The sequence below is a fragment of the Polypterus senegalus genome, chromosome 13 (assembly GCF_016835505.1).
Source record: "Polypterus senegalus isolate Bchr_013 chromosome 13, ASM1683550v1, whole genome shotgun sequence".
In the NCBI taxonomy this organism is placed as follows: domain Eukaryota; kingdom Metazoa; phylum Chordata; class Cladistia; order Polypteriformes; family Polypteridae; genus Polypterus; species Polypterus senegalus.
In genome coordinates this window covers 22,373,994-22,493,482 of record NC_053166.1, presented here as the reverse complement: position 1 = coordinate 22,493,482, position 119,489 = coordinate 22,373,994, and the positions used below count along the sequence as shown (strand labels likewise).

Below are 119,489 nucleotides of genomic sequence, written 5' to 3'. Positions count from 1 at the left end.
AAAGTAACCCTAATATAACGAGGAATCTTGTTCAGTTACTATGGTTGGCTGAGGAGAGCGACACTCTTACCGTTTAGCTCTCAAGCCGCGCTGCCGTGCAGTTCTCAATCAGCATTGCAACATCCAGCGTCAACAAAGCGTGTTGTTACCACTTGCCTCGGACCACTTTTTTTTCTAACTGTCTGTATTAAATAATAATAATAATAATAATAATAATAATAATAATAATAAAAATAATAATATTTCTCTGTTGTCTGTATTAAATAAATGTTTTTAAATGATTTCACTTTTACAGAATTTTTGTTTAGCTTGTATTAAATAATGTTCAAATTATTTGACTTTTGTTTTCCTCATAACTCATTAAAATCCTTGCTTTATGTTTTTAACTTATGTCTCTACTTTTATATAATACCAGCAGCGGCGTGCTGCACGATAACGTGCAGTGAATACACTTGACTTGAGCATTCCTAGTTTTCATCCTCTTTCTCTGTACATTTAGCATTCGTTGGCTCAGAGGAGCAGCTCTTCTTTTCTCCACCCTAGCGGCCCGCTGCTTCTCTTCTTTCGTCGGCATCTTTTCGCGTTAAAACTGTGTTGCAATTTCTTAGTACGTTTTCTTTCATTTTTCACTTAAGCTGACACTTAAGTTTTCAATCTGCCTCGAGAATGTTTAGCGAAGTTGGTAGGGAATGAGACCGCCCCCCTTAACGCATGAGCCGCACGGCCGCCCTGCTGCGCGCTGCCGAGAGTTGATTCTACAATAAAATAATAAGAGTAATAAAAAATCATCACTTTGAAAGCTGATAGCAGACGTCACGTACTATATGTGTACCAAATTTCTGATCAATAGTTCAAACGGTTTGCGAGCTACAGGTGATTTAAAATCCTAGACAGACAAACGCTTATTATATAGAAAGATAGTGGTCTGGGTGTGTAGGGGGCATGTAAAATGTATATATATATATATATATATATATATATATATATATATATATATATATATATATATATATACTGTAGTAATATAGAGAGAGATTTTAAGAGTGTCCCGTATTTCTAATTTTCTAATCTGGCAACCCTACTTCGATTAAGTTGAGAATCTGAAGCAATTGGCCCAGCCTGTCTCATGAAGAGAACACCATCCATGTCACAGACACACTGCAACTGCTTTAATACACAGCCTGGCGAAAAAAGTTGCATACTTTAATATCATTGGACCGCCTTTAGCTTTGATTACGGCACTCATCCGTCGTGATATTGTTACGCAACATCTCAAAACATTTACTTTTTGCCCAGATTTGCATTACTTTTTCGCCAGATTCTTGCATTGACGACGGGAGAGTTGAGCCACTCTGTTAAGTCTGCTCCACCACATCCCAAAGGTTTTAAATGGGGTTAAAGGTCATGGCTCGGTGGTGGCCAATTCATGTGTGGAAATAATTCTTTCATGCTCCCTGAACCACCTTTTCACAGTTGGATCTTGGCATTCTTGTCATAGAATATACCCAAGCCATCAGGCAAGAAAAAATCCATTGATGGGATAACCTGGTCATTCAATAGAATCAGCAGGTCCTCAGCCAGCTTCATTTTATTGATGCATAACTTTGTTGAGCAAAAGCCATACCAACTAAAGCAACACCAGAGGCTTGTACAGCAGACAGTACCCATGATGAGGTCCATCGCTCAGTTCTCTTCCCTACTTACCCTGATGCACCCATCTAGTGGCATAATACACAGTGGGGCTGTGGGAAAAAATGTCAGACATTTCCTTTAAAGTCCAAGGTCCTCAATGTGTGGATTTTGCAGTTTCTGGCTTTCTTCTGGGTGCACTGGTTTCCTCTCACATTCCAAAGACAAGCAGGTTAGGTGGATTGGTAATGCTAAAATTACAGTGGGTGTGTGTGCAAGTTTTCATGCTGCGATAAGTTGGCATGCTGTCCAGGAATTGTTCCTGCCTTGTGCCTACTGATTGTTGAGGTAAGCTAGACACTGGATAAGTGGGTTAAGCAGGAAGATGGATGGATGGATGGATGGATAGAAGATCTTGTTTCGTCGGCTAACCCTAGTCAATATGAACACGAGCAGAGCACTTCATCTATCTATGCCACCCATTTCAATTCAGAATTGTAAGGTGCTGGAGGTCTTCCAAGTAACATCCTGTGCAAGACAGGATCAGAAGGAAATGACTCCCAATACTGTTTAGCACTTGTTGTCCTTTTGGGATAAGCTGGTTATTCAGTAGATTCAGGGTCAGGTACATTCCTTGATGAGACTTTATTCTTTTTTTTTTTTTAATAGGGTCCCCTGATACAGAAAACATTTTTATCTCAATGATGGGCATGTGTCTGTGGGGGTGTGTGTCCGTGTCTCACAGTTTCTTGAGGACAGTCTAGAGCAAGAGTTCCCAAACTTTTTTTCGGCCGCAGATCCCTTTACCAAAAACTTTTAAAACCGTCGAACCCTCTTACTTTACTTACTCAAATTAATAAATTTGTACAGTACTCGATATTAAATATTTCACTAGATATCAAACTTTTCATTTTAATCACTTGTAACTAATGATTGAAAAAGATAAAAGGACTACAGAATATGGCATTATCTTGTGCAACATTTAATACTGAAACGTGCACTAATGAAAATTAAAGCAAAAAAATACGAGTAGAGTTTTTTTTTTATATTTTTGACATTTATGAAATAAATATGTACATTCAAAATAAGTACAAATAGTCCAAGCTGTACTGTCTGCATTTCTTTTTTGGCTCAGTCATATTATTATCTGAAGAAATAATTTTTTTTATTAACAAACAATTTCGACAGTCCCTGTGATAAAAAAAAAACAATAAAGTATGTGCCGTACTTACTTGAAACAGATTTTTCTTCAAACTCGAATAAATAAACTGTGTCCTCTGATTTTCTTTTTCGTAGTACTGCTCCTCAATAAATAATCATATTCAAAGTTCAAATCACAAATAAGTACATGTCACATCAAACAAACCAATTTATAGTGTTTTATGAAAGCATGACCGTACAAGACTGATAGATTCTGCTAATATCGAATATCCGTGCAATGGTTTTTCACGTCCGCACTTGCTTTGATACATTCGATAAGACAATGCACAGACATGTTTGTGCTACGTGTAGTTTCATGCATTCTTACGTGTGACTCTTTTAATGATGTATTTTACCTTTTCGTTCTCAAGTTTGGTATATAATGTGCTTTTATCAAAAAAGTGTTTTTTTGAATTACAGTGGTGTGAAAAACTATTTGCCCCCTTCCTATTTTCTTATTCTTTTGCATGTTTGTCACACAAAATGTTTCTGATCATCAAACACATTTAACCATTAGTCAAATATAACACAAGTAAACACAAAATGCAGTTTTTAAATGATGGTTTTTATTATTTAGGGAGAAAAAAAAATCCAAACCTACATGGCCCTGTGTGAAAAAGTAATTGCCCCCTGCAAGCATTGGGCGAGACAGAGAAATGATCCCTGGATGGGGCATCAGCTCATCGAAGATCAACACAAGCACACACACACTAGCGTAATTTTTGCGTCACCAAATCCCCAATCCTTTATGTCTTTGGAAGGAAACCAGAGCACACTGCGGAAACCCACCATGAAAACTTGCAAACTCCAGGCAGGGAACAGAAGGGACGTGACTCCCTGCGAGGCAGTCGGTGCTGTCACAACATGTGTAATTATTATCAGTATTCATTATTTAAATGAAGCTAATGACTTAGCTGTAAAATGTAACATACATACTTTAATGCACTTCATCATGAAAGTGATATCAAGTATAAATCTAAAGATTTTAAATGTTCAGAGAGCTGGAATATCATAAATGTAATGTGTTCTGTGTGGTGATTGCTGCTGTCAGGTCAGGAGGAAGCCCCAGAAGCTCGTAGTGATTAACAACTGGGTCGGTTTTAAGATGATGTTTATGACGGTCTACTTTAATAATAAAGTAAACTACGAGGTTAAAGTGGACATTTTGAGATTAAAGCCGAAACATCCACTTTAATCACAAAAATACATATTTTCACCATGTCCTTAATTTTTTTCTCTGTGGCTCAAATATGCTGCCTTACATTCTGAAACTGTTGTTAAGGTTAAAAATAAATAAATAAATAAATAAAATAAATAAAAAAGACGGTACAGAAGATGGTATGTGAGACCTCTAAAATATATCGTGTCATTACGATCGGGAATATGTGACGCTTGAATATAAAAGCACCACGAATGCATCTGTATGTCAGCATTTTGCTTCACCGCATCGAACCATTCATTAAACATCGCAGTGCGCACATTGATCCCGTATGATCCTAATAGCGGCTTTCTGTCACATGTAGATACGGTAGTAAACAGAGACTCTGATGTCACATTACGACTTTTGTCACACTGCGCCTCCCCCCGACTTATTGCTGGTACTGCAACTCGCGCATGGGTCGCACTAATTTCTAACGTTGTGAACGTGTGGCAGCCATGATGCGTGCGCGATCTGAGCATGAAGTATAAACAAGCCCTAAACGTCGTGATCTGTCGAAAACTGGAGATCGAAATTTCTGACGAATATTTCGCTCCTCCCCCAATGACCTCAAAGACAATAGCAAAAAAAGCAAAAAAAAGAGCTGGAGAAGAAACTCAGAGGATGCGATGTGTCCAAGTAAGGAGTAGTTGCGCGCTTTTCCCCCTCCAGTTTAGGGTGTATGTATAAGGAAGAAAAAAAGGTTAACAAAACCAGTTATTAAGGAGAAAAACGACGTACGCGGGATATCAGAACGACACGGTAATTTTCAGTGTGCTGATGAACCGATTTGAAAACAGATTTCAGGAATGTGGACGAAGAAGTGGGGTTAGCAGGCTCCACTAGATTCACATAGAAGAGCATCTTTAACAGACAGGGAATATTCCCGTCTTTGAGAAATTTAAAGCGTAGCCATATGGAATAGTGCATCTTTATTTTCTTGATGTATATGGCAGTTTGTTGACAACAGTAATACTTACTGTAAGTATTTTTTTTTTTTTTGTTTTTCATTGGATTTTCGAACTGAGCTTCAACGCGTGCCAAATATAGACAGACTTTAAACACTTGTCATATATATCCAACGTCTGTCTGTATGCATGTCTGTCCGCTTTACACGAGAGAACTACTTAATAGATTTAGATGTTTTCTTTTTCCAATAATTTGCTTGAAAATTCCAGTTGATTTTGCGACTTTTCTCATCATCCTAAGTATCATAGTTCGCTTGCGGCTGCGCGCCAAGTGGGCAGGGCTCTTCTCAGCCACGCGCCGGCCTCCGTTTTAGTCGGTCTGATGTGGTATTGGCTAGAGGGTCTTAATCCCTCCCATTCTCTAATCACGATAGACACACCCTATCAACTAAAGAGACTGCAGTTGCCGGTGAAGCTTTTCCTTGCAATGTCAATTAACAAGGCTCAGGGGCAGACACTCAAGTTGGCAGGAGTTGATGTTAGTTCATCATGCTTCTCGCGCAGCCAGCTTTACGTCGCTTTCTCCCGGGTTAGTTCTCTAAGAAACCTATTATGTCCTCGTTTGTCCTGTTTTAGTACTACACTCATTTATTGTTTTCATAAGAATTACATATGAACGCTTTGAATCACATCATGTTTGTTCCTTTAGCTTTGTCCGACGCCTCCTGACTCACCAGCATGAGAAAAATCTCACGTCTGATATTCCCTTTCCGTTCGTCCTGATGCCTAGTTATTCAAGACATTGAGATATTTTCTCCCCTGTTTTGGCTTTCTAGACCGACACACGCTAATCCGTAGGCCATTTGGGACATATTTTGTGCAGGAAATTACTCCATTATGATAAGGAAGTAAACCAATAGGTGTCTTCTCCGCAATGATCAGAGAGACTTGAAGTTATGCAGGCCATATCAACTGATGTCAGGGGTTCACCCCCCCTAGTGGGATACGAGTGTTACTCCTTTTTAAAAACCGTCGACAAAATGAAGTCTGGTAAAAGCTTGTGAACTGACGTGTTATGTTATTTCGAGGTTGGTTATCAATAATAAGGTAATATTTTAAATATTTGGTTCTTTATCGTCAGCCCTAGCCATTTAAGAGCCACTCCCAGAAGGTTAAAAATGACACATTTCAAACATAAGAATGTGGGATGCTGTTTGACTATTTCAGTGTCAGCGAATATGATGTACACTGTGTGCACAATTATTAGGCAAATTGTATTTTTGAGGATTAATTTTAATATGGAACAAACACAGTGCTATCAGTCAATCCAAAATGTTAATAAACCTGAAACCTGAATGTTTCACAACGGAAATGTGAGTGTGAACATCATCAGGGGAATACATATGTGCGCACAATTATTAGGCAACTATTAGTGTGCAGATTTATTATAAGCAACTAAAGGAAAAATGAAAATTTTCCCATCTCACTTGTTTATTTTCATCTGTTATAGTGAGAATAATAAACAAACACCTCAAAATTTACAAATAAACATCTCTGACATTTAAAAAAAAATAAATCAATCAATCAATGACCAATATAGCCACCCTTCTTTCCAATAACAGTCATAAGCCTTTCCATTCATGGAGTCTGTCAGTTTCTTGATCTGTTGACGATCAGCTTTTTGTGGAGCAGTGACTACAGCCTCCCAGACACTCTTCAGAGAGGTGTATTGTTTCTCTCCCCCGTAAATCTAGCGTTTAAGAAGTGCCCACAAGTTCTCGATAGGGTTTAGGTCAGATGAGGAAGGGGGGGCCATGTCATTATTCCTTCATCTTTAAGGCCTTTACTGGCTGGCCACGCAGTGGAGAACTTCGATGCAAGTGATGGAGCATTGGCCTGCATAAAATCATGGTCTTTTCCTGTATCACTGTTTGAAGAAAGTGTCTTCAAAAACTGGCAGTAGGTTTGGGAGTTGATTTTGAGTTCATCTTCAATGCAAAAGGTCCAACTAGCTCATCTTTAAAAATACCAGCTCATACCAGTACCCCACCTCCACGTTGGAGTGGAGCTCTGTGCCCATTACTGATCCACAGGTCCATCCATCTGGTCCATCAAGAGTCACTCTCATCTCATCGGTCCATAAAACCTTTGAAAAAATCTGTCTTCAGATATTTCTTGGCCCAGTTTTGACGTTTCAACTTATGTTTCTTGTTCAGTGGTGGTTGGGTTTCAGCCCTCCTTACCTTGGCCATGTCTTTGAGCACTGAACACCTTGTACTTCTGGGCACTCCAGGTAGGTTGCAGCTCTGGAATATGAAAGTACTGGAGGATAATGGGTTCCTGGTAGCTTCACGTTTGATTCTTCTCAAATCTTTGGCAGCTAATTTGCGTCTTTTGTTCTCAACACGTTTCTTGCGACCCTGTTGACTATTTGCAACAAAATGTTTGATGGTTCTGTGATCACACACCAATATCTTAGCAATTCCAAAAGTGCTGCATCCCTCTGAAAGACTTTTTACAATTTTTGACTTTTCAGAGTCAGTTAAATCTCTTTTTTGGCCTGTTTTGCCTGAGGAAAACTAGCTGCCTAATAATTCTGCACACCTTGATATAGGGTGTTGATCTCCTTAGGCCACACCCTCCCTCATTACACAAATACACATCACCTGACGTGCTTAAATCCAATAAGCATTCAAGTTAATACCAGCTGATGATATGGTCAAAATACTCACTTGCCTAATAATTGTGCACACAGTGTATTGTTTCATTTTCAGTCCTTTACTAAGAATCTAACATTCTGTCGTCCTCTATCGGAGGGTGAAAAATAATATTATATGCATGGGAATATTTTGACTTTAAATGTTTAAACCGAAGCACGCATTTTAATATTTCAAATATTTCACGCAACTATTCTTAGTTATTATGTACTTAAGTTTCAAATTTTTCACGCAGCTATTCTTATTTATTATGCACTTAAGTTCTTCCTCATGAAGTAAATCATTAAATTTCTCATAAATACCCCGAATTAGGGCGGATTTTGCTCATTCAGACGTTTTTTATATGTATTTTCTTTTCTCTCTCTCTCTTCTTACTTAAAGAGTTATGTTGAAGTTCAGTTGCAGTTTAGTTTGGTTTAAGAATGCAGGCCTGATGAATAATGAATGGCAAGCTTGTATTTTTTGTTTTATTGATGAAGTTACATGTTACATAAGAAGGTGTTACACGTTAGATTTCCACTCTCTGACACATTGAGTAATTTCAGTCAACAAATTATTCAGCAAAGTGTGTCAGCAAATTCAGAAGTGCGTCAAGCTACGGAGGCTCTTTTATGCCAACGGTAGTACACCTGTATGATGCTTCACTGCGACTGCAACTACCAGTTCAGAACGTTTACTTCTTTTCAGTCGTTCTGGTGTGTATTTGAGAGGGGTATGTTATTTGTATCAATATAACATTATCATTTTCTATTTAGGGCGGCACGTTGGCGCAGTGGGTAGCGCTGCTGCCTCGCAGTTAGGAGACCTGAGTTCGCTTCCCGGATTCTCTCCGTGTCTGCGTTGGTTTCCTCCCACAGTCTAAAGACATGCAGGTTTGGTGCATTGGCGATCCAAAATTGTCTCTGGTGAGTGTGTGCGTGTGCCCTGTGGTAGGCTGGCGCCCTGCCCGGGATTTGTTTCCTGCCTTGCGCCCTGTGTTGGCTAGGATTGGCTCCAGCAGACCATCCGTAGTTAGGATATAGCGGGTTGGATAATGGATGGATTTTTTATTTATCTATTATTTTGTAGTACTAGAGTGTTGTACCGTGTTAGCCATTATGAATGTAGTGAAAAGTCAAGCAAAATGACACCTTTTATTGGCTAACTAAAAAGATTACAATATGCAAGCTTTCAAGTCAGCTCAGGCCCCTTCTTCAATACATCTTGCCTGAAGAAAGGGTCCGAGTTGTGTCGAAAGCTTGCATATTGTAATCTTTTTAGTTAGCCAATAAAAGGTGTCATTTTGCTTGACTTTTCACTGTTATTTTATTGAATACTTGGAGTTCTTTTCACCCTAGGGTGTTTTTGTAGGCCACCGAATGGTAGGTCTCACTGTTGCTCATCCCATGCAACAGCAGAGCAGGGATACTAAGCTCATTTTGCAACGGTGGGATGGTTCCATAATGTTATACTTAGCTTGTATTAAAGAATAATTTATGCTTTGGGATTTCGTGTAGCAGCTAGCTTGGTGATCACCAGCCCAAGACATGTTAAAGCTACAGTATAAATGTCACCGTATTTGTACAGTGTGCCTCTCCATGATGATGTATTGGGCCTCTGAAATGACGTTACTGTTCAGACCATAGCCACTGGAGGGTGCCACGTTCATCTTGACGATTAGTCTTCTGCATTCCTTCTGGATCACTTGTTCACATCATGTGGCACAACCCTTCAGCCCAGCAAGTTCCTGATACTTGGAAACAGATTTGTGAATGATGGCAACTGTGCAACCTGACCTTCATTTTATCTCTTGCCCAGCAGGCAAACCCAACAGCAGCTTCTTCAAAGACATCTGACAGGATTAATCTTTGTAAATATTTCATCTGCTGTAGCAGTAAATATCTTTTAGCAGTAAACACGATCTAATTAGACCCGAATACTTGCTGTACGCCGCACTTAAAGCTATACTATGGAGGCTACTGACACAAGCCCTAATTAGCCATCAAATGAGGAGGAAAGTTGGTGTAAAACGGTCAAAATGAGGACTGCATAAAAGATACATGGCAAACAGCTTCACACCTAAAGTATGAAAGAAAACAATTAATCAAAAAAGTGTCCTTTGTGTATTAGCAGCAGGTTGTGGGTAGGTCATATTGTGTAAGGGTGGGTGTTGTGGCCAGCAGAAGAAATCAATTTTGGATGACACTTTGGAGATAATAGCATTCAACACATTTTTTCTAAAATTTTCTTAGCAGTACACAGAAGAAGGTAAATGATAAGCAAAAACGCACCGAAAATGAATATGGAAGATATACTGTACACTCACTAGCTATGTTACATGGTTTTGCTGGGAATATCCTACTACAATGGGCCTCAGTTACAGTGCCGACAGTTAATCAGATGTTTCAGAAGTACTAAATATACTGTATAAGCAATGGAGTACATTTCTGTATACAATAGTTGTTTTTTTCTTTTTCTGCTCAGGGTCTAGTACTATTAGACAGACAGACAGACAGACAGACAGACAGACAGACAGATAGATAGATAGATAGATAGACAGACAGAGACAGAGAGAGAGAGATAGATAGATAGATAGATAGATAGATAGATAGACAGAGACAGAGAGAGAGAGAGAGAGAGAGAGAGAGAGATAGATAGATAGATAGATAGATAGGCAGACAGACAGAGAGAGAGATAGATAGATAGATAGATAGACAGACAGACAGACAGAGAGAGATAGATACTTTATACTTATTTGTTCATTGGCCCGCTTTATTCTTGAACACATGATATGACTTTCTAAGTCTGCTTATTCCTGTGGAATGTCACAAGGGAGCTGAAGCCTAACCCAGCAAGCACAGGGCTCAAGGCAGGAACAGTCCCTGGCCAGGGCGCTAGCTTATTGCATTGTGAGCAAATGCACACACACACAGCATGGCCATTTTAGCATCAGCTCTCCACCTAACTTGCATGTAATTGGACTGTGGGAGGAAGCCAGTACACCCCGAATAAACCCATATAGACACAGGGAGAATATGCAAAATCCACACATGTAGGACCCAGGACTTTAAAGGACAAGTTTAATATTTTTTAAGTTAAATTTATTTCTTCACAAACATGGTACAGTGGTGTGAAAAACTATTTGCCCCCTTCCTGATTTCTTATTCTTTTGCATGTTTGATCATCAAACACATTTAACCATTAATCAAATATAACACAAGTAAACACAAAATGCAGTTTTTAAATAATGGATTTTATTATTTAGGGAGAAAAAAAAATCCAAACCTACATGGCCCTGTGTGAAAAAGTAATTGCCCCCTGAACCTAAAAACTGGTTTGGTCACAGTTAGCAGCAATAACTGCTGGTGGAGTCGTGAACACTGACCTTAATTGAGGCAAGTGAGGCCTGCAGTTCTTTAGATGTTGTCCTGGGGTCTTTTGTGACCTCTCGGATGAGTCGTCTCTGCGCTCTTGAGGTAATTTTGGTCGGCCGGCCACTCCTGGGAAGGTTCACCACTGTTCCATGTTTGTGTCATTTGTGGATAATGGCTCTCACTGTGGTTCACTGGAGTCCCAAAGCTTTAGAAATGGCTTTATAACCTTTACCAGACTGATAGATCTCAATTACTTCTGTTCTCATTTGTTCCTGAATTTCTTGGATCTTGGCATGATGTCTAGCTTTTGAGGTGCTTTTGGTTTACTTCTCTGTGTCAGGCAGCTCCTATTTAAGGGATTTCTTGATTGAAACAGGTGTGGCAGTAATCAGGCCTGGGGGTGGCTACGGAAATTGAACTCAGGTGTGATACACCACAGTTAGGTTATTTTTAACAAGGGGCAATTACTTTTTCACACAGGGCCATGTAGGTTTGGATTTTTTTTTCTCCCTAAATAATAAAAACCATCATTTAAAAACTGCATTTTGTGTTTACTTGTGTTATATTTGACTAATGGTTAAATGTGTTTGATGATCAGAAACATTTTGTGTGACAAACATGCAAAAGAATAAGAAATCAAGAAGGGGGCAAATAGTTTTTCACACCACTGTATATAGGCCACATGAAATTGTGCTGCATAGTCCAGCGATTTCTAAACATTTTTAAAAAATGTCTTGTATATGTTGAAATGAATAGGGCCTTAAAACTTACCGAATGTCAAGTCAAGTCAAAGTCAAAGTGAACTTTATTGTTATCTCAACCATATACAAGCATACAGGTAGACGAAATTGCGAAGCTCAGGGTCCACAGAGTAACAGCATGAAGTGCAAATAAAAAATTTAAATTAAATTAAAAATAGAATTAAAATTAAAGTTTAAATTTAAAATTCAAACAAGACATTGTGCAAAGACAAGATGGATGCAATGTCTGGTATTATGCAATCTAGATACATATAGTCAATAAATATGTAATTAAATAAATAATCGATAATACAGAGATGATCAGTGTATGATAATAGTTGTTTAAGACATGTGTCAACAATGACAGCTCAGACTGTTTCAAAGAATGTCAAAGTGCAGTGTGCAAAATACTTAAAGGTCAGTATGAGATTCTCCATGCACACTCATCTTTGCAGGAAAGTGACTTGCACGTATAAAAGTTCTGTTTTTCGAGGTGGTTGAGGCCGTGTGGAAGACCCCAGGGGGCAGCCTGGTGTTAAGGAGTCTGACAGCCTGGCAGATCTGGCTCTGATGCTGCAGGATCTTCTCTTGGATGGCAGAATTGTAAAAAGTCCATGTGAGGGGTGTAAGGGGTCCTGCTCAATGCTGCAGGTCTTGCGGACACTGTGTTTGTAAAATAGGTCCTGTAGTGAAGGGAGAGGCACCCCAATAATGTTCTCTGCTGTCTTCACTAGCCTTTGCAGGCGCTTGCGGTCGGATATGTTGCAGTTGCCATACCAGAGAGTGATGCAGCTGGTCAGGACACTCTCAATGGTGCCTCTGTTGAACATGGCGAGGATGGAAAGGGGGGAGACTTGCTAGCTTCAGCCGCTTCAGGAAGTGTAGTCTCTGCTGGGCTTTCTTGATTAGTGATAAGGTGTTATGCGTCCATGTAAGTTCCTCAGTTCTATGCACATGAGTAACCTGGTACAGTAATCCCTCCTCGATCGCGGGGGTTGCGTTCCAGACCCCCCCCGCGATAGATGAAAATCCGCGAAGTAGAAACCATATGCTTGTATGGTTATTTTTATATATTTTAAGCCCTCATAAATTCTCCCACACTGTTAACATTATTAGAGCCCTCTAGACATGAAGTAACACCCTATAGTCAAAAGTTTAAACTGTGCTCCATGACAAGACAGAGATGACAGTTCTTTCTCACAATTAAAAGAATGCAAACATATCTTTTCTTCAAAGGAGCGCCTTCAGGAGCAGAGAATGTCAGAGAGAGAGAGTGAGCGAGATAAAAGCAAGCAATCAAAAAATCAATACGTGCTTTTAAGTATGCCGATAAAGCGGCATTTGGTAGAGGAGCGTCAGTATCTTCTAAGCAAACAGCCTCTGTGCAAACAGCCCCTCCGTCAGGCAGAGAGAATGTCAAAGAGAGTGAGAGAGACAGAGAAAAGCAAACAATCAAGCACCGCACGGGAAGCATATCTTATATCATTGAGGAGTTTTAGTTAATATGTAATACATGCTCTGATTTGGTAGCTTCTAAGCCATCCGCCAATAGCGTCCCTTGTATGAAATCAACAGGCCAAACAAACTGAGGAAGCGTGTACCATAAATTAAAAGACCCATTGTCCGCAGAAATCCGCGAACCAGCGAAAAATCTGTGATATATATTTAGATATGCTTACAATTAAAATCCGCGATAGAGTGAATCCGCAAAAGTCGAAGCGCGATATAGCGAGGGATTACTCTACTCCTAACATTCTCCACATCGAAACCGTTGATGCGGAGTGGGATGTGGGAAGGATGTGATTTTCTGAAGTCCATAATTTTTCAAGCCAAGAAAGTTGCCAAGTATTTATCTGTGTCTTGTGATTATGCACACATTGTAAAATAGCTTATATGTGTTATTTTTGAAGAAAAAAATAAAAACACCAATACTGTATTATGAAATTAAACTACAGTATTTTAAAAGAAAACGAGCTGTGGAAGCTACCTCAGCACTTCCATTAACCTTTCACCCACCCGACCCCTCCACCACCAGGAGTTTTTTCCCCCCAAATCAGTAAACGGTTCATGCCATTTAGTAGTTTTGTTTTTTATTTAATTCCTTATTTATTTGCGCACAATAAAAATGGTACCAGGAATACGAGATAAAATGATGATTTATATATGATTATATAAATTCGAGTCTGGTGTTTTCAATCAATGGGATGCCAGTCAGGTGTGAGTGGGCACCCTGTGTTATTTAAAGAACAGGATCTATCAAAGTCTGCTCTTCACAACACATGTTTGTGGAAGTGTATCATGGAACGAACAAAGGAGATTTCTGAGGACCTCAGAAGAAAAGTTATTGATGATCATCAGGCTGGAAAAGGTTACAAAACCATCTCTAAAGAGTTTGGACTCCACCAATCCACAGTCAGACAGATTGTGTACAAATGGAGGAAATTCAAGACCATTGTTACCCTCCCCAGGAATGGCCGACCAACAAAAATCACTCCAAGAGCAAAGCGTGTAATACTCGGCGAGGTCACAAAGGACCCCTGGGTAACTTCTAAGCAGCTGAAGGCCTCTCTCACATTGGCTAATGTTCATGTTCATGAGTCCACCATCAGGCGAACACTGAACAACAATGGTGTGCATGGCAGGGTTACAAGGAGGAAGCCACTGCTCTCCAAAAAAAACATTGCTGCTCGTCTGCAGTTTGCTAAAGATCACGTGGACAAACCAGAAGGCTATTGGAAGAATGTTTTGTGGACGGATGAGACCAAAATAGAACATTTTGGTTTAAATGAAAAGCGTTATGTTTGGAGAAAGGAAAACACTGCATTCCAGCATAAGAACCTCATCCCATCTGTGAAACATGGTGGTGGTAGTGTAATGGTGTGTGCCTGTTTTGCTGCATCTGGGTCAGGACGGCTTGACTTCATTGATGGAACAATGAATTCTGAATTATATCAGAGAATTCTAAAGGAAAATGTCAGGACATCTGTCCATGAACTGAATCTCAAGAGAAGGTGGGTCATGCAGCAAAACAACGACCCTAAGCACACAAGTCGTTCTACAAAAGAATGGCTAAAAAAGAATAAAGTTAATGTTTTGGAATGGCCAAGTCAAAGTCCTGACCTTAATCCAATCGAAATGTTGTGGAAGGACCTGAAGCGAGCAGTTCATGTGAGGAAACCCACCAACATCCCAGAGTTGAAGCTGTTCTGTATGGAGGAATGGGCTCAAATTCCTCTAAGCCGGTATGCAGGAATGATGAAAAGTTACTGGAAACGTTTAGTTGCAGTTATTGCTGCAAAAGGGGGTCACAACAGATACTGAAAGCAAAGGTTCATATACTTTTGTCACTCACAAATATGTAATATTCAATCATTTTCCTCAATAAATAAATGACCAAGTATGATATTTTTGTCTCATTTGTTTAACTGGTTTCTCTTTATCTACTTTTAGGACTTGAATGAAAATCTAATGATGTTTTAGGTCATATTTATACAGAGATATAGAAAACTAGCCAACCCACGGTGTACTATACGCCGCATAATCAGGCCAGTTTTTTAATAATTTTTAAGCACAGGGAGAAAATTAACATTTGAAAAATCGGTAATGTAATAAATCAGCAAGAAAAGCAACATTGTAACAATGCACGGAACGAACCAACACACAATTGTCCATGGGGCACTCAGGCGTGGAGGGTGGAATGGGAGGAGAGGAGAAGGACGTCCACTCACTCCCTCCGTCATGCTAGTCTGCTGATTTCTCGTCCAGTATGCACTGCCTGCTCATGTGCCCACCTCTAACTCGTCACTCGAGTCGTTGTCTTTGCACAGTCCAGATGCACCTGTGACTCACGTAGACGTCTCATTGCTCTGTGCGGTTTTGGCTGCTTTTCTATATATAATCCACCAAGACACCTGACCACGGTAGTAGCGAGGTGGGAGGGCGGTGTGTACAAAGTGCAGGAGCATCTAAGAAGATACAGCAATTCGCATCCGCGACAAACATGCATGTAGCGTGTAAAACAGTTTGCTATGGTGCACGAGGTTGTGTGTCGTAACTGAAAACTCGTTTTTTAAAGACTGCTCACTTCATTGTGTATACGACTGTAGGTGAATGAAAAGATGCAACTCTGGAGAGGGCAACATACAATACAGCATTTTACACGCTGCATACATCGATTCACATTCGCGACAAATTGTTTTACACGCTGCATACAGTGATTTACATCCGTGACAAACATGCTTCTTCTTAGATAGTCCTGTCACGTCCACCCTCATTCTCAAAGCATACACACCGCCTGGTCATGTGGTGCCTCTGTGTGAACTGGTCAGGCACAGAGAAGGTCAGCTGCTGAGAGAGCGTCTCGACTGTTGCAGGGCCTGCATTGGTGAAGCAGGTGAGACGGTAATGAAACAGAGGCACAGGGCTTATTGGTTTTTAAAGACTGCCTCCTTCATTGGGTTTTAATCAATGCACGGAACGAACCAACACACAATCGTCCGTGAGGCGCTCAGGCGCGGAGGGTGGAATGGGAGGAGAGGAGAAGGACGTCCACTCGCTCCCTCCGTCATGCTAGTCTGCTGATTTCTCGTCCAGTATGCACTGCCTGCTCATGTGCCCACCTCCAACTCGTCACTCGAGTCGTTGTCGTCTTTGCACAGTCCAGATGCACCTGTGACTCACGTACACGTCTCATTGCTCTGTGCGGTTTTGGCTGCCTTTCTATATATAATCCACCAAGACACCCAACCACGGTAGCAGCGAGGTGGGTGTGAACAAATTACAGGAGCATCTAAGAAGACGCACGTTCGTCGCGGATGCAAATTGCTGTATGTAGCGTGTTACACAGTTTGCCATGGTGCATGCGGTCGTATGTCGTAACCGAAAACTCATTTTTTAAAGACTGCTCACTTCATTGTGTTTTAACCTCAGTTGTAAAGGAACGTTTTAATGATCCCATGGGATACCCCTCGCAAACAGTTTTACACGCTGCATATGGCGATTCACCTCCGCGAGAAACATGCCTCTATGAACAGTCAACGTGGGTCGGAGCTGCATATGGCCTCTACGACAGATGAAAATAAATGACGCCGGTTTTTCTGTGTTGTTGCGTCCGAGTTGGTGGGTGTGGCTCTGTGAGTTGTCGTCGTATCCAATGGTCTTGGAGTTGGTGGGCGTGGCTCCATCCTTCATGCGCCATAGGTGTCTCACTTGTCGGCGGCTTAGTGAATCCACACCCCTTCCGGCGTGCTTTCCATGGTTGTCTTGCCTTAGTGAATTATATATATATATATATATATATATATATATATATATATATATATATATATATATATATATATATAGATTCTACAGGGTTCACAAACTTTCAAGCACAACTGTATAAAATGCCAGTACAAGTAACATATTTTAAACATTTATAGAAATTGCTGAATTTTAGAACACAATTTCATGTGGTAACTGCATATATACCATGTTTGGGAAGAAATGACTTGGACTTGAAAAATACCGACCTTATCCTTTAACTCTGGTCTTATTGTGCAGCAGCAGCAGCAGCTACCGGCCACTCTTGAACAGGCTACACAGAAGTAAAACATTTTTGTTGCTGATCAATTCTTGCCTGTCCTAGTGACTTGTCATTGCAAAACACAATTTTAGAGTAAATTGTACTTTTTTGAATTCAAACAGGTAATTAGTAAGAATAAAGGGAATTTTTGGGCTAAATATAATTTCACCCTGTAGGAGATCCTGTAAAAGTGGCAGCTTCAGTCAGATTTCAATGTAACACTTTTATCTGTAATCTTATACCATTATAAAGTTTTAGAAGGTTTACATTAAAAGCAATATACACTTAATCGTGGTTGACTTTAACTTATCACACATGGCACTGATGTTTACAGGCAGCACATTTGTGTGTCCCAGCTACAAAATATTTCAGGGGATGTACTTACTTTTTCATGTGATGGTAAGATGCCTTTCAGAAGAATTCCACTGCATGATACTCCCATCAAAAAGGTTCAGGGTGGGGATGATATGCTTTTGATAATGTGGAGTGTTTCAAACATGGCATTTAGTCTGCTGACCAAAAAAAACTCAACTTTGGCTTCATATCATAGAACCTTTATCCAGATGACTTCCGAGTCTCCCATGAGCCTACTTGACAAGCTCTAGTCGAGGTGTCAAGTGCGTATTTTTTCTCTGCAGGTCTCCCATAAGGCTGTGACAGGTGAAGCACTTTGGCAACAGTTGTTGTTTGCAGAGTCTCTTCAGTCTCATTCTCAGTAGCTCCTTCGGAGTTATCACTGGTCTCTTGGTGGCCTCTATAGTCATCTCTTCTTGCACGATCACTCAGTTTTTAAGGTTGGCCTGCTTTAGGCAGATTTACAGTACATCTGAGCCATACTCTTTCTGTTTCTTAGTGATGGCTTTAACTGGATATTTGGTGACTTGGGATATTTTCTTGGGGGTGGTGAAGTCTGTGGTGACCAACAGCAAAAGATTTCTAAAATGTCCATGAAAAAAACTCACTTTAATCCATATGTGAAGTTGTCCTTCTTATGCTCACAATGGCCCAAACACTTATATTATTACTAAAATATTGTCGAATAAACCACTTCTGGATCACACTGTCATGAACAAATATGAGACACATCGGGATGCACCCAAGCTTTTGAAATGAACTCCTTGGAGATGAAGACAAACTTAAACTTACTGGTACAGCAATTATTCCTTACATGAGCCAGTTTTACATTTTGATAAAATGGAAAAAAAAAAATTACGAAACTTTTTTTTTTGTTTGCACGCTGGATCAAAAGCAGAGGTTAAAACAGTTCAGTTGCAGAATTCAGTTAAGATATCAGGAATTCACTACCAGAAATTATGAGGGGTGATACAGAGTAACTGGCTTCAAAATCTTTCAATCAGTCCTCCTGACATACTATTGTATACAGAAATTGTCACACACAGTTGAATTTTCAATAACAGGGTGGATAATCAACATTTTACATCATTTTTCCTTTTAATACTAAAACATGCTACAATAATGTTATAAAAGTATGCTAATTACATTGATGAAATTATTGCAGTGACCTGGTAAAGGCCACCCATCACTCTCTGTCTTTTTTCAATGTTTTTGTTGACCAAGTCCTACTTAAAGTGTTAGCCAATCAAATCCATCTGCATTAACCTTTATTTGGCAGGTACATTTTTGCTAAAACTTATAAATCTGTAGTGCATCAAACATGATAAAACCATCACAGCTAAAACAACACAAAAAAATTCACATGTTCAAAGATGATGGCTAGTGCATTATAAAAAGTCTGACAAAAGGTTAAGGCACAGAGTCAAGTAATCAGGGTGTAAGGCTCTAGAGGCCGAGTCTGAAGAGGTGGAAGCGTCAGTCCCTTTTGAAAACCGGAGATGGAATTCACAATTCTGATGTTCTGTCACCTTGGCTGGTTAGGGCTAAAAGTGATTCGTATGCGGTGCATTTTCTCACCCTCAACAGTGCCATCATCAGCCAACCAGTGCAGACATAAAGAGTCTTGAGGTACACTAGGTCAGATCTCCTCCTTACTGCTCAGTATTCCAACACTGGAGATTTTAATTCAGTGTTAGCCAACATCAAGGATTTTAATCCAGCGCCTTCTGCAGTTGGAAGCCAGTGGAGAGAGTTGAGTATCAGCATCTTGGCATAATGAGAATCTATAAAATGCCAGATTCAAGAACGCAGATGGGAGCCTTGGAGGGAATTATGGTACTGTTCTAACATGATCTATTATCTAGTATCTAATAGCAAATTGGTGATGCAAAAATATGACCCCACAGTAACTGTTTCAACAACTTTGTGTAATTTTCCAAGTAAAACACAATGCACAATAGTAGTAAAGACACAAAGGCACAGTAAGATAAGAGAAAACATGTTGAATGGAATTATTTTAAAAAAAGACTGATGTATTGTTTTAGCCTTTAGCATATGTATGAAGTTCTACAGCCCTGAATTTACTTGGCACATATCAAATGTAGAAAGCATGAAGCTCTTGTACAGCGAGGAGCTGGACATACACAAATGATAATTTTATGCTAAGACAGATCTTGTGAGATTAAGAAAAAGAAAAAAAAAAAAAACCATCACACACTGCTGAAAAGCAGGACATACTAATAAGTAATACAAAACATGATCATCTCATTCAAACAGTTCCATTGAGAAAGTTAAGAATCAGGCGGGGAATGAAACAGGGGTAGAAGAAGTGGAGGATGACTCTCTATTTAAAGCAATATGTAGCTAGGGCAACATCTAATCATATCAGATATTGCCCTAGTTCAGGGGTCTCCAACACATCGCTCGTCAAAGGATTAATGAATCCTACATAAATTTGAAAACTTGATTAGTTAAATTAGGGGTGGGAGATCTTTCCAAAAAAATCATATCATGATCCTTTTTAACACAAAATCACAATCTGAATTGCAATCTCTCTTTTCAATGTGGCATACACTTAAGAGAATATCTGGACTCAAACTCATCAAGACCCAAGTAACACTTTATTTTAAATATCAAACAAAGTTGAATTCAATGGTTCTCTCATTTACTAGCTAAGCAGAGTTAAGGACCACGTCTCAAAGCTGGCGAGTGAGTGAGGAAGGCCCCTCCCATCGGTCCATTGCGTGGATCTTGGATTCGTGCAAATAAATCGGTACCACAAGCGAACTATGATACATAGCGAAATGAGAGAAGTCGTAAAATCAACCGGAATGTTCAAGCAAATTATAGAAAAAACCTGATCTAAATCCGTTAAATAGTCCTCTCATGAAAAGCGGACAGACAGACAGAGAGACATTGGATTTTATATATTATACAGTATATTAGTAAACCTTCAAAATAATGTGCAGTTAAAGTCTCAACAGCATGCTCAGCATTTCTGGAGCTTAGTAGAGCCAGATAACTAGAAGAATCTTCACCAAGCAGCTCTGAAAATGTCTGCTCTGTTTGGGTCTCCATACCTCTGTGAGTCTGATATGAATGTCATGAAACCAAAGTTCGGAACAAGACTGACAGACGAACATTTAAATGACTCCATAAGAGTGAACCTTAGAGCATCCACTCCACCACACACCTGCCTCTCTGGTTGACTCCATGCAGTGCCAGTCATCTGACTCACTCAAAAACACATCACACATGCAACTGGACCTGTGAATAAAGTGACACAGTGACATGTGACAAAATGACAAATGAATAAATCATATCTGTGTATTTGGAATTGCATTGTTTTGTTTAGACAGCATTCATATTTTAATCCAATAATGTGAGAAACACTAGAAAATGCATACAGACATACAAAATGCACTTGCAGATTAACTAAATTTTTTTGTGATGTTGTAATGCAAAATATGAGTTGTGGACACCAACATTTTATAAATGTTCAGGCAAAACAAGCTTATTCAGTTTTATTTGGATTGAAATAAGCTATGAGAATAAACGTTAGAAAACATGAGTAGCTCTTGGCCATTTTCATTTTGTAAAAGTAGCTTTCATGGGAAAAAAGGTTGGAGACCACTGCCATAGCTACATACATGCTTTAAATATTGAGACGTGGGAGTCTCCATAAATATACACCTTTCATTAGCAACCCCAAATGTTAATTCAGTAGCTTCTTCCATCTATCCATCCACTCATACCAAGTCATAAAAAATAAAATAAAATAAAATAATGACCTAGCAATATGCCTTATAAGTCATGGAAGAAAACAATCTGAGTACTTGCAGGCAATTCATACACACAAACAGGGGAACATTACAAGCCCACACAGAAGACGAAACAAACTGTGGCCAAAGCTCTCTGATGTGGCACTTTGTAACGTCTGTCCACTTTCTATGCCTGCTTCTTTCTAGTCTGGATTCCTGAGCAAAGCATATAAGGCAAGGGGCGCAAGGCCATCACAGATCAAAATGTATTACCAAAGTACCATATTTATTAACTTATTTATAAAAATAGACAATGACAACTTTGTTAAATATATCTTGACTATCATCTTGTGACAAACTCATGATGTTAAATACAGGATGTAAAATTGATAGGAAGGCACTTTTTAGTACAAATCTACAGATTTTTGACATTTCCTAATAATGTCTAATGTAACAAATGTACATAACAGTTGCTAAATATTATCTATGTACTTGCAAAATTGGGTAAACAAAAGTATCAAGATATTAAAATGAAATGGATACATTTTAACATGCTTTAAATCTTCACCTGTGAAAAATATTACCACATATAAAATAAAATAAAACATTACAAAATAGAGTGATAATGTTTGAGGCTTCTGTCACAGCCAATGTTGCAATCACATATCATAATTGTACCTAAAGAATAAAAACAGAAACATTTACCATTATATTCAGCTTATTAAAAAAAATACCTATTTATTGTACATTTCATGTAAAACTGCAGCCCCAAATTCCTGACAGATATTCCTTTTCTGTGGATGGATTCAGATGTGTTTTTCAGCCTTGCACTTTATTCACTATGGAGCTACACAGCCTAGATAGCGTTTTTACCATCAGTATTTTATTCTTGATATGTATTTAAAGTGATTTTTAGTTAAAGAAAAATACATGAAATTATTTCCTTTCTACACCAGCTCTTCTCACATAATCCAAAATCATCTTAATGGTTTAAAAGAAAAATGTTCTCATTGATGAATGTTTGCCTACCCTTCTTAAAGATTTAGAAAAATCTGAACAGTCATTGTCAACTGCTTCCTTGTTCATTATTCTTGCTTCAATATACATTTTTACAGATTGTTGTAGCATTCTTTTCACTCCCCTTCTCACTTATGATCTCAGGAAAGCATCTCAGAACAGATTTCCCCCATTGTTGCAATGAGACCACTGAGATGGCATGACTACAGCTTAACTGTACAATACAGGTAAAGTGTTACTGTGAAGATATGTCCAGAATTGTGTAATATAACCCATAGAATTACCTTGGGAAAATGTCGTGACAGTACTGTTAATTTTAATCAAATAGCTTCATATTTGTACAAAGTAATCATACAGAACTACACTTCAAAAGAGAGAATGCAATGCAACTGTTCTCACCGCACCCCTGTTAACACGCTTCTGAATGGGTACTGACCTGCAATTGAAATTAAATGGAGTCCTCCAATTTGCTCTTTGAGGATTTCTTTTTCTGCAAAAACAAGAAGTGCAGATGTTTATTGATAGTAGTCTAAAAGCTTTGCCTACTTTTACAAATGATTCAAACTGGCAATCATGGAACAATAATTGCCCAACAACAACAAGAAATATTGATGGTATTTTCCACACCTCCTTCAAGTATCAGAGTGTGATTATAGATTAAATTTGTTTAAATAAAGTGCTACTGTTTTTATTAAAAGGTAGTTCTAAACCATTATAAATATACTACGCCATTTGCTACTGCATCTGTGGGGCATTTAGTGTAGGGTTTTCTGTTAAGTCTCTACAAGACTGGCAAGGTTCTTATTGTGATCATCTTAGGGTGCCCAACTTCCACTTACTAGCAATGTGCCTGATTGGCAGAAAAATTTGTTAACATAATTTGTGGTAGCAAAGAATATCAGGCTTGCTGGATGGCAAGACAGTTCTTTGTAATGCTGCAAGGATGACAGACCACAGTTTGAATGACAGTAGACTTTAGATTTCTATCAAAGCATTTAGAACTGTGTTTCTTAAACTATGGGTCGTGACTCAAACTAGATTTTGGACATGTTTATGATGGGTTGCCACACAAGTTGTGTAGTAAAATTAGCCGAGTTCATCCAATAAATAAATAAATGTTGTATTGTATCCAAACAAGAATTCTGTGGTGAGTAATATACCACACTCTATTTGGTGTACTATTTACTATGGCAGCATATTATCCGAGATGTACCCCACAAACAATGCTGCTAACACATCACAGAGAGCAGTGACACCACATTTTAGATTTTTAGATGTAAAGTAGTAGCTGCGGTTAGTTTTAAAACCACACTGTGACCCATTTACTGATCTGTTCTTTTGTTTTGTCATATACAGGCAGTCCCCAGGTTACGTACGAGTTAGGGACTGTAGGTTTGTTCTTAAGTTGAATTTGTATGTAAGTCAGAACAAGTACATTATTTTAATAAATGCTGCTGTTGACCGACTGTAACCAAGTGCTCTGCCAATGAATGATGGAGTTTCACCTCTCTCTGACCTTTTTACTATTTCTACTTTATTTTCCACGGTGATGGTTTTTCTCTTCTTTACTTTATCACCAGCACTTGCATCAGATTTGTGTTTCAGAGACATTGTTGAAGGGTGAAGACAAAAGGTTAAGATGAGCTCTTCTGCACAGCACTGTCCACGCTATCACTGCAGGAAGGCACCCCTCGTTGGCACGTACTGAACGAGAGACAACTTTCTGCTATGTACCTAACAGTACAAGCAAGCTTGCTATTGACAATGAATGAGAGGCGGCGAGGGGCGGTTCACCACCCACCACACAGTCACCTCCAGTTGCATACAGTATGCTGCCTGCAGCATTTGCCCACCGAGAATGAACAGGGTGCGGCCAAAGGCGGGTAGTGAATCACCCACCACCGTCCCCATTCAACAGGCAGCCACCCGAGGCACACTACAATGCTGCCCACTGCCGCCCCATTCATCCTCAATAGCCTCCGTTCAGCCACAACTGGATCACCGCTTGCAGCATCACCAGCCGTCCACCGAGCATGAACGGGGCAGTCAGGAGCAGTAGCTGGGGCGGCGTGGAGGGCGGGCAGCGAACGCCACATCAAGCCTCCGTCCTGCACATGAGCGGTAGCAGTGGCCTCGGCGAGTATGGACCCTGAGTCACCGCTTGCCACGCACCCAGCCACCCACTAAGAATGAATGCGGTGTGGCTCCCACCGCCCCATTTATCAACCGGAGCCGCCCAAGGGACACTACACTGCGCGAGCAGCGAAATCGCACCCTCCAGCCACCGTTTGCAATGTCCCCAGGTCGAAGATGATGGAGCGGCAGCTACTGAGGAGCTTGCGTCACGTCCCCCAGACAGCTGAAGGAGCAGCTGCGGCCTCGTTCATAAGTCATATGTCGGATGTCCGTAACTCGGGGACTACCTGTATATAAATAGGGTGGGTCAGAATTATGTTAACATTTGAATGGTGGAAACAATTTATTCACAAAACATACTTCATATGTGATGATTTATAGGAATGTCTCAACCTGTTCATCATCTTGTTCAACACATGTGCCATATGTGGTACATGAATTATCCACAAAAATTGTATAAAAGTATATACATAGCAGTACCATTAGTGTTAACATAATTTTGACTCACCCTGTATATTTCAGAAACACCTTTCATTCCAACTGTATCTCTAAACGACACAATAAATATATACAAGCAAGACAAAGTTACAGTTTAGTTTTAGAACCTTGTCATACCATTGCAAAGTTGGAAGGTTTTGGCATTTTGGTTGATGCTAATTAAACAGCCTCTTCAAAAAGATTTTTTGTATTTTTTGTTAACAGGCTTGTAAAGTAAAACATTACTTTCTTCTATCATTCTAGTGCTGTGTGTTTTAGTAGTGATATAAATCTATTAAAGGAAACACGGTGGCAAAATATTAAGAATTATTCTTAGCCATATCACTTTATAGAGTTTGCATAAACATATAGTGTTGTGGATTTGACTTTGGTTTCTTTCCCTATCCCAAAATGTGCATTCTTAGTTAACTGACAATGCTAAAATTGTCTGGTTGAGGTTACTATGCTCTGCAATTGACTAGTATTCAATCCAGTTTATGCCTAAAGATGCCAGGATAGATTCTGTCTCTTCATGTGTGTGACTTTGGAGACAACACAGACACATGTACTGCTTTGGGGGCATGTCCTTAGCCTCATTTCCATTGCACAGAACAGAACCAACACTTCTGAAATTTCGACAAAACACAAATGTGAATCGTCTGTTTCCACTGAGTAATTTATGCAAATAGTTTGTTTTATCACCTGAAATTAAAAAATGACAACTGATATGATGGGTGTTGGTTCTGTTATTTCAATTGCATTTACATTCGCCGTGTTCGCTTTTAACCTGAAGTGACGAAAGCGAATACAACAAAGGGAAGGCTAACTCCCTATACTTGGCAGAGGCCACATATTAGTGATTTTTTTGTGATCGTCCAAAGTGATTTTACTGAGGAGCCATGGGTACAAAATTTTAGGATGAGGAGCTCAACTTTCATGGAATTATGCAGCCCAGTAGGCCCTATTTTGTCTCCTGCTGTATCATACATGAGGGCGGAGGCGTGACCACGGGGCTGGGGTGGGCACTGCCCCGCCCAGAGACAAGCCGTGCCCACCCTGCGAAATGCTCTGTCTGTCCAATGAAAACTCTGGAGAAGAATAACAAAGTTCACTTTGCAGCACGTTTTGAACCTGTTGACCACATTCCTTAATTAAAACAGCATATACGTTCCATTCTTCTGTTATTTTCTGGTTGGTAACACCAAAGTCTACGCATAGGTGGCTTATTAAAAAGCAGACATCTTCAACCTCTTTCCCTCCGCAAGCTGCTGGCTCCACGGTTGAGCCCAGCACCGCTGCTACCAACACGGATCACAGTACACCCACGTCGGGAACTGAAACTCCAAAAGATGTAGATAAGCCTACACAATCCTCCAGTTCTGCGCCGTGTCAGGTACTCCAAAGCTCTGCCTTCAATAAAATATACAATTCGGTCTGCCTGACTTAAATATGGATAGCCAGTCCCAGCCCATTTTAATTAATTATCCCAAGCGCGCATTCGGAAAGACACTCGTATGTTTTTGTGCAAGCTGGTATCAGTCTCGACCATGGCTTGAATATTCTGTTGTCCGTGATGCCAGCTTTTGCTTTGCCTGCTGCAAATTTAGTATTTCCAATTCGGACCGCGAGGACATATTCACCAAACACGGCTACACTAATTGGAAAAAAGCTCTAGAAAGAGACGGTGGTGGCTTCCATAAACACGCGTCTAGTATCCCGCACGTCAGAGCCATGTCTGCATGGCTAGAGTATCGGCGCCGGGCAGAGACAGGTGAAAAGCATAGTTCAACTTCTGGGTCGAACCCAGATAGAAAAGAATAGATACTATGTGAAAAGCATTGGGGAGGCCGTTCAGTTCCTTTTAGTCAATGAACTGGCTCTGCGTGGTCACAATCACGAAGGTGGGGAGGAAGGACTTTTCCTTACGTTCTTTGAATACACAATCAAAAAAGATGCCAAACTTGCAGAAATTGTAAAATACATCCCAGACAATGCAAAATACACATCCAATGTAATTCAAAATGAAATAATTGAGGCTCTTGCCAAAATGGTGGTAAAAGATATCAGGACCAAATATGAAAAAGCTGACTCTCTTGGACTTTGTATTAAAAGTGATGATACCAGGGGTCACTGTAACACTGAGAATGTGTCTGTAGTGACTAGATTTTTCCAGATCTCCATCCCTGAAGAACACCTGATTGGCTTAATTGAACTGAATCAGCTTGATGCTGAATATATTTGTAACCAAAGTCACATCTCTCTGAGCTAGGTTACAGCCCAGACAATTTAGTGTGTCAGTGTTTTGATGTCATGTCTGGGGCAAGGCGTGGTGTCAGGCTTTGTTACAAAACAAAGTTGGTAAGTACATTCCATATGTACACTGCTACAACCACCAGCTCCATTTAGCAGTGATACATGCAATGGAATCAGAACCTCTGGCTAAGAAGTAATTTGACTGGTCAAATTCATTGAACACATTTTGTCACAGACATTATGTTTCACACACATACAATACATCCATCCATTTTCCAACCTGCTGAATCCGAACACAGGATCACGGGGGTCTGCTGGAGCCAATCCCAGCCAACACAGAGCACAAGGCAGGAACCAATCCCAGGCAGGGTGCCAACCCACTGCAGACACACAATACATCCACACTGAAAAGACTTCTAGAAACCAGTCATTATGATGTCAACGTCCATTGTCAACAATGAGGAAGCTATAAGGGGGCTTCTCTCAGAGGTAGCATAGACTGACACTGCCCCTTTTGACATCTGCATAGAGGCATGTGGTCTTTTGACCGAATGAAAAAAGCAGAATTTCTTCAATACAGGAAAATTCCTCCTTCATGTGCTTGGTGTGCTGAAACCAGCCAACGCAATTCTACAGGCACATGCAGTGGATTTGTGCACAGCTGGGGAGGTGGTGACAGCTTCACTGGCCACACTGAAGGAGATGAGAAGCCACTCATTCTGGGAGGAGCATTTCTCTCAGTGTGAAAGTAGGCCTACCAATTCACTCAAAAGGAAACGGAAAGTTAACTCACAGCTTGATGATAATATTGTTGTGTCTACGTTTGGGCATGGTGACTCTGATGAACAAACTGCTCCTAATCAGACTTTCAAAAGGGCTATGTTCAGCATTCTTGATAGAGCTACTGTGGAAATGGAGACAAGATTCTCTCAGAGAAATGTTGAATTATTGAGGGCCACATCACTTCTCCTGCCAAAATCAGAATTATTTCTTGATCATTCTCTCCTGAAACCTCTTCAGGCACTTGCAGGGACAGAGCAAAACAGCATGAGCTTGCAAAATGGAATGGCTGTGGCAAAAGCAATGTTGATCAATAAACTGCCAGCTGATGCTAATCTCTCTGAAGCATGCAAACGCATTCAGCAGTACAAAGAGGCCTTCCCTATGTTGCATTCGCTATGTGTCACAGCACTCATCATTGGTGTGTCTTCAGCTGCATGTGAAAGCTCTTTCTATACTTTGAACCGCATTCTCACTCCACTCTGCCGAACAATGCTGCATTCAAGGAAGAGAAATTTAGTCATTCTGGCACACAAGAAAAACATCACAGAACATCTAGACATGAATGAATTTATTTCAGAATTTGCCAAGAGTAACCGCAGACTGGTCCTGTAGAAAATATCCAGGTTAAACACTAGAAACTGATATCCTATAGCCTTCCTAATGACTACAATGAGCCACGTTTCTGTTCTTGCTCTCATATGTTGTATACATTTGACTTTATTGATATTTACCTTGTAGATGTATTCGTTGCATCAGGAGCTCAACTTCCCACGTAGGAATTTTATGCCAGACAGAAAATATGGCCTAGAATTTATGCAAATAGTTTGTTTTATCACCTGAAATTAAAAAATGACAACTGATATGATGGGTGTTGGTTCTGTTATTTCAATTGCATTTACATTCGCCGTGTTCGCTTTTAACCTGAAGTGACGAAAGCGAATACAACAAAGGGAAGGCTAACTCCCTATACTTGGCAGAGGCCACATATTAGTGATTTTTTTGTGATCGTCCAAAGTGATTTTACTGAGGAGCCATGGGTACAAAATTTTAGGATGAGGAGCTCAACTTTCATGGAATTATGCAGCCCAGTAGGCCCTATTTTGTCTCCTGCTGTATCATACATGAGGGCGGAGGCGTGACCACGGGGGGGCTGGGGTGGGCACTGCCCCGCCAGAGACAAGCCGTGCCCACCCCTGCGAAATGCTCTGTCTGTCCAATGAAAACTCTGGAGAAGAATAACAAAGTTCACTTTGCAGCACGTTTTGAACCTGTTGACCACATTCCTTAATTAAAACAGCATATACGTTCCATTCTTCTGTTATTTTCTGGTTGGTAACACCAAAGTCTACGCATAGGTGGCTTATTAAAAAGCAGACATCTTCAACCTCTTTCCCTCCGCAAGCTGCTGGCTCCACGGTTGAGCCCAGCACCGCTGCTACCAACACGGATCACAGTACACCCACGTCGGGAACTGAAACTCCAAAAGATGTAGATAAGCCTACACAATCCTCCAGTTCTGCGCCGTGTCAGGTACTCCAAAGCTCTGCCTTCAATAAAATATACAATTCGGTCTGCCTGACTTAAATATGGATAGCCAGTCCCAGCCCATTTTAATTAATTATCCCAAGCGCATTGGAAAGACACTCAGTATGTTTTTGTGCAAGCTGGTATCAGTCTCGACCATGGCTTGAATATTCTGTTGTCCGTGATGCCAGCTTTTGCTTTGCCTGCTGCAAATTTAGTATTTCCAATTCGGACCGCGAGGACATATTCACCAAACACGGCTACACTAATTGGAAAAAAGCTCTAGAAAGAGACGGTGGTGGCTTCCATAAACACGCGTCTAGTATCCCGCACGTCAGAGCCATGTCTGCATGGCTAGAGTATCGGCGCCGGGCAGAGACAGGTGAAAAGCATAGTTCAACTTCTGGTCGAACCCAGATAGAAAAGAATAGATACTATGTGAAAAGCATTGGGGAGGCCGTTCAGTTCCTTTTAGTCAATGAACTGGCTCTGCGTGGTCACAATCACGAAGGTGGGGAGGAAGGACTTTTCCTTACGTTCTTTGAATACACAATCAAAAAAGATGCCAAACTTGCAGAAATTGTAAAATACATCCCAGACAATGCAAAATACACATCCAATGTAATTCAAAATGAAATAATTGAGGCTCTTGCCAAAATGGTGGTAAAAGATATCAGGACCAAATATGAAAAAGCTGACTCTCTTGGACTTTGTATTAAAAGTGATGATACCAGGGGTCACTGTAACACTGAGAATGTGTCTGTAGTGACTAGATTTTTCCAGATCTCCATCCCTGAAGAACACCTGATTGGCTTAATTGAACTGAATCAGCTTGATGCTGAATATATTTGTAACCAAAGTCACATCTCTCTGAGCTAGGTTACAGCCCAGACAATTTAGTGTGTCAGTGTTTTGATGTCATGTCTGGGGCAAGGCGTGGTGTCCAGGCTTTGTTACAAAACAAAGTTGGTAAGTACATTCCATATGTACACTGCTACAACCACCAGCTCCATTTAGCAGTGATACATGCAATGGAATCAGAACCTCTGGCTAAGAAGTAATTTGACTGGTCAAATTCATTGAACACATTTTGTCACAGACATTATGTTTCACACACATACAATACATCCATCCATTTTCCAACCTGCTGAATCGAACACAGGATCACGGGGTCTGCTGGAGCCAATCCCAGCCAACACAGAGCACAAGGCAGGAACCAATCCCAGGCAGGGTGCCAACCCACTGCAGACACACAATACATCCACACTGAAAAGACTTCTAGAAACCAGTCATTATGATGTCAACGTCCATTGTCAACAATGAGGAAGCTATAAGGGGGCTTCTCTCAGAGGTAGCATAGACTGACACTGCCCCTTTTGACATCTGCATAGAGGCATGTGGTCTTTTGACCGAATGAAAAAAGCAGAATTTCTTCAATACAGGAAAATTCCTCCTTCATGTGCTTGGTGTGCTGAAACCAGCCAACGCAATTCTACAGGCACATGCAGTGGATTTGTGCACAGCTGGGGAGGTGGTGACAGCTTCACTGGCCACACTGAAGGAGATGAGAAGCCACTCATTCTGGGAGGAGCATTTCTCTCAGTGTGAAAGTAGGCCTACCAATTCACTCAAAAGGAAACGGAAAGTTAACTCACAGCTTGATGATAATATTGTTGTGTCTACGTTTGGGCATGGTGACTCTGATGAACAAACTGCTCCTAATCAGACTTTCAAAAGGGCTATGTTCAGCATTCTTGATAGAGCTACTGTGGAAATGGAGACAAGATTCTCTCAGAGAAATGTTGAATTATTGAGGGCCACATCACTTCTCCTGCCAAAATCAGAATTATTTCTTGATCATTCTCTCCTGAAACCTCTTCAGGCACTTGCAGGGACAGAGCAAAACAGCATGAGCTTGCAAAATGGAATGGCTGTGGCAAAAGCAATGTTGATCAATAAACTGCCAGCTGATGCTAATCTCTCTGAAGCATGCAAACGCATTCAGCAGTACAAAGAGGCCTTCCCTATGTTGCATTCGCTATGTGTCACAGCACTCATCATTGGTGTGTCTTCAGCTGCATGTGAAAGCTCTTTCTATACTTTGAACCGCATTCTCACTCCACTCTGCCGAACAATGCTGCATTCAAGGAAGAGAAATTTAGTCATTCTGGCACACAAGAAAAACATCACAGAACATCTAGACATGAATGAATTTATTTCAGAATTTGCCAAGAGTAACCGCAGACTGGTCCTGTAGAAAATATCCAGGTTAAACACTAGAAACTGATATCCTATAGCCTTCCTAATGACTACAATGAGCCACGTTTCTGTTCTTGCTCTCATATGTTGTATACATTTGACTTTATTGATATTTACCTTGTAGATGTAGTTCTATATTTGTTCACAAAAAATAATAATACAAGTTCTATTGCCTCTGTTAATTTTATTGAACAATTGGTTATGAATTATGCCACAATTTTTGCTTTTATATGTTATATAAAACTATGTTGCTATTATTATTTGACCCCCCCTACAAAAATGGGGATGGATGGATGGATATTTTTTGCCCCCCCAGACAAGCCAAATGCCCACCCACACATGATGTTCTGGTCACACCTCTGCATGAGGGAGACAGTCATGACTGAGAAGTGCATAGCCTTCATGCTTTATAAACGGTCTGCCAGTGTGGAGTGCATGTTGTTACTGAGACTTTTGGTATGAACAAAATCACTGTTCACAGATGTGCAAATGGGGTGCGTCAGGCCATATTTCCTAACTAATGAGGCAATACAACACCTTACCTGGATGTGGAAGAGGCACAGCAGATTTTGAAGCACAATTACAAGGCACACAAAATACCTCCGGTGTATTGTGCAATCACATAACCCTATTCGTGCACCAAGTGATGGGTATTGGGATTATGTTAACAGGAAAGTCTGAACATTTATTGTTCTGCAGACAGTTGTTGACAACATATTAATGATCAGGGATATCGGAGTTAGGTCACCTGGTAACACTCATGATGCCACTCTATTAGCCACATCACATCTTGACAGGTATTTGAAAATTTATGTCATGGATCCTACGTGCAAAAAAGTGTTTCCATTGCAGTTTTACAAAATATTGCTTTGTCGAATCACCTGAAAAACCACCCCAAGTGAGCATATAAATGTTTTGTGAATTTTGAGAGTATTTTCACAATTCATGTAGTTCCATTACTGTTGTTTTGTTTTTTGCAATTTCAAAATGCACATTAAGGAGGTTAATGGAAACGCGGCTACAGTTAGAAATGGAAGGCTGGTATAGAAGCATGAGAAGAATACATGATGACAACCTAGAATTTACATTAAAACCTGAAAATCTGTTCACTTCATCAACCAATCTCATCTATAAGGACCACTGTTTAATTTTAAAGTGTATAAGAGTTGCAAAAAATATCTTTACCTAAAAGGTATTTACAAATCACTTTGCACAATGTAGTTCTGTCTGACTACCTGTTAATATAAATGCTTACAGGTGAAGTGATTTAAGATTAAAATTAAAACATAAAATAGTGGTGGTATCTGAACCTAGAGACTTACGCATTATAGTCCAACACATTATCTACTACTGGAACAAAATGCTTTCTTTAGCAAACTTACCTTTTTATGTTTTCCCAGGCTAAGTACAGGACTAGCACCTACTAAAGCTGGCGAGTCACGTGCCGCTTTCAGAGCAGAAGGGTAAGGTGTTGCCTTTATCTTTTTTTTCTTCTTAAGTTTTTCTGCAAGACAAGAGTAAGAAAACAATTCAGCTAATAAACATTTATATATTAACAGTATAATAAACTGCGTGTAGTCATGTGGTGATCAAACCACAGAGGGCCGCTCAACACTGCTAGTAAAACAAATGAAACAAAATGATTAACATTTTTCTTGTTTGTTGTCACGTGTTTTTTGTTGTGAGTATAATTTCACTACCAGCCTATAAATAACTGCTTGATTAAGGTGGCAGCGTTTTACACTACTAATGTTTTTCTACATTATTAAAATATCTAGATAAAATTTTAATATCAGACTCCTGGTTTAGATTCTCTGTAGAACCTGTTAAGTGTAAATATTTCATATTTTGAATATTTTTAGTATATATCTTCTGCATTGCAATCTACTTTTTTTGAATTCTAAGAAAACTCACAAGAACAAACATGGTAAAGATGACCGATATTTTCAGATAATGTAGTTATTCTCACTAATTATGGTGCTGGGGAGCAGTTATATATTTCATGTTGATGAGCACACACAGGTAAAAATTTCAGCATACTCTGTACAAGTGACAATAATGATCTTATAAAGTTATAAACCTATAATGATGTACCGCCTTTATGGTAATCCCTAAGGCAACTCTGAATCTGGGAGAACTTGTAAACTTTTATGTTAAATTTTTGATCAAAATTCACCCATTTGCAATTATTTGTTCCACAAGGCTTATTCTCACCTGGACAAACCTGGCAGCATAGTGAGGATTATGTTTTTTGATTTCTCCAGTGTCTGCAATACCATCCTGGGCTAAACTCAGAGATATGCAGGTGAATGAGCCTATACCGTCCCAGATAATGGACTACTTGTCACACAGACCGCAGTTTGTGGGACTCAAGGACTGTATTTTTGGTATGGATGAGAGCAATACTGGAGCACGTCAAGGAATAGTCCCGTCTCCTGTTCTCTTCACTATGTACACCTCCAACTGTAAATATAACACCAGGTTATGCCACTTGCAGAAATTCTCAGATGATTCTGCACTTATGAGCTTTTTTGATGAGAGGGTTGAGACAGAGGAGTCAGGTGGAGAACTCTTGTTTCTCTGTGCATCAGGAAAACCAAGAAACTGGTTATTGACTTTTGCTGCACCAAACAGCTTCTATGACCAGTCACTATTGAGGGAGTGGAAGTAGAGCAGGTGTACTCCTAGAAGCACATCAATGTCATGTTGGACTACCCTCGAAACACATAGGAACTATTTTAGAAATGGCAGAGCAGACTCTTTGTCCTTAGGAGGCAGCATTTAGGTAGGAAGTGAAATCCTAAACATCATGTACAACTCTGTGATGGCCAGTTCAATTTTCTATGCTGTGGTGTGGAGTATAAACCACAAACGTTAAGAACATGTGATTGCCTATTTTAGTACACAGGAGCTAATCGTTGACCACTTATAGAACCAACAGTACAATAATTCTTTCTGGATGCGTCCCACAACTTCATAAAATCCCCTTCATAAGGTTTTTGACAAAGCAGAATGTTTCATGTATTAAATAACCATTCATTATTACTGCAATGTAAGTGTTCCTAATGTGCCTTTTATATTACATTTAAGATTTTAGATAGGGCGGGACGGTGGCGCAGTGGTAGCACTGCTGCCTCACACTTAGGAGACCTGGGTTCGCTTCCTGGGTCCTCCCTGTGTGGAGTTTGCATGTTCTCCCCATGTCTGCGTGGGTTTCCTCCCACAGTCCAAAGACATGCCGGTTTGGCGATTCTAGTGTGTGCTTGGTGTGTGGGTGTGTGTCCTGCGGTGGGTTGGCACCCTGCCCAGGATTGGCTCCTGCCTTGTGCCCAGTGTTGGCTGGGATTGGCTCCAGCAGACCCCTGTGACCTTGTAGTTGGAATTCAGCGGGTTGGAAAATGGATGGATGGATTTTACATAGTATAAAATAGGTTTTGCATAAATACACACTATATTCAAAATTGTCATTGTTCATTTGTATGACAGTTTTAAATCACACTCAACTAAAGTGCTCAAATTTCTCATGACATACCAAAACCACATTATTTTTAAAACAAGAATCGTTCATTGACTGCCGCAGAGGAGATTAGTTTTCTACACATCACTAACATGGGAGAATTTCTTCTACCATAACTCACTTTTAGGCAGGACATTATCTTCCTTCTCTGGAGCAGGACTGGACTTTTTTGATGAATGTGTTATGGAGGATGTAGCATCACTCATCCGCTGCAGTTTCTTGGCCTGCTTTGGCTTCTTCTCTGTCTCCTCTTTATCTTTCTTTTCTTTTTTCCCTGAAGACTTCTTCACCCCTGAAAGAGCATTCTCTTCCCCTTCATCAAATGAGGACTCTTCAGGGGGCTTTGCTACTGAAGATGCCTTCTTACCTAAGAGTGCTTTGATGGCAGTAGTATCTTCTGCATCATCAGAATCACTGTTAGAATATGACAGTTGGTGATTACCTAAAGACAATAAGTCCTGGACAGAGACATATTTTTTAGTCCTGTTTCCATTTGCTTTATCAACATCTCCTCCTTTCTTTATGGGTAGTTTCTTTTCTGATTTCTTCGAGCTTGATTTCTGTGTGATGGTGGTAGGGGTTGACTCAAAAGCACTCTCGTCAGATAAGTCACTCTCTGTAAGAATGCAAACACATTTTATTACTACCTATAGGAAATCAAACAGTTTTATGTAACTTTTTTTTTTTTTATTAGTTGCCACTATCTCAATTTACAAATGACAGTTAATGTCGGAGACAGCAATAATGGAATAATTCAAAGACTGAGAATTTCTCAATCTTTATCAAATTATTAGCAGTCTATTATTAGTAACAACATCTATTGAACAAGATGGAAATCAGTCTGATTTATTTCACTCTGAGGGGTATGGTGGGTTTCAATACCCCTTGAAGATTTACTGCAAGCCAGGGGAGAATATTGAGAAATTGCAGAAAAAAAAAGAAGTGTGACTGAAAATTGGAAGTGCCTCTTTTGAAATATTAATTCAACTTAAAATCATTGTAGATCGCCTTCGATGCTACACACATAATGTACAAACATTGCAATGGCACAAATAACTCAAAAGATTTGTATTGTAACTTGTTGTTAAAATCATATTCAGTTTCAGTTATTTTTGCTTTTTAAATAATATAAGCCTGTATTGTGTTAAACTTTGTTCTTTAAGAATTTTCAGCTGACTTTTATTATGTTGCTCTGATGTACTTGGACCTATAAAGTAGACTCTGTCCAAAAACTGTGCTTTCAGTCTCAATAAACAAAATCAAAAATACAAAAAAACCCAAAAAACTTGAGTTTAACTGATACACAGACTGCAGTGTACAACCAAAATAACAGTAAATTACTAATGACTCCACCATGCAGGTAACTTCATTTGGGCAGCACCATAAATACAGTATGTGGCTCTGTACAATTTAAAACTTAGGATTAATAGGAATTTAAAAACTCAGTGCAGAAATTAAGTAATTAGCTGATTGTAGCTTTTGTAGTATTACCTTGTGTGACATCTCCAAACATGCTAATGCTACAGTATATCTTAGGTACGGCATATGCTGCTTGACACGCAATCCTGGCAACACACTGTGAAACAGTCTTACCCATTATAACTAGAGCAGAAAGTTCCACACAGTTTTCAAAAACTGAAAACGCCACACTCTTCAGATTTTACATAACATCTGATGCATGAAACTTAACTTGTGGAGTAAACAATGAACCAGGAGAAGGGAATTACGGTATTTCACGCCCATCAAGAAAGAGCAGTTTTTAACTATCAAAGCTATCCAAATAGTTTATGTTAACTCTTTATTTTTCAAGTAAAAGAAGGCAAAAGATTTGGGATAAGGAGCTGGAAGTTGGTGATGTGATGATCAGCAGACACAAGTAGCAATTTTACTGTAATCTGTACGTGAGACAATAAAGATCCTACAAACCTCTTTATTTAAGCAACTATAGTACCTTTCTGCAGAGCACAAATAAGGTGACAAACACGATTAGCAAATCAATTAGAAAATGATGATGAGAGTTTTTTCTTGGGTGTTGATGTGATTTATGCATTTTTACCTAATAACTACCAAGCCTTAATTAAATGCAGAGTAACTAACAGCAGGGTCTCACTTTGAAGACTTAAGGCCAGTACATTGTAATTATTTATAACGACAGACTGAAGTGTATTATTCTGTCAAGCATGCCTAACCTCTACATTATTCATCAACAGACTCCTTACAGACACCTCAACATAATTAAGAAGACCCGTAAGTAAACCTTTGTCCTGACAGCTATTTCCATTAACATCATCTGTCTTTTCCATAGCTTCTGTGGCTTCATCACCCAGCTTTACCTGGAGCTTCTTTTCACAAATTCACTGCAAAACAATTACTTTGAACAGGAAACATACCTTTTCATCTATGTTTTATTACTATCCTGCAAAGACGTCTTGTGACAGTGCTCATCTTAAAATGTCCATACTGCTATTCTTTAATCTATCCATCCCTGCCTCCACTGTTATGTTTTTTTAGGCCTATTCAGTTGAGGGTTAAGTGCAGCTGTTGACACAGCAATGATGAACCCTGAGATTGGTGCAATTTCACCTTTAAAACCTACGGGCCTGTGAAGGTCAAAGTAGCCAGAAGGAAAACAAACACAATGGCATAAAAAAAAACTAGTAGGTAGGATGGATGGATCGCAAGGTGAAATTCACATACTCCGCAGCAGCATACTGATAAAAAACAATATTAAATTAAAGAGTGATAAAAATGCAGGTATAATAGACAATAAATACTCTGAAACTCTGTGCTCTTTGTCACAGGAGCTTACAATACATTGTACTATATGTTGCCAAACAATCTCAAAATGTTTTTTCTAGAGTTATACCATAACACAAACACACCAAGCATTTCACTTCTCCTCTTGACAGAATTGCCTTCCAAATGTTCATAATTACTTAAAAGTTGTATACTAGACACATTCCACAAGCCCTATTGTCACCATATCTTCAAATACGGATCTCCACTTTATTCTACTGCTTTTCTAGCAATCTGCCAGTCCAGTCTGTTGAAGTCTCTCCCTAGGTCTGTCCAAAAGTCTCCTAATCAATCATTATAATTAAAATTTGCTTCAAGTCTTATCAAGCTTGTTTCTTGCTTTCAAAAATGTCACTCCTAAATTAAATTTTTATAACCGCTACACAAACAACAAGATTACAATTGTATTTTTATTTAGTAATTCAGAAAACGTGGTGGAAAATTACTGCTTGCCCAAGTTTTCTGTAATTTCAGTAGAAAAGGCCTACTGTCTACAGAGACTGCAATAGCAAAATCTATGGAAATGTGTGTTATAACATAATAACCTGCAAATAAACAAACAACACACAACATCAAGCATTGAAATTATTGATTAAAACTAACAATGAAAGATGGGTGCACCAAATAACAAACAGTTTCTGAAGCTTTGTTTATTGGATGCTCCTAAGGAGCCATGTGAGAATTAATAAAGCCTTTTTCTCTCTTTCTTTTTATTCCTTTGCCTGCACATGAGCAAAGGTAGCAGAGTGAGCAGACAGCCTGCCTGCTTGAAGTCCAGCCAAACAGGGGATGCCAAAAGAACTTCTGTGGTTGTAAGCCCGCATGTCAGATTTGATTTCAACTGCATTGGCGTTCTTAATGTGAGTAAACTGGCTTCTTCTCTTGACCCTTGTGTTGAATGCAATATGCACAGCTACTCTTCCTCTGTCACTAGCAATAGCTTTACATGCCAGAAATGCAAGGCAATTGCTAAGCTGATGGCAAGAATCTTAGTGTTAGAAGAATGCATCTGTAATTTGCAGGCCATTATAGAAGGTGAGGTAGGTTCCTTCTTAAGACTAGAAGTGCAACCTTAGGAACCTATAGTTTCTACTCTGGCTATGGTAGCAGCACAGCACACTGTGTCTTAGACAGACTTGTTGATTCTGGTGTTTTGAGTACTGAAATCTACATCTCCTGTGGTTTTTTTGTTATCAGCTCTCATAACAACAGTCCTTTTGACGGAGTCGTGAACACAGTTTACTTCAAACGCATATTTTGTAATTAATATATTCATGAATACAGCTCTCGATTCTTCTAAACTTACATCAACCCCTACAGTATCGTTATAATGCTGTACAACAGAGAGCACACACAGCACCTGTGACAACATATCATTCACGTTTAACATCTGTCAATTGATGCTCTTAAATGCCAATGTATTATCTGATACTAAAGAAAGATTTTTCACTTGCATCAGGATATGTTTATTTTGAAAACATTTAATGTGACCCCTTGGAGGGGTAGTAGAGAAGGAGAGAAATAAAACAAAATTGAGTGCTATTATGAACAATGCTAAACATCCTCTTTCTGACACACTAAGTAAGTACTTTTTACCCAATGAATTATTCAGCATTAGTGTCAAAAATTGCTACTGGGGCTCCTTTACACCAAAAATAGTATGTCTGCATAATGGCTAACTGTGACTGTGATAGCCAAGTCACCACTTTTCTTTTTTAATTTTCTTGCTTTATAGTCATTCTGATGTGTGTCCAGATCAAAGTGTGTGTGTGTGTGTGTGTGTGTGTATGTATATATATATATATATATATATATATATATATATATATATATATATATATATATATATATATATATATATATATATATATATATATATATATTTACTTACTTGTCTAGCTATTTATGTATTTATTTATTTAAAGAGATTCTGTACAAACGGCTGAATTTCCCCCTGGGGACAAATACAATTCTATCTATACTTGTAACTTCTAGAATAGACTACTGCAGGGGTCCTCAATCCCAGTCCTGGAGAGCCGCAGTGGCTACAGGGTTTTGTTCTGACCTGGTTGCTTAATTACAAAGCAATTCTTGCCAATAAAGCACTAACAAGCTATGAAATTAAATTAACTCTGCTATGTCAGGTCATTCTCATATCCTAGATTTTCTTTCCCTTTCTATCATGCAAATGATTTGAAGGCTAAAATGGACGAGTAATTCTCAGTCCTTCACTTTTTTCTCTTCATTTTTCTTCCAAGTATTTAATTAAACCCAATAGTGCAGATAAATACACACAGGTGTAAATGTAAATAAGTTAAATGGAGAAATGCTGCTCTCTCAAGTCATTTGCATGTTATTGATAATAAGGAGCAATTAAAATAGCTGTTTAAGACAAAATTAAGCAATAAGGGCTCAAAATCACTAAAGTGAAGCAGAAGTGTTACTTTAGCAATAAGTGCTTTTTATTAAGCAACTGGGTTGGAGCAAAAACCTACAGCCACTGCGGCTCTCCAGGACTGTGATTGAGGACCCCTGGACTACTGCAATGCACTAACTGGATACTCGACAACTTCTACTAATATTTCATAGTTCAAAATGCAGCCACCAGAGTATTCATTGGAACCAGAAAATGTGATCACATTAGGCCAGTATGTTCTAGCTTTCACTAGTTACTTGTCAAATTCCATATTGATTATAAAGTCCTGCTTCTAACCTAAAAAGCTGTAAAAGGACTTGCCTAGAATATTTACGAGGTGTGGCAGAAAAGTAATGAGACTGGCAACACTGCAAGCGATCTGGCAACGCTGCGCTGTTGTCCTTGATAGAGCACGTGTATCAGTACCCTCCCATAGCTCAGTGCGAGTTTCAACTCCTTCCGTTAACTACGTGATTTTTGTGACTGCTATTAGCGAAGTTGTGTTTTTGGTTGTGCGTCACGCAAAATGGAACAGCGGAATTTGGAGCAACGTTGTGCCATTAAACGGCAAGTGTGACGTTTGAAAAGTTAAAACAGGCCTATGGGGAACATTCTTTATCCCGAGCTCAAGTTTTTCGCTGGCACAAATCATTTTTGGAAGGCAGAAATTACGTTGAAGATGAACACCGTTCAGGGAGGCCTTCAACTTCGAAAACCAATGAAAACATCGAACGTGTGAACACTCTTGTGAGATCAGACCGTCGTTTAACATTAAGAATGTTGAGTGAACAATTAAATTTGAACAGATTTACTGTTCATCAAATTTTGACTGAACATTTGCACATGCGAAAGGTCTGTGCCAAAATGGTGCCGAAAAACTGCCCTCTCCATAACAGAATTTTTGACCTCAAAAGGCATTCCTGTGGTTCCCCAGCCCCCTTATTCACCTGACCTCAGTCCATGTGACTTTTTCCTAAACTGAAAAATGTCCTCAAAGGACGTCATTTCGGGACTTTAGAAAACATCCAAAAGAGTGTAACGGACATGCTGAAGACCATACCGGTTGAAGACTTCCAGCGCTGCTACCAACAGTGGGAACAACGTCTCCATCGTGTGTAGCTGCCCAAGGAACTACTTTGAAGGGGATAACATTGATGTTTGAAAAAAATAAAAACTTTGGTAAATAAAAAATCAGTCTCATTACTTTTCTGCCACACCTCGGTATGTGAAATACTACCCACAATGACAGCTTTGCTCTCAAGCTTCTGATCTTCCTAATAATATCAAGAATAAGTAAAAACGCAGGAGGGGGCAGAGACTTCCATTACTAAACACCCAGACCCCCAAGCTTTGGAATAGCCTTCCAGCAAAAGTTCAGGGTTCAGACACTGTGCTAATATGGAGGAGTGGTGGCTCTAAGGCTAAGGATCTGTGCTGGTATCCAGAAAGTTGCCAGTTTGAATCCTTGTTACTGTCAAAGGGGATCCTACTCTGCTGGGCCCTTTAGCAAGGCCCTTAACCTGCAATTGCTCCAAGGGTGCTGTATAATGGCTGACCCTGCGCTCTGACCAAAAGTGGTATGCGAAAACTAAGAAATTCCTAATACAAGAAATAACAAAAAAAAAAAAAAAAAACTGGGAGATAGGTATGGATGACACAGAAAGACCACTGATCTATGCTGCATTCTTTCTCCTCTTTTTAGTTAGGCTTTCCTAGTAAGGATTACCATTGCCAACTATGACACTCAGAAATTATTATTATGGAATGAATAGTTAACTTAAATGTTAGTAACACACTCTGTCTTTATCCTCTTGAGCTTTCCTGAAATCTGCACCCAGAGGTCTTTGTTTAAATTGCCCTTCCCAAAGATTTCTTCCTTTTTCCTGCAAGGTTTTTAAGAGCTTTTTCTTGTCTTCTTAGGGAGTTAAGGCTGGGGTGCCTATCAATTAAACATGGCCTACTGAAGTCCTTTGAGTCATTCTTTGTGTGATTTTGGGCTATACAACAAAAAGTTAATGTTGTCGTTGTTACTTGTGTACAGATCTCAAAAGAAATCGCAATTGGGTTATAACATGATGACTAGAATAATTACTTGATTTTAATCCCAGCTTGTCCTAGGATGACATTGTTGGATACTACTGCCCTTTCAAATCTCAGCCACTCAGTACAAACAACAATTCTAAAGAACATTCATAATTCTTACAAGGCATCCAACAGTTAAATCCTTCCAAGCTAACAAAGATACAAACTATATTAAAAACTACAAAAATTCTATCTACATCAGCTACTAATACTATAAATAGTTTGTTTTAAAACTGTCTTTTTATAGTGTGATAAGATGTGTACAGGGAAATCATTTTATAATCTAGGTGAATTTGTGCACTACACCAGAGCAGTATGCCTTTCTAAATATTACTGACACAAGTGTCCTTATCCTAAAATGACTCACCTCTGGATAGCACCACTCTTTCCTTTTCTGCAGCAGGACTGGGCTTTTTTGATAAATGCATTAGAGAAGAATTATCTTCACTTGCCAGCTTCAACTTCTTGACCAGTTTACCAGTCTTATCTTTGCCTTTCTTGTCTTTTTTCCCTGAAGATTTTTTTTCATTGGATGAAGCGGGTGCCTTTCTTTTCCTCTCCCTTACTTCCTCCAGTGAGGATTCTTTTGATTGGCTAAACTGAGATGCTTCTTTTTTGTTCTTTTTGGTTTCAACATGCTGAGAGTCATTGCCAGCTGATAGCTTGCTCTTCACAAAAGAGACTCCTTCCTGGACAGAAAGATCATTTTTAGCTCCGCTGTCATTTATTTTAACAAGGTTGTTCCCTTTTTTTGAAGGCAGTTTCTTTTTAGTTACCTTTATGTGTGACTTCTGTGTCACGGGAAGTGGAGGTGATGGGAAAACGTTGTCTTCTGATGAGTCAGTATCTGCAAAGAAGAAAAGTCTTTGTCTCACTTTACTTTATTGCCATAACAACTGACACTACTTTAAAAGCGAGCATCAAATTAGTAAAGTACAAATTAAATGTCGTTACTCAAGAGGGCACAAGTACACATCAGGAGAATGACTTGTTCATCACAACCACTGTTTCACTTTCTGATTAAACAAACTATACACAACTTCTCCCAAAAGAAAGGTAGCACTTCACATTCATAATCAAGCATAATAATTACCACTGCAGTCACAAGGGGAAAGGGGTGAGGATGAAAATGGATGCAATCTGTTTCTAAAAACAAGCTGTAACTACAACTGTCTTTTCAACTCAACATAACTGATAATCACCTGAAGTTTTGAAAATATCATTTAGTTAAGATTTGAAGGTTTTTTATTATTCAGCTTTCAAAATATACTTTTTATTTCTTTTTTCTACATAACTGTTTCTGTGTAAAGAAGCACTTCCTACTATTTGTGAAAAATTTAAAGTTAACCAGCTTTCATTTACGTCTCATGTGTTTTTGTTGAAAAACTGGTTTGAAAGTAACTGCTGGCATCCAGGGCTGGGTAATATATTGAATTTTCGATTTGACTTTGATGTTTAAGAAAAATCAATGTACAAAGTCAACATCACAATGTTCAGCACTTTCATTTTCCACAACTTCTGAATGTTAAATAAAACCTTCAAAATCTGTAGTGCTCTTTATAAGCATGGCTATGTCTGCTCTGCCCATGTCGTCTGGTGGGGATGAACATGAGAATATACATATTTACTTACGAACACACAGAGTAGACACAGTTACTAGTTACAGTGGGGGAAATAAGTATTTAATCCCATGCTGAATTTGTAAGTTTGCTCACTTACAAAGAAATGAACTCTAATTTGTATGGTAGTTTCATTTTAATGGAGAGAGACAGAATATCAAACAAAATCCAGAAAAAACACAGTGCACAAAAGTTATACATTGATTCACATGTCAATGAGAGAAATAAGTATTTGATGCCCTACAACCCAGCCAGAATTCTGGCTCCCACAGATTAGCTGTGTGCCCATGTGTGTAAAAATGTAACAATATATGCTTTGATATACCAAGCTTTTAAGCTGGTGAAGGAAGAACAAACTCTGCCTGGCTTTCTTCATGATGGAGGTGATGTGCTTGTCCCATTTGAATGTATTAGTGAAAGTAGTCCCCAGGAATTTAAACGACTGAAACACAGACATAGTCTGGCCATTAATTCGCAAAAGTGGACAGTTGGCGACTTGCCGGCAGAAATCAATCCTCATTTCCACTGTCTTAACAGCACTGAGCTCCAAGTTGTTACAAGAACACCATTCTACAAGATGGTCCACCTCTCTTTCATAGGAAGAGGCATCATTATTAAAAACGACACCCATTACAGTTGTGTCATCTGCAAACTTTAGGAATTTTACAGATTTGTCCATGGATCTACAGTCATTTGTAAAAAGTGAAATAAGGAGGAGTGAAAGAACACAGCGTTGGGGGGAACCTATGCTAATTGACATTGGATCTGACATACAAGGGCCCAGTCTCACATACTGCTTCCTGCCTGTCAAAAAACTCATAATCCACGCCATAAGGTGCACCTAACTGGATTAGTTTACTTTCAAGCAACTCTGGAACAATAAAATTTAAGGCTAAACAGAAACGTGAACTAAAAAATACAAACACGTAACTCCAGGTCTCATGTCTTTGCACTTGCTCCTGGTTAAACTTAGAGCAGATTTCAAAATCCTCCTTTTAACTTATAAAGCCTTAGATTGCCAAGCCCTACTTACTTATCATTACTTACAAACCATGGCACACATTGAGATCGCAAGATGCTGGCATAATTAAGATATCAAAGACAACTAAAATAACAGTGGGAGTTTGAGCTTTCAATTACAGGGACCCAAAGCTGTGAAATGATCTGCCTGCTAATATAAGAGGTACCCCTTCAGTCTCAGCTTTTAAATCCAGGCTGAAGACTCATGACTTATAAAACTCAGACTCAGATTTATAGAACCTGGCATATGTACATTTCTATGCAACTTATTCTTTACAAATCACAAGCATCTTGTAAATGTGCATAAGTGAACATGCCTTGAATGGTGCCCTGAAACAATATATAGACCGTGTTAATCAACTTCATACATATGCAATTACAATGCAGCAGTACTTGATTGGTTGGTAGAACAGCCTCCCACCTGATGCACCAAGGCATTGCCACCTGAATTCAAGAGTATCTGGCCATGCTCTGCAACTGAGTGCACAAGATCATGCATGGCATTAAAGCTCCTATTCTCTGCGCACTGGATATCACTACTACCAGGCGCATGCAATGACATGATTTCTATTACAATGAATAGTGCAGACCAAATGAAAAACTGAAGGTTTAGCAAATTACTTTACCATTAAGTCAGGCATAACGTACAGTACCATTATGTTTGTCAAAGCTATTCTGCCTCAAAATAAAATCATGGGTGGACCCAGCCCACTGTGCCACAACCTTTGTCATTCCCATCTTGGCATCACAGATGCCTTGTATGATAATGGAATGTCACCACTCACATTTAACAAAAACAGCTTAATTCCCGCTAGGGGCCTTATTGCAAATGGAACTAGATGCTAATGCAAATTTCCTTTTTATGTTGGCAAGACCCCATTATGTTATATGTTTACCTACACCATACGTAAATTACAATAAGTGCCTCACTGGTTGGTTAATGGTTTCCAGCTCAGTGCAAATGATGGAGTGAAGATTGGTTGAGACAATCCTGACCAGTCGGCCAGTTCACTGAAAAGTGACAATAGGTAGCTGATACAAACTTACAAAAAAACAGTGCAAATACGCAGAGTTGACTCTCTTGAAAGGGAAATGAGGTGCATATTGGTTGTCACATTAACACACATTATAATAATGGCTTCGTGGTAAGGATTATGATGTGTTTTGGTCATCATTTGGTTAGTTTGGCTGTATTTTTCCTACTCAATTAAGGGTGTCGCCATTTCTCAGTTTCTCTAAAATGTTGCGTACACATGGTTCAGAGTTGCTGTAAAATACACATTTCCCCGTCGGGTTTTCTTTTATAAATCCCAGCCTTACAGTGGGAAGTTGCATTAACACAAACAGAGACTCGAAATGTGTGTATGCAAGCTTTATAAATGAGGCCTCAGGACTATAACTTTGCCTGACTTTATCTTTGACTTTCTCACTTAAGAGGTTTGACTTCTTCTGTTGTCAACTGGCCATAGTTAATCAATTAATTAATGGACAGATATTGTTGGTTTCCATTTATGTTAATCAGTTTCTGCTTTGTTTTCTATGCATTTTAACAAATCCATATCTTTATATGTACTAAATTCAGTATTTACTAATTAGTATAATTAATACTTGTTTTTTTTACCTGAGAACATATTCACAGCACTCTGCTACTGCACTCAGTTAAGAGTGCTATACACAAAAATAAGTTGTACTGCAAAGAATGGATGTTTACCTTGACAGTACCAAAAGCATGAGGGACTCTTGAGGGGCACTAAAACTAAAGCACACACACTGTCAGTAAATCTGCTGGGACAAAACATCCATTGTTTGGACTGTTACAGAAAACCCAAAAGAATATGGCAATACTGGTGAACATACATTTTTGGACACTCAATTTAACCCAGCTGTGAATCAAACTGGGGTCCAAAGGGAGAAAATGAGAAAGGGACTCTGCCCATTTGTGCCACACTGATACACTCAGTTTGTTTAATGTCCCTTGTGTTGTAGAGACATTGTGAAATGTCTGAATAGAAACTAATGGAAACAGTCAAAAAATCAAAAATAACCAAATTTATGACAATATACTGTAATGCTGCACTACCATTCATACGTCATTGCTTATCTGCACTTTAATTTGGTATTATTTCTTTGTAGTTAAAGTGATGAAAGTACAATGTTCCAGGAGTCAAATGTGAAACCAAAGACTTTGTTTGGAATTTTGCTACTCTGTTTGCCAAACAGCCACAAAGAACACAGAGGAACTAACCCTCAAAGACACATGGAATACATCTCCTGACTTAACATTTTTAAAATTCTTTTAACTATCCATTTTGAGTACTACTTCTACAGTTGTGCTTGAAAGTTTGTGAACCCTTTAGAATTTTCTATATCTCTGTATAAATATGACCTAAAACATCATCAGATTTTCACTCAAGTCCTAAAAGTAGATAAAGAGAAACCAGTTAAACAAATGAGACAAAAATATTATACTTGGTCATTTATTTATTGAGGAAAATGATTGAATATTACATATTTGTGAGTGGCAAAAGTATGTGAACCTCATGGATTAGCAGTTAGTTTGAAGGTGAAATTCAAGTCCGGTGTTTTCAATCAATGGCATGCCAATCAGGTGTGAGTGGGCACCCTGTGTTATTTAAAGAACAGGGATCTATCAAAGTCTGCTCTTCACAACACATGTTTGTGGAAGTGTATCATGGCACGAACAAAGGAGATTTCTGAGGACCTCACAAAAAGAGTTGTTGATGCTAATCAGGCTGGAAAAGGTTACAAAACCATCTCTAAAGAGTTTGGACTCCACCAATCCACAGTCAGACAGATTGTGTACAAATGGAGGAAATTCAAGACCATTGTTACCATCCCCAGGAGTGGTCGACCAACAAAGATCACTCCAAGAGCACAGCGTGTAATAGTCGGCGAGGTCACAAAGGACCCCTGGGTAAACTTCTAAGCAACTGAAGGCCTCTCTCACATTGGCTAATGTTCATGTTCACGAGTCCACCATCAGGAGAACACTGAACAACAATGGTGTGCATGGCAGGGTTGCAAGGAGAAAGCCACTGCTCTCCAAAAAACATTGCTGCTCGTCTGCAGTTTGCTAAAGATCACGTGGACAAACCAGAAGGCTATTGGTAGAATGTTTTGTGGACAGATGAGACCAAAATAGAACTTTTTGGTTTAAATGAAAAGCGTTATGATTGGAGAAAGGAAAACACTGCATTCCAGCATAAGAACCTCATCCCATCTGTGAAACATGGTGGTGGTAGTATCACGGTTTGGGCCTGTTGTGCTGCATCTGGGCCAGGACGGCTTGCCTTCATTGATGAAACAATGAATTCTGAATTATATCAGAGAATTCTAAAGGAAAATGTCAGGACATCTGTCCATGAACTGAATCTCAAGAGAAGGTGGGTCATGCAGCAAGACAACAACCCTAAGCACACAAGTCGTTCTACAAAAGAATGGCTAAAAAAGAATAAAGTTAATGTTTTGGAATGGCCAAGTCAAAGTCCTGACCTTAATCCATTCGAAATGTTGTGGAAGGACCTGAAGCGAGCAGTTCATGTGAGGAAACCCACCAACATCCCAGAGTTGAAGCTGTTCTGTATGGAGGAAAGGGCTCAAATTCCTCTAAGCCGGTATGCAGGAATGATCAAAAGTTACCGGAAACGTTTAGTTGCAGTTATTGCTGCAAAGGGAGTCACAACAGATACTGAAAGCAAAGGTTCACATACTTTTGCCACTCATAAATATGTAATATTCTATCATTTTCCTCAATAAATAAATGACCAAGTATAATATTTGTGTCTCATTTGTTTAACTGGTTTCTCTTTAACTACTTTTAGGACTTAAGTGAAAATCTGATGATGTTTTAGGTCACATTTATGCAGAAATATAGAAAATTCTAAAGGGTTCACAAACTTTCAAGCACAACTGTACATTCCCTACAACATCAAAACAATGCCATGGTGAGCATGAGGCACACTTTCACAAGCAAACTGAATACAACCAGGAACATGCAGAAGCAGACATCCATTTGGGGTGAGGATTTCTGGACACAATCTTTATTTATTTATTTTTTTTACCTGAGTATTTCCTTTTTGATGTTGCAACTTTTTTAATGTCAGTGATGATGCTGTCGCTTACTGAGCTGCCATTCTTCTCCAGCGGCCTTACAGGCTTGGTGGACGGTTTATTTTTGATTGCTGTGTGGGCAACACTGGCTTTTGACCCAGATTTTGTTTTTTTATCCTTTGAAAGCAGAGCCCTAATTTCCATCTTATGCTGCTTCAGGATTCTTGCAACCAATTCTCGCTTTTCCTGCAGAACCTTACAATAATAAAATGTTTCATTATATATTATTTCTATAGTCAGCAATGTCCTCTTCTTATTCTTTAGAGTTTCTACATTATCTGTTTAATAGAGCCAAGTTTGGTTGGCAGTTAATTAAAAACAACCCATAGGCATACTCTGTTAAAATTTCCTTAACTGTATAATCATTTAGAAACAATTACTTTGGCAGCAAAAATGCCACTTTTGAGCTAAATTTGAATTTTGATAGTGGGGGAAGTTAAATTGGTATGAATTATTTACTTATTTCTAATTTGTTATTTTTCTGAGCAGTTAACCATTTATTTTTGTCTCAGGTAGAATTGTTGGAATTACAACTACTAAAGGATGCATGCGTAATGATTTTTGGAGATTTTCCTTAAATCGTTTTATTGCTGCTATTCATCATCAGTCTGCTATACTGTCTTTATACATTGTGTCAAAGTGCTTTAAAAAATGGACTAGAAAGAACAGAAATGTTTAGATGAATTATGGTTTTACCTGTGGAGACTCACTGTACAATTCTTTAAAGTCATCACTCTCCGAATTCCTTTCACATTCTGCAGTGGTAAACAAGTCCACCTTCTTTGCACCAGCTATTGGAGAAAGTCCAGCACAAGACTCTGTACACTTTCTTAATTATGTGTATTAATTCATACTTTCATAAGAAGAAGCATATAATACTTATTTAAATTTAAATGACATTTATATTTAGAAACTAAACGACATTTTCTGGTTAATTCATTTTCAAAAGACCAAATATAAAGAAAACAATTCTATAGAAGTTGACTGGTTTCATGTCCTGGCTTTTTACTTACATGACTTTAAGAAAACAAACCTTAATTTTTTTTTACAGTATAGAATTGCCAACTTTGACTACACTTAAGGCTTAGGTTGAACACTTGGTTGGCCAACTTTTTATCCTTCATCATGATGAAGAAAGACTACATATGGTCACTGAAACTAAAAGTCTACCAAAGACAAAGAAAGTCAACTACGTGTTTTTTTTAATAGCTGCACAATTAGTACTGAACAAAATGATACAGTACCAGATTTTGCAACAGTCTTGTTTTTAGATGTAATCTTCGTAACAGCTCTGGCCTGGTTTGCATTCAGCGTCTCTGCTTGTGCTACCTTTGAATCGCTTCTTGGGGAAGGTTGGACACTCTTTAAGGTTTTTGAATGAGCGGCAGATTTTACTTCTGACTGTTTGGAAAAGGAAAAAAAAAAAAGACATCTGACATTATTTAATGTCCCAACTTCTCTTGACAATCACAAAGACATTTAATGTTATTCTGCAGTCATTGACAGGTAAAGCACCTAACGTATAAAAGGAAATCAGATCTCTTATCTTCCCAAAGCCTAACCCAGAAAAAGAAACTGCTACACAACACATGTAGGATGTTGGGCTCTTGCTGATGCTTGCATTTCTTGATAATGGCACACACCAAAATATACTCAGCAAAAAAAGAAACGTCCCTTTTTCAGGACTGTGTATTTCAACAATAATGTTTTAAAAATCCAAATAACTTTACAGATCTTCATTGTCATGGGTTTAAACAATGTTTTCCATGCATGTTCAATTAACCATAATCAATTAATTAACATGCACCTGTGGAATGGTCATTAAGACCTTAACAGCTTACAGAAAGTAGGCATTTAAGATCACAGTTCTAAAAACGCAGGACACTAAAGAGACTTGTCTACCGACTGTGAAAAACACCCAAGAAAGATGCCCAGGGTCCCAGCTCATCTGCGTGAGCGTGCATTAGGCATGCTGCAGGGAGGCATGAGGACTGCTGATGTGGCTAGGGCAATAAATTGCCATGTCCGCACTGTTAGACGCCTAAGACAGCGCTACAGGGAGACAGGAAGGACAGCTGATCATCCTCGCAGTGGAAGAGCCCGGATCTCAATCCCATTGAGCACGTCTGGGACCTGTTGGATCGCAGGGTGAGGGCTAGGGCCATTCCTCCCAGAAATGTCCAGGAACTTGCAGGTGCCTTGGTGGAAGAGTGGGGTAACATCTCACAGCAAGAACTGACAAATCTGGTCCAGTCCATGAGGAGGAGATGCACTGCAGTACTTCAAGCAGCTGGTGGCCACACCAGATACTGACTGGTACTTTTGATTTTGAGCCTCCCTTCATTCAGGGACACATTGTGAAACATTTTTAGTTTATGTCTTATGGTGTTGACTCTTTTAGTGTTCATACAAATGTTTACACATTAAGTTTACTGAAAGTAAAAACAGTTGAAAGTCAGAGGACGTTTCTTTTTTTGCTGAGTATATATATTAATCAAGACACTGAACTAATGGCGACTGAAAATTGGGCTTTACAGTCATTTGTGACTATTAAACTAGAAATCAGTCATTTCTAGCAGTAGAATACATTTGCAACATTAGTAATGTATTGGATATATTGTTAAATCATTTTAATGGTACCTTGATAAAAATGTATTAAGTTCTATGAAAAACATGAACATTTCTAGGTGATTACATACTTTTGAATGCTAGTCTATATATACACAATACTCACACAATCTCTATGTAATCTCCTTGAGTTTGCACCTTTCCACTGTTATCCATCCATTATCCAACCCGCTATATCCTAACTACAAGGTCACGAGGGTCTGCTGGAGCCAAGCCAAGCCAACACAGGGCGCAAGGCAGGAAACAAACCCCAGGCAGGGTGCCAGCCCACCGCAGTGCGTGCACACACACACACACACACGGGACAATTTAGAATCGCCAATGCACCTAACCTGCAAGTCTTTGGACTGTGAGAGGAAACCGGAGTACCAGGAGGAAACTCACGCAGACGGGGAGAACATGCAAACTCCACGCAGGGAGGACCCGGGAAGCGAACCTGGGTCTCCTAACTGCGAGGCAGCAACATAACCCACTGCGCCACCGTGCCGCCCCCTTTTCACCGTTATATTTATGAAAATACGAATATCTCATGGAACCCATATTTGCATACATAAACCTTCATAACTAAAAAGCCAGCCAACAGTAAAGTGAAACTTAAAAAATGTTTTTAAAATTCTTACTTCTAACTTGATACTACTAAATTCTATGAAAGGAGATCATGACAAAAAATGTGCCTGAAGCTTTCTCCAGTATGAGAACAACATACTGACCATGGTTCAGGGTACATACTTCTAACACACAATTCACAGGAATATACTGATCATTTTTAAAAGCACAAATGCAAATATAAAATTGTCTGAAGGTTTAGTCCTATGAATATATCCCTGCATTATGGAATAATGTCCGTATCAATCCATCACTCACCTACATTCATTTTGACGAAACAGATTTGTGTCTGCTAAGAATCTGAACCTAGAAGCTATTACATAAGATTTTCACTGAAAGCAAAGTTTCTTACATGTTGGATGTATTACAAAAATATAGCTGCTCTCTTTAAGGTATGCACTCTATGCCGAGTGCCTGTGCCTTGTGGAATAAACAAACCCTGCCCATGCCACAGAAGGGAAGACATGATAAATACCACCACCACAGGAAATTCAACTGCTATTATGTAATCAAGCAAAAATGTCTAAAATGTTAAAAATGGGGGCGGCACGGTGGCGCAGTGGTAGCGCTGCTGCCTCGCAGTTAGGGGACCCGGGTTCGCTTCCCGGGTCCTCCCTGCGTGGAGTTTGCATGTTCTCCCGTGTCTCGTGGGTTTCCTCCGGGCGCTCGGTTTCCTCCCACAATCCAAAGACATGCAGGTTAGGTGGATTGGTGACTCTGAATTGGCCCTAGTGTGTGCTTGGTGTGTTTGTGTGTGTCCTGCGGTGGGTTGGCACCCTGCCCAGGATTGGTTCCTGCCTTGTGCCCTGTGTTGGCTGGGATTGGCTCCAGCAGACCCCCGTGACCCTGTATTCGGATTCAGCGGGTTAGAAAATGGATGGATGGATGTTAAAAATGAGTCCAAAAAGTAATAAAATATCAAAAACAGCCCAAAATACTTCCATATATGACTGCTGAATTAAATGCAAAGCCTATATTGCTCGTCTCACTATCACATGTATTATTGTATTTAATTTATTCTTCAATGGTGCATTCCATGAACTACAGTCCCATTTACATGACCTTTTTATATTTACCACTCTCTAATTTGTTTAAAATGAAAATGGCCAAAAGATATTTTGTGAAATAGGAAACAACAGAGAATCTAAGCAAAACAATTCTATTCAGTATGATTTTATGGCTGAAAAATTTCCAAAAAAAAAAACAAACCTTAGACATCATACCCAGGCTATATCCACCCTACAATGTTTGCAAAATCTCTGTCCACACTTGAATTTTCATATTGTTTACAAATAATGACCCTGTCCATACTGAAATGCCAAAAAACGCCTATGAGGCAGACCTTTGCTTACTCTGGGCATGTCATGTCCTTGAAGGGACAGTGTAGTTAAAAATTAAAAAAAAATCAGATTTCCTTCTGCTTCATGCACTAACAACAGTATCAGCAAGCGAAGGACTCTGATAGCATGTCCACAGCATAGAAAAAGAAAGAAAATCTTTATGGAGCTGTAGAGAATTGCCCGTGTAATGTAACAGTCTTCAGATTCTTCAAAACTGGCGGCTGTCATTAAATAAAAACAAAGCAAATGTTACGGCAACACCTTAAAAATATGTTCACTTATGTTCACTTGCAAGATGATTGATTATAAGCAGCTCACAGCAATCGGAGCACATTTTGTTCCAAACGCAATTTGTAAATCTAACTCAATAGAGAAAATAAATAAATGTATATGTGTCTTTGCTTTACTGCACCGTGCTTTCGTGGCTCTCTGTCCCGTAATATTGTGAGTTTGGCTGCATTTTACACTATCCACTTAATTTTGCTGCAGAATGTGCTCATCTTTAACAAACAGATTAAGTTTAAGCAATAAATATTGATCAGAGGCTGTCACCCGAGTTTTCTACAATACAATTTTCAACGGGCTCTTAATTTTTCAGTACAATGTTGATGCCCCCAGCCACATGATTTATTGTAAAACTGTAGCAACTGGCAAGTAATTTGCTATTTAAACATGTATAAAGCATATTTTCCACTTTACAAAATGCAATATAGATACATACATGTAAACAGCACAACAATGCAAAGCAACTTTTTTTATGCCTGCTGTATCGGAAAATGTTCATCTTCTGTGAAGGGTGACCATTAGGGAATGAGCCATAAGCACAAACCAATCAAAGTGCAATTAAGAATATTGTTTTCGGAAAACCACATTTATGCCCATCCAAGCTAAATTGCTGACCCTGTTTTCTGGCTCTGGAGAACATTTTTAAATGTGTTAGTTTTCAGGGGTCAAAAACAAAAGAAGAGTTTGGATGAAAGGTGAAAAACTAGACAAATTTGTGTTTTTAAATGAAAACGCATTAGTGTGGACAGGGCCCTAGTCAACCCAACCTGCCTCAAATCAATTTACCATGATAAAAAAAAACAAAACACAAACAAATGTGGCCAGTACTGAGCAACTCATATCAATATAAATCCAGAGAAGCTAGTAGGTCAACAGAATCGCTGAAAAAACAGAGAAAAGTTACACACCCTACAATATAAAACTGTAAAAAAAGAAGCAATAAACACCAAAAACAAGCTCATAAGCATTCCCAATGAAATTTACAACAACAGTACAACAAAGCTGGTCACAGAACTAGGACAGCAAAAACTTTTGGGCCAATCGACACATCCACACATATAACCTGCTTTGATATATCAGTATGATTATGTCTGTGTGTTAGCTGAATTTCTTAATTTAGATTGAATATGTCTCTGAAGTGTGAAAATAAAAAGAAACATTTTCATAAAGGTTATAACCGGAAAGACTCAAAGCAATAATTTCAGCATCAAAGGAGTAACATTTTGTACCTAAAGATTATTGCTAATTGAAAAGAGTGCAGATGGAGGTTCACACAGTCAGACACCAGAAGTCATTGCAGCTTGGGCACAAATATTTCCTTGGCAAAGTTGGGTGACGTGAGAGGCAGAAAGAATGAAACTGTCCACATCCACAACACCAACACAATTTAAACTCAAGCGGTGTACTTTTTGTTGTACTATCATTTTTCCAACAAGTATTTTAAAAGTTTTTTTCAGGTTTGGGAGTAGGAGGAGGAAAAATAAAAAACTAGAATGAATTTGGGGCTACTTGCTTTTTCTGCATAAAGCAGGGTAGTGCCAATACAAATGATTTCAGAAAAGGTATTCTTTGAATAGAATCATATTTCAAAAGTATTACTTTTCATTACAGCTTCATCACAGTAATAGCTGCAGTTAATATTAGCATTAATTTGTGTTTGCTTTTCAGCACCAAACTCTTCCACTATGACAATGCATGATGTTTTAGGGTTTTATAGGTACTGTACTATTTTAAGAATTATGACCATACAAAAAATATATATAAAAATATAAAAGGCTTGTGTAACAAAGTGAACTTTGCTCAAAACCATATTTCAGAATCAATATATCTAACAGGCTCTTGTCTGCTACACTGCACTGACCTTATTGTAATAAGAACACGGCACTTCAAAATCACAGATCATATTATGGATGTGACTGGCGGCAGAATTTCTACTAAAATGATGCCTTAATGTGGGTAATCTAAGTGTGAGTGTGGAGTTTTGGACAAAACATGTTTACTGTTAAGCTGTATTTAAGCATTTATGCCTGGTAAACTGAGAAAAAAAAAAACTGAAAGGACAAACTCGGGGTCACAAGGGCTGAAAGGAGAAAACAGCAGAATTTTTTTTTTTTACCTCGTCCAGGTCACTCAGCTAACACTCTGAAGACAGTAGGAATAATGTGTGCCCAAAAAAAAAAAAAAATCACTTGGAATAGTATAAGCATCAAGTGAACATGTTGTAAACCCTCAACAGGAGCTTAAAGATGTTTCAATTAAAATGGAAAATCTGGTATGTTAAAATTATTATCTGTATGACATTAGAACAAGGATGGACAAAATAAAGGAATATACCTGTAAGAGGTCTAGAATGTGAATACCATAACTTTTAAGTGGCTATAAAAATGTTTAGGACTTTCAATTAACAACTAACAGTGCTTTAAGGATGGGTAATATAAAGTAATTAAATCTATGCAGCTGCAGACATAGCGAGGAATCCCAAAGTGGCATGCTGTACTCAGTGCCACAATAAAAGCACAAATTGGACGGAGTGGTGGCTCTGAGGCTAAGGATCTGCACTGGTATCCCGAAGGTTGCCTGTTTGAATCCCCATCACTGCCAAAAGAGATCCTACTCTGCTGGGCCCTTGATGAAGGCCCTTAACCTTCAATTGCTCTAGGGGCGCTGTACAATGGCTGACCCTGCGCTCTGACCCCAAGTGGTATGCGAAAACTAACAAAATCCTAATACAAGAAATTGTATAAGGAGAAATAAAGAACAACAAATAAAGTACTTAAAACATTAATGTCTACAGCCACTGAATTGCAAACATGGAAAATATTCTGGACAATGCTGCTACCAAGAAAATCACGTATTAAAAGTTCTATAGGCCTCAGCATTATAGAATGCTGAACTGACAGATCTGCTGATTTTACCTGAAATAACATCTGGGAGTTTTCATCTTCCTTGCTTGGGTCATCACTGTCATTGTTTGATTCAGAGGCTGTCAATTTAGAAACACTTCCTGAGCGGCTCTGTTTTACCTCAGAAGTAGGGGTTGAGGGGCTGACGTTTAACGCTGTTAATAAATATATAATAAAAAAAAAGACATACTCTTACACATCTAACACTAGAATTCATATTCAATATAGTAAAACAATGCTGCACTTCTATCAGTCTATCTGGAGTTCCTTCACCTCCAGATGTTCTTAGATGTTTAACTCCTCAATATCACCAGTGTGTGGCTTTTTTTCTCCCCAGATAGCATATCCTCTGTTTATACTCAATGGAATACACAAAGATGGGGAAACTGATTCTTGGAAATGTGACTGAATCTATCATTCTTTGGTGTCATATAGAAGAGGATGTGATTTTGTCGAAAATGCGATATGGACAGTTAAATAGATAAGGCCAGTTAATATCCCTTTATCTTTTATAAAAACTATTGTTTGTGCAGAGTGGCTTATAGCATGAGAGATCCATTTAAACAGTGGTTTTCAGATCAGAGTATGTATTTCAGCAATGTCATGCCCCATTTCAAACTGAACTCTGTTCTTCACTACCTACCCTAAAATGTTAGGAATCACTCTTGCTTTTTATATATAGAGGTTAATTGCAAGCATAATCAGAGTTTCGTAAGAAAGTAAAGAAAAGCCAAGCAAAATGACACCTTTTATTGGCTAACTAAAAAGATTACAATATGCAAGCTTTCGAGGCAACTCAGGCCCCTTCTTCAGGCAAGATGTAATCAAGAAAGTAAGAAAGTAAACAATAACACATTATAAATGGATTACTACAAATAACTTCTAGCACTTCAGGAGGTACAGCAAAAGAGAGCAAGTCAAATGCAACATCTTGCTTTAATTTCTTTAGACTGGTGTAATAAATATCTGTGAAATACTACCACTTAAGAAAGTGGAACAAGTTTAATACAATAAATAACCATTGTGTGTTCTCCATACCAGTTTATCTGAAAGGTTTTTGGCTAAATTCAAAAAGATGAATTGTTGCTTCAAGAGAGTGCACACAAGATAAAATAACAACTATACATTAAGATTCGAACAATAAATATAAGCATAAAGCCAGAATCAAGACCTGTCAACCTCCTGGAAATCTCTTGGCTTATAAGTAGCGTGCCAACTAAATGAGATCACAATCCAATGGGATTAATATATTAGATGCGTGTTTTCAAACTGGCCAGTTGGTAACTGGGTAAGACGCACCGTGGTAAGGATTTTGATTATCTTTTACTTTATCCACGCATACGAAGAACAGAGAAATGTCTAAAAATAAATAGCTTACTAATATAGAAAATTACACTGCAATACCATTCTACTGTCAAAAGCTAAACTATATGTAGTTTATTTAAGAACACACTGCAGAGCAAGAATCCTTACAAGATGTTGTAGAAAGTGAAAGAAATTTCTAATACTAAAAAATATAAAAACTTTTCAGCATTTATCATATAATTTACCATAATCAGAAAAATATGTAAAATATCAACCTCCTGCCCTTTTTATTGTGAAGTAACATAAGTTCCATTTGCGCCTCGATTGACTTTAAACTAGCAACTATTGTACAAAGCTGAGCAAGAGGCACAAGAAAAGAACTCTCCCATATGGTGCGCTAATATAATACAAAATACTTTAAAACACAGCGCCCAAGTCAGTTTAGCACTGTAAAGCAATCTGACAGCATGTTCTAAATTTTGTGACGGACACCATTGTGCTGCCACTGTACATTTCATCAGAAACAGTCCTAACAAAAATATTTTTTTCTCCATTCTAATTGCAAATAACAAAATATCATTATCTGACATTTATTTGTGCTTTTTTTTTATTCCTCGCCTAGTTCTGTCTGCCAGCTTTCCAACCATGATGTATGGAAGTCTATTTTTATTGCCATTTCTTGTACTGAAATGTACTGAGCAGAAAAAGAAGTAAGAGATCATAATGGGGAATAATAGCAAAGCACTACAAGTTTCAATTAATGCAATCAGGGCAGTAGCATGGGAGAAGGATAGAATCTTCAATTAATACTAGAAAAATGTTGTAAATTAGATATAAACCAAATTGAACCACTTTAGAATTTCTGCAACCTGTAGACATTAATGGTTTCCCACTGAGATATTGCAAAACGTAAGGATGAATGTACTATATAATAATTTAAATAAGGCACCACTTCGTAGCAAATAAAATGTATATGGCATTACAATTCTTATTGCTTTGCAAAGCAAACAGACAACACTTAAAATGTTTTAAAAAATGAGTGAACAGCCAACTGGCTTACATGGAGCACAATTCTAAGTGTTTTATTAAAGTGGCACACAGCAGCCCATACAGGGCAAATTCAGTCCCATCCTCACTCCATCTTTTTGCTTTTTCCATTCTGCCACAGTATAACAAACATGAGACATCAAAGAGACAAGCCTCTATTCAGTTTCCAATCTTCCTAACACCAGTCTTCTTCTTTCCTTGTGGCTGCACTGTACTTTCAGGTGAGTGCACAAACACAGGATCATGCTCTTTAAGTGCTGTGTATGTGCAACCCCCTTAGCACCTCCTGTGAGCTCATTTTAAGGCTGACTTCTCCAAATATTCTCACCACTGCTGACAGCCTGTGACAACCTAAGAAGCGTGTCCCACTTAAGTCTGCATTATCTTGTTGAAAGCTGATTCTAAATATTAGAATTTGAGATACAATTGTTTACAGTTCTTTTGGATTTTCCTTAATCAGGGCAAAGGCAGGTGAATGGACTTGCTCACGGTCACACAGTGTCAGTAACTGGATTTGAACCCACAACCTCAGGGTCTAAAGCCTTAACCACTACACCACACTACCTTCCAATAATATTAAGCCTTACACTTACAAATTTTGTAGCCAGAAAAACCCTTAGATAGTTACATAAGTACTTCTGATACACCCAATTTACTGATGGCACTATAACAGTTGCCCATTGTCTCACAAAACTTCCTGTGTGAAGCTGTGTAATACAGCTAGTTCTAACATATAAAGTAATAGTTTAAAAAAACTTTTTGTTTTTATAAAGAAGTGTTTGTTGTGTTAATCAGAAACTCTAAATTGGCCTGATGTACTAGAGTATGGATGCTTGCCAGAGTGTGTTCTGTATTGCCTTATCCAGGGTAAATTTTTTCCTAATACACAGTATTACAGATCAAGCACTGCCTTTGAACTGGAATAAGCAGATTAGAAAATAAGTGGATATATAATTATTAACAAGGACATGAACTACACAGAAACTTGCTATACGGAATCACGTTTATGGCATTTGCTTGGCATGAGTCTTCAAGTCAGCTAAGCAAGTGGAACACCTTGTGCCTTGCCATTATTGTCAAAATAAGACAGGTGTGGAACATTCTAGTCCTCAATACACAACATCACTTTTGTTTTTTCTGACTACGCACAAAATTCAGGTGCTACCCATTGTGGAGCAGGCTATAAAAAAAGTGCAATAAAGTGAACCTGAAAAAATGACACTAAAGTAAAAGTTTTATACCTGGTATAAAAACATTTCGGGCTGCAGATTCCAACTCACTGGTCTTGCTATTGGAGCTATCAGGCTTTTCTTTGGCCACGGCCATTTTCACAGGATTCTTGGCCTTATTCGACATTGCTTTTTTAACGTTGTTAAGAGTTGCATTATGGTTTGTTTTTGTGTATGCTGCCGTTTTAGACTCGGACCTTGCTTTTGAAGGAGTAATTAACTTCTGGGGAAAAAAAGTAAACTATAACAAATAAAATTACACCACCATTTTACAGAAAAAAAATTCTTTGCCAGCTCTACCGATGATGAATTCTCAGTCGGTCCAGGTTCAGACTAGTTGCCTCTTAAATGTAAATTCACAGTTTTACATTTCTGGTATCTTTGAAATTAAAGCCAAAAACCTACAGCATATTAACCTCATGATGCTACCACTGTAAAGGTGACTTAATTTTAAGCCACAAAAAGCTCTGCCCTGATGTTTCAAATACAATTAAACTTTAAGGGTTTAAAAATACTACTGCCATGGTGGAGCATAAGGGTAATATGCAATCTCCTTAAAACCAACATTACAAAAGTACAGACTGGCATCACTAATTGGGAGACCTTTGCCAGAAAACAACCCTAATAGTACCACATGGTTCAGCAAGTGGCTAATCATTTTGAGTTCTACTGCCCCTCTGATACGAGTATGACAGAGAGTAAAATTGAGAAAATTTAGGTTATTATCCCTGGGATGGTGTGAGACTAGTGCTCAAATGGCCATACAAATTGTAATAGCTCCAAACAGTTTGTGTGTGTGTTGTGATGAACATGCAACCTGCAGAGGATATTATTATCTGGTAGTTATATAGTGTGTAGGCTCAGTAACGTAAATAAAACAAATACATTTTAATTTATTGATTTAATGCTGCATGCGAACAGGACTACTAAGCAGTAAAAGAAACCCGACCAAAACCTAAAGATGGGGATGAATATAATATTAAGAGAGTCAAGACGAAACATGTAGAGATGTGATTATGTATTCAATAAAGTTTAAACACTCATCTGCTTCAAATAGGAGATAAACCACAATCTACTGGGGACATTTGGTCAGGCAGCATGCACTGGTATAGCACATTGCCGCATCCATTACATGACGAAAACAGCTCAGGGTCCTCGTTGGCAACCCTTCAGCCAGACACGCGGTCTAGCCCCCTCAACGGAAATGACCCTCTATCTGCCGCAGCCAGGTGTTACATGTGCGTGGCCTTGGCCTGGTTCAGCTGCTCGGGTCCTCAACAATCGGGATCCTGCGAGCTGGATCACCCTTGGGGAGTCGTGCCACATGGCTATAGTGCCATAACTGACTCTCCCTCACAATGCAGGTAATGTACCTCATTTGGGACACAAAGTCAAACCAAACCCAATGATTATCTGAAAAGATACAGTACCAAAGGAGTTGAGTCTTTGTCTCTGGATAGCGTCCATGTCTCACAACCATATAGCAAAACAGGAAGCAACAGGACTCTAAAGACTTGGACCTTCATACTTCTGCAAAAATATTGGGAGAACCGCACACCCCTTTCCAGAGACCTCATGACACTCCACGCTCTCCCAATCCATCTGAATGTCACTGCCGAGGTAAGTAAACCTCTTGACGAGGTCGACATTGTCTCTGCAGACAGACACACTGCTGGCTGTGCCCAGGAGGTCATTAAAGGCCTGGATCTTGGTTTTTATCTAGGACACTTGCAAGCCCAGATATTCAGACTCCTCACTCAGTCTCTCAAGAGCCCCAATTAGAGCCTCCATTGGCTCCACAAAGATCACAGCATTGTCAGCAAAGTCAAGATCAGTTAATCGTTCTTCACCAACAGATACCTCACAGCTACTAAACTCCACAACCTTGCCCAACACTCAGTCCATGCAAGCACCGAACTGAGTAGGAGCAAAAACATACTCCTGACAAACCCCAGAATCAATTGGGAACAACACAGAGATTCTTCCTCTACTCTGCACAGCACTCACAGTACCAGTATACAGGCCGGTCATGATATCCAGCAACTTCAGGGGGGGGATCCAGCAATTCCTCAGGATGTCCCACAGGGCGGCTTGATCAATTAAGTCGAACGCTTAACGAAAATCAACAAAAGCTGCAAAGAAACTATGGTGATATTCAAATTTTAATTTCCAGGAGAACCCCCAGTTCCAGGATCGGATGGAACGGTAGACTTCTTAGGTTTAAATCCAGACTGCTCCAGTCACTGGTAGGTGAGCAAGTGATCGCAGACCCTATTAAGGATGACCCTAGCAAGGACTTTATCCAGCACAGAAAGCAGTGTTATCCCTGTGTAGTTGCCGCAATCCAGGCGGTCACCGTTCCCTTTACAGATAGGGACGACAACTCCCATTTTTCAGTCAGTTTGGATGACGCCCATCTCCTAAATGGAAGCAAAGATTGTTTGTAATACCAGGAGGACAACCTTGCCACCAGCCTGGAGAAGTTCATCCCGGATACCTCAGATCCCTGCATTCACTCCTACCCTCAGCTGGTTCATCACCTGTGCAATCTCTGAGACTGGGTTGTTCACAGCTAATTGGAGGATCAGCCTCAAGAAGAGTGGACCCATAAATGTCCAGTAAATCAGAATTAAACAGCTGCTCAAAGTAGCCAGCCCAACAGGTCATAACTACAGCATCACTCGGGATATTTGAGATTACATATACAATTGCAAAGTAAGATGCATGACACTTGGCTTATGTGACAGAGTTACTCCCTGATCAAAATCAGTAATTAGGGTGGTTTTTAGTAATGTCGTACTTCGTTTAGCTAAAGTAAAGAGGATTTCATAAATATCAATAGTGTTTGTTATTTAGTCTAATATGTCAAAATATCCATGAGCGGATAAGTCTGCCTAGCTTTAATATTCAACAATAATCAGTATATAACACAGACGGTATAGCTAATAAAGCCATTAGGTTCTACCGATTTAAATTTAAGAAGCTTTACAATGCTTTGGCAGATTGTACAGACAGAATCTATTCAATTTCATTTCATAAGACATGGCTTGGGCAGATGCAACAATTTGGGACGAATGCTCAGTTACTGAACCAGTAGTTCTGCAGTCATACAGATTTAAAAGGTACATTTCATACAGTGTTGTACGCGTTTATTCCTAAATTAAGAAACAATGAAAAATTCTCAGTGCAAGAATAATTAGACATAATATTGTACTAACAACAACCACATGACAGCAAAAGCTGAAAAGGATATTAAAAAGCCAAAAAGCAGTTGGGGAATGCTGCGTAAAAGACAAGGGTCAACCTTAAGCATCTTATTCAGCACTTTAGCAGTCAGAAAATGGAAGGAAGAGTATGGGGAATTCAAATATACAGAAAAGGGTAGGCATTCTCAGTTCATATTTTTCTGAAAATCCCATCGCCTCCCAGAATCTGCAAGGGATATTTCTGAAATACTAAATGATTTGTATATTTGCGACGGAGAAGTCCTACTGGGATTGAAAAGGTTACAATGAAGCAAATTAGTGAGACCAAATAATATTTTCTGAAGTGAGTTAAAGGAAGACATTCATTCTGTATAAACTTTAAACAAGTATTTGGAAATCACTGCACCTTGGTGAAATTCCTAAAGAGTATTAACCAGCAAATGTTTTACCATTAAATAAAAAGTAACTGGACTCACCGTAACAACTACAGAATTAACTAGCATAATGTGTATCACAGTGTAAATTAATACAAGAAATTATTTAAGTACAGATTAAGCAATATATATCAAGTGCAAATGTTAACTAAAAGAATGAGTCACACTAATGTGAGAAACACTAGTATTTTATAAGACAGCAAGAAAAGCATTTGATCACAGTAATGTATACAATTTTATTTATTTTAATTTTCAAAAAGCTTTTGATAACCTCCCTCAAACTAAAAGAAGTGAGACTTCAAGGTGCAGTAAGCAAATGGGTACACTATTGGCTCAAAAAATAAAAGCAAAGGGTTAGAGAATGAAAACATTTAGCCAGTTCAGTGTTCCAAGTGGTATCCTACTGGGACCTGTACAGAGGCAACTGCCATAATTTAATTTATATAAAGAAAAGCAGGCAGGCAGTAAATTCTGTGCAAAGCAAATTTAAAGTACGACAAATTTGAGAGTAGAAGTTAACAGTATTGAGAGTAGAAATTAAAGTATGAAACAGTGGTCTGAAACCTACTAGAATGACATATGAATTGTAGTGGAGGCCAGTAAGATGTTGGGTTTCATACAATGTTCTGTTGGTCAAAGGTCAAAAGAGGTTAATTGAAAGCTATACAATTCACTTGCGAAGAGTGAAAATACAATTAAAATCACTTTTAGAAAGTCCATAGGAGAGCCATAGAATGACAACTGGACTGCAAAGTACGAACTACAACCAAAGGCAAAAGCAAACAGAGATTAAGAGGTGACTTGAGTACACAAAATTACTAAGAAAGTAGCTCCTTGACTAGAACACAGGCACAAATGTAGAAGCTGATTAATGGTATGTTTTGGACAAATATTAAAAGTTTTTTTCTACCACACAGGATAATAGATATATGCAATAAACCTAGTAGTGTACTAGTTACAAGTACTATGAAGACCTACACATTTCAACTTGACCATAACAAGAAGGTTAGATGAATAAATATTGATGTACAGTTTTGGGCTAAATGATCTGGTGTCATTAAAAATATGGATGTTCTTTTTAAAATGTCTTGGCACAAGATACTGTATGTTACCGCTAACCTCAAGATGGTAGTAAAGGGTAAATGGCATTCTACCCAGTAACAGAACATTTAATAACACGCTTTGTTTAGTTAGCATATTAGGGGTATCTCAGGTACCTTTATTGCATCTAAAGACCCCAATCTTCAGTTTAGGGATAGCTCTGGAACATAAGACTAGACCACAGCTAATCAATTTTAAAGAGATACCTAAAACGATACCCAAGAACTAATATGTTTATCCAATTTAAAATAGTACTGTTATTCCCTAATTACTTAATTCAGAGCATTGGTAACAAAAAAATCTCATTTTTGTATATTTAGGTTAACTTGCTTTTGTAACCTGGGTTAGGGTGGCATACAGGAGATTCCCCACCTACATCCTATAATATACATGTTTTCATTGTCTCTTATGATCATTTTAGCCAAGCTCCTAGTTTATCCACTGGCATAACCTTCCTCAGCTATATTTTTGGCAGCATCAAACATTGTGGCTGACAATGAGTTCTCTTTACAAAAGCTGACGTTTAAGAGGAATAACATTAGGTTGAACACAAAATATGAAGTGTGTTGTCGTATCAATTATCATGGGCCCTTTTCCAAGTCCTAAGCATGCTGTTCACTGTTGGCTATTAGTATTACCACTGTGAAGGAAAAGGTCATTAAAACATCATAAGCAGGAAGTGAAAACCTTCACTGATACTGAACCCCAGTGCTCAGTTGGTCCAAGTGAAAATGGGTAACTTCAATTTCACATGGCTGAAATTTGTGAAGTGCACTCTGCAGGATGTAGGTGATACCCGGGGAAAGGGATGCATTCGGCCAGGAAACAACTGCAGGCAGTGAAAAAGAATTTTAAACAGATAGAGTTTTAATTCTATTGTTAACATAGATTGCGTGAGTGGGGTGAAGAAATAGTAGGCTGTTAAGTTGTACAAGCACTTACGGTTATGGATCTAATGAATGTTTTTTAAAATAACTTCAATGCAAAATATGGAAAGAATACAGTACTCCCTGTAGTATCGGGATTCTCTTGTCAGTAGTCTTTACAGTATATCTGTCCTTATTAGTTGAGATGCAATTATTTTTCTTGGGTTATCAGAGATTATGGCTAATTAACAGATTCAAACTTAAATGAAGAGGCAATGTTGGGTGTATGTTGGAATATATCCAAGATTGAGAGGGTAAAAAACACTTCATGAGCTCAAGCAAAAGACCCTGATGGTATTTGAAAAACAGTTTGATTAGATAACTGTTTTTTACTGTGGCTATTAGCCTAAATGCCAAATCTGAATGACTATATAATTATTAATAAAGTGTTGTTTAATATGATGGCAAGTTGATACTGGTTTACATTAGTAAACGTTTTGATGTTTTAAAGATAGTTTTGCATTGTTAATTTCAGATGACTAGTTTAGAACTGTAGTGTGCACTGCTTTGCTGCACAATAAATTAAAAAGGCATTTTAGTATATTTTGCTAGTTTTACTTCAGTGTTAGGAATGTGTAAAATTTGGAAAATATCTCTGCGACAATAAAAACTGATCAGCATCTTCACTCTATTACACATCTGAACAAAGATAACAATAGTAAAATAGTAACATTTATTTTCTATACTACTGGCTCATTTACTAAAAGAGAGGTTGAACAAGTATGATAAAAATGTGGTAAAAGATTAGTTGTAAATGTATTATATTTAAGGGTGTAACAATGTACAAATCTCACAACATATTATGTATTTTCATTTTTGCCTCAAGTTACAGTATGCTTTATGTTGTTGATTTTAATATTCACAAAGGTGTGAAAGCTACACTTTTAACCAAATGTTTTGCTCACCTGCTAAACTTGGTAGGGTTCTTCTAAATTATTAATGGATCAACTGTCATAATTGTGAATTGGATATAGTGGTTACTTCTTACAGTATATTTTAGCCTTTGACACCATTGACCATTCAATTCTATTATATAAGCTAGAAAATTATGTTGGGCTTTCAGGTAGCATTTATCAGGAAGTACACTGCACATAATGCAGCAACAAGGAACTAGGAATGTCTGTGTCTTGGACCTCACAAACAGGTCCAAACAGCTCTTCTGTCCGATGAAATAAAGAAAAAGGGCCCTTCGTACACCACTGGCTCTATCAGGCAGCACATTATTGGCTGTAACAAGAAAAGTGGCAAAAATGACTGTGCTGGATGCTCAGCAGGCAGTTACTAAGTCTGATATGACCAATGATTTTCAGCCATGTACATTGACATGACTTGGTGAAGACAGCCCTAATCACTACAAGTTGTGTAATGGGACATCAGCCTTAGGCTTTGTAATGTTACAATCTAAATACTCCAAATACTGAGATTCATAAATAAATCTTGAATAGTTCCAATTTTTTTTTACTGTTATCTAAATTTGGCCTAGTAACAGTAAGAACTTTTAAAGCTGTCCAATTTTTACACGTGGACAGCTTTTAGATGAGAAAAGAAGTTAGCCTGGAGCTCTTTTGGATTGCAGATGCATGGCTCTTTAAGTACAAGCCAAAACACAGGTGGCTCCTGTGACAAGGTTACTCAGGGCAAATGACAAATAAACTGTTGCTTTTTGCCAGAGCCCTGAATGATGGCTACTTTGCAGGAAGCAAGCAGAGTCAAATACTGGGAGAATGGACATAAAAGGAAGTGAGAAGGAGTCAGTTAAATGTCTTGTGGATCACGCAAGTGGACAACTCATCCCACATGATTGCGCATACAAGTGTTTTTAAGCTGACTGGGACAGCTTAGATGTATTGCATTTGCTTATTTGAAACTTTGTATTGTTTCATGTCTCCTTTGTATTTTGCTTCTACAAGATCAACCTAATGTAACTGCTCTTATTTTGCCCACTTTAATCCAGGTATGGGTGTTCCCAAGCTGGAGCTTCGTCACATTAGTGAAATAAAAATGAAAAAATTAGTAAAGAATATTTTTCCAATAGTGAAAAGAAACAACTAGGCTGGCCTCTTACCAACCTGCAGGGACAGCTTTGTAATACTGTCCGAGGAGTTGCTGCTGTCACTGTCTGAGCCTTTTTCCTCTTCTTGCTCTTTCTTCCTGCCCCTGCCTGCCGTCTTCTCAGAGGTCTGGGATGGATTTGGAGTACATTTTTTTGAGGCTAAAGAAGCAGCATTTTTTCCCTTTATTTTGCTGTTTGACGGTTTATTCAATAACTGTTGAGAAAACAAATTAAGTGTTGGTACACTCAGTTTGTGGATGACAAACAAAAACAAGATTAAAAGAAAGTGCACTATACAGGTGGATGAGGTATGGCTAAAGTAAGACACAGATTATAGGAGCTTATAATGACATGATGATAAAGTATGACCAATCTGTATGCTTTCCAAAGCAGTAAGGAAATACTCAGATTAAAATCTGATCTAGTTTTTTTAAGCCGCCTTCTTCTAGTGATTCTATTGAAAGGTTCTATTTAAAATAAGTTTTTGATTGAATGGTAAAGCACAGGCACAGTCTTGGCAGAAATGAGTTGCAGGTGTGCCATGTCAAGAAGAATCCAACAGTCTTAATTCTTTGAGGGCTGAATATTTTTTCCAAAAAACTCAGTTTTATGGAAAGCACACAAAGCAATGGTCTCACACATAAGTCAAGATAAAACATCAGTTGCTACGTGCTGTGGCTGCTGTTGGTGCATGTTTAGCATCTCTGGAGGCAGTGGCTGTGTGGGGGCACCTTGTTGGTCAACAGGAATGCACGGTGGGCCAGCTGCCTGGCTGTCTTCGCACAGCAGGTGGGTGGTGGTGACGGTTGCAGTGTGACGCAATATGGTTTGTACCTCTTGTCATCATAAGTGGTGATTCTCCAAGGCAAACGCTACACGAAAGTGTTCAGCACCACGATCAGCTGGGGACCGATCGAGATGATGCTGGTACCTCACTTTCGTTTTTGATATCCATCTCCAGATCACTTGCATCAAACTCTGAGTCCGACAGGTCAGAGTCCTATTCAACAAAATTACGTAAAACGTCCATGGAGTATTTTGCTTTGCACATTCGCTTTTGTCTCTCGCCAGATGCCGGTGCCATTTTAGAGGTTGTATACTCTTCGCTACTCGTGCATGTGTAGGGAATCGAGATTCAATCATCAAGGCTGTGTAACTTTCCTTCTAGCAAAGAGAGTCAAACTAAAACATAAGGGTGAGTTTTGTTACAGTTTATAGCTGATTATCTTCCTCTACTCCTGAATTTTGACAAAAGTCAACATCAGCCCTGAAAGAGTTAAAGTCAGCTGTTTGAGCATTTTACACATTTATCTCTAAAGTTTATCCAGTCCATGTATTGAAGGGTGAGCATGCAACACACATTACATACTAATTTTCAGAAGGATGACTTTAGGTTCATATCAGGATGCAACCTAGCAGGGCTTAAGAATTCTAAAAGTACAATTATGAAGAAAAACAAACACTATAGAAATGAAATACAAGTTAAACAAAAATCATACATACTTGTAATGGCGTCTCAACTTCACTATTGGATTCATCATTACTGTCACTATCTGAACTGTCTCCGTTTTTCACCACAGCCGCTTTTAGGGGCGTTTTTGTCACACTGGGGCTTTGTTTAGCAGGTGTGTCAAATGTTGCTTTCTTAGCAGAGCTCTGTTTAGTATTAATTTCAGGATGAGAACTGGCTTTTGAATTACCTAAATGTTTCTTAAACACAAACAGACAAATAACAAACAATTACACTTTGAGAATGTATTGTTCTTCCAACCTTAAGTAAAAAAATGTTCATTAATTTATCCTCTTAAATGTTCTAAAACAGTGATGAGTAAAATCAATCCAAGTAGGTCACAGTGGCTGCTTGTTTTTGTTCCAGCCCAATTACTTAATGATAAATCAATTATTGCTGTTAAAGCACTTATTGCTCAAGTGGCATTATTCTACTCCATTTTAGTTGTCTTGCTTTAGTTGTTAATATTTCAAACCCTTAATTGCTTATTTTAGTCTTAAACAGCTGCATTCGCGGTTTTTAATTGCTTCTTATTAGCAATAAGATGCAAATGACAAAGTAACCAGCAGTTCTCCATCAAGCTTGCTTCATTGTGCACTATTTGGTTTAATTAAATACTTAGAAGGGAGCTGAAGAGAAAAAATGAAGGTCTGAAAATTACTCATCAATCATTTAAGACTTCAAATCATTTGGATGACATCTTTAAAAAGGAAAAAAAATCTACGATGCAAGAATGACCTGACATTGCAGAGTCGGAACACTAATAAGTCATGAAATTAACTAACATCTGTTATTGGTAAGGATTGGTTTCTTGTTAATCTGAGTTGGAACAAAAACCTGCAGCCACTGTGGCCCTCCGGGAGAGATGCTACTCACCCCTGTTCTAACACAAAACACATTTCAACAGTCCCTTTCACACATGTGATCTAAGAAATTCCAAAGTAAACCCTCTGAAGAATTTAATGGGATTAACCTGGAAATGAACAAAATGTCGACAACCTTTCAGACTGAACAAACTCTTTTTTAACTCCTACAAAAGAAATACGATAATGAAGAGCAATGCTTGACTAGCTTTATTTTATGTATTTAAAATAAGGATTTTGCAGAGTGTAGTCAAATCATAAAGCCACATTCAACACAAAGCCATATATGAAGAGGTGAGAATTTGATAACCCATACTACTATTTTTAATAATAATACTATACTAAATAATAATACTATTTTTTCCTATTTTGGAAAGGTGCAAGATACTTAGTTTTCAGGGGATATGCACCTTTCCTCCACACTGCTTTTGGCATGTGCTTTGCTGCTGCCAAACTGTGCTATTCGCTCTGCTATAGGACAAAGAAAAAAAATAAACAGCTGTGAAGCAAAAGGGGAACAGCTGCATTTGTTGGTAACTTGCCTAAACAGTCTCCTTGGATGGAGAGTAACTACCTCATTTTAAAATTAAAAGAACCATTCTAAATGGTTAATGAAACTTCTCCTAAATAATGAGCTAGTCACTCAGCAGCTGTTGCACCTATACAGTACATGATAATTACCTGTTTCACACTTCTTTAACCTAGCAAGTATTTAATCTATGGAAGATGCTTGGGACTACAATATTTAGAGTTCACTATACTGAAAACATATGTGCATCTTTGGAACAAGTCAAATTAAACAACTCCAAATTTAACCTTACAGATACAGGATTTTTCCTTCAATATAGAAGACAGAAACATTTTAAAAAGTAGCCTACCAACTTTTACATATATTTATCCCCGATGCCACACTTGGGCACTTTGCATGAAGATTCAAGTAGCATCCACAAACAAAAAACATTGTGAAATAGTACTAATTCCATACATTGACATTTCACTTAAAATCTGATTTTGTATTGCTCTTTCACATTTGCATTTAAGAAGTAATAAAATGTCAGCTTTAATCTAAATGAATTGAAAAGCATATATTCTTGAGGATTAGAACTGTGCCTACCGGCTAAGGAACAAAGAATAGAAAACAAAAGGTGTGAAGGCTCACTTACTCGGGAACTTTGTGAAGAGTTACTGCTATCACTATCAGAGCTACCTTCATCACTTGCCTGCACAGGATTTGGTTTTGTAGACTTGCCTGAAACCAACGGGGTCTTTTTAATTGAGACTTGTTTAGGCGAAGACTCCACAAGGGTTTGTCGTCCCTTTGACACAGACAAACATTTCTGAAAAATAAGTAAACAAACACAAAAGTTGTCAAATGTAGGGATTTACCTTGAATCCTTTGTAACATTACTGTGACTAAGTAAGATTGAACAGCTCATTAATTACTACCTACACTACACGGGTAAGGAGTATATCACATAAGTTGATTTGTATTCCTATTAAATAAAATGGGACTATGTATTTTAATTCATCGGGGAAAGACCATGTGTTAGTTTGACATGCAATTAAGAATTTCACTGTTCTCTGTGCACGTGACAATAATACTACCAGAGTAGCAGTATAATGGCTGAAATAGTAGCGATTTGAGTCACATTTGCAGAGGCTTGTTAACTAGGAAAAGGTCAGCAATTGAGGTGAAAGAAAATGTACATAATGTAACAACTCATGACCACTCATGGAATAAATTTGGATTGAAAATGGTGTTTGAAAGAAAATAATAAATGACTACAAACCACATGAATCCATTGAAATGTCCTGATTTTTTTCTTAGCACAGACTATTTTTGCTGAAGTCATTCAATAAAAAGAAAAGAGAAAGCAGAATATTTACTTTTTTTGTTCCCCCTTAACCTTCTTGGTGTTAAACCAGAGTCTGACTCAGGTTTGGAATTAGAAGTAATTACAGTTAAACCGAGTCAAACTTGACTGACGTATAATGATCTGCGTTACAGTGTTAAGCTTAAGTGACTCTTGGAACAGTATCCTGTTGCCATCAAGTGGATTAAATAACATCATACTGCAAAAAAAAAAAAAGAATATTTCTATGCATTTTGCCTCTCTAAATTAAGTAATTAATATTGGGGCGAAGTATACAAAAAAAAGGTGTAAACAAGGAGCTGAAAATCCAGGTTTAGAACAAACTGAAACATTAGCTCAATCAAGCGAAAATGATGACAATGTGAATTGGTCATCATACATCTGACATGGATAGTGGTACTGATGAACACGACACTGTACAACTGAACATCGTGATATGTCAGGTGACTTTGGTCACCTGAATGTTCTTTGTGGTGCAAGCAGGTCCTTGTCAAAAAGGCAAAATGATTGCAATCAAGTAGAAAGACAAGAAAGATGTTAGCGCCTTAAGCACTATATATAATGTAGCAACTGTCAATGTTTGTGTCAGGGGAAATGTGGCAGTCACTAAGCCTTGCACTGTGGTGGCCTACAATAGGACAAGGGGCGTCTTGCTGTTTTATTCTGAAACAGCTGAAAAAATACTGTAACAAACACATGCAAAGAAACACACTTCTACTGTCCCGACTGCAACACTGGGCACAGCGTAGTTGACAAAACATAAAACATGAAGGACGCTACATCAGTACTGCAGTGGTCATTAGAAATAACGTTCTTACTGTATTTATGTTGACATTTCTTGACAAATTTCCATGTTTCTGTTACACGTAGTAACATTTTTTTCTTGATAAAAAAAAAAAGAGCATTTCTGACTTGTTTTTCCTGGGATGAACATTTAGCATTTTGGAAGCAATTCTAAATCTATCTGACAATGACAATGAAACTGCACTGCATTTAAAGAATATTTCATGGAACTGTATCTTAATTCTCACAGCATTTTATCAGATACTTAGTACATTAATTTATACTATGAAGCATTACAGTCCCGTACTTATTTATCAATTTATATATGGTGATCCAGATCGTCTGGATGACTTTGATTTATGCGGGGACGATTCCAGTTCGGCACGAAGACGATTCTTCATGTTGTCAGTTCGCACACTTCTCGATGATCTGGGACTTTTCAGGTGATTTTCTATGTAATAAACAATTCTATGTAAAGTAATATTGCGTAATGAAAACTGCATAATTAGATCTGGACCACCCTATACTATGAAGCATTACTTAGTCATTAACCCCATAAAAGTGAGTAATAAAATATACCATCCTTACATTTTCTACACTGTTTATCAAGTTTGAGGTCTTAGAGGAGGGATAATCTACCACAGAGCAGAATCACACAGACATAAGAGCTCACATAGAAACAATAGAAATTCTAGTTAGTGATAGCATTCTACCTATTGCAAACCCTGCAGAATGCTTTATTAATGTTTTCAAATCTTTTAGTTTCTGAAATAAAAACAATTTGGGAATCATTATTAAAATCAATATTATCTTCTATTTAAAAGAGGGAATCACAATGCATACTTTTACTGGTGCGTTGTCATCACTTTTTGAAGAATTGCTGTCATCTGTTTTGGAGCTTTTCTTCTTTTTCGCTGTACTCTTCAGTGCTGTTTGACTTTGCGTAGCTTGTTTTGGGGTGGGCAGGAAAGAGAGACTTTTTGCCACCAAATTGCTGTTGACTTCTTTATTTGGTGTTCTCGACTGTAAATGGAGCTTTGGTATAGACGAAATGTTCTAAAATAAAAACCCAAATAAAAAAAAAAAACAAGCAAAATGCGGTTCAGCGACATACGACTTTGAAGACTTAAGTCATGTAGGATTAATAAAAGACTGCCATCAATATCGAACCCATAGCCATTAACTTGCACAACTGTATTGCTGTTAAAAAAAACAAACACCTGACACACCCATGCTAGCCGCTCATCTTCACTCTCCAAAGATTCACTTCTCGAAGTCTCTCCTTTCTTTTTTGTGACAAGATTTATCTGTTTCGCAGAAGAAGAGACTTTACTGAGGCCAGGTGTTGTTCTGACTGGTGACTCAAAGGATTCTGTCACACTACTGCCTTTTAACGTGCCAATAGGCTTCTGGAGAAAGAAACAAAAAAGTGAAAAGATGGTAGAAAGACATTTCCAAGTCAGCTTTACATTTGTCAGTGAGAAAATGACAATAAGAAAGGTGAGCCAGTGAATATACCTAGTACATCATGCCACCAGTGGAATCAGCTTTAAATGCAACCATCACTTCCAGCTTGGCCTAACTTAAGAGTTATTACTATTTTACTTTTGACTTTCAAAAAAACTACAAAGATCAGTATACAATACAACTGGTTACATTTTTTTTTAAATTTAAGTGGTGCAAGGGAGGTTTAAATAACTTACTCTGGGCCACATCATGAGTCAGATGCCTTAGCCACCACATAGCCCTGCCTGTCTATTAAATAGAAATACAGCTGACGTGAACTCAAAAAAAAAAAAACACTAATAAATACAATGTGAAGTCTAAAGGGGAAAGAGTTCAGCTTTGCAGCACAATTTCATGTAAAAATAAATAAATAAATAAAATCAGCAAGGGTATTAACCTGTACCATCTGGACTACACAATAAGCCTTTATTAAAAAACATCCCCGCATAAGCCAACTTTGAAAATAACTATTACAAAACATTTTTAAAATGTATGCAATCATAATTTAAGGAGTAATCCAAAAGCTGATTTGCCTATCATCCAGAATGATGATCTTAAGCGGCATGGCATGCTAAAGTTGCTGTTAGTTTGTTTTAACTGAAATCCAGCCTTAATCAGGCTTCTTATTTCTTTGTTTCCAAACACCGCAGGAGGGTCCAAAGCAGGGCTATTAACTCTCATTTTCACTAAATTCCTATCCAGTGTTAAAGCCCAAAGGCAAGAAGTGTTATTTGTGGAGGAAATGAAACTTGAAAGATCGCCGAGAGAATGCTGTATATCTAGAATGTCATTCCAGCCATCATCGTTAAAAAAACTTTTGAATTTTGTTTGCTTAATTAGGGTCCTTATATGTGCAATTCCTTGTGTCAACTTGTGCAGTATGTTAGCTTTGGCCTTCTCTCTCACTTTTGTAAATGTGTCTTAAGATCATTAATGCTTCTATACCAATTGCTGTAGGAACGGTCTTGTTTATTACTAATCACAGGATTGGGGTGAGGTATGATAATCCTAAAGAATAAGACATGGCAAGGTGGTAGTGGAGGGTATGTCGAGTCAAGAATCTTCTAGAAGCCAAAAACATGGCAGATGCAGCTGCAAATTACAGTACTGGCCAGTTTGTGTATGCATGGAACACAGCAAAAGTTTTTGTCAAACGCACCTCTGAACTGTTTCAGTTTGTATTTGATTTTGTAGTACTAGGGTGTTGTACCGTGTAAGCCATTATGAATGTAGTGAAAAGTCAAGCAAAATGACACATTTTATTGACTAACTAAAAAGATTACAATATACAAGCTTTCGAGGCAACTCCGGCCCCTTCTTCATTACATCTTGCCTGAAGAAGGGGCCTGCTCAAATGCAGGAATTACCATTAGATATTCAGAGATGATATTCAAGTGCTACATTTTTTACCTACCCATCACTAGACCGCAAGTTGCAAGACTTTTATCTACATGATTACTAAATGGAAAGCTTTTGCTAACAAATTCAGTGTTGCTTGGGATCTTCCTGTATATTTCTGCATTATACACTTGGTAACAGCAGAGGGCAAGCAAGAATATTATAACTCAAAAAATACTACAGATAGATTTGTGAGGTGGAGATACAACACAAATTATATTCAAAGTCTTTAATTCAAAAATAAACAGACATTGGTACTTACTGTTTTGGTTGCTGTAGAACCTACAATGGGAAAAAAAAATCAAAACACAGTAGTAAACAAACTGTACTAAAATAAACACAGATTCATAAATATCAATCTATCAATTTATAAAAAATGCTTATCCAGGTCAGGGTTGGCACAGCAATCCAAGAAATCCTAGATGGGGCACCAGTTAGTATTTGGGTACACATACACCCACACTCGCAATCACACTGAACAGAGCTAGATTAACACACTCATTTAAAAAGCAGGTATAAAATATAATTGGATGGAAGGATTATTTGACAAACCAGCACCACATAACATTCTCAAACCTGCTTAATCCAGTTTAAGGCGACAGGAACTGAAGACTACTGTGAAAGCTTTGGGAGCAAGGCATGAACCAGTTGTAGATGAGAAACCATTTCTTCACTGGGATTATTCCACAAACCAAAAAAACTTACAGCAAGTGCAATCTTTATGCAGGCATTACTCTGAAGCTGTGAAGCAGCAGCGCTATCCATTATGCCACTATGACTCCCAAGAAGTAAAATGTGCTTTATACACAAAATGAGTTTTAAAAATGCAATATGACTAAATCTATTGAGCTTGCCGAACAAAAAAAATATCTCAAACCCATGACTCAAGGAAACTGTAAAGGTTACTAAAGGCTATGTCAAATTATGTGACCTTTCCAGCTATTTTCAGTCACAGCTTATGTTTACAGTGGTGTGAAAACCTATTTGCCCCCTTCCTGATTTCTTATTCTTTTGCATGTTTGTCACACAAAATGTTTCTGATCATCAAACACATTTAACCATTAGTCAAATATAACACAAGTAAACACAAAATGCAGTTTTTAAATGATGGTTTTATTATTTAGGGAGAAAAAATCCAAACCTACATGGCCCTGTGTGAAAAAGTAATTGCCCCTTGTTAAAAAATAACCTAACTGTGGTGTATCACACCTGAGTTCAATTTCCATAGCCACCCCCAGGCCTGATTACTGCCACACCTGTTTCAATCAAGAAATCACTTAAATAGGAGCTGCCTGACACAGAGAAGTAGACCAAAAGCACCTCAAAAGCTAGACATCATGCCAAGATCCAAAGAAACTCAGGAACAAATGAGAACAGAAGTCATTGAGATCTATCAGTCTGGTAAAGGTTATAAAGCCATTTCTAAAGCTTTGGGACTCCAGCGAACCACAGTGAGAGCCATTATCCACAAATGGCAAAAACATGGAACAGTGGTGAACCTTCCCAGGAGTGGCCGGCCGACCAAAATTACCCCAAGAGCGCAGAGACGACTCATCCGAGAGGTCACAAAAGACCCCAGGACAACGTCTAAAGAACTGCAGGCCTCACTTGCCTCAATTAAGGTCAGTGTTCACGACTCCACCATAAGAAAGAGACTGGGCAAAACGGCCTGCATGGCAGATTTCCAAGACGCAAACCACTGTTAAGCAAAAAGAACATTAGGGCTCGTCTCAATTTTGCTAAGAAACATCTCAATGATTGCCAAGACTTTTGGGAAAATACCTTGTGGACTGATGAGACAAAAGTTGAACTTTTTGGAAGACAAATGTCCCGTTACATCTGGCGAAAAGGAACACAGCATTTCAGAAAAAGAACATCATACCAACAGTAAAATATGATGGTGGTAGTGTGATGGTCTGGGATTGTTTTGCTGCTTCAGGACCTGGAAGGCTTACTGTGATAGATGGAACCATGAATTCTACTGTCTACCAAAAAATCCTGAAGGAGAATGTCCGGCCATCTGTTCGTCAACTCAAGCTGAAGCGATCTTGGGTGCTGCAACAGGACAATGACCCAAAACACACCAGCAAATCCACCTCTGAATGGCTGAAGAAAAACAAAATGAAGACTTTGGAGTGGCCTAGTCAAAGTCCTGACCTGAATCCAATTGAGATGCTATGGCATGACCTTAAAAAGGCGGTTCATGCTAGAAAACCCTCAAATAAAGCTAAATTACAACAATTCTGCAAAGATGAGTGGGCCAAAATTCCTCCAGAGCGCTGTAAAAGACTCATTGCAAGTTATCGCAAACTCTTGATTGCAGTTATTGCTGCTAAGGGTGGCCCAACCAGTTATTAGGTTCAGGGGGCAATTACTTTTTCACACAGGGCCATGTAGGTTTGGATTTTTTTTTCTCCCTAAATAATAAAAACCATCATTTAAAAACTGCATTTTGTGTTTACTTGTGTTATATTTGACTAATGGTTAAATGTGTTTGATGATCAGAAACATTTTGTGTGACAAACATGCAAAAGAATAAGAAATCAGGAAGGGGGCAAATAGTTTTTCACACTACTGTATATAATCTTAGGGAGTCAGAGCCAGACAGTGGTGTGCTCTAGTGTAGCTGGTCGCATAATTTAAAAGGCCCAGCAAACTCACTCCAACTAGTCTGTGACTCACCCCAGCAAAATCAAACAGGTTTCATTTTGTCTTTAGTCGCTGTGGCAGGCTCTGTATGTATAATAGATGGCAACCAATAAATACTCGAAGAAAAAGGAACACTTCACAAACTTATCAGAAGCATGTCTGTCACATGTTTTACTTACCATAAAAAATAAAAAAGAAAGAAGAGAAAAAGGGCTGCGATAGCCCTTCATACAGCAGTGGTTACATCAGGCAGCGCGGTGTTGGGTGGTTGGCGTGTGATTGCTAAATGTGACCTGGGAGGCAAGTTTCAGGTGAGAAAATCGACATGGTCAAACGATGCAAATGACAACTGTGGCCAGCCATTCTGACATACCCTGTGACTAGAAGCCATGTAATATGACATCAGGTTGAGGTCCCCGATACTAACTAAAACTGTAGCATAGTCTCGTGTGGAGCAATTCTAGTTGCAACATTTACACAAAGGATTAACGGTTCTTGAAATCTTAACTGAATGTGCTACTCAGAGAGGGAGTGCATTAAGTGTCACATTGTGAAGTTGGAGTGTCTTTAAATCAAAATGTATCTGAAAATCAAGGGGAAAACCAAACTAAAGATAAAGAGTGCAAATGACATCAAGTATATACAGGAACAATCATAATAAGAAAGCAAAACTCTGCAAAACTGGCATTCTGTCCTTGGCTCTCTATAGAGAACACCCCCTCATCCCCACTGCAGTTGCCTTGTGAACTCACCAGCCCCTTTAACTGCTTGTGCTTCCTCTTCACTTTCTGAATCGGTGCTATCACTCTCGGAGCTTTCCGCCTTCTTACTGCACTCAGTAGGCTTTTTTACAGGAACGTTGGAGGTTTTAGTAAGTAAACCAGACTTGCTGGAGGCTACGGTGGAAACCTTTGCTGGGGTAGATTTGTTCAAAGTAGTTTTGGAGGTGGAGGCTGGAGATGATTTTAATGAAACAGGTTTGGCATCTGAAGCTGAAACTTTTACCTAATGAGGAGGAAAAAAAAAAAAGAAACATAAAAAGGAACAAATCTTCAGGTCATCTGAATTTTCTGAAGAGGATTCAATGACAGCCTAAAGCATCTCAAACTATTTTATTTCATTAATTCCTCTAATTGGCTACATGAAATATTCTGATACGTGGATACAGAAGCTGTTAAAAATCTTGATACAGGCCAGTAAACTCATTGTATCTAGATGTGCAGGTGACAGAGACCCACCAGCTCTATCCCTCTATTCCTACTGTGGAAAAAATGGAAGTGTATGATTTACATCAGTGAACAGGACAAGTCCAGGGATATGTTTAGGTGTTGTGCTCTTTAAATGCAGCTTAAAATTAAATGATAGTTTGAGAGTTTTTTATAACCATCTTTGACAATGTAAGTGAGTAGGCACATTGAAAGATTACCAGACCTAACAGAATACATATATGTTCAATGCTAGTAATACATTTATAAATGGCAGACAAGTACAGCTCTGTTTCCACATGAAATGCTATTTGGCCATTTGCTCTGTGTCTGTGCAAGTTTTCCTCCAACAAATCGTACAAACATGCATTCTGAAATGGACCAACTAGGTCTGACAATGTATTGTGTAATTTTATAGAGTTGGGAAAGGCGCCAGACTGAAGGATTGAGAGTGGACACTGGAAAATGGAGCACAGGTGAAAAAGGGATCTTTGATGGGTATTTAGAAATATGACAAGTTAGTAATAAACCAACAAGACAAGTTGTTCAACCAGTGCAATAGCAGCCGTTCTTTTGTCATCAAACCTTGACATTTACAGTATAAGCCTTACGAGTCTAATAAAAAGTTTGTACAGATTTTAATCTTTATATATAATATGCTACTGTGGCTGTCCGTTTGTCTGTCCAGGATTTTAAATCACCTGTAGCTCGCAAACAATTTGACCTGAAATTTGGTACACATACAGGTATACTATGTAATGTCTACTATTCACGTTTGGGGTGATGATTGACCTCCAAGGTTATTCCTCTTTTTATTTTATTGTAGAATCAACTCTCAGCAGCAGTCAGCAGGGTGGCCGTGCGACACATATGCACGGGCACCGTTCTCATCCCTACCACGTTCGCCGTCACTTCCCCTACCTCTTCATATCTTATGAAGTGCCAGTTTAAGTGAAAAGTTAATTGCAACAAATACACTGTCAATCAGTTTTAACGCAAAAAGATGCTGACGAAGGAAGAGAAAAAGTGGGCCGCTAGGGTGGAGAAAAGAAGAGCTGCTCAGGAAGCAGCAAACGCATCAACCTCTGAGTAAGCGAATGCTAAATGTACAGAGAAAGAGGATGAAAACTATGAATGCTCAAGTTAAGTCTATTCACTGCATGTTATCGGGCAGTGCACCATTACTGGTTTGTACATAATGCGTTTCTGGCAGGACCTTGGGTTGGGCCGCTCAGAGGTTCCTTTTGAGCAGCATATTGCCAATGGGCTGCCATTTGAATAGACCGGGTTTAGGGTGATTTAAAGGATATGCAGTACTCTAATTATCTAGTACTACTTATAAAAAAAAAAACAAAAAAAAAAACTGACTTTGCACTTTCAGGAATGCCAACTCCAATTTAAGATGTAAATATGTTTAATCTATTTTCTAGATTAACTATATTATAACTTTCATGTATAATCTACTGTACTCATTTTATATATAAATGTTGATCCTAGGGCGGCACGGTGGCGCAGTGGTAGCGCTGCTGCCTCGCAGTTAGGAGATCCGGGTTCGCTTCCCGGGTCCTCCCTGCGTGGAGTTTGCATGTTCTCCCTGTGTCTGCGTGGGTTTCCTCCGGGCGCTCCGGTTTCCTCCCACAATCCAAAGACATGCAGGTTAGGTGGATTGGCGATTCTAAATTGGCCCTAGTGTGTGCTTGGTGTGTTTGTGTGTGTCCTGCAGTGGGTTGGCACCCTGCCCAGGATTGGTTCCTGCCTTGTGCCCTGTGTTGGCTGGGATTGGCTCCGGCAGACCCCCGTGACCCTGTATTCGGATTCAGCGGGTTAGAAAATGGATGGATGGATGTTGATCCTATGAGTTTCGAGAGTCACAAATGAAACAGCTTTCCACAGAATAACCATTAGAATAAGGCTTTAATAGCTTTGTCACAAGACACTCTGCAAAGGAGGATATCACCAGTTATGTCAATGAAAGTTTTTTCAAAGATGCAACCATTTGAAAACACTACATTACTCCCCCTGCCCCAAAGCCTGCCATAACTGCAGGTACTACTATAGAACAATATCTTTTTTCCCAAAAACCTAATTGCTTCTACCAGATACTTGCAGCGTGGTCACTGGTGGAACATCCAGTATGAAAAAGAACTATTATGTGGCAGACATGTATGAAAATTTTTTCATTTTACTCTACGTGTGACTATCAAGTTTTATACCACAATTACCCGAGTATCTATACTAATAAAAGGCAAAGCCCTCACTCACTCACTCATCACTAATTCTCCAACTTCCTGTGTAGGTAGAAGGCTGAAATTTGGCAGGTGTATTCCTTAGACCTTACTTACAAAAGTTAGGCAGGTTTCATTTCGAAATTCTACACGTAACGGTCATAACGGTCGACAACGTCCGCCATGTTGAACTTTCTTATTTATGGCCCTATCTTCACGAAATTTGGTAGGTGGCTTCCCTGCGCTAACCAAAACCGATGTACGTACTTATTTCGGTGGTATGACGCCACTGTTGGCCGCCATATTGAACTTTCCAACGTCACTAATTCTCCAACTTCCCGTGTAGGTAGAAGGCTGAAATTTGGCAGGCTCATTCCTTACAGCTTACTTACAAAAGTTAAGCAGGTTTCATTTCAAAATTCTGCGCGTAACTGTCATAACGGTCAACAACGTCCGCCATGTTGAACTTTCTTATTCATGGCCCCATCTTCACGAAATTTGGTAGGCGGCCTCCCTGCGCTAACAGAAACCAATGTACATACTTATTTCGGTGGGATGACGCCACTGTCAGCTGCCATATTGAACTTTCCAACGTCACTAATTCTCCAACTTCCCGTATAGGTAGAAGGTTGAAATTTGGTACTTATTTCGGTGGTATGATGCCACTGTTGGCGCCATATTGAACTTTTCAACGGTCTTTGTTACTTATGGGCCCATCTTCAAGAAATTTGGTACGCGGGTTCCCAACACTAACTGAATCCTACTTACGTACATATATACGTCCATAGCCTGCAGCTCAGTCACCGTGTGAGGCGGCGTTGGGTCCCTCATACCAGCGCCTCCCACGTTGTTGGCTGCCTGCCTGTATAAGGCCGTCCATCGCTCCAGTCTCTACATTCCCTTCCTTGCTTCGCCACGGGATTCACGTCTCCCTGCTGATAACTACAGCCTTTCTATTTAATCCACGGCTTCTCCATTGTTTTATTATTCATTTATTACGATTATAGTTATTGTGTAGGTATTTTAGACTTACTTTACATTGTTCAGGTACCCATTTCCTTTATCATTCCAACCGTACCCCCATTAACATGTCTATCAAGGTGATCACCGTCGATCAAAGAACTGTCACTTACCGAGTGGTCTCCATGCCCGGAGATGGCACCTGCCTTTTCCATTCTCTTTGTTACATATTGCACGGCCATATCAGGCTCACTCTTGATATCCGGAAGAACATTGTGTCTTATGTATTGAATGACTGGGACAGGTTCAAGGTGTGGACTGATGACGGTACAGGAGATAATTATACTACACAGGAGCACTAGAATAGTGAAATGCTTAAGCCCTTCACCTATGGTTCTGCATGTGAGTTGATGGCTGCCGCTTAATTGTTCGGTTGTCGCTTTCAAGTGTACTGAAATGGCCAAATATTTTACACCTTTCGACAACCGCCAATGCCTCTTAAACATCTTAGATTGACAGGTGACAATTTCAGTAGTAGACACTTTGATGTTTATGAATGTTTAAACTCTCAAAAGCTGGATGTTAAGTTATCGATGAAACTGGTTGTATACTTACAACGCTTGACAGATGCCGAATGTCTCTTCAACACTACAAATACTGACGTAATTGAAACAAACCATGAAACTCAAACCGATTATGAGAGCAGCAATCCAAGCTGTAAGATTTGAAACAAGATTACTGTTCACATGGCCAACTGTACGTTGCATGCTCAAGAGTAAGCTCAGCGCACAGCTTGGTCATATTACAACCAGAGGGCCAAACTCACAATGTGGTATACAAAGAGATCCTCAACAAATAACTATTGGTATATTTTCCCTCAGTTTAAAAAGGTTTAATTTTCTTCTTAATAAAAATTTTAAGGCAGTACTTCGCCGCTGCAAAGCGCGGGTATTTTGCTAGTCAGTAATATTAGACACTCAAAGAAGAAGAAAAGCTATTCTGAGCAGTACAACAAATCAGGCAAAGAAAAACAAACATCCATATATTTTTGAACGCACATTCTCCAGTATATGGTAAAGAACAAGTACATGTACTGTATCTATTCAGCAAAGCTGACATGACATGAACAAATTGTAAACTGGAAATCAAATACTCAAAAGCAACACAAATACTTTCAAATTCATTTGTATAAGGCCAACTCTGATGGAGCATTTACTCTAAAGAAATGCTGTTAAACTGAGCTAAAACTGAAAAAAACTGCAATTAAGTAATTTACATTGCTGGAGTTCCTTTGGTTGCAAGTAAAGAAGCAGAAGCAGGCAAGATTTAAACAATTATGCATTTACAAACAATTATACAGAGCTTTTACCTTTTCAGATAGATCATCTTCCGAGGAGGAGTCTACATCTGAGGCCTTACTGCTGTGTTTCAATTTCTTCCCCAAACCTTGAGTGGGTGCGGTTTTCCCAACAACCCTGGCACCTGCAAGATCATTTAAAATCGACAGAAAATAATGTGTTAGTCAGTAAATTACCGCCTGTTAAAATACTTATTAGGATGACCCGAGACGCAGGCATTTATTCTAAGTAAAAATAAACCTGACCATTTTGAATCCTGCAAACTAGTTACCTCTTGATGCCCTTTTCAACTATCAACTCATACTAATAGCACATACCCAGCTTCAAACCAAAGCCAAACTGAGTGTTCCCGAGGCGAAATTAGAGATTCTGCTATGTATCTGTGGAGATAAAATAAATATTTTCAGTTGCTGTCTGTGAGATGCAATGCTGCTTTTAGTTGGTCACTGGGTTATCTACTTAATTTATAATTTGCAGATACACAGCATATATATTTATTTCTCTGTATATTTTAGTTTATTTGAAACACTTTAAAGATAACTTTTCATTAACTACAATGCAACATTTCCACCTCCCAAACCTGTAGCAGTAAGGGCTGTGATCATATACTGTCAACAATCAATCAATCCTACACCATTATTGGATGTATGATTATGTGCTGCCATTACATAATCTAATGTATGCTACCTGCAGTGATCTAAATAAATACTTGCAGTAGCTGGGAAGTACCATGCACAGCTTAACCTGAATTTTCTGCATGAAGACAAGATGGGCTTTATGAAAAAAGTCTGCTCTGTGGCCACTGCACACAAGCAAAAACAACAGAGACATTGATCTTATGCAGATGTGACTTCTAGTCTCAAAATGGTTTTTCAGATCCAGGTTTGTAAGAGGTTACGAAGGCTACAAAGAAGTAGCTGAAAACCCAATTGTGACTCCCCTGCTTAAAACAGAGCACCATCTTAAAATATGTACGCAAATGTGTCAAGCAGAGTGAATCTTGAAAACACAACCATGCACATCCATCTTGATGCTGCAAAGGATTTTTACACCTTTGTTCCTCCCAATGTGAATACTGTTTTGACAGCCTGTGATTCTTTGATTCTGTAGTGATAATATTCCTGGCTTATAATCTAAAATGTATACAGGTAACCTAACCAGAAAATAGTATTTTTAATTCTAGAATAACACTGATGTTGGTTCTAAAAAAAGTGCTCGGATTTGTGCTATATTTTAATCTAGCAAACATATGGCTATTTACAACAGGAAAAAATCAAAACTGTACCTTCCTTTGAGGTCTTCTTAGTATGTGCGGTGTCCTTCTCCTCTTCCTCATCTCCTGAGGTTTCAGAGCTGCTTTTGGGATCACACACATGAGCTTTCTTGCTTGGTGAAAGTTCACCTTCCTTTAACTTTCTTTTTTTAACATTTTCAGGAGCACTATAAAAAAAAAATATTTATAAATACAAAAAATACATTAAGCCCATCTACACATACTGTAATGCACATCATATTTTTTATACTAAAATGGCATTCCCTCCCCTTTATTTATGACATCTAGGCAAACAAAATAAACACCCCAGTCTGTTGTTAAACACAGCACATAGGATTACAAAGTTAGTGATTGCTTCTAACTTGAGGTGAAAAAGAAAGCAACAAATTGGCTGTATTAAATGAGTTCTGAAAGGATTAAGGTTGAGTGTGACTAATCTAAAAATACAGGTGTGTTTATCAGGTGCACACAAACCATTTTTGCGAAACATTCGCTATGAAAAGATTAATTTTCATAAAAGTCGACCATTAAAGGAATATTCCATTCAAAATATTTAACAACCGTTATCTTGTGTTTGTAGCAAGGGTGGATATGGTGAGAAGTTAAGCAAAATGACCCCTTTTATTGGCTAACTAGAAAGATTACAATATAAAAATCGATAGATCGATAATTAATCCTCAAGGGGAAATTCACATACTCCAGCAGCAGCCTACTGATAAAAATAATATTAATTAAAGAGTGATAAAACACAATGCAAGTTAAAAAATGCAAGGAGAGAGTGTGAGGCAAGTATAACAGTCTATAATCTTGTGTAGTGTTAATGTTTACCCCAGGTGGAACTGAAGAGTCGCATAGTGTGGGGTCTGAACGATCTCCTCAGTCTGTCAGTGGAGCAGGATGGTGATAGCAGTCTGTCGCTGAAGTTGTTCCTCTGTCTGGTAATGATACTGTTCAATGGATGCAGTGGATTCTCCATGATTGACAGGAGCCTGCTCAGCTCCCGTCACTCTGCCACGGATGTCAAACTGTCCAGCTCCATGCCTACAATAGAGCCTGCCTTCCTCACCAGTTTGTCCAGGTGTGAGGCGTCTCACTTCTTTATGCTGCCTCCCCAGCACATCACCGCGTTGAAGAGGGCGCTCGCCACAACCGTCTGATAGAACATCTGAAGCATCTTATTGCAGATGTTGAAGGACGCCAGCCTTCTAAGGAAGTATAGTCAGCTCTGACCTCTCTTGCACAGAGCATCAGTATTAGCAGTCCAGTCCAGTTTATAATCCAGCTGCTCTCCCAGGTATTTATAGGTCTGTACCCTCTGCACACAGTTACCTCTGATGATCACGGGGTTCAGGAGGAGCCTGGGCCTCCTAAAATCCACCACCAGCTCCTTGGTTTTGCTGGTGTTCAGATGTAGGTGGTTTGAGTCGCACCATTTAACAGAGTCCTTAATTAGGTTCCTATACTCTTCCTCCTGCCTACTTGTGATGCAGCCCACGATAGCAGTGTTGTAGGCAAACATTTGCACGTGGCAGGACTCCGAGTTGTATTGGAAGTCCGATGTATATAAGCTGAACAGGACCGAAGAAAGCACAGTCCCCTGTGGCGCTCCTGTGTTGCTGACCACAAATGTCAGACCTGCAGTTCCCGAGACGCACATACTGTGGTCTGTCTGTAAGATAGTCCACAATCCATGCCACCAGGTGTGAATCTACTCCCATCTCTTTAAGCTTGTCCCGAAGGAGCCGAGGTTTGATGGTGAAGGCAACAGAGAAGTCCAGAAACATAATTCTTACTGCACCACTGCCTCTGTCCAAGTGGGAGAGGGATCGGTGTAGCATATAGATGATGGTATCCTCCACTCCCACCTTCTCCTGGTATGCGAAACTGCAGAGGGTCGAGGGCGTGGCAGACCTGTGGCCTCAGATGGCGAAGCAGCAACCGCTCCATGGTCTTCAGCACTTGTGACGTCAGCTTACCAGGACTTGATACCTTTGGGACTGGGGTGATGCAAGATGATTTCCAAAGCCTTGTGACTCTCCCCTGCTCCAGGATCAGGTTGAAGATGCGCTGTAGAGAACTCCCCAGCTCCAACACACAGGCCCTCAACAGTCGTGGCAATACTCTATCTGGACCTACTGCTTTGCTGGCACGAAGTCTCCTCAGCTCTCTGCTTACCTGGGCTGCTGTAATTGTGGGTGGGGAGAAGGATGGGTGGAGGATGTAGTACACTGAGGTGAGAGTGGGTTAGGGTGGTCAAGCCTATTAAAGAAGTTGTTCATCAGGTTTGCTCTCTCCACGTCTCTCTCAATGGTGGCACCCCGCTTTGATATGCAAGCTTTCAAGGCAACTCAGGCAAGATGTAAAGTTGCTTGCATATTGTAATCTTTCTAGTTAGCCAATAAAAAAGTGTAATTTTGCTTAACTTCTCACCACATCCATAATGGCTAACACGGTACAACACCCTAGTACTATAGCAAGGGTGGAGAAAAACCTTCAATTTCATATTTTAATGGAAACGGAGGTTACAAGGTTTTTTGATACAATGGGCTTCAATAAGAACTGGCAGTGGCAAATGCTGAACAGCAGCTAACAATATTGCAACATTCAGGAAAAAAATCTCAAGTTAGTTATGTTGCATAATGCATTATTTCTCAACCCATGGGTCACAACCTACATGTGCCTTGCTGGATTCCTTAGATGGGTCATCAGCTGAAGTTTTACGCGGTCTACTGATTGCAGATTTCAATTCTTCACCTACACAAATGGACATTTTGAGGTATTGAAATGAATAACACAAGTCCATTTATGAGCAGATGACAACCTATTATACACTGCACGCTTCATTAAACAAGCCAACAAACATGACGAGGTCCCTCCAATGCCCTTCCAACTCCTTATCAACCTTACAAGATTCATCCCAAAAACCTGAACCAAACAGGAATGTTAAAAGAACATACAACCCAGATTTTCTGGGGTATAGATTTATTTTTAGTGTGAAGTGTGCTAACCAGTAGCTGTTGTGAATTATGTGTGGTACTACCAAAGAAAAACATGAAGCTTTCAGCTATAAACACATTCAGAAACAAAGCAGGCTACTTACACAGATGCATCACTTTCAGATTTTTTAAATGAAAATCTTGAGGCGTCACAAAAAAACATTCTTGTGTTTATACAATAAGCCAAAAGGCACTCAAGTACCATCTTGTTGCACACTAAACTGCGAAATACAGGAAAGTGCATGCAATTGCAGAAGAGTTTGGCTTGCCTTTGTGCAATTGATGCATGCACTGCAATTGTAGATGAGTCAGCTGCTCACAAACTAAAACATATTCCTCCAGAGTACACAGGGGAAAGGATCCGTCACTCAGTATTTTAGAAAAGTAGTGGAAGGCAGCCATGCACGGAATACACTCGAGCTCTATATGTGCAAAGCATTCAGTCATTCAACTTAAAATCTTTTATCAGGCGCATTTATCTCATTTAAAATTGTCCAAAATGATTCCAGGGCAAGATTCAACCTGTGATCACTGCAATCAAGCTCCAGCCTTACTGGGCCACATCTTCTGGACATGCACCAAATTAACAACATTTTGGACAAAAATCTTTGCATGCCTATCAGACAGCCTTGGTGTCACAATCATTCCTAACCCATTAACAATTGTGTTTGGTGGACTCCCAGACAGCCTTAAAGTGGAGAAGAACAAAACAAACTGGAATTTCCTTTACTGCACTACTAGCACATATACTTAGCTTGCTCAACTGGAACAATCTCACCCCACCACTCTTAAGTCAGTGGGTAACCGATGTTCTATACTACTTGAAATTGGAAAAAATAAAATTCTCACTTAGTGGATCTGTTCAAAACTTTTTAAAAATATGGCAGGATCTAACCAATAACACTTTAGAATAAGCTTCCATTTCAGGGAAAAGGATACCCTTCTTTTTTTGCTCCTTTTAAGGTTGCTAGCTCCTCTCTCTTTCTCATGGGTGGGGGTCAAATTTTGCTTTGATTTGTTACATTTGTCTTGACTGTAAGGAATGTTATCTGTTTCAAATTAAACTCAATAAAAATATATAAAAAAATAAAACATATTCCTCTCTGCACTCTCTTCATTTTACATTAATTTCAAAAACCTGGAGAAAATAAGACAAGTCCAAGTTGGCAATAAAAAAGATAAATGGACACTTAATTTGATTCAGCATTAAACCACCATTTGTTGAGTTATTTTTGGATGAGTATTTTGTGTTTTTATCTATTATGTGTGCTGTATTTGCTAAAAATGCTGAATATGTACAGTAAATCCTTGCTATCTGTGGATTCTGTTCTCGCAGATTCGCTTATCCACTATTACAAAAGTGTAACTCATTTTACGACAACCATGCTCTACTTTCAGGTATTCGTGGTCATGCACAACAGAAAAAAAAAAAAAAGATTCCAAGAGGACAATTGCACAAAAGCAAAACATGACATTGAGCAATAACTGCTCTGTGATGCCCTTAGCATAGCGTACATGCAGCCCCTACAAATCTAAGTGGATCAATGTGCATCTACCTGGCATCAACAGGCGTGGGTAACCCGTTGAACCCCATTTATGATGGGGACTGGGGCTTGTATTTGTTCCTCATGAACAAGGAATACCCAGTGATTAAGTTCCTGCCCTTTGTACACATCACCCAACCAATTGGATAATATAGTGAGATCCTCGGATTGGCCTCCTGCTGCAGTTGCACACAGCCTGTGGTGGAGTGCCTAAAAGACAACTGAACTTGACTATAGAGGAAGTAAAAGTTTTAACAAGGTTTCCGTAGACAATCCTGTGGAAGAATCTTTACTAAGCCTCAGGTGATGAGAGCAGAGGGACAGTGTACCCGCCTGACGCCATCTCTCACTGCTAGTCCTCGCCTGTTGCCGGCGTCCAACCAGAACCTAACCTCATTTGTCAAATAGTATCAATGCATCAGTATCTGGAATTTCTGCATCCATGGGTTTATTCAGGAATGAAAGCCCAGCGTACTGACTGCATTTGTTGTTATATGTTAGTGTACCACTCATGGGAAAATGTTAGCTAGTTTACATTAAAATTACTGCTAATAAACATTATAGCTTCATTTTAATTTAACCCTGATATTCTGTATATACATTTAATAAAAATGTTTATCATGGCTCTGTTATCCGTACTAAACCCTACTTTCTCTGCTGTTCTTTTTCTGGTCTTCTGTGGTGGCAATCTGGGCCACCACCACCCGATCAAAGCACCGTGTAGTCCTTACATTGATGGGTCGAAGGCCATCTAATTCTTCCATGTGAAACCCGTAACCCATGAGGACTGATTGAGATCATTTATGTTAGGTAGAATGGCCGGTAGGGGCTGGGCGGTCTTGTGGCCTTGGAACCCCTGCAGATTTTTTTTTTTTTTTTTCTCCAGCCCTTTAGAGTTTTTTTGTTTGTTTTTTCTGTCCTCCCGGCTACCAGACTTTATTTTTTGTTACTTAGTATTGCCTAATCTTATTTTTATACATTTCTTTTTTCTTTCTTCATCATGTAAAGAAAGCACTTTGAGCTACATAACTTGAATGATAACATGCTATATAAATAAATAAAAATACGCTTTTTGGATCATATCCTTCAAATAAAGATCACTGACATTTTACACACGTGGACAAAATTGTTGGTACCCTTCAGTCAATGAAAGAAAAACTCAAAATGGTCACAGAAATAACTTTAATCTGACAAAAGTAATAATAAATAAAAATTCTATGAAATTTAACCAATGAAAGTCAGACATTGATTTTCAACCATGCTTCAACAGAATTATTTAAAAAAATAAACTCATGAAACATGCCTGGACAAAAATGATGGTACCCCTAGAAAAGACTGAAAATAATGTGACCAAAGGGACATGTTAATCCAAGGTGTGTCCACTCATTAGCATCACAGGTGTCTACAATCTTGTAATCAGTCAGTGGACCTATATATAGGGCTCCAGGTAGTCACTGTGTTGTTTGGTGACATGGTGTGTACCACACTCAACATGGACTAGAGGAAGCGAAGGAAAGAGTTGTCTCAGGAGATTAGAAAGAAAATTATAGACAAGCATGTCAAAGGTAAAGGCTATAAGACCATCTTGAAGCAGCTTGATGTTCCTGTGACTACAGTTGCACATATTATTCAGAAATTTAAGATCCATGGGACTGTAGCCAACCTCCCTGGACGTGGCGCAGGAGGAAAATTGATGACAAATCAAAGAGACGGATAATACGAATGGTAACAAAAGAGCCCAGAAAAACTTCTAAAGAGATCCAAGGTGAACTTCAAGCTCAAGGAACATCAGTGTCAGATCGCACCATCCGTCGTTGTTTGAGCCAAAGTGGACTTCATGGGAGACGACCAAGGAGGACACCATTGTTGAAAACAAATCATAAAAAAGCCAGACTGGAATTTGCCAAACTACATGTGGACAAGCCACAAAGATTCTGGGAGAATGTCCTATGGACAGATGAGACAAAAATTGAACTTTTTGCCAAGGCACATCAGCTCTATGTTCACAGACGGAAAAATGAAGCATATCAAGAAAAGAACACTGTCCCTTCTGTGAACCATGGAGGAGGCTCTGTTATGTTCTGGGGCTGCTTTGCTGCATCTGGCACAGGGTGTCTTGAATCTGTGCAGGGTACAATGAAATCTCAAGACTATCAAGGGATTCTAGAGAGAAATGTGCTGGCCAGTGTCAGAAAGCTTGGTCTCAGTCACAGGTCATGGGTCTTGCAACAGGACAATGACCCAAAACACACAGCTAAAACACCCAAGAATGGCTAAGAGAAAACATTGGACTATTCTAAAGTGGCCTTCTATGAGCCCTGACCTCAATCCTATTGAGCATCTTTGGAAAGAGCTGAAACATGCCGTCTGGAAAAGGCACCCTTCAAACCTGAGACAACTGGAGCAGTTTGCTCATGAGGAGTGGGCCAAAATACCTGCTGAGAAGTGCAGAAGTCTCATTGACAGTTACAGGAATCGTTTGATTGCAATGATTGCCTCAAAAGGTTGTGCAACAAAATATTAAGTTAGGGGTACCATCATTTTTGTCCAGGCCTGTTTCATGAGTTTATTTTTTTAAATAATTCTGTTGAAGCATGGTTGAAAATCAATGTCTGACTTTCATTGGTTAAATTTCATAGAATTTTTATTTATTATTACTTTTGTCAGATTAAAGTTATTTCTGTGACCATTTTGAGTTTTTCTTTCATTGACTGAAGGGTACCAACAATTTTGTCCACGTGTGTATCTACTCATTATGGTTCTGACGTCATCAGTCTACACCCCACCCTTGGTTCCTGCTACTAGTTGCACTTGATAGTGTGGCATGCTGCATTGCTTTCCTGATTGTATAATCACTGCCTTACAGTACATAGGGCATGCTGATGGGTGATATACTATATTTAATAATACTAGAAAGATTAAGGCTTTTACAAAGTATTAACAATCTTGTAAGCAAAAAAATAAATTGCTGAAAGAGAACAACCATTAAGTCAGCAATCAACAATTAAATAATTTTATCAGGTTATTTATAATTTAACATAAAATGATAAAGCTTGGTAAATATACACATTGTGTAACACTGGATTGGGTGTGGGGACTAATAATTTTGAAAGTTGGAGCAGATTACACCAACTATATATGTATTTTGCATATTTTCCTCTTTTTCAACTCCGATACAACAACAACAACATTTATTTATATAGCACATTTTCATACAAAAAAATGTAGCTCAAAGTGCTTTACATAATGAAGAATAGAAAAATAAGAGACACAGTAAGAAAATAAAATAAGTCAACATTAATTAACATAGAATAAGAGTAAGGTCCAATGGCCAGGGGGGACAGAGAAAAAAAAAACTCCAGACGGCCGGAGAAAAATTAAATCTGCAGGGATTCCAGACCATGAGACCGCCCAGTCCCCTTTGGGCAATCTACCTAACATAAATGAAACAGTCCTCTTTGTATTTATGGTTTTCACGGAAGGATTTGATGATGATGATGATCACGTGGACTTCTGGGTTTTAGTCCATCAATGCTAGGGCATCATGGTGCTTTCACCACAGAGAAACCGGAAAAAGAAACAGAAGAGAGAGTAGGGGTCATAGCCGCCAAGTTAATGAAACTCCTGCAGACTATATACGTAGGGTAGGAACTTGCTTTTACAAGTGGTTTCCATGGGTGGACAGGCAACCCTCTACTGGTAAGTCCACATCAGACAGGTATATGTGGAAATCTTTGCAACAACAAATTGTTTATGCTTTATGATGTCTTCCCAGTGGCACAAATGGAACCATAGAACACATGCCTCACCATCTCACTACTCATGACAATTTTAGTCATAGCAAGTAAGTTAAATCATTTTTCCATAAAGTATAAAATGCAATCAGGGAAAACAAAAGCTTATTTAAACATGAATGAAGTACCCTGTGGCATATAAGCCGGAACACACAGAGTAAATACACATTTACTCAATATTAACCTTACACTAAACAAACCTAGCAGCGTCATTATCGGCAGATTATAATGACTCACTATCTCACTGACACTATAATTTAATAGGGTGAGCAGATGTCCTGGTGACAAGTACAGTCCCAATTTCAAGCTGTCTGTCCTGATAAGTAACTGAAGAATATCAAAATATCCTTGTTTTAGCAAGCTGCCCATCTAATAAACATTTTCAGTGCCACAAACAGCACGCATGAAACTCCAAGGGGGACCATCACCTCGCCACTCCACCCTTTGATGTGGTCAAAACTCTGATGGGCAGCAACACCCACTTGATTAAGAACTTGTGTTAAATATGAACAACACTGTGAGAAGGATTGGGAAGCAAATTTAAAAAAAAAAAGAGTATCAGCATTTACTTGTTTCCATTTCAAGCACTTTTGTGGTATCATAAATATGTTTATTTGTGCAAGTTTATTGTTCTCATTCCTTGATGCTTCTTGGATGATAATGAGATAAAGGAGGCATTAAACAAGTGAGGGGAAGCTTTACATTTACATTTATTTGCTTAGCAGATCTTTATGGGAATACATGCTACAGCAGTGTTCTGGTCTGAGACTTTGGAAATCTGGTCACCCTATAATTTACCACATTCACCCGATACCCATAATGGTCCCTCTTGATTTAATAAAGTTTGCCGTTCACTTCTGTTATTCTCTAACATTTGTCATAACTGAATAAATTGCAATATGAAAATTACTACAGCCACAAAATGCTCAAGCCAAAGATGTAACTAATTTTTTTTTTTTTTAGTTTAGTTTATGTCCTAATACAACTGCAAGTTGTTACTGTGGGTGAATATGAAGTATGTATTTGTATTTATGTGAGTGAAAGTGGTTTCTGATGGACTAGAGTCCTGTCCAGGCCTCTTTTTAGCTTTTTGCCCAATCTTGGCGAGATAGCCTTTGGCCCTAAAAACCCTGAAACGAACCAAGAAGGTTGTAGATAGAACCTACTGAACTCAGTCTATTGAAGGCTGCACATCCCTCAAATGCACCTGAATGTTAATCCATGCTTACATTTTCTAACTTGATATGAAAGCAGTAAGCTAGAATTGATAGTACTTTGTGCTTTTCTGGGTACAACAACATAAAACTGAAAAAGCAACACATGCAGCAGTACAAAGATGAGCTGCCTGGTTTATCCTTAGATTACTCACTCTGAGACAGTGTGGGAATTGAACAACAAAGGAATTCAATTAAGGTTTTCAAAATTTTAAAGGAGTGTAACTTCTTGCCTTGTATCAGATGCTGCCAGGCATAGTTTTGAGCAGTACACAAAGCTATTATTGCAAAGGTAGAATCAAAATTTTGATGGATGTCCATCTAATATCAATTTATATAAAGATAACCTAACGTTTCAGTTGCTACCAGGACAATTTTTGAAATAGCGAATAGGACATTGATATTTGAAGCTGATGCATTTCACAAAATTACACTGTTTGAGCAACGTGGTGATGTAGGGCCAAGTGCTGTCACATCCCAGGTTCCACAATCCTAGGCTTAATTCCAAACCCATTTAATCTCAATACAGAGCCTCCCCATTCTCCCAGTTCCTGTGAGCGTTCCTCCTAGATCTCATATTACACTCACTGGGACATGTTCTTAGAACTACTACACCAAGACAAGACTCTCAAAACATACTCAATTCTTCATAGCATGGGTTCAATAAGATGCTGGAAACATTCCTTTGAGATTCTGGTCCATGTTGACATAATTGCATCATTCAGCTTTTGCAGATTTGTTATGCTGTGTGTGGGGTGACTGGGAAGACCAATAAACTCCTTGTCATGTTCATGAAAACAATTTTGAGATGACTTTTTCTTTGAGTCATGGTGCATTATCATGTTGGAAGTAGCCATTAAGAAATGGGTAAATTGTGGCCATGAAGAGATGCACATGATCAGCAACAATACTCCAATAGGCAGTGGCATTCAAGTGATGATCGATTGGGATTAACATGCCCAAAGTGTACCATGAAAATATTCCCCTACACCGTTATATCACCACCTCGCTCAGCCTGCACCACTGACACAAGGAAAGTTGAATGCATGGATTCATGCTGTTGGTGCCTACCATCTGTCGGACCAGTCTATGCATTTCCAGTCTTCATCTGTTCAGTATTGGTAAGCCTATGCCCAATGCAGCCTCAGCTTTCTGTTCTTGGCTGTCAGGAGTGGAACCTGATGGGGTCTTTTGCTATAATAGTACATTTACCTTAACTTTCAATGCTTTGAGCATTGCAAGATACTTTTCGGCTGACCACAGATGTACAGAATGGTACTCTTAGCCACTGTGCCAGCTTGAACCAATCTGACCTAGCATCAAAAAAATGTTTCTGTCCACAGAATTGCCACTTACTGGATGTTTGATTTTAGAACATTAGAACAATCTAGACGAGAACAGGCCATTCAGCTCAACAGAGCTCGCCAGTCCTATCCACTTGTTTTCTCCAAGAAAACATCAAGTCGAGTTTTGAAAGTCCCTAACGTATTACTGTCTACCACACTACTTGGTAGCTTATTCCAAGTGTCTTATCGTTCTTTGTGTAAAGAAAATCTTCCTAATGTTTGTGCGAAATTTACCCTTAACAAGTTTCCAACTGTGTCCCCGTGTTCTTGATGAACTCATTTTAAAATAACAGTCTCGATCCACTGCACTAATTCCCTTCATAATTTTAAACATTTCAGTCATGTCACCTCTTAATCTTCTTTTGCTTAAACTGTAAAGGCTCAACTCTTTTAATCTTTCCTCATAATTCAACCCCTGTAACCCTGGAATCAGCCTAGTCGCTCTTCTCTGGACCTTTTCTAGTGCTGCTATGTCCTTTTTGTAGCCTGGAGACCAAAACTGCACACAGTACTCTAGATGAGGCCTCACCAATGCATTATAAAGGTTGAGCAGACCCTCCTGGGACTTGTACTCCACAGATTGTGCTATATAACCTAACATTCTGTTAGCCTTCTTAATGGCTTCTGAACACTGTTGGGAAGTTGATACCTTAGAGTCCACTATGACTCCTAAATCCTTCTCATAAGGTGTACTCTCGATTTTCCGACCGCCCATTGTGTATTCAAACCTAATATTTTTACTTCCTATGTGTAATACTTTACATTTACTGACATTAAATTTCATCTGCCACAAATCTGCCCAAGCCTGTATGCTATCCAAGTCCTTCTGTAATGATATAACGGATTCCAAATTATCTGCTAATCCAACTATCTTGGTATCATCTGCAAACTTAACCAGCTTGTTACTTATATTCCTATCTAAATCATTTATATATATTAAAAATAGCAACGGCCCTAGCACTGACCCCTGTGGAACACCACTCTTAACATCGGCCAGTTCTGATGAGGTTCCTCGCACCATCACCCTCTGCTTCCTGTGTCTGAGCCAATTCTGCACCCATCTAAAAACATCACCCTGATTTTCATACCATTCTGAATAAACTCTAGAGCTTATTGTGTGCAAAAATCCCAGGAGATCGGTAGTTACAGTAATACACAAACCAGCCCATTTATAGCACCAACAATCATGCCACATTTTTTTTTTTCATATGCCTGATGTGAACATTAACCAAAGCTCCTGACCTTGAGCTGCATGATTTTTTTTTTAATTTGTGTTGCTGGCACATGATTGGTTGATAAGATAAGTGCAAGTATAAGCCCAAGCTGAGTGAGTGTCAGCTAACTGTTGGCGTTGTGTGGGCTCTGTAATGAAATGATTCCCTAATTAAAGTAATTTGTAGCACATCAATACGTAAATTTCAATCACTACATTACACTTGAGAAGCCTCATAGAATGTATTTCTTAATGTTCAAAATGTTCCTATTAAAACACACTGCTGACAACTGACTATTAAAATATTTATTAAGTTTGAAGTTGAACTTACTTTGCCCAGAACGAGTAGATGTCCTGCAGAGATACCACGTGCTCAAATAGGAGGGGCTGCAAGGAAAACGAAACAAAGTTAATGATGACAACGAGGAGGGACGGACGAGCTAACGAAACCAAAGTGTGCACAGGCAAACTGCATACCTTGAGACCGCAAACCTGCCTATGGTATATCTAATCTGATTACCAAACGTAAACTGTGAGGAAGAAAATCGCTCTGACAAGACCAGATGTATTCACATCAACCTGCTTCAGCCATGAGCACGCTGCGACTCCGGACCCGGTTAAAGGACCCACGCGCTTACTGCGACCCGATCACAGCGATCCACCAAAAGGTTGCCGTGATTTTTATTGCAAACAAATACACATATAAAACAAATGATTGTGCGCAATGTAAATCAATTCGGCAAATAAAGACATAACTTACCTGACTGCTGGGCAGTTTAAGCTTCTTAGCTGCTTTGTGATAACCGTTTTTGCTAAGATAACTGTAAATCAACTGCAGCAGTTCCAATTTTTTACCGTCTTCTAGGGACATGGTGTAAGTTAGCTAGTCCTTTTAATTAAATTACAACATTAAAATTCATTCTACCTATGAAACATCCCTCTGCACTGCACGCACACGTTTAACTCATCACCCAGCGGTCTGCTTCCGATTTCCTCTCGCTGTGCATTCTGGGATTTGAAGTTCGCTCCGAAGGAACGCACATCAGAAGTCTCATCCAACAACAACATTTACTTAGGGCTAAGTGCTAAATAATTAGCCCCCGCAACAGAAATGGAACATTTTCTTTAAATCCTGTGTAATATTAACAATATTGATCAAACCTTATAAAGTAAAACATTTATCAATGTAAAACCCTCCATTTGGTAAATTTTGGACTATGTACAAATCCCATAGATTGCTGTATCATAAATATATTGACAACTTGGGTTGGTCAGAATGATTTACCTCCATGTGAATTTTCCTGGAAAGAGATAGATAGATACTTTATTAATCCCAAGGGGAAATTCACAAGAGGTAGCATATTGAATTTTTTCAGGTTTCAAATCAAACCTGAACCCCTTATGACTTTTTTGCTCCAATCAATTAGCACTAAGCTCTACTAAATGGATTCAGATAAGCAGGGCTAGTGACACTTGAAGTCTTGATTGAGAGGCATGATTCTTACTTTTTTTTTTTTTGTAACATCTAATTTCACTATGCCAAAAACCAAATAAATAAGTCTGGACATCAGAAAGAAGGTAGTGGATGCCTATCTTAGGGGGTGTTTTGCTGATTGAGGTAGAGGGAACCTTCTTTGGAGTACATTTGATAATGAAGAAGGAAGATTATGTTGAAATTTTGAAAGATAATGTAAAGAAATCTTTTTCCAGTCTAACTTTGGGTCATCCAGCAAAATAATGACCCAAAGTATACATTGAAGTTGGTCTAGAACGTTTTAAAGGACAACAAAATTAAGGTCCTGAAGTGGTCTCCACAAAACCCAGACCTAAGTCCTACTGAGGATTTTTGATGGGAGCTCAAGGTCCATGCTTGAAAGCCATTTCATTTTGGGTAAGCTGGAGCAATTTGCCATGGGGGAATGGGTAATGATCCCTCAATTGGCATGTGCCAATCAGTAGGAGGCTGCTGTCTGTTAACTATTAATTGACAAAGAGCTAATAATTTTGGCCTTGCCATTTTTGATTTATTCTTATTTCAACTCATTGCATCAGTAAAATATTTTCTTTGCACTTTTATGGGATTTTGTGTTTATTCTTTGGGAAGTAATTCTCTTGTAAACACTTTTGGTACTGGTCACTTCATGATTTTGTTCCATTTCTACTGCTAGACTAATAATTGTGTATTTAACTGTGTATGGCAGATTTTCAAACTAGGGGAATGTAGCTCAAAGTGCTTCACAGCTAGAACAATGGGCAATAGAAAAATGTAATAAATATTTAACAACAACAATGTATATTTATATAGATATATGTAACCAAAACTGAATAATAGTACAGTATATCTATTTGATAACTGTAATTTGTGAGAAAAGTCATGTTAGTATAATGCAGTTCTTTCAGGAAGGCTTAAGTGATTAGTACATGTGCCCTGTTCACAGATAGTCAAAAGGGTGAGCTGTGTTTGATTTTTGAAGAGTACACTCCATATGTAAAATATTCAAAGAAGTCAGATGGTACTAACCCATAACTGAAAATTTCCACATATACTGTAGCTTATTGAATATGTAAAATGTGTGGGTATTTAAAATAGTCAGGAACCTTCTAGAGGCCAGAAGCTGTCTGCAAGACCAATACCTCCAGCACTCCGCTGAACCAGAATGCAGTCATCTGCATTCCCTACTGAAGAACTGGACGATGATTGTACTGTTCCAATAGTTTCTGTTTGGCCTGGATATGTTTGTATTAATCACAATACTGCAATGTATATTGGAAGTGAAAGCTGCATTTTTAAGCAAGTTATATATATATTTTTTAAAGAATGAGAAAACAATGACAAAAAATTGGGGTACCTTCCTGGTAACCCTGTATAATTGGACTGCAGAAAACAAAGAAAAAGCCTGCAATAATCGTGGAGGCGTCTTTACAGACGCAAGTTCACAACAGAACTGACAAAGATGACAGAACTTTGAGTCCTTCTGGCAGATGGAGGTGGATGGGCACCAGAAGTAACATCAGAAGTGTTATAGCTATCAATCATGAGCATGGGAAAGGTGCTATATAAATAAAATGTATTATTATTATTATTATTATTATTATTAATCATTGGGTTTGTGGAAGGAGGAGAAAAAGGCATTGGAACACAGTGGCAACCCCTTGGGCGGTGGTAGAATTGCAGTCACTAGAGCCCCCAGCTGTCACACACACGGGTGACATATATATACAGTGTATATATATATATATATATATATATATTGTGACAGAGGTTTTTCGCACCCTTGTACCCTCAGACCACACGTCAGACACCAGATAAAATCCAATTATTATTTATTATAATAATAATGTGCACAAAGCACGCTCCTCTCCACAATTCTCAATAAACAATCACAAATAACCAATCCTCCACTCCCAGACGCTTAGCCACCCTGCCTCCCAACTCAGCTCACCGTCCTGGGAGCTCCCACAGTCCTTTTATATTCCCCGACCCGGAAGTGTTCCCAATCCAACAGTCCACAAGTCCTTATTCCTTCCGGGTCAGGGTAAACAATACTTTTCTCACCCCGGAAGCCCGTCGCTCTTCCTATGACGAACTTCCGGGTCATAGGGCACGAAGAACTCTTCGGTCCTCCCTGCAGCTCCCTCTCGTGGCCCCCATGGCATCCAGCAGGGCGGTGCATAAAAACTCCATTGTCCATGATGCCCTTCTGGTCTTCTGGGGACCTCCATGCTGCAAGGAGGGCTCCACCTGGCGGCTTGGGGGTATTGGCTGGGGTACATGGCCGGCCATATCTTACAATATATATATATATATATAATATGCTATGCACTGAAACACTGTTAACACAGGCAGGGATTGGTTGATCACCACCAGTGCAGCTGCATGTTCACCATGTAATGTGTCTGTCACCCACTCATTGATGTAGAGAACATATATATCCATCCATCCATTTTCTAACCCTCTGAATCCGAATACAGGGTCACGGGGGTCTGCTGGAGCCAATCCCAGCCAACACAGGGCAAAAGGCAGGAATCAATCCAGGGCAGGGTGCCAACCCACCGCAGGACACACACAAACACACCCACACACCAAGCACACACTAGGGCCAATTTAGAATCGCCAATCCACCTATATATATATATATATATATATATATATATATATATATTATATCTTCTTTTGTACCATACTTCTCTCATCTGATTATTTCCACCATAGATACTGAAGGGGTATATATACAGGTTCAGGTATGTCCTGCATTTATAAAAATGAACACATTCCCAGGGACCCAGCGCCCCCTGCTGGAGGAAACATAATTCACATATCAGATGCCTCAATGAGCTTTAACAGGCTCTGTTTAACAAACCCACCATCATTTGACTCTCTACAAAGACAGGAAAAAGGGAAGAAATTTTAGGAAGTGCATTTCAAAGAGAGATCCCTGTCCCGGTGGGTGGGTCAAAAGCAGAGTCAATACTAGACAGAAAACACTAATGTAGGTATACACTATATTATATTTTAAAAGTAAGGACAGCCTTGAAATGGGCTTAGTCTCAGAATGAGATGACTGCAATAGTTATACATCTTAATGATAGATGACTACATCCAGAAAAAAGAGTCCATCCCTTAGGCTTTGAAATGCTTAGTTCTAAGCAATAAGTAGAGTAGTTCTACTAGTAAAGAACATAAGAGAAAAATGTAAGAATTGTGCATTAAAAATGTTAGACATTAGAATGTTAACATTAAAATGAAATCCATCCAGTCAAGGCCATGTCCAATTTTCCAGACATGTACAGCCTCCATATTCATCTCCATCATGAGCAGCAGCAGACAGTGTGGACTGGGATCTGTGGAGAAATCCATCCTTGAATGTTCAGATAGTATGTATAGTGAACTGAAGGTAATAAGCCTGAGGTACTCAACTCTCGTCCTTGAGATCCAGTGTGGCAGCAGGTTTTTGCTTTAACTGAATTTTTAATTTGAATTATTTAATTATTACTAAAGCAATGTTTTTTGGGCATAGTTTTAGTGAACCTGTTTGTTACAATTCAGAACACTTAATTGCCTATTTAAGTTTTAAACTGCTGCATTTAGGTTTTAATTGTTGCCTGTTTTCTTAACCAGACATCAGTTAATAATAACATGTGTGACCAGTAGGGGGTGTTGCAGCACCCTAAACCTCAGACACAACTACAACAAACTGAGTCCCAGTACAATAGCAAGTATTTTGTACAAATACCTTTAAAAAGGCTTTGAAAGTCTTTTCCCCCTCACTCGTGAACAAGACCCCAAAGTATTAACTCTCCACTTGGAGAGGGCAGTCCACCTTTTTCCAACTGAGGACCATGACTTCAGAATTGGAGGTGTTGTTCCTCATTCTTGCCACTTCACACTTGGTTGCAAACTGCCCCGATGCATCATGGGGTTCACAGCCCACTGAAGTCAACAGGTCTACGTCATCTGCAAAAAGAAGTGACACGATTCTAAGGCCACAGAAGTGGATACGTTCCCCTCCTCAGCTGTGCCTTGATATGCTGTCCATGAAAATTAAAAACTGGATAGGAGACAAAGCACAGCCCTTGTGGAGTCCCAACTGTGCTGATGTTTTTCCTAGAATGTGGACACAGCTGTCACTGTTCCCAGTTAAAATTAGGGCAGATTTCAAAATCCTCCTTTTAACATATAAAGCATTAAATGGCCAAGGTCCGGCTTACTTGTCTGAACTTATCATGACTTACAAACCTGAGCGCACATTAAGATCTCAAGATGCCGGTCTGCTTAGGATTCCAAGGATTAATAAAATAACAGTGGGAGGTCGAGCTTTTAGTTACAGGGCCCCTAAACTGTGGAATGGTCTTCCTGCTTCCATAAGAGATGCCCCCTCGGTCTCAGCCTTTAAATCCCGGCTGAAGACTCACTACTTCAGTTTAGCATATCCTGACTAGAGCTGCTGATTAACTGTACATACTGCATCTCTGTTGTTAGTCATTAGCACTATAACATAAGTAACATGATAATTATATTTGAATACTAACCCTCACCTATTCTGTTTCTTTTATCGGTACCCAAATGTGGCCATTGGTGCCACGGCCCACCTGCCAAGTTGTTTGCCTGCCAAAGGTAAAGTCATCCCTGATGGAGGATCACAGGAATCATGGGAAAGAGGGTCCTTTCATCGGAGCAATGTTTCAGCCGTGGCATGGCCAAATGGAGATGCAGCTAGATGGATGAGGTCTCCAGGACTCTAAAACTATCCAAACCTAATTATGTCATATCATCTACTGTTAAACCGTACTTCTAAAATCTTTATTATTATGCTGTCTTAAGGAATTGTTCTGTTCTGTGTATTGTATTGTATTGTATTGACCCCCTACTTTTGATACCCACTGCACGCCCAACCTACCTGGAAAGGGGTCTCTCTTTGAACTGCCTTTCCCGAGGTTTCTTCCATTTTCCCTACAAGGTTTTATTGGGAGTTTTTCCTTGTCTTCTCAGAGAGTCAAGGCTGGGGGGCTGTCAAAAGGCAGGGCCTGTTAAAGCCCATTGCGGCACTTCCTGTGTGATTTTGGGCTATACAAAAATAAACTGTATTGTATTGTATTGTATTGTACTGTGACTATACAGGGACCGAATAGGCCTTAGTAAAGGCCCTGGAACCCTGTACTCTCCCAGCATCCAGGGCTGGGTAGCCCTGCTAATTATAGTATAAGCAGTATTTAGCCCATGCTATGCACACAATTGTTTTTTTATTTTAACCCTTAGAGGCATGTTTCCAAACCATCCATCCATCCTCTTATTAGCTAATAAGAAACAGGAAATAAGGAAATCACTTATTAGAAAATAAGTAACTTAATTATATATTTCTTTATTTTGAATTTCAAAAGTTACAAACCTTTAGGATAAGCGACATTCTGAGTAAAAACTTTGGAGCTTCTTGATAGTATTTTTCTTTGAATCACAGTTTTCCCAATTTGAACTTGGACATTTTTACGTGAAGCAGGTCTTGAGAAAGCAACATGCAGTTGCCCGTGTGAGAAGACAGAATCAGCTACAGAAAGTAAACTCCAACTTTTTGAAGAGTTTGTCATTGTGACTTGTTAATTGTCATAGGAAGTTATCGCCGTTTAAGTTGAAAAGGAATATCTGGACTTTGATAATCCAAAAGAATCTTTTGTGCATTTAATCGGTATTTTTTTCTATGTTAAATATAAAAAATCTATTGGCAAATATAGGTAGAAAAATGAGTAAAAATGAAATAAAATCACATTTTAAGTTGAAAAAAAAGGAATTATTGAGAATATATGTGGGTCAGACACCTTTATGGTTCTGACCGAGAATATTAAGAATGTTTTAATCACAATTCTGAGGTCACTTCTCCTGGAATGAAAGTGCCTTTTCTGGACAAAGATCCTTATCTTACCTTTTATTATATATAACCTAGCCATCCCCCGTGGCTCCGCCGGTGTAGTAGTGAAACAGGACAGCGAGGAGGGCCCTGCCTGGCTCCCCACTCCTGACGTCACGCTTCTCCCTCTCCTCGGCCTGCAACCTTTATCTTGGATTAGCACAAATATATCGCTCCTTCAAGTGAACTATGATTCTTAGCATGATGAGACAACTGGAATGTTCAACCAAAATATAGAAAAAACCCGATGTAACTCTGTTGAGTAGTTCTCTCTTTCACTAGCTAAGGGACCGTAAGGAGCGACCCCGAGGCTGGCACATGAGCGAGTAGGTCCCCGCCCCTCTCCCATCAGCCCGCTGTGTGTCTCTCAGATTTGCACAAATAAATCGGTACCACAAGCGAACTATGATACATAGAAAGGAGTCGCAAAATTAACTGGACTGTTCAATAAAATTATGGAAAAAAAACCCGATCCAAATCTGCTAAGTAGTCATCTCGTGAAAAGCAGACAGACAGACGTTGAATTTTTATATATGTATATATAGAGATTGTCACACATGTGCGAATGGGAGGCAGCTAATGGGCCTGATAATTCCACGCCAGACCAGGGGGTGGCGAGGTGCACTGACATTCTCTCTCTCAATCCTCTGCAGACCATTCATGGGAAATCCCACCGGATTCCGGCACATATGGTGACGTCATTTGCGATTCCGGCACCCATGGTGACATCACTTCCAGTTTCCTCTGGGAGTCTTCCATCCTGCCTACTACGCAGTGTTCATTAGGCTCCACACAGTGACTTTGTGTTTCCTGTAGCCTTCCACTCTATTTTGTGTCACTTTACTTACGCCTCTGTCACATTAGATAACTTTTCCAGAGATTTTCAGGCATAGCATTCATTTACATAATCTTAATGAGTCAGAGCCAGTTGGCGTTGCATTCTCGTGAAGCTAAGCACCTAATGTGACATGCCCAGTGACTGAGAACAACTAGTCTACAACTCACTGTGATAAAATTGTCTTTAGTCATTGGGGTGGGCTCTGTTTGTTGGAGAGCTGACAACAAATGAAAGCTCATCTAGAAGTACAATGCATAGAATGTAACAACAAAGAATAAGGAAAACAGGTGTTTTGAACCTCACAAACAGAAGAGATGTTCATCTTTATGATGTTAGGTGTCTCATGTATTTAAACAGAATGAAAAAAAGAGCCAAGACCACAACTCAACTCTCCACGTATTAACCCTTCATATACAGCACTAGCTTTGTGAGGGAGCTTTGGACCTGTTTGATGTCTCCATCCATCCTCTTCCACTTATCTGAGATCAGGTCGCAGGGGCAGCAGCTTGAGCAGAGATACTCAGATTTCCCTCTCCCTGGCCACTTCTTCTAGCTCTTCTGGGGGAATCCCAATGCTTTTCCCAGGACAGCCAAGAGACATATGGCGCTTTTCCACTGCATAGTACGGCACAGCACGGTTCAGTACAGCTCACCTTGGTTCGACTCAGTTCGGCTCGGTTTGCGTTTCGACTGCAGTTTAGTACCGCTTTAGAGTGGGCGGGATTATTCACGTGTCGTTATAGTTGCGCCGCCTCTACTGCCGTGACACCGTGGAACTTTTACAACAACACGCAGACAACGACAACACTTTAGCTCGACGACGCGCAAGGGTAAGCATCTAAAAAAAGCACATCACTAGCTAACTTTTATCACTGTTGCAAAGCATAAAATGAACTTAACTGCCAGTGTAACATTAAAATGCTGATTCTGTATATTACAGATCATCCACATTTTGCAAAAAAGTCGCCGCAACAGACCATCTGTTTGGACATTTAACCGTGCTTCAGAGTGGTGGGATGTTATTGTTCCCGGTTTTACAAACACTCAGTGGCTGGAGAACTTTCGAATGTCTGAAGAAACATTCATCCACTTATGCAACAAACTGTGTCCAGCGATGGAGAGACGGGACACAAACTTCCGCGTGTGTGTACCTTTAAAGAAAAGAATAGCCAGTGACGCAGTAATGACGATTTTCTCCGGCCAATCAGTGACCAGCAGAGTTTACACGTCACGTTTTGGTAACGGTTTGGCGCGCTTGGAACCTCGGCTGAGGTGGTACTAAAAAAAGGACCAGGTACTGTTCTCAGTGGAAAACCCCCCAAAAGTGAGCTGAACTGAACCGTGTCGTGCCGTACTATGCAGTGGAAAAGCACCATAAGTCCCTCCAGTGTGTCCTGGGTCTTCCCCGGGGCCTCCTCCCGGTTAGACATGCCCGGAACACCTCACCAGGGAGGCGTCCAGGAGGCATCCTGAACAGATGCCGAGCCACTTCATTTGACTCCTTTCTGAGTTTCCTCCGCAGGGTGTCTGGGCTTTCCCTCAAAGATAGGGTGTTGAGCTCAGAGTAGAGCCACTGCTCTCATGTTTTACAAACCATGACAGAATGGAAAAAAGAATTCTGCTCAACTTGCTGCAGTTGTCAACCCTTTGTACAGTAGGGGCTTTGTCAGGTAGCACGCTATTGACTGTCAGAAATCAGGGATGAGCACGTCTGTGCAGGACAGTTGGCAAGCAATCTCTAAATGTGACATGGGTTAGTAATTTTCAGTTGTTCACATTGACATGATGCAACCAGAGACTGCAGTCAGATAATCTTACATACTCCATGACTAGAAGCAATGTAAGTTGTGAGGGTTTTCTGTGGGTTAAACTTATACTGGATAATTAAATGAAGTTAATTATTCAAATGAAATTAAATAATGTGAAAATATTTTGTCTATTCAAAAATTAATTTTATTGTGCTTGCATGCGTGAGTGTTTCTTGCAGTGGCGTGGCACCCTGTCCTTGTGCTGCCAAGACAGACTGTTGTTCCCTGCCATCCTGAATTGGATTAATCCTCTTTGAGAAAATTATGTTATGTTATGCTTTGTTTTGTTGTCTTGCCCCTGTGTTGATGATATCATTCAGTGTTAAACTTCACTCTTGGTATCCAAGGATGCTTTCCTTTTACAGTATGGCACTACACACGAATCAACAGATGACTTGCCAGATCCCCTGTTATTTAAAACTGAAGGGCAGCAGTAAACCCTCTCTGTACTTTATTTAAGAATTATCAAAAGACAAGAAAAGATTAAAAAAAATGTATAAAGAGATTCAGGTTGCTGACTAAGCAGAGCTGTGTATGATTCCTGGTTCATGTTTTGTCAAGGTTCTCCCGATCAACTAGTTCTTGCTTGTTTGCAGAAGAAGATTGACACAATATCAGAAAAATATCAGCAGTTATACTTCACATTAAAGTTTCTGTGATGTGAAAAGTCCATCTGTCCATCCTTAATCCAGTCAGTCAGTCATTATCCAACCCTCTATATCCTAACACAGGGTCACGGGGGTCTGCTGGAGCCAATCCCAGCCAACACAGGGCACAAGGCAGGAACAAACCCCAGGCAGGGCACCAGCCCACCATAGGGCCCACACACACACACACCAGGGACAATTTAGGATCGCCAATGCAGTTAAGCTGCATGTCTTTGGACTGTGGGAGGAAACTGGAGCACCCAGAGGAAACCCACGCAGACACAGGGAGAACACGCAAACTCCATGCAGGGAGGGACCCGGGAAGCAAACCCAGGTCTCCTTACTGCGAGGTAGCAGCGCCACCGTGCTGCCCCATCCTTAATCCAACCTGCTTAATCCTGTTTAGGGTGGCAAGGGTCCGAAGCATACCTCAGCAAAATGAAGTTCTAGGTTAAGACCAGTCCTCAGTTGAGTGCCAGTGCATGGGCAGACTCATCAAGCAGTCACCTACACATGGACAATTTAGAATTGCCGTTTACTAAGAGGCAAAATGCAGAAACAGTTTTTAAACAGAGACCTGTTGTAATATGTAGACAGTGAAATAGCAAAAAGTGTGTGAGACCACCAAAATAAGACACCAGGGCAGGCTGGGGCTTTCACTGGCTAGCCCAGAAGTGGCTCACCCAAAGGTGGAAAGTCCCCAAACTACTACTTCCAGGCTTTTGGTCTAACAATGGGAAGCTTCCTTCTAAAGTTCAAATAACTACAAATGTCTCAGCATTTCCAACAAAGGAGATTAACCGATAAGACTTTGGCTTATAAACAAAAGTGCAACAGCAAAATCTTAAGAGTCTGTTAGCAAATAACGAATTATAGCAAAAAATGCTCAAGCCAGAAAGTCCCCAAACTGCTACTTGCAGGCCTAACAATGAGTAGAAGTTGCTCTCGAAGAATGTCTTGCTCCCATTCTTTATTTATGGCTCTGTTCTTATAGACAAAATTGTTAGTGAGCCCACTCCCTGGGCTTAGAAGCAACCCCACACATGAATGGTCTCAGGATGCTTTACAGTTGGCATGACACAGGACTGAATGTAGCTCCACTCACCTTGTCTTCTCCAGGCAATCTTTTTTCCGGATGCCCCAAACAATCGGAAAGGGGATTCATCAGAAAAAATTACTTTACCCCAGCAGTCCTTAGCACTCCAATCCCCGTACCATTTGCAGAATATCAGTCTGTCCCTGATGTTTTACTTGGAGAGAAACGGCTTCTTTGCTGCCCTTCTTGACACCAGGCCATCCTTAAAAAAGTCTTCACCTCACTGTGCATGCAGATGCACTCACACCTGCTTGCTGCCATTCCTGAGAAAACACTGCACTGGTGGTTCCCCGATCCCTCAGCTGTTCCCCCTCCCTCAACTTTAGGAGACGGTCCTGGCACTTGCTGGTGCCCTGAAGCCTTCTCCATAACAGTATTGGAAATGTTTTTTTTGGCGTTTAAGTTCATTTTCATGGCAAAGAGGGACTTTTACAATTAATTGCAATTCATCTGATCACTCTTCATAACATTCTGGAGTACTGTATGTGCAAATTGCCAATGCCGTGCAAGTTCACACCTCACAAGAACTCGCTCAAAGTTCAGTTCACACAGATTAAAATGAATAGATTCACGTTCATAGATTACCATTTCAATTTTGAACTAGTTCATATTCAGTTCATTTTGTGTTTTTTAAGGAGTGAGAATAAATAATAATAATAATTCACTACTCAAAGCGCTCAGTAATTGCAGGTTAAGGGCCTTGCTCAAGGGCCCAACAGAGCAGAGTCCCTTTTGGCATTTTACGGGATTCGAACTGGCAACCTTCCGATTACATGTGCAGATCCCAAGCCTCAGAGCCACCACTCCGCCTAAATGACCCTTGAGTTTACTTTTTTCAATTTTGCATGCTTTATATTAGCTTATTACAGTGTTCTTGAATAAAATACATTAATTATAAAGACTTTTTTATTTAAATACACTTTATTGAGCAACAAACTTGTATAACCTGTGACAGGTGACCGGAATGCTTACCCGGCCAGGACCCCCAAGGTATCAAAGGACTGGGGGAGAGAGTATTCTCAGGACAGTTTCTCCCCCAGGCCAATAGAGGGCAGCCCCCTTGGTTTCCAGTGGGGCCATGGGTTAAGGGCATGGGAGCTCAACCCTGTTAGAATCTATGGCCACCGCCAGGGGGTGCATGGACTTTTCCAGGGCCTTATTTGGTCGTGCTTCCGCCACACCTGGAAGAATGACTGGAAGAAGCTTGTTAGGCACCTGGAGTCTGTCCAGGTGACCTATAAAAAGGATCCGCCTCACTCCATAAGTTGGTCAAAGTCAGGAGGAGAGGACAAAGCTTGGGGAGGAGGAGTGGAGGAGTAGAGCAGTGGAGGAGGAAGGACTGACCGCAAGAAGGACCATTGTGTTGGTGACTTGTGCACAGTGTGTTCTCCTAAACTTGTGTCCTGCCTGTGTGCATCCAGGTTAGGGTGGCGATACTCCTCCTAGTGGCTGGTCAAAAAAGAAATTAAATAGATGCACGTATACATATAAATTACCGCTGTATTTCCAACCGTGTGACACAAATGGTGACTGTGGAATCAGCGTGTAGGTGAACTAACCGATTATACTGCCGGTAAAAATTTGTGTCACATATCGCATGTCTAACAGCCTAAAAGCCTAAGCGAAGCTTCACCGTGTGCTCGTGTCAGTGGGGGTGTGCTTCAGGTAGCCACAGACAGGGCCTATTTGATTTTACGTTATTTTTTCCGAATAAATAGCAAAAAATTCGTATGAAATAAATATTTGTAAAAATCCACTATTTGTGCTTTTTCGAATACCGTTTGCGGATTCGCTCCACTCCTACATTACAGAGTAAGGCAAAATGTTTAACCTGGACCTAAACCAGATCCAGAATGTCACATAAAACTAAACTAGTTCAAGTTCAAGTTCTTCACTTGCAAATACGTTATGTTAAGGTCACCGTTCTTTTGAACTAGTTCATGCACAAGACTCCAAACTGCCATCATAAAAAGTGAGGCAGTAAACTTTGTGAAAATTAATTTTTGTGTCATTCTCAAAACTTTTGGCCATGGCTGTAATATTCTTTTTGCACAGCAAAGGCTTTTTTCTGGCACACTTCACGTGTAACCTGCGGTGGGCTGGCGCCCTGCCCGTGGTTTGTTTCCTACCTTGTGCCCTGTGTTGTCTGGGATTGGCTTCAGCAGACATGTGGGCTGGCGCCCTGCCCGGGGTTTGTTTCCTGCTTTATGCCCTGTGTTGGCTGGGATTGGCTCCAGCTGACCCCTGTGACCCTGTAGTTAGGATATAGCAGGTTGGATAATGGACGGATGGACTTCACATGTAACTTAAACTTGTGCAAAACTCTTTCTGATTGTACTGTAGAAGCATGCAATATGGCACCAACTCTTGCAAGAGTTGCTTGCTGATCCTACAATTAAATTTTTGGGTTCTTGGAGACTTCTTTTAGCATCAGATATTCAGCTCTTGGGCTGAATTTTCTGGGCCAGCCAGCTCTGGACAAATTAGCAGTTGTTTGATGTCTACGCCACTTGTAGGCGATATTCCTTACGGTTAATCATTGATTTCAAATGATGTGGTGATCTTTTTAAATCTTTTACTAGACTCATAGGCATCCACAACCTTCTTTTTCACTCCATTTTAGAGCTTTTTTAATGCTGGCATGATAACACCACACGTTTTAATAGCAAAGAGAACACCAGGCCCTCAATATCTCTGACTTAAATAAGACAGGGTCTACCTGCATTCTCCATAGGGAGGTTCTAATCATTTGGCACCTAATCTGGAACACTTGTTTCCAGTTTGATGGATCTGAAGTGGTGATAAATGTAGGGGTGTGCTTACTTTCTCCATGTGACAAATTAGCATTTTTGTTAAATTTGTATTATAAGAGTAAATACGCCATGTTACTCTTATGTGTCATTTGTTCAAGTATATCACCTTAATCTGTAGGCACAGATCTAATGTTTATCTGTTGTCAGGGATGCCAGGGGCCATGACCCGGCCGGGACGCCAGGAGGGACCGGAAGAGGGTCAGAGCCCTGCCTGGATCACGTGGGGTTTGCCTTCCGGGTTGCTTTGGGGGCCACGGGTCAAGGGCATGGAAGCCTTTCCCCGTAGGGGCCCGTGGTCACAGCCAGGAGGCGCCCTGATGTCTTGGAGACTTGTTGCCCCAGCACTTCCTGGTGTGGCGAAGATTTATGACGACGCCTGGAGAGCAGCCGGGAGGACAGCCGGCACTTCCGCCACGCTGGGGTGTGGCTAGAGGAGGAATGCTGGGAAAACCTGGGGCTCATCCGGGTCCTCTATAAAAGGGGCCGTCTCCATTCATTCGAGGCTAGAGTCGGGTGGAAGGAGGACGAGGCAAGAGGAGCTGTGGAGGCGGCCTGAAGACAAGGCATTGTGGCCAGGACTGTGATTGGTTTGGGGTTTGTGCACGTGACTAGGTCTGAGTGACCACTGGACTGGGTCTTTGTGACCATTATATTAATTGTAAATACTGTAAAATAAACGTGTGGTGGTTTTAAGACAACATGTCCGCCTGTCTGTGTCTGGGCCAAGTTCACACTGTTCAAATATGTTGAAAAATTTCCACAATTTCCAGGGGTGCATTTATTTTTTCACATGACTGTAAATACCAAACAGGCAGAGATCAAGCGAAAGATTTAAACTGAGATTTCTGGAGCTGTGAGACTGAAGTTCTAACCAGTGAACCACTGTGCTGCTCCACCTGTTAAAGTTCCTATTTGAACAAAATATTCCATTCAATTCATTTTTGCTTAGAACTCTTCACTGAGTCCATTAAGTGAAAAAGATTAATATAATAAACGTACTTGAGATGAAATGTGTTTCACATAGCTATTACTTTTTTAAGGAAACCTGTCTTGCTGATAGTAAAAGGTACCATATAAAACAAAGATTGATTGTAATATGATCTGAACATTAGGACCCTGGGAGGTAGATGCGATACACAGAGGTCCTTCACTTTGCCATTAAGCCCTTAAACCAAACAAGCTTCAGAGGAAGGAGGCCAGCCAAAGCAAGCTGGCATGGCTCGACTGTTGATTTAATTCTCTGTCCAATAACCCGAGGATTAAACTTTTGAGTAAACCTTCTTTTTTCCGGTTCAGGGCAGTTTGTGTTAAGGGCAAGGTAGACTTTAAAGACAACTTGAAGCAGCCTGGTGCCAACAGACAAGCTGCTCCTCATTCAGTTTAGAGTCTGCCAGCCTTGGCAGCCTGTGACCTTGTGCCCTCATTTAAGAGCGAAAGGAAGCTCTGTGTGTACTGGTTGTCTCTTGCCATCGAGAGAGTGGAAGTCTACGGGATGAAAACCTGAGCCATCTGTTAGTGATTATGCTTTGGGCTGGGTGCCAGTGTTGTATGTGCACAGCTGACTCCAAGTGGAGATAAGCCACCATTTCCCATTTGCAGGTAGGCATAGGTGGGTCATCTCCATCCTCTTCTCATATACAAAATCATAGTTAACAGACCAGTTCAAAGTTGTTTGACATAAAAAGCATTTGTTTGGAAATCTAAGTGAACAATGGAAGGACCTGCTAACTCCACACGGGAAGCATCTCATTGAAATACAGAAGAGAGACCCAAATACAGTGAGGCAGCACCCCAGTCAGCTGGGACACAATGATAGAAGTTGTAATCCTAATTTTTCAATAGGTAAAATCAGGTTTCTTAACTACAACATCCATCCATCGTCTAACCAGCTGAATCCAAATACAGGGTCACAGGAGCCAATCCTAGCCAACAAGGCAGGAACCAATCCTGGGCAGGGTGCCAACCCACCGCAGGACACACACAAACCACACACTAGGGCCAATTTAGAATCGCCAATCCACCTAACCTGCATGTCTTTGGATTGTGGGAGGAAACCCACGCAGACACCATGCAAACCCCACGCAGGCAGGACCCGGGAAGTGAACCCGGGTCTTCTAACTGAGAGGCAGCAGCACTACCCACTGCGCCACCGTGCCACCACAACAACATTTATTTATATAGTACATTTTGATACAAATAATGTAGCTCAAAGTGCTTTACATGATGAAGAAGAGAGAAATAAAAGACAAAACTACCGTATATATTCGCAGATAAGTTCTCCCGCGGATCAGTTAGGACTTGATTCTACTGTATAATTTCTGGTATTTTATAATGTCGTCATACATGTCAAATGCGGAAAATGCACGCTATTGGTCCAAGAGATTATAATATGAGAGTAACCATGGGGCACACTGCCTTTTGTTTCTATGTATTGTGCCTACTTGACCACATGGTAATACCCAAACTTTTCCGATGCAATGTTTGCACTGTTTTGTGTTTTTTGTATCTCACACCCTCATACACCTTTATTGTAAGAGCATCCTTTATCTACGATGGAATGTTCAATCAGAAGAAAATTTGAAGCTGGTTTTAAATTAAAAGTCATTGAAGTGGCGAAAGAAATTGGTTACTGCACTGCTGCAACAAAATTCGATGTGACTGAGAAACTGGTGCGAGATTAGAGGAAGCAAGAAGATGTAAAAAAAAAATATTAAGTGTTGTATTTTTGAATGGGCGTATAAGTCAGGGTCTGATTTTATGATCGATTTTTCGGGTTTCAAGACCCGACTTATACGTGAGTATATACAGTGACTAGCCATTCCCCGCGGCTTCGCCCACATATTAGTGAAACAGGACAGTGAGGAGGGCCTCGTCCGACTCTTTACTCCTGACGTCACTCTTCCCCCTCCACTTGGCCTGCAGCTTCTGTCTCAGATTAGCGAGAATAAATCACTCTTGCAAGCCAACTATGATTCTTAGAGCAGTGCGAGAAGTTGCAAAATCAACCGGAATGTTCAAGAAAATGATAGAAAAAGCAAAGATCTAAATCCATTATGTATTTCTCTTTCGCTAGATAAGTAGAGTTAAGGTTACGCCCCGAGGCAGACGTGTGAGTGAGGAGGGCACTGCCCCCCTACCCGCAGCCCGAAGAGTCTCTCTCAGATTTGCGATGAGAAAGTCACAAAATCAACGGGATGTTCAAGCAAATTATAGAAAAAAAAAACAATCTAAATCCTTTAAGTAGTTCTCTCGTAAAAAGCGGACAGACATACAAACGGGTCTAAAAAACTATAAGAAATTTTGCGCTTGGACCACAAAATTTTTAAAACCATTTCTTTGCGAGCACCTATGGGCCAAGTGTAACCTACATTCCAAATTTCAAGTCCCAAGTCTTCATGGTTCGGGAGATTTCGTGATGAGTGAGTCAGTGGTATATGGCTTTTATATATATATGGCGCTTTTCCACTGCATAGTAAGGCACGACACGGTTCAGTTCAGCTCACTTTTGGGGGGTTTTCCACTGGGAACAGTACCTGGTACCTGGTCCTTTTTTTAGTACCACCTCAGCCGAGGTTCCAAGCGCACCGAACCGTTACCAAAACGTGACGTGTAAACTCTGCTGGTCACTGATTGGCTGGAGAAAATCGTCATTACTGCGTCACTGGCTATTCTTTTCTTTAAAGGTACACACACGCGGAAGTTTGTGTCCCATCTCTCCATCGCTGGATGCAGTTTGTTGCATAAGTGGATGAATGTTTCTTCAGACATTCGAAAGTTCTCCAGCCACTGAGTGTTTGTAAAACCGGGAACAATCACATCCCACCACTCTGAAGCACGGTTAAATGTCCAAACAGATGGTCTGTTGCGGCGACTTTTTTGCAAAATGTGGAAGATCTGTAATATACAGAATCAGCATTTTAATGTTACACTGGCAGTTAAGTTCATTTTATGCTTTGCAACAGTGATAAAAGTTAGCTAGTGACGTGCTTTTTTTAGATGCTTACCCTTGCGCGTCATCGAGCTAAAGTGTTGTCGTTGTCTGCGTGTTGTTGTAAAAGTTCCACGGTGTCACGGCAGTAGAGGCGGCGCAACTATAACGACACGTGAATAATCCCGCCCACTCTAAAGCGGTACTAAACTGCAGTCGAAACGCAAACCGAGCCGAACTGAGCCGAACCAAGGTGAGCTGTACTGAACCGTGCTGTGCCGTACTATGCAGTGGAAAAGCGCCTATAGATTATTTGGTTATTGCTATTATTAGTCTTATGTTATAGCCATAATTTGCTCCCTGGCCTATGTTTATATTCCTTTTTTGTGTCTTCTTTGTTTCTTTTAAAATATTTTTTCATCCATCTATCCATCCATTGCCCAACCCACTATATCGAGGTTTATTATAATTGTTTTTATTGCTCTTTTTTATTATTTAGCATATGTCTATTGTGCTTCTATGTTTTCTCATGTTCTTTGTGTTTTAAGGATGAACCCCCCTCAAGAGGTGAGGCCATCATGATGTCACTGCTAAAGGATCACCCTCAGCCAATATATTGCGGGGCTGGTGTGATGGTGCGGGTCCTGCTCCAAGCTCCCTCTTCTTGTTTTGGGAGCCTCTTGAACCCAACACAGTTGTTAATGTAACTGGATGAGCTGTGCAATGAGGACAAATCACACTGGGAGCAAGGGGATGATGTAAAAGTGATCAGTGCTTTTATTAAAAACAAACCAAAACACATCAAGAACAACAACAACAACATTTATTTCTATAGCACATTTTCATTCAAAAAGTAGCTCAAAGAGCTTTACATAATGAAGAATAGAAAAATAAAAGACACAGTAAGAAAAATAAAATAAGTCAACATTAATTAACATAGAATAAGAGTAAGGTCCAACGGCCAGGGGGGACAGAAAAAACAAAACAAAAACTCCAGATGGCTGGAGAAAAAATAAAATCTGTAGGGATTCCAGACCATTAGACCGCCCAGTCCCCTCTGGGCATTCTACCTAACATACATGAAACAGTCCTCTTTGGATTTAGGGTTCTCACGGAAGGGCTTGATGAGGATGGTCATGTAGACTTCTGCCTTTTAATCCATCCATCATTTTTGGAGCATCATGAAGCTTTGAGTAGGTGGAGGTGGTGCAGGCCACCACCACAAAGAAACCGGAAAAAGAAACAGAAAAGAGAGTAGGGGTCAGTACGGAGTTTAGAGCCACCATGAATAGTTATTATGATGAATTGAACATACAGAGTATCAGGATTAAGTTAAAGTGAAGTTATGAAAAGCCCATGTTAAAGTAATGTGTTTTCAGCAGTGTTTTAAAGTGCTCTACTGTATCAGCCTGGTGAATTCCAATTGGCAGGCTATTCCAGATTTTAGGTGCATAGCAGCAGAAGGCCGCCTCACCACTTCTTTTAAGTTTAGCTTTTGGAATTCTAAGGAGACGCTCATTTGAGGATCTGAGGTTACGATTTGGAATATAAGGTGTCAGACATTCCGATATATAAGATGGGGCGAGATTATTTAAGGCTTTATAAACCATAAGCAGAATTTTAAAGTCAATCCTGAATGACAAAGGTAACCAGTGTAGTGACATCAAAACTGGAGAAATGTGCTCGGATTTTCTTTTCCTAGTTAGGATTCTAGCAGCTGCATTCTGCACTCGTTGCAAACGATTTATGTCTTTTTTGGGTAGTCCTGAGAGGAGTGCGTTACAGTAATCTAGTCTACTGAAAACAAACGCGTGAACTAATTTCTCAGCATCTTTCAGTGATATAAAAGGTCTAACTTTAGCTATGTTTCTTAAATGAAAAAATACTGTCCTAGTGGTCTGATGAATATGCGATTTAAAATTCAGATTACAGTCAACAATTACCCCTAAGCTTTTTACCTCCATCTTGACTTTTAATTCTAATGTATCCAGTTTATTTCTAATAGCCTAATTGTATCCATTATTGCCAACATGTCCAAATAAATAATGCAGTGTTTCGAAAATGTCCATAACTAAATAAACAATCCATAAAACGTGGTTAAAATCAATAGGCTGGAAAAAGGGATGACTGGATGGCAGGAACAGCACCTCCTGACAGGTTTGACACGGCTGTGACAGATAAGCTAAGAGCTGAGTGTTTAGTGTATGTACTCACCTTCGGAACCTCATGACACCTTAACAAAGAAGTCATCTCGTGGCACTCAGGTGGGAAGGGCATTGCAGCAGGTTTTCAGCAATATTGTGGAAGGACTGAGGTAACAATAGAGTTTCAAAACCCCAAAAAGGACATACTGATTGCAAGAAACTATGCTGGACTAACCATAACATATTTCTAAAATGTATATTCAGGCCCCCAGAACTTTGATTTTGAGGCTTTCAGGGGTTAGAGTGGTTAATTACAGTGTCCAAGACTCTCCAGGAACTCAAATTTTGTAATTTGCTTTGGGGTGTGAATACAAGAAATGTGCCCTGTTGTAGAACATTAAACTTCATCTCTCATTTGGGGAATGCAATTGCGTTGCTGAAGCTTATTCATTTACCTCTCAAAAACACAATCCAACTAGTGTTTCTGTGTCCAGCCTGTCCTAAACATTTATAAATTGGGATAATTGTTACCATAGCTTTGGCAGAAGGAAATAGCAGAAATGCAACAGAAGAGAAAAGAAAGGATTA

General features: G+C 39.4%; 1 protein-coding gene across 4 annotated transcripts; it reads right to left on the bottom strand.

Annotated features, from left to right (window-relative positions):
- Positions 1-21,448: 21,448 nt before the first annotated feature.
- LOC120542306 (dentin sialophosphoprotein-like) lies at positions 21,449-99,214 on the bottom strand. 4 transcript variants are annotated; one of them, XM_039774665.1, is made up of 21 exons: positions 98,988-99,214; positions 98,559-98,614; positions 86,133-86,287; positions 84,859-84,971; positions 79,852-80,104; positions 76,713-76,732; positions 74,776-74,955; positions 74,390-74,602; positions 72,053-72,226; positions 70,020-70,226; positions 68,529-68,730; positions 57,228-57,370; positions 50,698-50,854; positions 50,150-50,244; positions 49,405-49,648; positions 43,460-43,530; positions 43,051-43,372; positions 35,511-36,005; positions 33,255-33,376; positions 22,877-22,930; positions 21,449-22,101 (listed from the first exon to the last, which is right to left on the bottom strand). In XM_039774665.1, the coding sequence occupies exons 1-20, from the start codon at positions 99,096-99,098 to the stop codon at positions 22,889-22,891; spliced, it is 3,375 nt and encodes a 1,124-aa protein (XP_039630599.1). In that variant the 5' UTR covers positions 99,099-99,214; the 3' UTR covers positions 21,449-22,101; positions 22,877-22,888. The 4 variants fall into 4 exon arrangements, with proteins under 4 accessions (XP_039630599.1, XP_039630597.1, XP_039630600.1 ...); XM_039774663.1 differs by having other exon boundaries at positions 43,051-43,530; XM_039774666.1 differs by lacking the exon at positions 57,228-57,370 and having other exon boundaries at positions 43,051-43,530; positions 68,533-68,730.
- Positions 99,215-119,489: the final 20,275 nt, after the last annotated feature.

Bases quoted from the DNA above. Each gene is read 5' to 3' on its own strand.
- LOC120542306 (XM_039774663.1), bottom strand. From the start codon at position 99,098: ATGTCCCTAGAAGACGGTAAAAAATTGGAACTGCTGCAGTTGATTTAC. The intron at 68,731-70,019 runs GTATGTATGATT...TTTTCTCAACAG, and splicing joins AAGTTGAGACGCCATTACAA to TTATTGAATAAACCGTCAAA. The intron at 22,931-33,254 runs GTAAGTTTGCTA...TTGTTTTTGCAG, and splicing joins GCCTGGGAAAACATAAAAAG to AAAAAGAAATCCTCAAAGAG.